Genomic DNA, 107,841 nt, shown 5'->3' on the forward strand with positions numbered 1-107,841 from the left:
TGAAGTCACAGGTAGACAACCCAGAGCGAATCTCCGTGCCTTCCCCACAGATCCTAAAGCAGGGACTGAGATGGGGAGAGAGGCTAGATGTACTTGAAACAAAATTCGCCTTGTATTTATTACTTGGGCGCTGGTGTTTTTTGAAAAAAACAAACAAGAAAACCATATTAGTCTGATGCTGAAACTACGCCCTGTCTGTAAGAATCCTTGGCCTGGGCGCGGTGGCTCACACCTGTAATCCCAACACTTTGGGAGGCCAAGGTGGGCAGATCACCTGAGGTCAGAAGTTCAAGACCAGCATGGCCAACATGGCGAAACCCCGTCTCTACTAAAAATACAAAAATTAGCTGGGTGTGGTGGTGTGCGCCTGTAATCCCAGCTACTCAGGAGGCTGAGGTACGAGAATCCCTTGAACCTAGGAGGCGGAGGTTGCAGTGAGCTGAGATGGTGCCTCTGCACAACAGCCTGGGCTACAGAGAGAGACTCCGTCTCAAAAGGAAAAAAAAAAAAGGTCTGGGCACAGTGGCTCATGCCTGTAATCCCAACACTTTGGGAGGCCAAGGCGGGTAGATCACTTGAGGTCAGGAATTCGAGACCAGCGTGGCCAACATAGTGAAAACCCGTCTCTACTAAAAATACAAAAATTAGCCGGGTGTGTGGCGCATGCCTGTAGTCCCAGCTACTCAGGAGGCTGAGGCAGGAGAATTGCTTGAACCCAGATGGTGGAGGTTGCAGTGTGCAGGGGCCTTTGAAAACAGTATGCTGAGAATAGATAGGGCTCAAGGACAGTATCTCCAATTGAACTTTTAATGAACTCCCGTAGGCGCCAAGAAGGCAGGCAGATAAGGAAGAGCATAGAAACAAGGAACTGAGTAGAAGGTTACATCTGGGAAAAGAAAGTTTGTTTTGTATTGCATTCTTTCTGCTGACGTGGGGTTTATGGGGTATAAATAAAGTGAGGCGGAGGCTCTGAGTGTGGCCGCCATGTTCTCTGTGTGTCTTTGTCTTGTGTGTGTTCTTTCATTCTCCACCACCCCCGGCACGGACCCCAACACAGTGAGCTGAGATCACGCCACTGCACTCCAGCCTGGGCAACAGAGCAATACTTGGTCTAAAAAAAAAAAAAAAAAGAAACGCAACATAGGTCTCTCCTGACATTAGCCCAAATCTTCAGCCATCTTCTACAGACTGTGAAACCAGGAGAGGAGTTGAGTCCGTCTTACCTTGACCTTCCAGGCAGGGAGCCAATCAGGTAATTTTTGGGTGACAATATAACTATTATGTTAATGCACCTTTTTCTTGAGAGAAATTCTAATGTGATTCGTTTTGGTTACAGCTTTCTGTAACAGAATATTTTATTCTTTCATCTTTAATGTTTTTCTAGTTTAGAGATCATTCAATTGTCTCATCTCAAACATTTCAATTTCCATGTGGTTCTTTCATACACATTTATCCACAGTGAGCCTGCCCAGCATGCTTTTGGTGGGGCCAACAGTTGCAGCCACCCTTAGGTCTGCGGGGGTTGCCATGTTGCCCCTGAATTGCAATAGCAGCATTTCTCTCTAGCCTGGCAGGGGAGTGCAATCGTGGACTTGCTCTTCCACCCACTGGGGTTGCATTTCATGGGTGCCGAGTGCCTGGGGAACCCAGGCCATTTTGAATGAGGGTTTTCAGCCCAGATGTTCCTCCTGCTCTAGGGGAACCCTTCACATCAGTCAGGTGACTTGCTGGACTGATAGAGCCTCTGCCATCAGCCTCTGATGCAAAACCTTTTCTCAGGTGTCTGTGCGGTCCACGGAGACCTGAGTTCCCAGGTTTGGGAGGGATGCCACTTTCCTTAGGAAGAACAGCAACGCAGGTCATCCTTCCCATCCGTGCAGATGGGACAGGGCTCTCAGGAAATTTGTAATTAGCATCACCCCAGAAGATGCACAGGCACAGGCAGCTGCTGGGCACAGGCGCTTGGAGAAGACAGAAGCCATGGCGCCACGCCCCCTGTTGGTATGTAAAGGAAGTGGCTCTTCTGGCTGCTTGGCACCATTCTTACTACCCTTCCGTTTTGTTTCTAGTCTCAGAAGGGGTGGAGAAAGTCATCCTTCCTAAATGGTGTTGACTCTCAGACATCTGACCGTGCCAGGAGAATGGCTGTGCACGGCGGCAGCCCAGGCCCAGGCAGGTGGCAGCCAGGGAGCTGGGACCACAGAGGGCATTAGCAAGAGCAGCAGCTACTCCAAGATGCTTTGGCACAATTCAGAATACATATTTTGGAGTTTTCTCTTGTCTTTTATTTTTTTGAGGTGGAGTCTCACTCTGTCACCCAGGCTGGAGTGCAGTGGTGCAATCTCAGCTCACTGCAACCTCCACCTCCCAGGTTCAAGCAATTATAGTGTCTCCGCCTCCAGAGTAGCTGGGATTACAGGCGCACTCCACCACATCCAGCTAATTTTTGTATTTTTGGTAGAGATGGGGTTTCACCGTGTTTGGTCTTGAACTCTTGGCCTCAGGTGATCTGCCCACCTTAGCCTCCCAGAGTGCTAGGATTACAGGCATGAGCCACCGTGCCTGGCCTCCCGACCTTTTCTCTTGTTTTATTTTGGTATTAGTTTAATACCTCTCCCCCATCGATGGTTGGAATTCCCAACCTCAATCATTTTGGGGGCTCTCTGCCTCCTTTGAATAGGACAGATCTCCAGGGGTTTACCCAGGCTCCGAAGAGCCACTCCAGGCAGCTGGCTGTTTGGGGAGGTGCACCCTGGTCTTCTAGGCTGTGGATTCCTTGCATTGGTCCCCTGGTACTGCTCTCAAGCTCAAGGGGCACCTCAGCCAGATGTGCCCTAGGCTGGCAGAGCCCTTCCCCTGAATGCAGCTGGGCAGGATGCTACCCTTTCCATAATAAGTTTGGTCCCAGGGATTCCCCCCAACACACACACACATATATTCTCTTTTACTCACATCCTCACACACACTCACACACCCCACCACACTCACACTTTCAAAACCCACCGACTCTCACACTCACACTCACCAGCCCTTCCCCTTGCTCCATCACCTCCCTCCAAGTCCTGGCCCCACGCAGCCTCCTGCAGTCCCAGCCCGCTTGGTGCCAGCCATCTCTGGTGCCAGCCATCTCCCCCAAATATCCACCCTTCTGGGTTCCTTTCTGCCCAGAGGGACCTGAAGTTTCCCTAGGAAGCACTTGCTAAAGGGCCCCAGCCCCCGACTCCTGGGGAAGAAGGCTCCAGGCCTCTGCCACACAAAGCCTTCACTGTTCTTTTGGGGCTGGCACCCCTTCTTGTGGCCCTGTGGCACCAAACAAATTGATTCGTCTAGCAAATATTTCTTTCTTTCTTTTTTTTTTTGAGATGGAGTCTCGCTTTGTCGCCCAGGCTGGAGTGCAGTGGCTGGATCTCAGTTCACTGCAAGCTCCGCCTCCTGGGTTTACGCCATTCTCCTGCCTCAGCCTCCCAAATAGCTGGGACTACAGGCGCCCACCACCGCGCCCGGCTAATTTTTTGTATTTTTTAGTAGAGACGGGGTTTCACTGTGTTAGCCAGGATGGTCTCGATCTCCTGACCTCGTGATCCGCCCATCTCGGCCTCCCAAAGTGCTGGGATTACAGGCTTGAGCCACCGCACCCGGCCGCAAATATTTCTTATTTACTCTGTTCCACATGGTGGTGAGTGAATCAGCCCTGGACTCTCCCCACAAAGGACTTACGAACACGCAGGTCATAAACAAATGAACACGTTTGCATATTATTATTACCAATGGGGTGACCAGGCCAAGAGCAGGATGAGGTGAGGGAGAATACCTTGGTCTGGGGCATTGGGGAAAACTCTTGCGAGGATGTGCTACCTCCGTTGAAAGTGGGAAGATGAGGAGAGGCCGGCTGTAAGAGGAGCAAGGGAAGGAGGTTCTGGAGTGAGAGAACAGTATGAACAAAGTGCCCGAGACAGGAGCAAGCTTGCCACCTTCGAGAAAATAAAGAGGAGAATCACTGAACCTGGGAGGTGGAGGTTGCAGTGAGCCGAGATTGTGCCACTGCACTCCAGCCTGTGAGACAGCGTGAGACTCCATCTCAAAATAAAAAGAAAAAAGAAAAGGAGGCCATTGGGCGGGCTGAGGCTGGAGGGGTGGACCGCATGCCCCACAGGCAAGAGGTCCCCACTATAGATGAAGCACTCAGGCTGCAGACAGGTGAGCAGTGCCTCGGGTGAGAGGCAAGTTTGTCTCCATAGGTCAACCTGCTACACGGAATTCTCCAGAGTCCCCTGCAAAGGTATAGATGGGCTGGGTGCAGGAGCTCACGCCTATAATCCTAGCACTTTGGGAGGTCGAGGCGGGCGGATCACCTTGAGGTCAGGAGTTCAAGACCAACCTGACCAACATGGTAAAACCCTGTCTCAACTAGAATACAAAAATTAGCCGGGCATGATGGCACTTACCCGTAATCCCATCTACTCGGAAGGCTGAGGCAGGAGAATTGCTTGAACCCAGGAGGCGGGGCTTGCAGTGAGCCGAGATTGCGCCACTGCACTCCAGCCTGGGTGACAGAGTGAAACTCCGTCTCAAAAAAGAAAAAATAAAAGGTGTAGATGGCTTACGCTTTGTGATTTTCAATGTGATTTTTTTTTCATTTAATTTTTTTTTTCCAAATCTATAGGTCTTTTATTGCATCATCTAAATATCACAGATAGGTCTGAGGAGTCATCCAACATCATGTTTCTGTAGCTGGACAACTCTTAGAACTTCCTCAGCAGCCTGCGGAACTGCTCCTTTGTAGGAGACGTAGACAGCACCCCAACATTTTCTGATCTCCTTGTTTTTAACTGTTGCTGCTTGCTGAATCAGAGCAGCTGAATTTGAACAAGCCTGAAACAAGCTCAGTGTCATTTCCTTCAAAGATTAATTCGACATTCTGGGCTTGAGATACTGAATAAACATCACCTGCCCTCATCCGAACCCTGCAGATGGATTTTCCACCCAAGATGTTTCGGATTTCAACAAGAGTCATGTTCTCCTGGATAACGACGTTGGTGGGGAAGTGAGCGCCCACAGAGCTCATCTTGTAATGAAACCCAGGGCAGCCCCCTTGACCATGCTCCCTACACGACCACGAACAGTCCCGGCGGCACCCGGCTCCCTTCTGTTTCCCCACCATTTGTTGACCCCGGAGCCTCTTTTCCTTTCCAAGGAGACTGAGTTCTACATCGACATGACTGAAGTCCCTCCTCAAGGCTGGGCATCGTGGCTCACACCTGTAATCCCAACACTTTGGAAGGCAGAGGCAGGCAGATCACTTGAGGCCAGGAGTTTGAGACCAGCCTGGCCAACATGGTGAAACCTTGTCTGTACTAAAAATACAAAAATTAGCCAGGCGTAGTGCCACGTTCCTGTGGTCTCAGCTAATAGGGAGGCTGAGGCAGGAAAATTGCTTGAACCTGGGAGGCGGAGGTTGCAGTGAGCCAAGATGGCGCCACTGCACTCCAGCCTGGGCAAGAGGGCGAGATCTGGTCTCAAAAAAATAAATAAAATAAATAAATATAGTCCTTCCTCAGGGTTGCTCTCAGGCACTTCCCAATAACTGTGTGTTCCTTTACAGTCATGTTGACCTTTTCTGGAATATCCACAGGTTGGTTGCTGGGAACGATCTTCATTCTCACAGTAGATGCGGCGAAGACAGCTGTTTCTTTCTTTCTTTTTTTTTTTTTTTTAAATATAACCTCCAGGCATCTTAACCTTGGCATTTTGAACATACTAAGAAGTATCTTTCCATGAATATTACAAATTGTCAGGCTGGTCTAACAAGGCGGTTTTGGAATTCCACTTTGGGAGGTGTAGGAAGAATAACTTTAGAGCGGACACCCTCAGACACCGCTGGTAGGTGTGTAAAACGGTGCAGCCACTGCAGAAAACAGGACGGTGCTTCCTCCAAAAGGGAAACATAGGACTACTACATATACCATCTACACACACTATATAAACTATATATACACTATGTATACAGTATATATAGATGTAGTATATATGTATATACTATGTATGTATAGATATTATCTGTATATACTATATATGTATAGATATTATGTATCTATATATACTATGCTCCCAGATTTAATTATTGCAATACGATTTTATTTATATAGTATTATGTATAATTATTATATTGCAATTTTTTTTATTTTTGAGACAGAGTCTTACTCTGTCATCCAGTCTGGAGTGCAGTGGCACCATCTCAGCTCACTATAACCTCTGTCTCCCGGGTTGAAGCGATTCTCCTGCCTCAGCCTCCCGAGTAGCTGAGATTACAGGCACGCACCACCAAGCGCGGCTGATTCTTTTTGTATTTTTAGTAGAGATGGGGTTTCACCAGGGGTTCGAGGCCAGGCTGGTCTCGAACCCCTGACGTCAGGTGATCCACCCGCCTTGGCTCCCCAAAGTGCTAGGATTACAGGCGTGAGCCACCATGCCTGGTCTGTATTGCAATAATTATACATAATACTATGTATATACACATATACATAATATTGTGTATATACCTATATACTGCGTATATAGATATATATAGTTTAGATATATATATGCTGAATCAGAGAAGCTGAATTTGAAACAAGCTTCATGTCATTTCCTTCAAAGATTGTTGAATTAATGTTGATGTATATATGGCTCTATATATCTATAGTAGCTATCTATATATATAGTGTATAGATATCTATATACATATACTAAGTGTGTGTGTATATATACCAATTAAAAGCAGGGACACAGATATTTGCACACCCATGTTCATAGCCACATTATTCACAATAGCCAAAAGGCAGAAGCAACCCCAGTGTCTACTGACAGATGAATGGATCAACAAAATGGAATAGATACACACAATGGAATATTAGCCATGAAAAAGAAGGAAGCATGGATCCATGCTATAATACCAATGGACCTTGAAGACATGTGCTAAGTGAGCCAGACATAACATAGGTGGAATCAGGCAGGACGATGGAATATTTAGAATAGGCAAATCCATAGAGACAAAGTAGATTAGAGGTTACCAGGGGCTAGGAGGAGGAGGACATGGGGGGTTATTGCGTAATGGTGACAGAGTTTCTGGGGTGTGGTGAAAAAGTTTTGGAAATAGTGGTGATGGCCATAAAAACATTGTAAGTGTAATTAACACCACTGAATTGTACACTTAAAAATGGTTAGAAGGCGGCCAGGTGAGGTGACTCACGCCTGTAATCCCAGCACTTTGGAGGCTGAGGGGGCAGATCACGAGGTCAAGAGATCGAGATCATCCTGGCCAACATGGTGAAACCCTGTCTACTAAAAATACAAAACTTAGCTGGGCGTGGTGGCGCGCCCGTAGCCCGAGCTACTCGGGAGGCTGAGGCATGAGAATTGCTTGAACCTAGGAGGTGAAGATTGCAGTAAGCCAAGATTGTGCCACTGCACTCCAGCCTGGGTGACAGAACGAGACTCTGTCTCAAAAAGAAAAAAAAAGAAAAAAAGAATCTATGGTCACAGCAAATTGCCTATAATAAAATTGATGCTAGTAAAATATTGTTATTCCACATTCCACTGTTTGGGTTTAATTATTTTTTAAAGTCAGATCAGGTAAAAGTATCCATTAAAAATTAGGAGGGAAAGATATGGCTACTATGTGTCGTATAACTAGGCTCAAATTCTTCCATCAGCTCCGAAGTACTTTATTTTTATTTATTTATGTTTTTGAGACTGAGTGTCGCTCTGCCGCCCAGGCTGGAATACAGAGGCTCCATCTTGGCTCATTGCAACCTCCACCTGTGGGGTTCAAGTGATTCTCCCAGCTCGGCCTCCCGAGTGGCTGAGATTACAGGCGTGAGTCACTGCACCTGGCCAGCTCCAAAGTTCTTTAACCTGTCCTGGTGGCTCCCCAGCTCCACCACCAGGCCCCACGTCCCTTCAGATTGGATCTTACAGGGTCTCTTGCTGCTTTTCCATGATGGGTGCACACATCTGTGTTGATGGGTTAAGGCTGGCCTCACCTGTCCCCATTCATTTTTCTTTCACAGGATAAACAAGACTGAGAGGAAATAATGGTGTCTGGTTGTGTCCCTAACAATGTCGTTACCCCATATGTGGGTCTACAAACTGATTTTTTTCTTTTTCGAGAGAGTCTTGCTCTGTTGCCCAGGCTGGAGTGCAGTGGTGCGATCTTGCTCACTGCAACCTCTGCCGCCTGGGTTCAAGTGATTCTCCTGCCTCGGCCTCCTGAGTAGCTGGGACTACAGGCATGCACCACCATGCCCAGCTAATTTTTTTGTTTTATTTGTGTGTTTTTTGAGATAGAGTCTTGCTCTGTCGCCCAAGCTGGAGTGCAATGGTGCAGTCTCGGCTCACTGCAACCTCCGCCTCCTGGGTTCAAGTGATTCTGCATCAGCCTCCCGAGTAACTGGGATTACAGGCACCCACCACTGCACCTGGCTAATTTTTGTATTTTTTTTTTTTTTTTTTTTGAGACGGAGTCTCTCTTTGTCGCCCAGGCTGGAGTGCAGTGGCCGGATCTCAGCTCACTGCAAGCTCCGCCTCCCGGGTTCACGCCATTCTCCTGCCTCAGCCTCCCAAGCAGCTGGGACTACAGGCGCCCGCCACCTCGTCCGGCTAGTTTTTTTGTATTTTTTATTAGAGACGGGGTTTCACCGTGTTAGCCAGGATGGTCTCGATCTCCTGACCTCGTGATCCGCCCGTCTCGGCCTCCCAAAGTGCTGGGATTACAGGCTTGAGCCACCGCGCCCGGCTAATTTTTGTATTTTTAGTAGACACGGGGTTTTGCCATGTTGGCCAGGCTGGTCTCCAACTCCTGACCTCAGGTGATCCTCACGCCTCACCCTCCCAAAGTGCTGGGATTACAAGTGTGAGCCATGGCGCCCGGCCTACAAACTGATTTTAAATTGTTTTCAAAGATCAGCAAAATGTGGATAATTGTTGAAAACGGATCATAGACACATGGACTTGGTCATACCATTCTCTGCATTTTTGTATATGTTTTAAAATTTCCATAATGAGTTTAAGTCAAGTTTGACCTAAATGCATAAATATATGAAAAGGGTATAAATCACCTGGCGTGCTGCTTACTAAAACTCCAAATGTAGGCTGCAAATGCCAAGTAAGTTCATTTGTATGAAATGGAAAGTTTTGATATTGTTGTTATAGTATACCGCTCAACCATTTTCCCTACATATTTGGACATACACAAGAAACAATCCAAATATTTCTGCAGTAGACATTAAGTGGATCACATTTAATGTGACATTGGGGCAAACTTCAAATGTCGGTAAGTTTGTTCTTGCTTTTTGGGCAGTAACTGCATCCAATAGGAAACACGATTCTTCTGGCTGCCCCTGGAATAATAGATTCTGCATAACAAACTGTGCACATGGGCCAGGGGGCAGCTAACTGTTCAAATACACCATTAAAGAATGTCCATGGCCGGGTGCCATGGCTCACGCCTGTAATCCCAGCAGTTTGGGAGGCCGAGACGGGCGGATCATGAGGTCAGGAGATTGAGACCATCCTGGCTAACACGGTGAAACTCCGTCTCTACTAAAAAAATACAAAAAACTAGCCGGGCGAGGTGGCGGGCGCCTGTAGTCCCAGCTACTCGGGAGGCTGAGGCAGGAGAATGGCGTAAACCCGGGAGGCGGAGCTTGCAGTGAGCTGAGATCCGGCCACTGCACTCCAGCCTGGGCGACAGAGGGAGACTCCATCTCAAAAAAAAAAAAAAAAAATTAGCCGGGCATAGTGGCGGGCGCCTGTAGTCCCAGCTATTCTGGAGGCTGAGGCAGGAGAATGGCGTGAACCTGGAGGCGGAGGTTGCAGTGAGCCGAGATTGCACCACTGCACTCCAGCCTGGGCGACAGGGCGAGACTCTGTCTCCAAAAAAAAAAAAAAAAAAGTCCTTATGGCAAAGCATTATGAGACTTTTGCTTGAAGCTTGAATTATGATGGGACCATCTTTCTGAGCACGAGGATAGAGCGGGAGCAGAGAGAAACAACCTGGAGAATAAGAGAGACCCGGGAGGCCAAGCACGGTGGCTTACGGGAGGCCGATGCGGGCAGATCGCTTGAGGCCAGGAGTTTGAGACCAGCCTCACCAACATGGTGAAACCCCCACTTCTACTAAAAATACAAGAATTTGCCGGGTGTCGTGATGCACGACACGTGTAATCTCAGCTACTCTCGAGGCAGAGGTTGCATTGAGCTGAGATCACACCGCTGCACTCCAGCCTGGGCAATGGTGCAAGACTGTCTCCAAAAAAAAAAGAAAAAAGAAAAAAAAAAAAGAAGGGGGAGCTTCAAACTCACTGTTCAAAGTGAACTTGGAGGAAAAAAAAAAGTTATTTAAAAGAGAGAGAGAGAGAGAGAGACCTAGGAGTCAGATCAACTGCAATGGATGGATCTTATTTGGGTCTTGATTCAAACCCATACACCACACAAAAGCATCTATGAGACAGAGATGTCAGAAACTGACTGGATATTTGATGACATTGATGAATTCTAAGTAAGTGTTTAACGTGTGGTAAAGGTATTTTGGATTTTTTGTTTTTGTTGTTTGAGACAGGCTCTCACTCTGTCACCCAGATTGGAGTGCAGTGGTGCGATCTCAGCTCACTGCAACCTCCACCTCCTGTGCTCAAGTGATCCACCTCAGCCTCCCGAGTAGCTGGGACTACAGGCATGCACCACCACGCCCAGCTAATCTTTGTATTTTTTGTAGAGTTGGGGTTTCTCCATGTTGTCCAGGCTGGTCTTGAACTCCTGGGCTCAAGCAATCCGCCCAGCTTGGCCTCCCAAAGTGCTGGGACTACAGGTGTGAGCCACTGTACCTGGCCTGAAAAAAGGTTTTAAAAGTAGTTTTTAATTTTTGGCCAGACGTGGTGGCTCACGCCTGTAATCCCAGCACTTTGGGAGGCCGAGGCGGGCGGATCATGAGGTCAGGAGTTCGTGACCAGCCTGACCAACATGGTGAAACCCTGTCTCTACTAAAAATACAAAAATTAGTTGGGTGTTGTGGCGGGTGCCTGTAATCCCAGCTACTCAGGAGGTTGAGGCAGGAAAATCACTTGAACCCAGGAGGTGGAGGTTGCAGTGAGCCAAGATCTTGCCATTGCACTCCAGCCTGGGTAACAGAGCAAGACTATCTCAAAAAAAAAAAAGTAGTTTTTATTTTTTAAACATGCGTACTGGAATATTGATAAATGAGACTGTTTGATGCCTGGAATTTTTTCTTCCAAATAATTTTGGGCAGGGTGGGTGAAGACTGAGGGTAGGTCTAAAGCTGGCCATGAAGCCCTCAGTGTTGAAGCTGTGAGACGGGTGCATGGCTCTGCATTTCTCTATAATAAAACGTGCTGAATGAAGGGGACCCTGTCCTACGCTTCTGCCTCTTCATCCACCTAAGAAAACCACATTTGTTTTTACCTGTCCCATCTCTGCCACCGCAGCTCAAGTGATCCTCCCATCACAGCCTTTTGAGTAGCTGGGACCACAGACACATGCCACCACACCTATTTTTTGTAGAGCCGGGGTTTTGCTAAGTTGGCCAGGCTAGTCTCGAACTCCTGGACACAAACGATCCACCCGCCTCAGTCTCCCAAAGTGCTGGGATGACAGGCGTGAGCCACTGCACCTAGTCTGCATCCCACATTTGACTCAGAGCTCACTGGCCTTGTTTCTCTGAAGGACACAGGGCGCCCCCTCCCGCTGGACAGGAAAGGCTCCTTGCAGGGGCTGATTCCCATTCTTGAGCTAGAAAGTGGCCGTTCTGAATGTAGGATACAGCCACACAGAGAGAGCCCACGTTCTCTTTGATAATACTGTTTATTGTCCACGGACCGAGCGATTGCTCAAGAATGATACAAAGCATCAGAGACATGCGCAGTCTGCTTGTCAACTTCCAACAACTCGTGTGTTCCCAGCACCGGAAGGTCTCAGACTTCATATTCCAGCATAAACACAGTGCTCCCCTCCCCCAAAACTCCAAACGAAAACAAAATCAACAGAGCTTTAAATTACGGCAGCAAGTCCAATATTTCTTAATACTTATCAAGCAAAGATTTGAAAATAACTACAATGTAAACTTTATTTTAAATATTTTGAGTTGCTTGCAGGATGAAAATAGGAGAAAAGAGCTATGCTTAGAACATAACATATAAATTAAACGATGCCAAATGCAGAGCCTTCTTAAACTATATATATATTGCCATTATTTACTGTGAAGGTATTTGAGCGGCTTCCTCTCTCAGCTGCCACCAGGCTCTTCTTAACCTGTTTTGTTTTCTACTCAGCATGGTTAAAAGACCAACGTGTGTGGATCGAATATAAAGGCCACACCTTTCAGACCGAACCTACTCAAAGATCCCTTACTTTGTAATAATTTGAACCGGAGAACCAAAGACGGGAGACGAATGAAAGCAAAGATGCTCAAAGAACCAAAGGAAAGACCTAAAGGAATCCACCTGCATAGGCCACGCGTTCCGCTCCAGGTCAAATGCTTCCACAATGCAGAAACCTCTTTTAAAAAAAGTGCAAGTCTAACACCTACCAAGGGTAATAAAAAACACAGCACAGGAATGATTACAGTTGATGTCAAAAACAAACCAAAACATTAAAAACACAATCAGCAGAAACAGGAGTAAATGTTACATATGATATCACCAGACAGGAAGCGAACGGGGGTGGGGTGTTACATGGGTTGGAGGGGTCTGGTGGAGTTGTATATACTGAAATCACATGGACTGGTCCATTATGACATCTTACCAACTTTAGATCACTATACAGCATGAAAACGCCCGTGGGGCAGGGGCCGATTCCTGGATACCCTCCCAGTCTGCCCTAGAAAGGGAAGTCATCAAGATCTGTGCTGACCAGGTCCCGACGGGCATGGGGCCTGCATGCCACTTGGGGGTCAGGAGTCTTAACAGGTGCTTTGGGGTTGCCACTGAATAGAACAGGCTAAAGTGGCTTTGGAAGCATTTTGCAGGACCACTCCCAGGCCGAAAAGCTTCAGTTTCATTGCGTGTGTATGTTTACATAATGTGCCTATATATCGTCAGTTTATCTTTACAACACAGGTGGGAGCAAAAGAGATTCTCCTTAGCATTACCGAGAAAGTTCTTCCTATTCTAATCCCCATATCACTGGCTTCAGGAAACCATGTTTAGGGAACACATAGGTTCCCTAGTTCCCTAAGAAGTTTCTTAGCTAGGTCATCTTTGTCATTTGAGAAATACAAGCAGAAGTTGGTATATCTGCAACTCAGGTTCACCTATCATCTGAGAATTCATCGTTAGAAAAAGGAGATGTCTCTTAAAACAGGCCCAAGTATCCTGGGGGCTCAGAAAGAAGTGAGAGTGTCACCAAAGCCACCTACCTCCAAAATCCTTCCCTTCCTAGGCTGGACTTCTTACTACACTTAGCTGGCGTCATGTGCAGAAAGCCCCGTGCAGAACGATGGCTGTCAGTCTTTGAGGGAGAGAACACTAAGCCCGGGAGGGCACAGCAAGACCCAGCTTTTTCTGTCCTCAGGATGTGCAGATGGGGAGCACAGCCAGGCCCTGCACACAAGCCCAGATAAAGCAAAGCCATGCCACTCAATCCAGGTGCCTGGTGCCAGAACGGACAAGAAGCAATGGCAACCACAGCAGCTCAGGAAGGGACCTTGAGGGCAGCCACCGGCCCCGGACAGCAGTCTCAGGACAGGACCCCACCGATTCCCCCTGCAGGCTGGGGAAGCATGTGGACGGGGGGTGCAGGAGACCAAAAAGACTCAGCTGAGGCTGGGGTTCCTCGCTCCCATTTCTACAAGGCTCAGAGGGAGGCTCCCACTGGAATTCTGAGGATTAATAGGATTGATGGGACTCCTTCAAGAATAAGCCGCTGGTTCCAGGCTGTCCCTGGGTGTGGGGGGAGCCACAGGTGCTGGGAGCTCATGGTGGGCACCAGGGTGATGGGGGCACTTGCCAGGGGCAGGGAGTGTTACACTAGGGCCAGAGGCGTGGAAGCTGCAGAAAACAAGGGCCATGCCCCTCTCAAGATGAAAGGGACCTGGTAGGCCTGCTACACAGTCTTGCAAGGACCCTCAAAAGTTTCTGCAAAATGCACATTTCCAGGCCCCGCCCTAACCCGGCTGGGAGATCCCTAAGTGCTGCCTGCTCGGCATCTGTGATGGTGCCAAGGCAGGGACTGGGAGGCAAGCTGCATGTCCCAGCCCTGCCTGCACCCAAGGATCGAAGCCCCAGACACACAGTGCCTGGCAGAGGGAGGATGGGATGAGGACCCTAGACCCATGTCTCCCTCCAGACCCACAACCTTGTCTAAAAGGAGAAGCGGGGAGCAGAACTGTACTAATTTGGACCCATGGGATGAGTGTTTTATTCATGCTGTTTCCAGGAAGGGATGTCAGAGCTGGACCAGTCGAAACCCTTGGAGGCTGTTTTTGCAGTTGGCCACAGGGGTGTTGTAGGCCTGCTTATGGGTCCTCGATGTCGAGAAACTCCTGCTTGGGGGGCGCCGCGCCGCGGTACCACGCACAGGAGCCGTCGCTTCTCTTGATGCAGGCGAAGAACTTGGCCTGGTGCCCGTTGATGTTCTTCTCTGTGACCCAGTCCATCCAGAGGCACTCGTCCGGGGTGGAGATGTAGCACGGGATCATGGGGCAGCGCGTGATCTGGGGAGGGGCACACAGAGGGGCACGGAGTCAGGGATCCGGGAAGGGGTGGGCAGAGGCTGCTCTGGGGGCATGTCTAGAACCCGGCAATGTGCCTACCTGCGGTGTGCAGGGATGGCAGCCTCTCCTGAGACCCACAGCTCCTGCAGGGGCAGGCGGTTGGCCTGCGAGGGGGTCTTGCCTGCAGGGAAGCTGTGCCCCACCCACCGCTGCCCCCCTCCTGCTGCAGGTGTGCTTCCCTTTGGGCCATCTTCTACCTTCCTGAGCATGAGAGAATGGCCTGGCTTGGCCCTGCCCTCTGGGGGACATAGCAACAATAAAAGGGCCTGGGTTTCCTGGAGACAGATTCCAGCCCAGTGAAAAGGCCGGGAATTGGGAACTGCTCACAAGGCCGAGCCCTGAGGTCATAGGCAACTAGCAATTTGGCAAAGGAACCCGAGGCTACAAGACGATGACCGCCTTCACCGCCCCATGGAAAGACAAAGGAAGAACTTGCTTTTGATTTCATGCTGGGCACAGAGGAGTTTTGCTTAACTTATGTGTGGCTGGAGACTATGAGTTCAGAATTCCTGTTTTGAACATGCTGAGAAGGGGCTGGTGGCCGTCAGGAGGGAGGGCAGCCCCAGGCAGCTCCCCAGGGAAGGCCAATCCCCACGGCCTCACCAGAGTCTACTGGTCCCAGACTCGCTGGGAGTGGCCCAGGGTGGCAGGTGCCCGGCACTGAGCAATGCTTCCAGCAGGAAGGGTGGGGATAGGGTGCTAGGAGCCCACAGGGTAGAAGCCAGCCCAGGAGCCCTGGAGGTGGTGATCTCGCCTTCCACAGCCACATCTAAGTGTTGGGCTGCTACGACTGTGCCTGGCACAACCTCCGGGCTCATTTTAAGAGGAGTAGGTGTTCAGGTGTTCTCAACACACAGACTCCACGTAGACACCGACCCAGGTGTGAAAATGTCGGGAATGTTGGAAAAAGCATGAGGCCTGCAGTGCCCTCTCACAAGGCACACAAGGGTTTGCACTTCCGCATTTATAGAAAATGATCCATGGGACCATATTCTTCCCATACAGCTCCTTTTTCTGGAAGGGGTAAGTAACAGAGCTGAATTCATGCCTTACTCTCAAATCTCCTAGCTTTCCAGACATCCCCCTCCATTTTTTTTTTTTTTTTTTGAGACAGAATCTTGCTCTGTCGTCCAGGCTGGAGTGCAGTGGCACGATCTCGGCTCACTGCAAGCTCCGCCCCCTGGGTTCACGCCATTCTCCTGCCTCAGCCTCCCGAGTAGCTGGGACTACAGGCGCCCGCCACCGCGCCCGGCTAATTTTTTGTATTTTTAGTAGAGACGGGGTTTCACCGTGGTCTCGATCTCCTGACCTTGTGATCCACCCGCCTCGGCCTCCCAAAGTGCTGGGATTACAGGTGTGAGCCACCGCGCCCGGCCTTTTTTTTTTTTTTTTGAGACAGAGTCTCACTCTGTCAACCCAGGCTGGGGTACAGTGGCGTGATCTCGGCTCACTGCAACCTCCACCTCCCATGTTCAAGCCATTCTTGAGCCTCAGCCTCCCAAGTTGCTGGGATCACAGGCGTGCACCACCGCACCCGGTAAATTTTTGTATTTTTGTAGAGACAGGTTTTTACCATGTTGGCCAGGCTGATCTCCAACTTCTGACCCCAAGTAACCCGCCCATCTCGGCCTCCCAAAATGCTGGGATTACAGGCATAAGCCATGGCGCCCAGCCTCCAGACATCCCTTGACAGAGCTGTGTCTCAGGGCTCTCCAGGGACCGGGGGCCAAAGGCTTTGTCCCCAGCCAGACAGCCTCACTCCTGGGATGACTCTGCCTTCCCAGAGCCTGGTCTTCAATCAGAACCCGGGGATTAAGAGGCTCTGGAAAGTCAGGGACCAAAACCCGCGCTGTCCATCTGGAGATAGTGGGAGGAGGCGACGCCTCAGCAGAGACGGGACCTGCTTACCTTACACTCGCAGCCCATCTGGTACCTGTGGTTCAGGCTCTTCTTCTGGGTGGTGCTCAGGGTGTCCCAGGGCACGATGAAGTCACAGAGGGTGATGTGCATCTTGCCGTCCCCCTCGGCCTTTCCTGCGGAGAGACGGGATCACCAAGCTCAGAGCGAGGGACAAGTCCTCCTGCCCAGCTCCTCCACCCGGCGCAGGGGTGCTGGGATTTTGCTGTAACGACACTGCACACTGTCTATTCTGAGTTCAAACATAATGGGTGGCCAGGTACGGTGGCTCACTCCTGTAATCCCAGCACTTTGGGAGGCTGAGGTGGGTGGATCCCTTGAGGTCAGGAGTTCAAGACCAGCCTGGCCAACATGATACTCCCTCTCTACTAAAATACAAAAAATTAGCCAGGTGTGGTGGCACACGCCTGTAATCACAGCTACTTGGGAGGCTGAGGCAGGAGAATCGCTCTTGAACCCCAGAGGCGGAAGTTGCAGTGAGCCAAGATCATGCCACTGAACTCCAGCCTGGGTGACTCCATCTCAAAAAAATAAAAAGTGGAAAAAAAAAAAAAAAAAGCCATAATGCATGTTCACTGACAGAAACTTAAACGTAGGAAACAATCAAGAAAAAATGTCCCCACTTTCATTACCCACAGCAAACATTTTGATGTATTTCCTTCCAGTATTCCAGTATTGATTTTGAGACAATCTTGCTCTGTTGCTCAGGCCAGAGTGCAATGGTATGATCATAGCTCACTGCCTTGACCTCCCAAGCTCAAGTGATCCTCCTGTCTCAGTCTCCCGAATAGCTAGGTGTGAACCACCACACACCCTGCTAATTTTTTCTATATGTTTTTTTGTAGAGACAGGGTCTTGCTATGTTACTCAGGCTGGTCTTAAACTTCCGGGCTCAAGTGACACCCTCACCTTGGCCTCCCAAAGTGTTAGGATTACAGGCATGAGCCACCATGCCTGGCCCCAATATTCTTTTAAATTAAATTTTATTTTTTAAAAAAGGATAGAGACGATGTTTCACTATGTTGCCCAGGCTGGTCTTGAACTCCAGAGCTCAAGTGATCCTCCCGCTTTGACTTCCCAAAGTGCTGGGATTACAGGTGTGAGCCACTGCGCCCGGCCAATATTCTCTTATATATGCATCTTCACACACAAAACATCATGCAGTATGTAGATCGCACTGTTTCCTGTTCTGTTTTTCACAAAATATTAATTCATAGGTGTTTCTCCCATTTGAGTTTAAACTTATAATTCTGCATTCTTCCATTATGAAGAGCCAAAGAATGGAATTTTTGAAAATTAGGAATCTGCTCTGAATTCCCTTCATCAGGCATGATGAGCTGTGGCTCCTTTCTGTACTTCGGGCTCCTGACTCAGCTGCCTCCTTCCTTTGCTGAAGACACTACATTGGCAATAGCCTTGGCATTTTCCAAGCAGGAGGAAAAGAACAAAGGAGTGTGTTCCAGTGGCGGACAGAACCTAATGACAGCTATGGAAATCATTAAAAAACTCATCCCTTAGGCCAGGTGTGGTGGCTCATGCCTGTAATCCCAGCACGTTGGGAGGCCAAGGCAGGCGGATCACTTGAGGTCAGGAGTTTGAGACTAGCCTGGCCAACGGGGTGAAACCCCGTCTCTACTAAAAATACAAAAACAACAACAACAACAACAACAACAAAACACAGCCAGGCATGGTGATGCATGCTTGTAGTCCCAGCTACTCAGGAGGCTGAGGCAGGAGGACTGCTTGAACCCCGGAGGTGGAGGCTGCAGTGAGCCGAGATTGCAACACTGCACTCTAGCCTGGGCGACAGAGTGAGACTCCATCTCAAAAAAGAAAATAAATAAAATAAAAACTCACCTTTCAGGCTGGGCACGGTGGCTCACGCCTGTAATCCCAGCACTTTGGGAGGCTGAGGTAGGGACATCACTCAAAGTCAGGAGTTTGAGACCAGCCTGGCCAACATGGTGAAACCCCATCTCTACTACACATACAAAAATTATCTGGGCATGGTGGTGGGTACCTGTAATCCCAGTTACTTGGGAGGCTGAGGCAGGAGAATCACCTGAACCCAGGGGACGGAGGTTACAGCAAGAAGAGGTCATGCCACTACATTCCAGCCTGGGTGACAAGAGCAAAACTCCATCTCAAATAAATACATAAAATTTAAAAAAAAATACAAAAAATTAGCTGGGTGTGGTGGTGGGTGCCTGTAGTCCCAACTACTTGGGAGGCTGAGGCAGGAGAATCACTTGAACCCAGGAGGCGGAGCTTGCGGTGAGCCGAGGTCACGCCACTGCACTCCAGCCTGGGTGACAGAGTAAGACTCTGTCTCAAAAAAAAAAAACAAACCAGAAAACAAAAAACATCTCATTCCTTCTGCTACAACAGCACCTTGTGAAGAGACACAGGTGTCACTGATGAGCACCTGCCCCTGGCAGAGACTGACGGGCAATTCCTTGAGAAGCAGAGCCTCAGGCTCTGCCCTAAGCACTTCTGTTTGACAACGTTTCAGCGCATCTGACTTAATGATCTCAGCACAGCAGCAGCCTCAGAGGATCCGCTAATAGAAACGCAGCCCAGCGAAGGACTAACGCAGCTTGCCGACTGCACGCCTATGCCATAGAAATGTGGATGGCTTGCCTGGGACTTCAAGCAGACACAAGTGGCCTCCACTGTCCTGGGCACAGTGCACTCATTGTGCCAGCTCCCTGGGTTTGAATTCTTACGCTCGCACTTCCTGTTCTAGCTGTTCCTTTACCTTCAGGTCCTTTTCTCCGTTTAGACTTATGTGACATTCCAGGTGTGGAACAGGATGAGAAAGCAGAATTACTCCTGTAACATTTATTCCAAATCCTATAACTTCACAAGGTAAATGTTTGGGTGGCCTTAAACAATTCAAAACTAGCTGGGCATGGTGGCTCACACCTGTAATCCCAGCACTTGGGAAGGCCAAGGTGGGCAAATCACTTGAGGTCAGGAGTTCGAGACCAGCCTGGCCAACACGGTGAAACCCCGTCTCTACTAAAAATATAAAAATTAGCTGGGGTTGGTGGTGCATGCCTGTCATCCCAGCTACTCAGGAGGCTGAGGCAGGAGAATCGCTTGAACTTAGGAGGTGGAGGTTGCAATGAGCCAAGATCATGCCATTGTACTCCAGTCTGGGCAACAGTGCGAGACTCCTGTCTCAAAAGAAAAATAAATAAATAAATAAAAACTAGACATATAACTTTCCCCACTAGACCTATAGCTATTCTCTGTGAGTTCAGAATAGATCAAGAAGGAACAAAATAGACAGATGGGAAGGAACCCATTCCTGTATCCTGCTTGATTCTGGAATTTGGTGCCTGTACAGGTATACTGCAGCCCCTTCCCCGTCCAGCCTGGACATCTACCACTACAGTCAGGCTGAAGCTCTATCCTGGCTTCCCAACTTCTGTGGTGATTTCCAGTGTATGTATCACTTGACCAGCATCAATTCCCACTTTATATTAGATTTGCCTTTCTTCTGCATCTCACTCCTTAATCAGAGAGTAAATATAGAGGGTAAGGGTTGTGTCTTAACCCTTTTGTATCCACAGTTCCCTGCACATAGTAATTGCTTAATAAGTTTACTCATGAGACACACCCGTGCTTGTTCTAATAATTTGCTTCACATTCTGCCTTTTCCTGCCATTTTCTCTTTTGGCCCTTTACCACCAATTCTGGCTTCCTCAAAAGATAAGCAATGGCAGGAAGAAGAGATGAAGTGAAAATTATATCTTTTCTTTTTTTTGGAGATGGAGTCTTGCTCTGTCACCCAGGCTGGAGTGCAGTAGTGCCATCTCAGCTCACTGGAACCTGCCTCCTAGGTTCAAGCAATTCTCCTGCCTTAGCCTCCCAAGTAATTGGGATTACAGGTGTGCGCCACCATGCGTGGCTAATCTTTGTATTTTTTAGTAGACGCAGGGTTTCACAATGTTGGCTGGGCTAGTCTTGAACTCCTGACTTCAAGTGATCCACCGTGTCCAGCCAAAAAATTGTCTTTTCAATGGTCCTAGTTATTGGGCTAACGTGAACATGGCTATCATGTATAAATGTTAAGAGAGGGCCGGGCACGGTGGCTCACACCTGTAATCCCAGCACTTTGGGAGGCCGAGACGGGCAGATCACGAGGTCAGGAGATCGAGACCATCCTGGCTAACATGGTGAAACCCTGTCTCTACTAAAAATACAAAAAATTAGCCAGGCGTGCTCGTGGGCACCTGTAGTCCCAGCTACTCGGGAGGCTGAGGCAGGAGAATGGCGTGAACCCGGGAGGCAGAGGTTGCAGTGAGCTGAGATCATGCCACTGCACTCCAGCCTGGGCGACAGAGCGAGACTCTATCTGAAAAAAAAACAACAACAACAACAACGTTAAGAGAGGCCCCCCTCTGGTCTGATTAAGACTTGGTTGGACGTACACATTATAAGCATCTGCCTGTTCTGCTTATGTCTGTCTTGGAGAAAAGCGAGGCATGAGTCTTGGTTACAGAAAACCAGGAATTAAAATTTGTAACGAAGGGTTGTATGTTTATTTTTTCTTTTGGAGAAGAGGAATGTAGAAGAAAATTACAGGGCCAATTCTGTATGAGTCTCCCGGTGCCCGACGCCACACGTGAGGCTGAGTCATCAGCCCAGGAGGAGGTGGCCGGCTCAGGCCCTGCGGGCACTCACCGGCCACAGTCAGCCCGAGCCGAGTGGTTCACTGTGCCCTGTGATTTCTGGTTAGCCCCTGGATCAAGGGCCTATCCTGACTCAAGGCAAACTGGATCTAGGTTCCTGCCTCAGGAAATAAATGCCAGATTCAGTGTGGAGTCATCTGACCAAGGCTGGGAAAGAAGTCAGATGAGAGAGGCTCCTCTCGCCACGAGGTGAGTCAGCCACCGTGGCCATTAACAGCCCCAGCCCTGCTCCCCCTCCCAGGGAGAGGAGGATGAAGTAATGCAGCCTCATTGGTGGAGAAGATACACAGCCAGCTGGCCACTGGGCAGGTCTCACAATCTTTAACTTTGACTTTTAGAAACAGGAAGTCCAAGTGCAGATTTGTTACACGGGTATAGTGTGTGTCCCTGAGGTTTGGAATACGAATGGATCCATCGCCCAGGTAGTGGGCATAGTACCCAATAGGTAGTATTTTTTCAGCCCTTACCCGGCTTCCTCCCTCCCACCTCCTTGTATTCCCAGTGTCTCTTGTTCCCATTTTTATGACCATGTGTACCCAATGTTTAGCTCCCACTTATAAGTGAGAACATGTATTTGGTTTTCTGTTTTCACATTAGTTCCCTTAGGATAATGGTTTCCAGCTGCACTCCTGTGGCCGCAAAGGACATGATTTCCTTCTTTTTCATGGCTGTGTAGTATTCCATGGTATATATGCACATTTTCTTTATCTAAGTCACCATTGATGGGCACTTGGGTTGATTCCATGTCTTTGCTATTGCAAATAATGTGGTAATGAGTATATGGGTGCAGTGTCATTAAATGATTTATTTTCCTTTGGGTATATACCCAGTAGTGGGATTGCTGGGTCAAATGCTGGCTGCATTCTCAGTTGAGAAATTGGCTCCAAAGCGTGCCCCACAGTAGGTGAACTCATTTACATTCCCACCAACAGCCTCTAAGCGCTCCCTTTACTCCACAGCCTTGCCAACGTTGTTTTTTTTATTTTTTATTTTTTGGGGGGGACAGAGTCTTGCTCTGTCACCTAGGCTGGAGTGCAGTGGCACAATCTCGGCTCACTGCAACCTCTGCCTCCTGGGTTCAAGCGATTCTTGTGCCTCAGCCTCCTGAGTAGCTGGGATGACAGGCACCCGCCACCACGCCTGGCTAATTTTTTGTATTTTTAGTAGAGACGGGGTTTCATTGTGTTAGCCAGAATGGTCTCAATCTCCTGACCTCGTGATCCACCCACCTAGGCCTCCCAAAGTGCTGGGATTACAGGCGTCAGCCACTGTGCTGGGCTGTTTTTAACTTTTTAACTAAAGCTCTTCAAAATCTTTCAATGTCAGCTTGCTACTGAGGATCCTGCCACAGATCCAGGGAGCAATGCCCTTTCAACAGAGCCTTCACGCTGATTCTGCTACAGGCTACCCTAGCTCTCCTTAGACCTTCAGCGTAATTCTGTATCGACTGACCAGCTTTTCATGCAGTCCTGTGCTACATGCATGGGTCACTGTCAACCCCAGTGTAGGAAATAAAATGATCAGTTACCCTTGAGTGAGGCCTGAACAAGACAACCAGCATCTCTGTGATCCTCACTTCTGGTCTCCCACTCCCACTTTCACCCTCTCAACAACCCCTTGTGGGGCAGATACTACTGTCGTCGTTCCCCACGTATGGATCGGCATGGGAGGCACAGACAGGTAAAGTCATTTGGCCAAGGACATTAACGAGTCAGGTGTCAGGGCACACATTCGAACTCGAGCAGGTGTGTTTTCAGAGCCTTCACTTGGGCATCTCATTGTATTTCCTCACAGCTTTTCATGACACTTAGTTGTTACCTTTTTCTCTTCTAAAATAGAGATAGGGTCCCGCCCTGCCACCCAGGCTAGAGTGCAGTGGTGCAGTCCTAGCTCACTGCAGCCTCAAATGCCTGAGCTCAAGGGATCTTCCTGCCTCAGCCTCCCGAGTAGCTAGCACTACAAGTGCACATGACCACACCCAGCTCATCCCTCCCTCCCTCCCTCCCTTCCTCCCTGCCTCCCTTCTTCCCTGCCTCCCTCCCCCTTCCTCCCTGCCTCCCTCCCTTTCTTCCTTCCTTCCTCCCTCCCTCCCTTCCTCCCTGCCTCCCTTCCTTTCTTCCTTCCTTCCTCCCTCCCTCCCTTCCTGTTTTGTAGAGATAGGGTCTTGCTATATCATCCAGGCTGATCTTGAACTCCTAACCTCAAGCCGTCCTCCTGCCTCGGCCTCCCAAAATGCTAGGATTACAGATGTGAGCCACTGTGGTTGGCCCATTTATTTATTTTCTTTATGCAAGAAACTGTTCTCACTTGGCACCTTTAGTTCTATGTCCTCATCACAACCTCGTGCCTCCTCCTTGAGATACTAAGTAGTGTCTGAGTTTTAAAGTTAATGGAAATGTTAACAATTTCAAAACATATATAGAATTCAACTGAGAAGAGTATTACATATTTTGGAAACTTTAAAATGTATGCACATAAAAAGAAATAAAATCTGCCGGCCGGGTGCAGTGGCTCACACCTGTAATCTCAGCACTTTGAGAGGCCGAGGTGGGCGGATCACCTGAGGTCAAGAGTTTGAGACCAGCCTGACCAACATGGCGAAACCCCATCTCTACTAAAAAAATACAAAAATTAGCTGGGCGTGGTGGTATGTGCCTGTAACCTCAGCTACTCGGGAGGCTGAGGCAGGAAAATCGCTTGAACCTGGGGGGCAGAAGTTGTAGTGAACCAAGATCACACCACTGCACTCCAGCCTGGGCTTTGTTGCCTCCGTCTCATAAATAAATAAATAGATACAATCTGATCCATGCTACAACATGGATGAACTTAAGGACATCATGCTAAGTGCAACGCTTCATCTATGGAAAGAGTATGACTCTACCTGTACGAAGTGCCTAGAATGGGCAAATTCATGGAGATGAAGTAGAAAGGTGGTTGTCAGGGGCTGGGCAAACGGAGGAATAGGGAATTATTGGTTAATGGGGACAGAGTTTCAGTTTGGGATGATGAAAAACTTCTAGAAATAGATAGTGATAGTCACACAACATTGTGAATATACTTAATGCCGCCCAGGTGTGGCGGCTCACACCTGTAATCCCAGCACTTTGGGAGGCTGAGGTGGGCAGATCACCCAAGGTCAGGAGTTCAAGACCAGCCTGGCTAATGTGGTGAAACCCCATCTCTACTAAAAATACTAAAAATTAGGCCAGGCACAGTGGCTCATGCCTGTAATCCCAGCACTTTGGGAGGCTAAGGCGGGCAGATCACCTGAGGTCAGGAGTTGGAGACCAGCCTGGCCAACATGGAGAAATCCCATCTCTACTAAAAATACAAAATTAGCCAGGCATGGTGGCGCATGCCTGTAATCCCAGCTACTCGGGAGGCTGAGGCAGAAGAATCGCTTGAACCCGGGAGGTGGAGGTTGTGGTGAGTCGAGACCGCACCATTGCACTCCAGCCTGGGCAACAAGAGCGAAACTCTGTCTAAAAAATAATAAATAAATAAATAAATAAATAAATTAGCTGGGTGTGGTGTTGGGCACCTGTAATCACAGCTACTTGAGAGGCTGAGGCAGGAGAATTGCTTGAACCCAGGAGGCAGAGGTTGCAGTGACCCGAGATTGTACCACTGCACTCCAGCCTGGGCGACAGAGAGAGACTCCATCTCAAACAAAAACAAAAACAAACAGAGAGCCTCAGCATGGGCGAGGATTCAGCTGGGTATGTTTGGAGACCAGTGCTGGCTCAGACCAAGGTCGCTTTTGTACCCAAGAGGCCATCTGTGCATGGGATCCCCACCCTTTCGTCCTTCCACAGCTCTGCAGTTTGGCTGGAAAGCCCCTAGAGGGCAGTGTGAGGAAACTGAGCTGGGACTGCTGGGACTTACTTTAAAGGCTGTTCCCCATGGATAGGAAGAAAAAGAGGATGCAGAAAACTGGAAGTAAGTTCCCTGCACCATGGGGAATTTTGTCTCCTTTCTTGTCTCTCTAGATTTTATTTTTCTTATGACAAAAGTAATAAATGCCATAATTTTAAAGGTTTAACAAATACAGGAAAGAACTGAAAAGGAGACAGCAGATGCTAACACGCTGGGAAATTTCCTCCCATGCTCTGTTCCGTGCACAGCTGCAGCAGCCCCCGAATGCCACACTGCAGACCATCCCTCTGCCACGCGCCACTCTGCGTGCTGTGCAGCCACCCCAGCTCTTCTCCCTCCTCTGTGTTTTTTTCTGAGGGCATTAGTTAGCTGGTAAGATCTTTGCACCACAGGTGATTTTTGTCCCCTTACCCTTCTCCATTTGATTTTATTTTTCTTATTGTAAAAATCATAGATAATACTGGGCATGTAAAATGGTGCAGCTGCTTTAGAAAACGGTCTGGCAGCTCCTCAAATGGTTAAACCTAAAGTCACCCAACCCCTCCCCACCCCCCGCCAATTCCACTGCCAGGGATACACCCAGGAAAAATGAGAACAGGTCCCTGCAAAATCTCACACACCAATGTTCATTGCAGCATTTTTCACAACTGCCAAACGGTGGCAGCAACCCAAATGCCCATCAAATGATGAGAGGATAAACACAATGTGGTCTATCCATACAATGGAATGCTCAGTCATAGAAAGGAATGAAATTCAGATACACAATGTAACATGGATGAGCCTTGGAAACACGAAAGAAGCCAGTTACACAGGGTCACACATATTATTCCGTTCCTAGGAAAGCCCAGCATAGACAAATCGATAGAGATGGGAAGTATACCAGTGGCTGCTTAGGGCTGGGGAAGGGGAAGTGGGGGTTAGGAGGGTAATAGCTCAAGAATACAGGATTTCTTTTTGACTGTAGTGATGGGTGCACAACTCTGTGAATATACTAAAACCACTGAATTGTAGGCCAGGTGCGGTGGCTCATGCCTGCACTCCCAGCACTTTGGAAGGCCAAGGCGGGCAGATCACCCGAAGTCAGAAGTTCAAGACCAGCCTGGCCAACATGGTGAAACCCCGTATCTACTAAAAATACAAAAATTAGCCAGGCGTGGGGGCACACACCTGTAATCCCAGCTACTTGGGAGGCTGAGGCATGAGAATTGCTTGAACCCGGGAGGCAGAGATTGCAGTGAGTCAAGATTGCGCCACCGCACTCCAGTCGGAGGGATAGAGTGAGACTCTCTCTCCAAAAAAAAAAAAAAAAAACCACTGAATTGTAGATTTTATTTTTTTTAAACAAGGTCTTGCTCTCACCTAGTCTGGAGCGCAGTGGTATGACACTGCAGCCTCAAACTCCCAGGCTTAAGCGATCCTCCCATCTCAGCCTCCTGAGAAGCTGGGACTACAGGCACATGCTACCACACCTGGCTAATTTTTTTTAGTTTTTGTAGAGATGGGGTCTCACTATGTTGCCCAGGCTGGTCTCAAACTCCTGACCTCAATCAGTTCTCCCACCTCGGCCTTTCAAAGTGCTGGGATTACAGGCATGGGCCACCATACCTGGCCCGAATTACACATTTTTAATGGATAAATTGAATAGAGTGTGCCTTATATCTCAATAAAGCTGTTAAAAAAAAAATAAGTGCTCATGGCTAAGCATGGTGGCTCGTGCCTGTAATCTCAGCACTTTGGGAGGCTGAAGCAAGTGCGTCATTTGAGGCCAGGAGTTTGAGACCAGCCTGGCCAACACGGTGAAACCCTGTCTCTACCAAAACCACAAAAATTAGCCAGGCATGGTAGCATACACCTGTAATCCCAGCTACTCAGGTGGCTGACGCATGAGAATCGCTCAGGAGGCAGAGGTTGCTGTGAGTCAAGATTGCACCACTGCATTCCAGCCTGGGCAACAGAGGGAGACTCTCTCAGAATAAGAATAAGAATAAGAAGTGCTCATAATTAAACATTTTAGGAAGTCCAGAAATGCATCTTAAAAGGGGGGAAAAGTCTCCTATTATCCCCAAGGAAAGGGACAGAAGTCCTGATGACCGAGATATCCAGCAAAGCAGGAGCTGCGAGCATGTTAAGGAAGGGAGGGAAGATCTTACCCAAGGGGAGATAACAGGAGTCCTCCCTGCCCAACTCACACCCCTGCATCTTCCTCCCTGCAATGACGTCCTCCCCATCCACAGGCAAGGACACCACCTTCTCCCAGCAGTAAGTCTGTCTAGACTCTTGGACCTGTGAGAGTCTCTTCCTTTTGCACCTTCCAAGCATTCACTCACTATTCACAATTCCCAATTCCCCATAAGCAAAATCTGTCTCTTTTCTCTGCTTTCTTTTCCAGGCTCCCCAGTCGAAACATCTGTGTACTCCACGATGACAGGAGCCAAAGATCTCACTGTGGGAATCTTCCATTGTCCCTAACACGGGGCTAAGCACATGTTGATTTTTAGAAGGGAAAGAAAGTACATGTCACCTAAACCAGAAGAAAATCCCCCAATCATGGATATTTGGATCCAGAGTGTATGTTTATGATGACAGTTGCCTTTTGGAACAAAATATAGTACCAGGCTAGGGCAGTTGTCTTGTCTCTTCTTTCTCCCCATTTTTTTTTTTTTTTTTTTAATTTTTTGTGAGACAGGGTCTTGCTCTGCCACCCAGGCTGGAGTACAGTGGTGTGATCTCAGCTTGCTGCAATCTCTGCCTCCCGGGTTCAAATGATTCTCATGCCTCAGCCTCCTGAGTAGCTGGGACTACAGGCACATGCCACCACGCCCAGCTAATTTTTATATTTTTAGTACAGACAGGGTTTTACCATGTTGGCAAGGCTGGTCTCGAACTCCTGACCTCAAGCAGTCTGCCCGCCTCAGCCTCTCAAAGTGCTGGGATTACAGGCGTGAGCCAGTGCACCAGGCCTTGTTTATTCTTTTTTTCTTAAGTTTGTGATCAGATTCCTACTTCCTCAGGGAGGAGGGGAATAATGTTCCTTAACTGGCTGAGTCAGTGCCGTGCTGGACTGCGGCTGCTGGCCACATGTGGCTGTTTACATTTAAACTAAAATTACTTGAAATGAAATACAATTTAAAATTCAGCTCCTCAGCTGCACGAGCCATATCTCAGGTGCTCACAAGCCACAGGGCTGGGGGCCGCTGGACTGGATGGTGCAGAGGCCGTTTCCATCACTGCAGGAAGCTCTTTGAGCCCCGTGGTTCTCAAGCAGGGGCAACCTACCCCACCTCCCCCACCTCCCCTGGGCACATGCAGCAATGTCCAGAGACCCCACAACTGGAGTGGGTGCTATGGCATGTAGAGGGTGGGGGCCAGGGATGCAGATGAATATCCTATAATGTACAAGGTAGAGGCCCCCGCAACAAAGAACAGTCCATCCCCAAATGTTCATAGTGCTGAGATTCAGAATCCTCTCCTGGCCTCCTGTGGTTCAGCCTCACTGGGCAAGCGGGGAGGTGGTAGAAGGAAGTAAGGGGAAATCATTTTATTTAGGAATAAAAATATAGGCTGGGCACAGTGGCTCACGCCTATAATCCCAGCACTTTAGGAGGCTGAGGCAGGAGCATTGCTTGAACCTCGGAGTTCAAGACCAGGCTGGGCAACACGGTGAGACTTATTCTTTACCAAAAAAATCAAAAAATTAGCTGGGTGTGGTGGCACACACCTGTAGTCAGTCCCAGCACTGTGGGAGGCTGAGGCGAAAGGATCACTTGACCCCAGGAGATTGAGGCTACAGTGAGTCCTGATCGCACTCCAGCCTGGGAAACAGAGCAAGACTTTCTCTCAAAAAAAAAAAAAAAAAAAAAAAAAGAAGTATACACAAAGAGATGCAACAATTAACAAAATGTGCTGCATTCATACAATGATTCATCCCTAAAAAGTAAGGAAATTTGGGGCCACGTGCAGTGGCTCATGCCTATAATCCCAGCACTTTGGGAAGCTGAGGTGGGCAGATCAACTGAGGTCAGGAGTTTGAGACCAGCCTGGCCAACATGGTGAAACCCCATCTCTACTTAAAAAAAAAATCAGCCAAGTGTGATGGCACGTGCCTATAATCCCAGTTACTCAGGAGGCTGAGGCAGGAGAATCAATTGAACCCAGGAGGCAGAGGTTGCAGTGAGTCTAGATCGCGCCACTGCACTCCAGTCTGGGCAATAGAGCAAGACTCTGTCTCAAAAAAAAAAAAAAAAAAAAGAGTAAGGAAATTCTGATATATGCTGTAATGTGAATGAACCTTGCAAACATGATGCTACTGAAATAAGCCAGACACAGAGGACAAACACTGCAGGGTTCCACCCACGTGAGGCCCCTGGAGCAGTCAAATCCACAGAGACAGAAAGTAAAATGGAGGTAAAGTAGATGGTGGTGATGGCTGCACAACAGTGAATATATCTAATGCCACTGAAGTGTACACTTGAAAATGGTTGGCCAGGCACAGTGGCTCACGCCTGTAATCCTACACTTTGGGAGGCTGAGGCGGGTGGATCACCTGAGGTCAGGAGTTTGAGACCAGCCTGGCCAACATAGTAAAACCCCGTCTCTACTAAAAATACAAAAATTAACTGGGCGTGGTGGCACGTGCCTATAATCCCATCTACTCGGGAGGCTGAGGCGGGAGAATCGCTTGAACCCGGGAGGTGGAGGTTGCAGTGAGCCGAGATTGCGCCACTGCACTCCAGCCTCGGCGACAGAGCGACACTCTGTCTCAAAAAGAAAAGTAAGAAAAGAAAGAAAGAAAGAAAAGAAAGAGGGAGGGAGGGAGGGAGGGAGGGAAGGAAGGAAGGAAGGAAGGAAGGAAGGAAGGTAGGAGGGAAGGAAAGAAAATGGTTAACATGGCTACATTTTGTTACGTATATTTTACCACAATAAAAACAGGAGACAGATGAATGAATAAGTCAAACAGGTCTCGTGCACAGTATCAACAGACGTCACGCAAGCTTTCCGCCCTCCCAACGGCAGAAAGGGTTTCTCTGCCTTGCACGTCTCCAGCATCCTGCACACACCTCCCTTTTAGGAGCAAAAGGCAAAAATGCTCACTTTTTTTGTCTACCAATCTCAGATTTCCTAGGAAATTGGCAGGTAGGTGAACATTCACTAGCATTCTCTGACAGGAAGTGGCCGAGAGGGCACCGTTCAGTGTCAGGGCTCCGTACCCTGCCTCACTGTTCCTTAGCTACTTCACCTCCCCGCTCCTTGAGCCTGGGAAACAAGCCCTGGAAGGCGTCTAGGAACAGCCCCACTTCGGTGTGAGCCTCCGGCTGATGGCCCCACTCATACACACCTGCAATGAGATATTCCTTCTTTCCTCCAACGTCCAGCGAGACCCCACACACTGCCGAGGAGGGGGCCGTGTAGATAAACTCTATATCCTTCTCAGGCCCTTTGAACATCTGGAAAGACAAGGAGGAGGACATGTAAGCAGAGGGAGGCTGCACAGTCGGGGAATTTCGTTCCCATCCAGAACACCGCGGGCGGCACAATCTGTATCCGGGGTGTAGCCAGCACCAAAGAGGACCAGGAAGTGCAAATTGCATGGATTAGAGAAGGACCGTTACAGCTGGGCTCAGGGCTCATGGCTGTAATCCTAGCACTTTGAGGGGCTGAGGTGGGTGGATTGCTTGAGGTCAGGAGTTTGAGACCAGCCTGGCCAACGTAGCAAAACCCCGTTTCTACTAAAAACACAAAAATTAGCTGAGCGTGGTGGCAAGTGCCTGTAATCCCAGCTACCTGGGAGGCTGAGGCAGGAGAATCCCTTGAACCCGCGAGGTGGAGGTTGCAGGGAGCTGAGATGGTGCCACTGCACTCCCACCTGGGTGACAGAGTGAGACTCCATCTCAAAAAAAAAAAAAAAAAGGAAGGCTGGGTGTGGTGGCTCAAGCCTGTAATCCCAGCACTTTGGGAGGCCGAGACGGGTGGATCACAAGGTCAGGAGATCGAGACCATCCTGGCTAACACAGTGAAACCCCGTCTCTACTAAAAATACAAAAAACTAGCTGGGCGAGGTGGCAGGCATCTGTAGTCCCAGCTACTCGGGAGGCTGAGGCAGGAGAATGGCGTAAACCCGGGAGGTGGAGCTTGCAGTGAGCTGAGATCCGGCCACTGCACTCCAGCCTGAGCGACAGAGCCAGACTCCGTCTCAAAAAAAAAAAAAAAGAAAAAAAGAAAAGAAAAAGACTTTTTATAGCGAAGTGATTCTTTGGAGTCACTCAACTTTTAGTGTGGCAGATCACAGCAGGTGGGCACAAGACTGTCATCTGGAGCGTGACATCCTCAGACAACACCTCTGTCCCCTCACCCCCCCCCCCCCGCCCCAATGAGGTCATTTCTGAATCTCTGGGGAGGGGCTTTTTTACCTCTGCATGACTCTGGACCACCATGAAGGACCATGACTTTTGCATATTTTTTTTGAGATAGGGTCTCACTCTGTTGCCCAGGCTGGGGCTACAACCTCAACTTCCCAGGCTCAAGTGATCCTCCCACCTCAGACTCCCGAGTAGCTGGGACTACAGGCGTGTGCCACCATGCTCGGCTTTTTTTTTTTTTTTTTTTTTTAAATTAGTAGAGACGAGGTCTTGCTCTATCACCCAGGCTGGTCTCAAACTCCTGAGCTCAAGCAATCCTCCTGCCTCGGCCTCCCAAAGTGCTGGGATTACAGGCATAAGCCACTGCGTCCTACCCATATTTCCAGGAATTTCGATCAAATATTGTCTACTTGATGGCAGTGAGAGCAGAGAGGCACCTCAGGAGTTAGGACATAACTCCATGGGCCAGAGGAGCTTGCATTCTCAACATCTGATTTACTCACAGCCTTTCAGGAACACACCTGCTGCCCCCAGGCGAAGAATGGCATTTTCCCAGCACCTGGGGAGGCTGCTTTTTTCCCCCCCGAAGAGTTTCAATAAGCAAACCCAAATGGAATGGGAGCATGCCTGATGTCGTGACAAATGGTTTTCTGAGAGTGACACTCCAACTTGTACCAAGAAAAGTTATGTTGATGCTTTCCTTGGCACTGACACTGGCCTTTTCACGACCCCTTTATGAGGTCGTAAGAGCAGATCCTCTTTCCTGCCTCATAAAGAAAGAGGCTCAGGCACTGACAGACTACGTCATCCCCTTAAACTGACATAGATGTGATGATAAAGCACTCCACTGACCTTCTGATAACACTGATTTTCAACTACTTTTTTTTGTTTTGTTTTGAAATGGAGTTTCGCTCTTATCGCCCAGGCTGGAGTGCAGTGGCATGATCTCAGCTAACTGCAACCTCCACCTCCTGGGTTCAAGTGATTCTCTTGCCTCAGCCTCCCAAGTAGCTGGGATCACAGGCGCTCACCACCATGCCCAGCTAATTTTTTTTTTTTTTTTTTTTTTTTGAGACGGAATCTTGCTCTGCCGCCCAGGCTGGAGTGCAGTGGCGCAATCTCGGCTCACTGCAAGCTCTGCCTCCCAGGTTCACGCCATTCTCCTGCCTCAGCCTCCTGAGTAGCTGGGACTACAGGTGCCCGCCACCATGCCCGGCTAATTTTTTTGTATTTTTAGTAGAGATGGGGTTTCACCATGTTAACCAGGATGGTCTCGATCTCCTGACCTGGTGATCCGCCCGTCTCAGACTCCCAAAGTGCTGGGATTACAGGCATGAGCCACCGTGCCCAGCCATGCCCAGCTAATTTTTGTATTTTTAGTAGAGATGGGGTTTCTCCATGTTGGTCAGGCTGGTCTTGAACTCCTGACTTCGGGGGATCCACCCGCCTCGGCCCCCAACGTGCTGGAAGTATAGGCGTGAGACACTGTGCCCGGCCTACTTTTTATTTTTAATAACAAAATTAAATACGGATGACTACAACTACTACCATATCACACGGCTGTCCCTCCACCTGCGACATGAATTTTCTTCTCTCTTACAGACCATGTTAGTTACTATCAATGACAACAGCATCACCTCTCCTGCCCCAGGTCAGGCCCTGCCCTCCCTGCCACATTTTTTTTTTTTTTTTAAATACAGGGTCTCACTCTGTCATCCAGGCTGGAATACAGTGGTGAGATGTCATCTCACTGCAGCCTCTGCCTCCTGGGCTCAAGCAATTCTCCCACCTCAGCTTCCTGAATAGTTGGAAACACAGGCGGGCGCTACTGTGCCTGGCTAGTTTTTTTGTAGAGATGGATTTTCACCATGTTGCCCAGGCTGGTCTTGAACTCCTGAGCTCAAGTGATCCGCCCACCTCGGCCTCCTGAAGAGCTGGGATTACAGGCGTGAGCCACGACGCCCAGGCAGGTTTCTGGAGGAATTGAACTTGTGGGGAACATGTCATCTCCACACAACTTTTCAGGCATTCAAGGATGAAGGGAAATCGGATCTATTTGCAGCTTGAGGACCTCATCCTCTGCTCTGTTCCACAGGTGGCCAGATCGTGTTCCAGGGACCCAGGCTCTCTGCCCACCCCAACACCCCCAGCTGTGCCCACAGTGCAGCCCGGGACGCCGGCGGCCACTAATACCTTTATCTGCTTGATCTCATACTGGATCCTCTTGATTGGGTTGCCGTAAATGTCGTTTCCAGAGTCCACCTCCTTCTCGCTGACCGCTTTGGCCCTGATCACTGCAAAACACAAGACACAGAGGTGAGGAGAGTTCCCGAAACATGCTCCTGGGGCTAAGGAGAGGGATAAGGTGTCCAGGCCTGTAGGAGGCGCTGGGGGGTTACGGACAGCAGCAAAGTGCGAGGCGGGCAAGGGGCATGGTGATCCCAGCCCCCAGCACGGTGTCCCCTCCTCCAAGCTGAGAGATGATGCCCAGCCTCCTCCTCCTTCCACAATTCTTCAACAAGAATCCCTTCTTTGTTGACAGGGCTCAAGCCAGAAGCCCAGAGTCCCTTGTGACCAGGGCGGTTTCTGTAACAGTGGGAGGCAGTCATTGATTTGACTGAAGCTCATCTGTTGATATCATGCTTGAGTGCTTTTGCCTTTTTTTTCCTTCTCTCCAGTGGGTACTCACTGGTGGCTGGGGCAAGCAGGTACACCACGGAACTGACCCGCAATCCCACACATTCTATGAAGAAGAGGGGTGGAATTCCAAGAAGAGGGGTGGACATTTCCCCACCCTCTAGCCACCGCCTATTGGAAACAAGCTTTTCTGGGCCGAGGGCAAAGTGAGAGTTACCCACCTTAAAGGGGCCTTAAAAGTACCCGGCATATTTACGTTTGGGGGTCTTACATCTGGAAAGGTCTGTCCAGCTGTTCTGACCTGGAAAATGTTCTATGAGTAATTTTTTTTTTTTTTTTTTTAGATGGAATCTCGCTCTGTTGCCCAGGCTGGAGTGCAGTGGCACAATTTTGGCTCACTGCAATCTCCACCTCCCAGGTTCAAGTGATTCTCCTGCCTCAGCCTCTCCAGTAGCTGGGATTACAGGTGCTTGTCACCACACCTGGTTTTTTTTTTTTCAGACGGAGTCTCACTCTGTCGCCCAGGCTAGAGTGCAGTGGCATGATCTCGACTCACAGCAACCTCTGCCTCCGGGGTTCAAGAGATTCTTCGCCTCAGCTTCCCAAGTAGCTCGGATTACAGGCAGCTGCCACCACACCCAGCTAATTTTTGTATTTTTAGTAGAGACAGGGTTTCGCCATGTTGACCAGGCTGGTCTTGAGCTCCTGACCTCAGGTGATCCACCTGCCTCGGCCTCCCAAAGTGCTGGGATTATAGGTGTGAGCCACAGTGCCCAACCTTAAGTTTTGTATTTTTAGTAGAGACAGGGTTTCATCACGTTGGCCAGGCTGTTCTCAAACTCCTGACTTCAAATGACCCACCTGCCTCGGCCTCCCAAAGTGCTGGGATTACAGGCGTGAGCCACTGTGCCTGGCCTGGGCGATTCTTTGCAGTAACACAGATTCTATCAGGGGCACAACAGGGGCAGGCTCAGAAAGTTTCACCCAAAGGAGACATCAGCAGGCACACTGGCAGACCCAAGGGACGGATGCTGAGGAAGGACAAACAGAAGGAAAGAGGAGCCCAGCTAAGCCACAGTCAAAGAGGAAGGAGATGGAGAAGAGGCAGGGCTGGGGCAATTCCAGAATATTCTGGAGCCTGAGGTTGCTGACAGGCCATGCAACGCAGGGCTTTCTCCTAGCAATTAAGCCAGGACTCTGTTCTGCTCCTGGCAACCTGAGGACAATCAGACAGGTAAGTCATGCGGTCACTCGGGCAGGGTTGGGTAGAACCCTCCCTTTTTTAATTTCAAGGCCATTAGTTGGTGACATGGTCTGTTTTAATGATTTTAAAAGCTTTGCCCTCCCAAACTCAGCTATTCAGGGTCACTCTGGGTAAGTGCTATGTTAGGGTGGATATGAGCAAAACAGAGAGGAAAGGAGCAGACCACGCCAGGCTCCAGGCAGCCTCCCAGCCCCAGCCCCAGCCCCAGCCCCAGCCCACGTGGTCAGCTCAAATCTCTTGGAACCCCTTAGGCAGGGCTGTCTCTTCCCACAGGGGCATGGAGGCCCACAGACTCCATCTGTGTCCATGGCCCCGGGCCCCAGCAATGCTCTCTGGATCCCAGGCTCGCATCAGAGTCCCACGCCATAGCCCCACTGCCCCACCTGGCCACAAACCCCATTCTTCTTTCGTCTTCTGTTGGAGCTGAGTCATGACTGGCCAAGGCCACAGGTTCCTGTTTCCCAGGCTAAGCCAGGCCTCATCCTGAAAAGCCACATCTAGGAAATGTCTCCCAGCAGGCCACACCAGAATGGAGGGCTTTGCCCTGACTGCCCCCTATTTCCAGTGCCCTCCCAACCATCCTCTCATCCACTGACACCGGCTGTCTTTTTGTATTCACGTTCCTTTCTGCTCAAACATCATCCTTGGCTGTTCCCTGCCACTTCCCCTAAAATATGAGAGCCTTTGCAACCTGAAGTTAGTCAGGCGACTCAGCTGCTGTGCCCAACACTCCCTACCCGTGCTCCTGCTATTCTACCAGTTCATAATACTCCCCTGCCCTGAACATGCCCAGGTGTATCCATACCTCTGAACAGGCAAGTTTCTTTCCTTTTTTTTTTTTTGAGACAGAGTCTTACTCTGTCACCCTTCAAGGCTGGAGTGCAGTGGTATGATCTCAGCGCACTGCAACCTCCGTCTCCCGGGTTCAAGTGACTCTCCTGCCTTAGCCTCCCAAGTAGCTGGGATTACAGGCATGCACCACCAAGCCTGGCTAATTATCATATATATTTTTTTGAGACGTAGTTTCATTCTTGTCGCCCAGGCTGGAGTGCAATGGCTCGATCTCGGCTCACTGCAACCTCCGCCTCCCAGGTTCAAGCAATTCTCCTGCCTCAGCCTCCTGAGTAGCTGGGATTACAGGTACCTGCCACCTTGCTAGGCAATTTTTTTTTTTTTTTTTTTTTTTTTGCATTTTTAGTAGAGACAGGGTTTGGCATGTTAGCCAGGCTGGTCTCGAACTCCTGACCTCAAGTGATCCACCCACCTTGGCCTCCCAAAGTGCTGGGATTACAGGTGTGAGCCACCGTGCCCAGCCTGAACAGGCAAGTTTCTTCTGCCCCAAATGCCACTCCCTCTCTCTGCCTGGAGAACTTCTCTTCATCCTTCAAGACCCAGCTAAAATAGCCCTTTTCTGTCTTCCTCTGGGAAATCCTGTCCTTCTGCAGCACTTGGTATATTCACCATCTCTTTGCCATCCTGCTGTCAATTCCTGCACACCTGTCTGCTCAGGGCCCTGGGAGGTCCTAACAGGTTGAGGCTAGATTCTGACTGCAGAACAGGTGGTGCTCACTGCTTGCCAGATGGAGCTGAGATGATGCTGACAACTTTGGGCTGGTGGCCCAGGTGTGGTTTGTCCTTGGCTCTCTTGCTCCCTGCCTAATCTATATACCTTATGACAATGCTGCACCAAAAAATGTTTATGCAACTCGGTCAATGCGCCAGATTAACTTGGTCAAAGTTTGCTTTCCATGTAGCAGAGTCACCAGTTCAAAAGCAAACCAGGGCTGGGCACGGCAGCTCACTCCTATAATCCCAGCACTTCAGGAGGCGATGGCGGGCAGATCACTTGAGGTCAGAAGTTGGAGACCAGCCTAGCCAACATGGTGAAACCCCATCTCTACTAAAAATACAAAAATCAGCCAGGTGTGGTGGCAGGTGCCTGTAATCCCAGCCACTTGGGAGGCTGAGGCAGGAGAATTGCTTGAACCCAGGAGGTGAAAGTTGCAGTGAGCTGAGATCATGCCACCGCACTCCAGCCTGGGCAACAGAGTGAGATGCTGTCTTTAAAAAAAAAAAAAAAAAAAAAGGCTGGGCGCAGTGGCTCACTCCTGTAATCCCAGCAGTTTGGGAGGCCAAGGCGGGCGGATCACGAGGTCAGGAGATGGAGACCATCCTGGCGAACACGGTGAAACCCCATCTCTACTAAAAATACAAAAAAATTAGCCGGGCGTGGTGGCGGGCGCCTGTAGTCCCAGCCACTCAGGAGGCTGAAGCAGAATGGTGTGAACCCGGGAGGCAGAGCTTGCAGTGAGCCGAGATGGCACCACTGCACTCCAGCCTGGGAGACAGATCTCAAAAAAAAAAAAAAAAAAAAGCAAACCAGCAGAATCCAAAGGAATCAACAGTTCCAGAAGGAGTAGCAAGCCGGCCTTTACTACAGTCTACTGAATTCTGTATGTTATTTTGGAAATTTCTGGAGCTGTTTTTCTTTTCTTTTTTCTTTTTTCTTTTTTTTTTTTTGAGATGGAGTCTTGCTCTGTCATCAGGCTGGAGTGCAGTGGTGCAATCTTGGCCCACTGCAAGCTCTGCCTCCCGGGTTCACACCATTCTGCTTCAGCCTTTTTTTTTTTTTTTTTTTTTTTTTGAGACGGAGTCTTGCTCTGCATCCCGGGCTGGACTGCAGTGGCCGGATCTCAGCTCACTGCAAGCTCCGCCTCCCGGGTTTACGCCATTCTCCTGCCTCAGCCTCCGGAGTAGCTGGGACTACAGGCGCCCGCCACCTCGCCCGGCTAGTTTTTTGTATTTTTAGTAGAGACGGGGTTTCACCGTGTTAGCCAGGATGGTCTCGATCTCCTGACCTCGTGATCCGCCCGTCTCGGCCTCCCAAAGTGCTGGGATTACAGGCTTGAGCCACCGCGCCCGGCCCCAGCCTTTTTTTTTTTTGAGATGGAGTCTTGCTCTGTCATCAGGCTGGAGTGCAGTGGTGCAATCTTGGCCCACTGCAACCTCCGCCTCCTGGGTTCAAGCAATTCTCCTGCCTCAGCCTCCCAAGTAGCTGGGATTACAGGCATGCACCACCATGCCTGGCTATCTTTTTGCATTTTTTTTTTTAGTAGAGACGGGGTTTCACCATGCTGGCCAGGCTGGTCTTAAACTCCTGGCCTTGTGATCCACCCACCTCCCAATGTGCTCGGATTACAGGCGTGAGCCACAGTGCCCAGCCTTGGAGCTGCCTTTCAGTGATCCACTATACTGCACAATGCTTAACGTACACTAGGCACTCAATAAGCATGTCACTGGAGTTTAGAAAATCAGCCAAGATTACTTAAAAACGGCCAAAATGTTGCCTCCTACCCTGGGCATTGAGGTTCACATGTTGTTCTCTTACAAAAATGCCTAAGGCTCCCAGGTGGCAGCTGGGCACTTGTTTGAAGGAGGCAGCAAGAGACAGATCTTGCATTCGCCCCTGGATGGCTGGGTGATCTTTGAGAAGTTCCTCACTGAGCCACAGTTGTTCACACCTAAGATGGAGACGATGACAACAGTTCTGACACTTGAGAGTTCATGGTGATGGCTACAGGGGCTGGTGTGGAGCCTGCGGTGCCTGGGAACTCATGTGCGTATGGTTCAGGACCATGAGCATCACAGAGATAAGCAAGGCGAATTCTCCCACTCCCGTGGGTGAGGCATTGGGACGGTGGCATCACGCCACTCAGGTACGGAGACCTCGTCCTGGTCAGCAGGTCACAGAGTCTCGATTTGATATAACCTCCCAACGTGCTAGCTTTGCCTAGGAGCTGCAGATTATACACTTCCCTCCTTTAAAGTGTCCGAAAAAAGGAGGCTGGTTGAATCAAGGGTCCAGGGTAGCCACGCAGGGTTAGGACTAGAAAGAGAACTGGCGAGGAGGCCGCCAGATGCCTGCAGGGAAGTGGGGGTGAGGGGCCTGGAGAAGCAGAGCCTGAGGGTATCCCCATCTCCACTGGGCTGCTTTAGTCTGCTCCTGGGGAACAGAATTCCGATTCTTCAGGGTCTCTTTAAATTGGGGGTGGGCACCTCCTCCCCCACTTTGCAAAATGAGAAATTACATGAAAGAAGGAAAATGGGAATCAAGAGAGGCAAAGAAGGACCAGTTCCACGGCAACCTTCCCCAAAGCACCAGCATGCCGCAGACATGACGGAGAGGAGCCGGTTGACAGCTTTGATCAGTGCACACCGGTCGGCATAGCGGGATCTGCACCGCTGACCTGCTCAGAGCGGCAGGTACCTGTTGGGGGTTGTTGCCCAGAGGCGACAGCAGGTGAAGAGAGGGTACAGGGTGGATCCTGCATGCAGAAAGCCTTGCCTGGGAGGAGCATCCAATCCAGGCAAGGCGACAGACGATGGACAGGAACGCAGAGAAGGAGAGTTTCCAACAGCCAGTGGTGGACAGAGAAGGAGGGAGAGAGAGCTCTCCAGAACACATTTCCATGCCAATAGCAATGGTCCGCACTCTGGGCTCCGAGATGGACCACCAGGACTGTAGGGGAAAGAAGGCCACTCCAAAGGAGGGAGGGCCTCTCTGAGTCCAGACCATGTGAAGAACAGGGCTGGGGAAATCGAAGAGACATAAGGAATCTGGGAAGAAATGAAAATCGTGGCACAGACACGTTTATTGAACACCTACTGGGTGCCGGGCCTGGTGTTAGGCACTGGGGCGGGGGGGTTGGCGTCAGCCCATCTCCTGTCCATGCCCCGAAGAGGGGACTGCTCTGCTCCTCTGCCCCTTCCCCAAGGAGCCAGAGGCAAGCTTCGAGAGGGGGGAGTCTTTATAAAGATTCTCGTTCTAACTGCCCTGAGCCCAAAAACCACGGCCGCTCCCTGAGCGTCTCGGATTTCGTTTTTCCTTCTTTCCCTTCTGCTGTGAACACAACATCTGGGTTTGAGATCAAGGGTGATACACTGGCTGATGAATTCACTGCCAGATGCCGGCTACTGGAATGCACAACCGTCGGCTGAATTCAAAGCACACACAACCACAGGGTCCCCACCCCCACCCCTCCGGCCCAGGACACCACATGATGTCACCTCCCCCCCTGCAAAAACAATCCCTAACGCACCCGCCAGAGTGGGGACGGAAAAGAACTGGGTGGGCGGAAAACCAAGGTCGCGGCAGACGATCCAAAGAGGACGGGCTACGGTCAGACTTCGAGAATCACAACGACCCCTGGAAAACCATGAGGCCACACTGGCTGCTACTCTCGGACGGCCGCAGACAGTGAAGGCGGCTTACTGGAGAACCTGGTGTCACCAGCATGTGCCAGGGCCAAAGGCTGGCCTGAGGGGCGGCACCCTCCAGACTCCAGCCACGCCAGCCCCAGGCAGAGACGCCAGGGCTTCTGTGGCACGGTCCTCTCTTGTTCTCTGTCCTCGGTGTCCTCTCTGCTGCCATCAACATGTGGGTCCTGCATCCTCATGTCCCCTTCACACACCCACCAACACCTTTCCAATCCTACTGTGTCCACAGAAGCACTACGGAAGTTCCTGCGGAAAATAAGAACAAGCTATGCCCACAACTGGGGGAGGGAGCCAGACCCCAAAAGGAAATTGCCTCAAAAGGCCGGGTGCAGTGGCTCACACTTGTAATCCCAGCACTTGGGAGGCCAAGGCGGGTGGGTTGCTTAAAGCTAGGAGTTCAAGACCAGCCTGAGTAACACAGCAATACCTCATCTGTTAAAAAACAAACAAACAAAACAAACAAAAAACCCCACAAAAATTAGCTGGGCGTGGCGGCACATGCCTATAGTCCCAGCTACTCAGGAGAATTGCATGAACCTAGACGTTCAAGGCTGCAGTGAGCTATGAACGCACCACTGCGCCTTGGTCCTGGGTGACAGAAGCAGACCCTGCCTTTGAAAGAAAAAGAAAATTGCCTCTAAGAAATGCATTTATTCTACACTCACTGAATTCTCTTTATTATCTTGCCAGGGCCCAACTGCTCGCTGGAGGGATCCCCACGTGCTATATGTATAAATATACCATATAGAACATTTCCACTTGAGCCACTCTGCCAGGCCCCCAGGCCCAGGTTTGGGACAGGCAAACCAGGGGACATCAACACCCAACCTCTAGACCGCTCACAGCCTCTTCCCAGGGCGCTCCACACCCTGTAACAGCACAGCGCCTGTCTTGGCTGAGGGACACGCTCAGGCAGCAGGAAAAGGTGGCCCACTGTCCCTCAAAGTCACCTGTCTGCCCAGACGAGGTGCGGGGATCCCTGGGACTCAGAAACACATTCGGCTGCTAAATACACAGTCAAAACCCGGCCTGATCATCTGCGCCTTGTGTACGCGCTGACTCGGACTGGGAGGGTTTGCTCCGTATCACCAGAGGGCACTGGCCCTCCCAGCCGTCCACCCTCTTCTGCAGGCTCCAGCTTCCACCTGGGGAGGGGCACCCACAGGACCCGCACTGCCAGGGAAAGCACCTCCCTCCCCTCTGTCCTGTTCTGCTCATGGCCCAGCGGAGAATGCCAAGGAGTCCCCATGCTCTGAACATCGGTCATTCCTGGGAGTCAGGTGGGGGCTTCAAACACGTGCCAAAGACCCTACTGGTCCAATCACCAGTGGGTGGGGGGCATTCTGATGCTGCAGCTGGGTCAGAGTCAGCCCAGAGCACCCACAGTGGCAATGAAGACCAGTGGCCACTGCATCCCAGGGGCCAGCCCTGGAGGACTCCGCACTGTGTAGATGCAAATACAGTCTGCAGGCCGGAGCTGCCGACGTCTTCTAGCGTCATTTGGTTCATTTGCCTCTGGGTGGAACTGCATGGCAATCATTTCAGAGGAATTATAAAAGAAACAACTCTCTCTCCCAGATGAAACCCAACCTCCACTTACTCCTGGGCAGGATCCAATGGCAGTTGCAGGTGGACTCAGCTCTGTTCATTTACTGGGGAAGGACTGCGACGTTCCATGCCTCCTGTCTAAACTCTCCAGAAAAGCGGGGTACCATGAGTGCCAACATCTGCACCCTCAAATCACACAGTTAGTAAAGACCTTGCTAATGTTTGTAACTATAGCTTGCGTTGCCATTCAGGGTGAGAGTCTCTTGTCCCTTTTGGGTGGATGTGACGACACCATATGGCGGGTCAATCTGGCTGGGGCTGCTTGACCATTGACTTTTTTTTTTTTTTTTTTTGAGATAGAGTTTCGCTCTTGTTGCCCAGGCTGGAGTGCAATGGCGTGACCTTGGCTCACTGCAACCTCCACCTCCTGGGTTCAAGCGATTCTCCTGCCTCAGCCTCTGGAGTAGCTGGGATTACAGGTGCCCACCACAATAACCAGCTAATTTTTTTTTTTTTTTGTATTTTTAGTAGAGACGGGGTTTCACCATGTTGGCCAGGCTGGTCTCGAACTCCTGACCTCACGTGATCCACCCGCCTTGGCCTCCCAGAGTGCTAGGATTATAGGTGTGAGCCATCTGGCCTGGCCTGACCATTTTGATTAATATGTCTAAAGCGCCAGTTGAACGTGTACCAGGGCCCCTGTGCCCCAGCCGCCCCCAAGATCAGAGTCTGAAAAGGGAGGTGAAGCCTCTTTTCCCCACTTCTGGTGTCTACACCCTCAGCTCGGGACAGATGTCCAGTAACACAGCTGTGGCCCTGCCCTGCGACTACTGTAATAAATGACTGTATTTCTCATAGTCCTGCTCTCAGATCACTGTGGGATCCCTAAATGTTTGTGTGTAACTAATCTGGGATCATAGTAAAGACCACTTAGAAACATGGAAGTTCTCCATTCAGGCAGCACCTCCTTCTTTCAGCAGGATGGGGCTGACCTCGCCAGCTGGAGTGGCAGAAGTGGCCACAGACGCTGCCAGGGATGGCAGACGGTGGTCCAGGAAGGGGCTGTGCTCACGAGGACCCCAAACTTGCTCTAGTCCTCTAGGTTTGGGGGCTACGCCTCTCCCTACGGAAATGCATGGGGCGCAGGCGCACAGGACAAGGCTGAGTAGCCTGGAAGTGTCACAAGGGTTGTGAGGTGACAGCGAGGGTTAGCTGGTCCAGCTCACCTTCGGCCTCTGCCCTCAAGTGACACAGCCGGGTGCCCTCGGTGGACAGTCCGAGGGTCTCCCCGGAGCACTGAGCTCTGCCCTTCCTCGGCCCCTTCATGCCGGCCCCTTCTGGCCAGCGGTGCGTCAGACCTCCTCCCAGTTCACTCCTTTTAGGGAAATGAGCAGAAAAGGGGGCTGTGACTTGGTAATTAAAAACAGCCCTTTGGTACTGGGCGGGACCCAGGCTCTTCCCGCCCTGCAGCTGCTGCAGAGGCCAGACCCACCCTCAGGTCCTCCAACCTCCTCGGTCCCCAGAAGCCAGCAATGGGGCCTTCTGGGGAGCAGGAAAGACCTCAGCAGAGGGGGCGGCATAGGAGCACACTGGGCATCTGTCCCCAGTTGAGGGTATAGACACCAGAAGTGAAGACGTGGGGCACCACCTCCCTTTCCAGACTCTGACCTTGAGAGTTTGTGGGTGGCTGGGACAGAGGAGCCCCAGGTCCACCCTCAGTGGTAACTTGCAGCTCTGGAGCAGGGCAGGACCGTGACATCCAGGGTGAGGACAGAGGACTTGGCCAGCATGACTCAGGCCAGGGTGAGAAATGCCTGGAATGACAACTACTCAGAAGAGATGTTTTGTTGTGGGGGGAGTAGGAGGGAGGGTTGGGCAGAGAAGATAACAGGGCACACAACAGAGATCAGGGGACAGAAGCACAGCCTCAGCCCTGGGCCACACCACCTACCAGCGGGCACCTGGGTGTTCCAGGCCTCGCCCCGCCAGGGAACGCTCCCTCCCCGGCTGCCCAAGGTTTTAGCGCACGTGAGCTCCTGGCCACTGAGTGCCCGTCTCCATGGAGACCAGCTCTCCCATCTCACTTCCTGCCCATTCGTTTTGGCTCCCCTTGGGGAACTCGAGTGAAACAGCATCTATCAGAGCACCTCAGCCACGCAGAGCTAAGCCGTACTCTCTGCCCAGCCTTCCTGCTGCCCTCCCCACCCCAGGGCCCTGTTCCCTCCCTCTGCGGCCCTGGGAGGACCTTCGGCCCATGTCCTGCTGCCCTCCCTTTCCCTCGTGGGCCAGCAGGTCTCATGCCAGAGCCTCCGGCTGGGCTCGGCCCTTCCCATTCACGTGCTGCTGAATCACTCGAAAAAAATGCACCGACCCTGGGAGGATTTGCTGAGAACAGGGCGGCTTTGTGGAGGGAAGTGCAGCTCTGCATTTTCTCCGCCAAGACCCACGGAAGAGCCAAGCTCAGCCCTGCAAACCCCCAGCCAGAGCCGAAGCAGGGACAGGAGCAGGACCGTGCAGGGCAGGAAGCACAGGGAGCTTGGAGAGGCACCGAGGGAACCCCCACCCGTCCCTGCAATCCGCCCCCCAACAACGGCTGAGCAGGGGGCCACGGTGACAGCTCCGTAGCCAGGGGCAGCAGCAGATTCTCTCCTCGTGCTGTTGCTGGGGGGCTGCAATTTGCTGCATTTCTCAGGAGACAGAAACAGGGACGTGAAGGCTGGAATCCCGGGGGCCACACACCCAGGAGAGAATGAAAGCGGGGGGCTGGTGTCCCCACTCCCCTTTCCCTTCCTCCTCAGCACAGCCTTGCAAACGAGCCCCACGCTGAGCGGCCCCCAGCCTCCCTGAGCTTGTCCTGGGGGGTGTGCGTCTGTGTAGCCCCGTCTCCAGCTGTAGGATTCGGCCTGGGCTGTCACGGCAGTTGCAAGCGCAGGCTGCACCCCAGCCCTCTGCCCCGTGTCTTCTTGGAGGTCTCGATATAAGCTCCTTGCCATTTGTACTCATTGGAAGAACGACCGCAGGTCAGGGAGGGTGCTCTGCCCACCCCTCCACTCTAAAAACCCTATATCCCTTTGTCTTATGTGTCTGAGATCCTGGTCACACAGGGCTTGGGGTGGAAGGGAGATTTGTGAGGAGAAAAGATGGATCCCCCAGGGCGGTTCCCAGTGTGGGGTCACATCCAAAACCCGACTAGCCAGCAGGTTGGGGGAGAGCAGGTCAGGAGGTGAACAAGTGGCACCTGCCAGACCCCGCCAGCCTCCCCCAGCCCATGGACAGCTGACCTCAGCAGCAAGCACAAGCAATGCTGCTGCTCCCCCTCCAAGCCTCATGGACAAACAGGGCAACTCACGCACCACTGCTCAGCCACGGGGCCTTCCTGGGTCCCTGTGGTTTCGGGAGAAGAACCCACAAGGCAGGGAGAAAAGAAGAGCCCAGAGGATGAAGGTTCCAGCAAAAGCAGAGTGAGGCAGGAACACGGAAGCTGTGCCCCGAGGGTGGGAGCAGAAGCACCAAACCAAAGCAGAGCTCTAGAAGGTGCGAAGTGTTCAGAGCAGGAGAACTGTGCGGGGTGCCTGAAAGTGCTTTAGGAGGATGAAGCTGAACACGGCCACCACATCCGGGGTCCTCACCACTGCTGGCACGGCAGTGCTCTCTGGGAACCTCAGGAGCCCCACACCCTTCCGGGTGGCTCCATCCCTTATTTTACAGTCAAATGGAGGCTGGGCAAGGGCTGGGGTGTGAGTCCAGGGGGCACCCCTGAGCCCACTAGCATAGCCTTATGAGGTGCCTGGCACTTCGGGGAGGATTTAGGCTCACAAGGCAGGGGGCGGACCCTGTGCACCTGTGTCTGGAACAGTGGTGGTGGGAAGAGAGATGCTGGAACCTGGGTGTGAGGGGCAGGAGGTGGAGGGCCAGGCCTTGGAGGAAGTGCAGAAACCTTAACACTCTGCCCAGGTCACCGAGCTATTGGCAAGTGGCAGAGCCAGGGCTCCAACCCCAGCAGTAGGGCTCTCACCGGCTCCTGGTGGAGGCATGGGACGGAGTGAGTCAGGGGAGGCTGGAGGCTGCCCCACGGGCCTTTCCACTATAGTCCAGCTGTGCCAAGGTGACCAAGAGGGGAGGGGAGCACAGGCGCTGCCAGGCCCTGGGATGGAAAGTCACCCATGACATTTCCGTAAGAATCACTGGAAGGTTTTGGGTGTGGGCGTCCTGGAGAGCTGTTTTAGTGCCCACGCCAATGCCCCAGTTAAAGAACCAGCCCGTCCCCTTAGCCTTCTGCAGGACAGGTGGGAAAGGGCCTGGTGTCTGGTCCTGCTGCCATGGGACAGTGTAGGTGTGACCGTCCAGGCAGAGATGAGTCACCCTCCACCCTGTCTCACTGCCTGTCTCCACACCTAGTTTTAGCTCAAGTGTGGCCAAGAAGGGGCGATTCCTAAGCTAGAACACACAGGTCACAAATACCACCTTTGAAAACAGAAACAAGAATAACCCACTCAAAGGCAGGCTGGTCCCCCGATCAGACTGTGGCTTCCAGGCTAAGGCATGAAGACCTTGGCTACTCAATGTTTGGGCCCCATTGTGGCCATGGCTTTTAACTCAGTCATCCCCTAACATCCTCTCTGCCCTCTCAGACAGAGGTGATGTTATAGTGACAGGCGGCTACGCTCCAGGTCTCCATATGCAAAAAATAGCCGGGCACAACGCAAGTGCAGGAACAGCAGGAGCACGGTGACACCCTGCCCCGAGAAATCCTTGTGGCTTTTGAGAAACAGCAGCCCTCCTGACCCGCAGCTTCCTTCTTAATCATGTTGAGCCTACAGCAAATTGTGGAGAGACTTTGCAACCCTAGCCCATGACATTCTGGAACCAGAGGATAGATACAAACCAGGCTAAGATCAAAATTTGCTTTTTTTTCCCCCCTAAGATAGGGTCTCTGTCACTCAGGCTGGAGTGCAGTGGCGCAATCACAGCTCACTGCAGCCTTGACCTCCCAGGCTTGAGGGATCCTCCCACCTCAGCCTCCCTAGTAGCTGGAACTATAGGTGCAGGCCAGTGTGCCTGGCTACTTTTTGTTTTTATAGAGACACAATCTCACTATGTTGCCCAGGCTAGTCTCAAACTCCCGGGCTCAAGTCATCCACCTGCCTCAACCTCCCAAAGTGCTGGGATTACAGGTGTGAACCACCATGCCCGGCCCCAAATTTTCTCTACTTGGCCTCAAGCAGAAAGCCATAGACAACAGAGACCTAAGCTACTCGTGATTAAAAAACCCAAAAGCAAAAACAAAAAGTCTTGTGGGTCGCTGCTCCCACCCCGTCCGAATGAGCGTAACGCTTGTTGGTTCCACGAGCTTCATGTTCTCCAGGGAAGCCCAGCTCGAGTTTCTCAGAGGCATGCACTTGGGGTCCCGCTGGGCACCTCACCCCACACAGCCACGGTTCCAGCTGTTACTCACTCATCACCTGCGTCCTCCACCAGAGCAGGAGTCCTGTGGTTCCATGTGCATGACTCACTGCTCATCTCTAGTGACTAAGACAATGTCTAGGACTCATATCTGTAAATTTATTTATTTTGAGATGGAGCCTCCCTCTGCCCCCAGGCTGGAGCGCAGTGGTGCAATCTCAGCTCACTGCAACCTCTGCCTCCTGGGTTCAAGCAATTTTCCTGCCTCAGTCTCACGAATAGCTGGGATTACAGGCGTGTGCCACCACGCCCGGCTAATTTTTGTATTTTTAATAGAGAAGGGGTTTCGTCACATGTTGGCCTGGCTGGTCTTGAACTCCTGACCTCAAGTGATCCACCCACCTCTGCCTTCCAAAGTGCTGGGATTACAGGTATGAGCCAACGTGCCTGGCCTCATATTTGCAAATTAAATATTTTATAAGAGCAGGTCAATCTTCTCTGGGGAAAAAGGGTAAAAATAGGAAAAAAAAAAAAAAAAGAGCAATAAATGGGATCTTTCCCACACCTACATCCCAGCTGTGCCAAAAGCACTTTTTGATACCCAGTCTTTTGATTCAAATGCATCAGAGATATAGTCCTCTTTTTGGAAACAAGCACGAAACAGAAGAAGCTATGATCATACACACGATGAGGATATGCCACAGTGAAAATGAGTAAGAGAGGCGTTTGTGTGATGTGGATGAATTCAGTAACCATGCTGAGGCCAAAAAGCCTAGCTTCCAAAAGACCCCACGTAATATCCTTTTTATAAAGTTCAAAACCAAGTAAAACTAAACACTATGTTTAGCATACATGTACGGATAAAGACAGGGAGGGCTAAGCCCCAACTTCAGCAGGTATACCTTTTGTTTCTTTTTTTTTTTTTCTTTTTTGAGATGGAGTCTCGCTCTGTCACCCAGGCTGGAGTGCAGTGGCGCAATCTCGGCTCACTGCAACCTCCACCTCCTGGGTTCAAGCAATTCTCCCGCCTCAGCCTCCTGAGTAGCTGGGATTACAGGTGCTGCCGCCACGCCCAGCTAATTTTTTGTATTTTTAGTACAGACAGGGTTTCACAATGTTGGCCAGGCTGTTCTCAAACTCCTGACCTCAAGCAATCCGCCCGCCTTGGTCTCCCAATGTGCTGGGGTTACAGGTGTGAGCCACCGCGCCCAGCATCTTTGTGTTGTTGAGACGGGGTCTCGCTCTGTCACCCAGGTTGGCAGTGGCGTGATCACAGCTCCCTGCAGCCTCAGCCTCTGGGGCTCGAGCGACCCTCTTGCCTCAGCCTCACAAGTAGCTGGGACTATAGGCACACGTCACCATGCTCAACTTTTTGTAGGATAGGGTCTCCCCATGTTGCCCAAGCTGGTCTCGAATTCCTGGGCTCAAGTGATCTTCCTACGCTGGCTTCCCAAAATGTTGGGATTATAGATGTAAGCCATCGGCAGATATACATCCAAGGAGGCAGCAGGGGGAGAGAAAAGGGAGGTAGCGCACAGGCAGTGAATATTCTGGGTCTTGGGTCTGGGTAGTGGGCTCACAGTGCTTCATTATATTATCTACAAAATATTCATAAGTAAGGCCATTCGGGGACCAATGATACCAACATGTCACAAACGAAGACTGGTTGATCTAAGTCAATGTATCTGAGGTTCTTGGAAGGGAGGGAGAGAGACAGACTCTGAAACCATCCTAGTCCAGGGATCAGCAAACTATGGCACAAGGAGCAGATGCCACCCACCACCTATTTTTGCAGAGTCTCATTGGAACCTGGCCACACCCTTTCATTTCTGCATCATCTGGGGCTGCTTCTAAGTAGCTGCAGTAGAGCCAGGTAATTGCCACAGGGGCTGCACTGCTGGCCAAGGCTAAGATACTTACTCTCTGGCTCCTTGCAGAAAAAGTATGTTGATCTCTGTCCCTGTCCCTAAGACTGCAACTGGCAGAAGAGAATCTACCCAGTGTGAGGTCTCCATGGCCGTGGTGGATGCCAGGTCGGTGGCAAAGCTAGCGGGGAGGAAACTGATCAAACGCCCAGGTGCCCACACCCTTGCCAGCCCCAGAGGGAGTCACCCAGTGGGGCGAGGGTTGCCCATCTTCTCTTTTCTCTTAAAGTTATAAGAATGTGTTACGTGATGTGCTATTTAAACAATGCTGGTTCAGTCACTTAGAAAGACTAAGAGGTTTTAGCTTTGGTTCAGTCTCTGTTAATGTCTCAGCCCGTGGCTAAGCACCAAGTGATCTGTCTCCTGAAATTGTGCCCGTCTGACCTTGGGTGCCCCTGAAAGGCCAGTGTTTATTTGGCTAAAACATCTGAAGGGCTTAAATGATCCGGAATCTCCATCTGTGCCTGTGGCCCCTGAAAACAGACTGTCCCCCAGGCCGGAGTGCAGTGGCATGATCAGCTCTGGGAGATGCATCCACAGTACACGGGCTAGACACACCCACTGAAACCCACACAGGTTCCTATTTTTGTATATAGGTGGTTTCCCAAATGGGACTTCGTTTTAAAGGCAAGACTAGGCCGGGTGCGGTGGCTCAGTCTGTAATCCCAGCGCTTTGGGAGGCCGAGGCAGGCGGATCACAAGATCAGGAGTTCAAGACCAGCCTAGCCAACGTGGTGAAACCCCATGTCCACTAAAAATACAAAAAATTAGCCAGGCGTGGTGGCAGGCACCTGTAATCCCAGCTACTCGGGAAGCTGAGGCAGGAGAATCGCTTGAGCCCAGAAGGCAGGGGTAGTGAGCCAAGACTGCACTACAGCATTCCAGCCTGGGCAACAGAGTGAGACTCCATCTCAATCAATCAATCAATAAAGGCAAGATTAGGGAAGGACTCCGTATGAGGGAATGTGCCCTGGAGGACGGGATGACAGATTGCCATTTTTTTTTTTTTTTTTTTTTGAGACGAGTCTCACTCTGTAACCCAGGCTGGAGTGCAGTGGTGCAATCTCGACTCACTGCAACCTCTGCCTCCTGAGTTCAAGTGATTCTCCTGCCTCAGCCTCCTGAGTACCTCAGATTATAGGCACATGCCACCATGCTCGGCTAATTTTTGTATTTTTAGTAGAGACGGGGTTTCGCCATGTGGGCCAGGCTGGTCTCGAACTCCTGACCTCAGGTGATCTGCCCACTTCAGCCTCCCAAACTGCTGGAATTACAGGCGTGAGCCACTGCACTGGCCCTAGATTGCCCATTTTAAAGAGGCCTAATAGTCTCTGAGGCAATGACGCAAACACAGATCTTAGAGACTCGGGTATCAGTTCTGGCATCACCATTATCAATGATGTATTTACCCTGGGTGGGCCTCTCGCGTTTAGCATATGTTCTGGAACTCTTGCAAGCGTTTCCTGGCTTCTTCAAGAAACTGCTTGTGCAACTTGTTTTGCTCTAAAATCTGCTGCTGCTGGTCTCGGATCATCTGACTGTGCCAGTCGTCGTCGGCGAGGCTGGTGCCCGATGGGGAAGTGGTGCTGAGCTCAGATCCTCTCTCCCTTTCCCGGGCTCTTGTGGAGGAAGACTTCAGATGCGCCAGTCGAGCCCTTCTTTGCTCCCTCCTCTCTTTTTCTAACTCAGCCTTGTAGTGGATTTCCAAGCTCATATCTGGGTGTTCCGTTCGTTCAAGCGATTCCAGTTGTTTTTGTCTTCTCTGCTCCATCTCTGCTTTCTGCCTTTGCCTGGATGCCGTTGCTCTGTCTGTCTGGTCTTGAAGGTGGAGCTGAAGGGAGCCCTCTGCCAGCGTGCCCAGTTTGGGGGTCTCTTGTCCAGATTCAGTGCTATATAATAATGAGTCCCCTTCACTGATAAATATACCTGCTTCAGGAGACAATGTTTGACTTCCATTTCTAAACGTGGGCTTGACCTTGCCCATTAACATTTTCAAGTTGGTCTTGGACGCTGCCTGCTGCTCCGCCTCCTCTGCTAGGCTCCTGGGTTCCCCGGCGGGCAGCATCTCTGCGTCTGCTGTTTTCTTCCCTCTTGGGGTCCCAGCGCCACATTCTTGCATCTCTGAGAAGGCATGCTCTTCCCCGGGGCTCTGGTCCATCCTGGGCTTCAGTGCCAGGTACAAGCGCAGGTGTTTTTTCAGCTTTCTGTTTATATTAAACAACTCTTCAAAGGCCAACTCCAGCTCTTCCTGCCACTTGTTCTCCCGGAGCGTGCACTGAGATGCTGGGGACAGAGCTTCCCTTCTGTGGCTGGAACCAGCTGGCCACAGCTGCCCGAGGTCTCTCAGCTTCCCCTCTGGACTCTGTCCTCGAGAGCGACTGGTCAGGGCTGGAACAAAGCAAACTGCCCCCTGTCCCAGTGGCCTCCTCCCCACCCGAGCTGTTCCTTTCTCTTTTCCCTCCACATGCCTGATTTCTCCCACAGCAGCCACGAGTGGGTCTGGCCTTTCTAGGTCCGCCCCTCTGCTCCTCCGAGGGTGGATGGCACCGCGGCCACCCCCGGACTTGGTCGAAGGTTCTCGCCTTCCCTTTCTCTTCTCAGGCAGGGCCAGGTGAGAATTCGTCTGACCCATGGCTTTTGTAGTCTGTGGTTTCTCTGGGCTCGCTGCTGTCTTCCGGGGCCTGGAGTGCCTGGGGTGCTGTTGGCCCAACTCTTCCCTGCAACTCCTCTCTTCACTAGGGGCCGCTCTGTGCTTCTCCTCGGCCCTTGGGGGCCTGGCTGATCTCCGCTGGACGGGCCCCTCTGAGGCGGGCTCATTTTCCCTGGCCCGTCCTTCTCCCCAGCCTAACAGACGCGCTGACTGCAGTAGGTCCAGGCCTCCGACGTGCAGGTGCCGCGCCTCCCGACACCCTCTCCCCAACTCCTCAGCCAAGCGCTGGAGCTGGTAGCTTTTCCACAGCTTGGCATCCGCTCTTCTCTGCAGAGCGAGGTCGCCTGTGCCCCGGGCTTGTAGCGATTTGTGCTTTTTCCTCCAAAGCGGGGCTTCGTTATCAGGACAGAGGCTCAGCCACGTGGCTCCGTCCATGTTTCTGTTCCTGTCTGCGAACCCAGCAGATGCAGCTTCCCAGGGAAGGTGCTTGGAGCAAGAGTGGAGGGTTCAAGGGGCGCCCCAGGGCCTGAGGAGCCACAGAAGCCACGACTATTGCACAGCAAACCTACGAGGAAGGGAGCACAAGTGCAGCTTTCCGGAGCTCCCAGGAGAGTGAGCAAAGCCCTGGAGACAAGCACACGGGATTCTCACTGTGGGGACAGGCTGCAAAATGTGCCCATCCGAGTTCTCCTGACCCGTGCCCGCCAGGGCCCACTCTCAGCCTCCCAATTTCTGTCCTGCACACTTTTGACAAGAGCCTGCAGGGCAGCTGTTTTGAACAGAGTATGGTTTTGTTTCCCAGGGGACATCGGCAATGTCTGGAGACATTTTCTATTGTCACGAATGCAGAGAGGAGGTGCTCCTGGCCTGCAGTTGAGTGGAGGCGAGGGAGGCTGCTAAATACCCCACACTACACAGGAGGGCTGCCCAAGACGGCGAATAACCCAGCCAGAGATGGCAGCAGTGCCAAGACTGAGAATCCCACCCTGAGGGGCAAGGGTTAGGATTCAGGTAGGGGTGAAGGGGTGCAAAGGGCAGCCCTTGGAAACAAATATTCAGAAGAGCAGGTGAATGTAAAAGAGGAAGTCTGGGCCTCTGGAGGGAGAACTGCTCGTAAAGGAAAGGAGGAAGAGACGGAGGAGGGAGGAGCCTGCCAAGCATGTGTGTGTGCGAGGCTGCGTGTGCATGTGTGTGCAGGAGTGTGTGTGCAGGGGTGTGTGTGCACGTGTGTGAATGCATGTGCAGGGGTATGTGCGGGTGTGTGTGCAGGGGTGTGTGTGCAGGGGTATGTGTTCAGGGATGTGCAGGGGTGTGTGTGCAAGGATGTGAGTGCATGGGTGTGTGTGTGGAAGTGTGTGTGTGCAGGGGTGTGGAGTGTATGTGTGGAGGAATGCACGTGCAGGAGTGTATGTTCAGGGGTGTGTGTGCAGGGGTGTGTGTGCAGCGGTGTGTGTGCAAGGATGTGTGTGCACATATGTACAGGGGTGTGTGTGTGCAGGGGTGTGTGTACATGCGCATGCATGTGTGTAGAAGTGTGTGCAGGGGTGCACAAGGATGTATGTACATGTGTGTGTAGGGGTGTGTGTAGGGGTGTGTGCAGGGGTGTGTGTGCAGGGATGTGTGTGTAGAGATGTGTGTGTGCAGGAGTGTGCAGGGATGTGTGTGCATGTGTATGCAGGGGTGTGTGTGCAGGGGTGTGTGCATATGCATATCTGTTTCTGTGATCATGTCTGCACAACTGTGTGTACAGCGGGGTGTGCAGGTATGTGTATATGTGCATGTCAGTGTGTGTGTGTCCGTGTGGGGCATACAGGTATGTGTGTGTGCATGCATGTCTGATACTTAAATCCAGTAGAAACCAAACAGAGAGGAGGAGAAGCTGGTGTTAGCTCTGTTTTCATGATTCCCAGCTCTTTCCTTTTATAATGATCAGAGAAGCACTCTTCCAGTTCTCTTTGGCATCAGGAAGCGACCCCATGCTTTGTCAGGCCTTCCTAAGAAAGGAGGGACATTTACATAAAGAGTATGGGATTTTGTCTGTTGCCACAGGCAGGTGATGCCAGAAACAGCCAGATCTGTGAGCTGCAGGAACGGATAAGGGACAGTCACAGTCAATATGGAGTCCCCCTCCACTGCCCCTTCCCTTCTTTCATCTTAGTCTATGTGGAACCAGGCTAAGCATTTGGAGTCAAACGTAGTTGCAGGAGTCAGAAAATACTGCATCTGTATTACAGCTAACATTAACCGTGCAGGCTCCCCTCTGAGCACTTGCCATGGATCTGTTCATCTTTTTTACAGTAATCCTTTGAGATACGAAGCTCCTACCCCCCTCCCCGGTTTACAGACAGGGAAACTGAGGCAGGCAGAGATGAAGATGCTTAACCCAGATCACACAGCTGGTAAGTGGCAGAAACAGGCCCTCTGCTGCTCGGACGAACCCCAGCACCTTTGACCAATCTCAGGTGGTCACACTGCAGCTGGCTTTGACTTAAGTCTTCTAGTGGGAGGTCCTTGCACCTCTTGGTAAATCAGATCACACATTTAGAATAGTGGTTAATATGATATTGAGCCAGTCTGCCAACCACCATGATGATCGAGAGAGAGAGGGAGAGAGAAAGCTGGGCCCTTCAATGCAATGATTGAGATTTTTGACACAGGTGCCATGGTAATTTAATGTGGTGAAAGAATGGGTTTTTGTTTTTCAACAAATGATGCTGGCACAGTTGGATATCCACAGGCAAAAAATGGGAATTCACAGCCTTATCTCACCCTAGATACAAAAAGTAACTCGCAATGGATTATAGCCTTCATGTAACATCTACAACTATAAATGCTTAGAAGAAAACGTAGATGTATATTCATGACCTTGAGTTAGGCAAAGATTTCTTAGATACAAGACCAAAAGCACAACCAATAAAAGAAGAAACTGATAAGCTGAACATCATCAAAATAAAAAATAAAAAAATAAAATCTTTGTGCTTCAAAAGATACCGAAAGTGGGCCGGGCGCGGTGGCTCAAGCCTGTAATCCCAGCACTTTGGGAGGCCGAGACGGGCGGATCACGAGGTCAGGAGATCGAGACCATCCTGGCTAACACGGTGAAACCCCGTCTCTACTAAAAATACAAAAAACTAGCCGGGCGAGGTGGCGGGCGCCTGTAGTCCCAGCTACTCGGGAGGCTGAGGCAGGAGAATGGCGGGAACCCGGGAGGCGGAGCTTGCAGTGAGCTGAGATCCGGCCACTGCACTCCAGCCCGGGCGACAGAGCCAGACTCCGTCTCAAAAAAAAAAAAAAAAAAAAGATACCGAAAGTGAAGTGAAAATACAAAGTACTGACTGGAAGGAAATATTTGCAAATCATATATCCAACAGAAGACTTGAATCCAGAACATAAAAACAACTCTTACTACCCAGTAAGATGGCAAATAATCCCATTTGAAAATCAGCAAAAGAAGGCCAGGTGTGTCAGCTCACACCTGTAATCCCAGCACACTGGGAGGCTGAGGTGGGCGGATCACTTGAGGTCAGGAGTTCGAAACCAGCCTAACCAACATGGTGAAACCCTGTCTCTACTAAAAATACAAAAATTAGCCGGGTGTGGTGGCATGCACCTATAATCCCAGCTACTCGGGAAGCTAAGGCAGGAGAATTGCTTGAATCCGGGAGGCAGAGGTTGCAATGAGCTGAGATCGCACCATTGCACTCCAGCCTGGACAACAGAGTGAGACTCTGTCTCAAAAATAAATAAAAATAAAAATCAGCAACAGATTTAAGTAGATATTTCACCAAAGAACACAGATGTATGGCTAATACAGCGCATAAAAGATGTTCAACGGCAGCGGTCTTTAGAGAAGCACACACTGAGCCTGCAGTGTCCTGCCACCTCACGTCCACTCCGACGGCGATCGTCAAAAAGACAGACAACAGCAACTGTGGGTGAGGAAGGAGGGGGAGGAACTGGAACCCTGTGCACACTGCTGGTGGGAATGGAAAATGGTGCAGCCACTTTGGAAAACAGTCTGGCCGTTTCTTAAAAAGGGAAACACAGACTTAGCCTATGACCCAGAGATTCCAGTCCTAGGTCTATAAGCAAGAGAAGGCCTGAGTCCACGAAAAGAAACTAAAGCTTGGAGAGGTTGAATAACTTTCCCAGCTCACATGGAGGAGCCGGCCTCAGACACCAAAGACCACCAGGAACGGCCATGGGGATGTCCAATTAGGTGGAGTGAGGTCAGGGCAGGTGAATGTCCCTCTGTGTGCCTCAGAAGGCGCCGGAAGGCCCCGAGCTTCACAGTCTATTTCTGTGCCAAGAGCCATTGGCTCACACCCCTTGTCAACCAACAACAATTAGTAAAACCTGGACAAGTCTCTCCTGCTCTGGAAGTGCCCCCAGCCCATTCAATGACCTCAGTGCACCCTGTGCCAGCCCCACTGGCACAGGCATCCCAATGAAGCAACGTCGGTTTTCCTGGAGACACGCAAACGGGTAAAAACTTAACACATCTGGGCAGAGATCTTTGGGATAAGTCCAGAAAATTGCAGCCAGCTCCATCATTCAGGAACTGATCCCCACTCTGACACCATCAGATGCAACCTCGTCCCTGCTGCCCCAGCTCTCCTTGCTCTCCCCTCCGAGACCCTCCCCACTCACTAACTTGAGGCAGAGGGCAGGGTCTCACGTGGACTCGTGCAGGCGCTGGCAGGGACGGTAACTGAGTGTTAGTTGAGCCCAAGATGACCAAGGAGAAACGGCTGTTCACCTGTTACACAGCCTGCTGGGACGCCTGCCTCTGCCTGTGATGCCCAGCCTGATCTCCAGGCAGCCCAGAGCCTCTCCAGCCCTGCCAGACAGGACGTCGGGTGCCCTTGGCAGGATACTTGCCAAGGAAGAGAGCCATGGTTCCAATCAGGGCCCTCGCTACAGCTCCCCTCCCAGAGGCACCTGCCCTCTCTGGTTGCTTAGAATATTCTGGAAGGGGCAGGGGTCCTGGTACGCCTCTGTCCTCCACATCCTCCAAGTGTTCTGAGCATCTTGGGCTGCTTTGGGGTTTTCTACTCCCCCACTGCCCTCATGTCCTGCCCCCCAGAGCTGACAAGCCTGCCTTCCGCTGGCTGCCTTCAACCACGCGGGGAAACCACAGCTCCCCGCTCCACAGAAGCCGCGCTCGGAGTAGCAGACAGGAAGGCGAGTGGACACCAGTCTGGCCTCCGGACGGCACCAGGGCCTCCCACAGAGCGGAGTGGACACTGGGCCCATTCTCCTCTCTTGCTCTCTGCAGGAGCCAGTCCATGGCAGCTCCACCCCAGACCGATCCGATCCCAGCGCCTGGGCCCAGGATGTGCTCAGCCACCAGATTCCCAGCGATTCTCACCAAAGTCAGGCAACCTCTGGCCTACAGCTTGAGAATGACGTCCGGGCCGGGCGCAGTGGCTCAAGCCTGTAATCCCAGCACTTTGGGAGGCCGAGACGGGCGGATCACGAGGTCAGGAGATCGAGACCATCCTGGCTAACACGGTGAAACCCCGTCTCTACTAAAAAATACAAAAAACTAGCCGGGCGTGGTGGCGGCGCCTGTAGTCCCAGCTACTCGGGAGGCTGAGGCAGGAGAATGGCGTAAACCCGGGAGGCGGAGCTTGCAGTGAGCTGAGATCCGGCCACTGCACTCCAGCCTGGGCGACAGAGCCAGACTCCGTCTCAAAAAAAAAAAAAAAAAAAAAAAAAGAGAATGACGTCCAAGCAGCTCACCTTTCCCTGGGCGGCCGCTCAGACAGCTTTTCAGCCCAGGCGGTCCTCACCCAGGGACCCTCCACCCAGGCAGCATGGAAGTGCCAGGGCGCACAGGCAGCACCCCCTGCCCCCCGCTGGCCTTCTCACCCCCCTCCAAAGGCGACTCCAGGCCTGCCGTGCACTCCGGTGGCATCAGGGCAGAGTGGGGGACGAGCATCACAGTCGTAGGGAGTATGAAGCCCCCAGAATGGGGGCTCCACGGTCAGACAGGCCTGCGTCCCAGCTGCAGGACAGCAGGTCCTGTGGTTCACTGTGAGACCTCCGCCTCTCTCGTCTGCCTCACGCTGCCCCCTCACACCCCCAAGGTGTGACGGTGTTTGAACAATGCACATGCCCATCTGGAGCCTTGGGGTGGGCCTGTGAGAGAGTGGCCTGCCCACTCCAGTCCCCGACAGGTGCGCAGTCCTGCGGCTAAGCAGGGGCAGTCATGGCAAAGGCTCAGGCCCTCCAACTACCAGGCTGTGTTGTGATGAGGCTGCTGGAGCCTCAGGCACCATGACGGGAATGGGTGAATCTGCCCATGGTGGGTGACTCTCAATGGGATACTAGCCTGGTACACTTGGACACCCCAAAATCAACGCAGGCATCACATCCCCAGGAGAAGGCGCCCCAACAGACATAGGGGACAACGGCAAGCCTGGCTGTCCCTGAGGACAATGGCAGGACTCAGAGTGCCTCTCTCCTCCTCAAGGCATGAACTGGCCCCTCCAGATGCAAGGACGACCTTTTCTTCCCACCTCGGCCTGTAACAGACACAACACAGGCCATACTCTTGGCTAGAGTCACCACAAAATGATCCGGGGCGTGAGTGTGAAAACAGGAGCCAATGGGGCTGCTCTGTCAGTTTTCCTGGAGACACGGAAATGGGTACAAACTTAAAACATCTGGGCAGAGATCTTTGGGATAAACTCCAGAAACTGACAGCCAGCTCCATCATTCAGGAAATGACTTCCCCCATGATACCATCGGATAAAACCTTGTCCCTGCCACCCCCCGCTCTCCTTGCTTTCCCCTCTGAGCCCACAAAAAGAAACAAAAGCTCAGAGTGGCTGAATAACTTTCCCAGCTTACACGGAGGAGCTGGGTTTGAATCCAGACATCACGCTGATCAACACACAGACCCACAGGGTTTCGTACTCTTCCAGCATTTCACACACATCTCTCGCCATCTCACCACCTCACCATAGGAGGTAAGGCCTGTTCCTATCCGCACAATTTGACAGGGAAATTGAGACTCAGAGAGGTTAAGTAACTTGCCTAAGGCCACATAGCTCATAATCGGGGCAACAGGGATTCCAGGCCGAGCAGGCAGGCCCCTGATCCAGTCTCCTAGCCTGCCGCCCAGGGAGGTCAGAGCTGGAAACCACTTCCACAGCACAAGGAGACTCTGCTCAGACTGTGCTTGGCCTCACACGACCTGTGACCTCCCTGGCCCTCCTGTGACTCTGGCAGGTGTACTGAGCTTCTGATGGGTGGGAAGGCCTGCAAGGGGCCTGCGTGCATTCTGTGTGCATTGACCCAGGACACTATGGTTGGTGCCTCTGAGTTCATCACGTTGACCATCCCCATCTTTCTGCTCAAGTAACTGATTCATCAACATGCACAGAAGGCTGAGACCCGGCCATGGTGCTGCTTGAATCTTGTTAAAAGTCAGGCTCTGATTCAATAGCCTGGGTGGGGCCCAAGACTCTGCATTTCTTCTTCTTCTTTTTTTTTTTTTTTTTGAGACGGAGTCTTGCTCTGTTGCCCAGGCTGGAGTGCAGTGGTGCAATCTCAGCTCACTGCAGCCTCCACCTCCTGGGTTCATGCAGTTCTCTTGTCTCAGCCTCCCGAGTAGCTGGGATTACAGGCACGCGCCACCACGCCTGGCTAATTTTTGTATTTTTAGTAGTGATGGGGTTTCACCATGCTGGCCAGGCTGGTCTCAAACTCCTGACCTCAAGTGATCCGCCCACTTGGCCTCCCAAAGTGCCGGGATTCCAGGCGTGAGCCTGCGCCCGCGAGACACTGCATCTCTAAAGTGCCGGGATTCCAGGCGTGAGCCTGCCCCCGCGAGACACTGCATCTCTAAAGTGCCAGGATTCCAGGCATGAGCCCCTGCGCCCCGCCAGACTCTGCATCTCTAAAGCGCTCCCAGGGATGTTGATGCTGCTGTCTGTGCTGTCTGGGGGACCACACTTGGAGTACTGTGGCCCCGGCAAACCATCTTTTCTAGGATGCTGCATCTTGCTCTGCCTTCCTCCCCTGCCAGCAGCTCAGCCCTGATCATCTCTCACCTGAGGCCCTTAAAAGCCTCCCCAGTCAGCCTCTCTGCCCCGACCCCCAGGCCTGTACCCCGTCCTCTCCTGCACTGCGGCCCGGCGCCATCTGAGCGGCCTGGTTACATTTCAGCAGCCCCGTGTGATTCCCTGCTGTCCACACCAGCAAGTCTGAGTGCAACCCGCAGCCACGTGCATCACAATCAGCTGAGCTACTAGTGAAGGGGTAGATTCCTGGGCCTCGCCCCTGACAGATCCTATCCCAGCCCCTGCGGGAGGGGCCCAGGAATGTGGCCAGTTCACCAGCTGCCCTGCCAAAGGCTGGCAATCTCTGGGCCTAGAGGCTTGAGAACGGTCAAGCAGCTCGCCCTGACTCCCCGGGACCCACCCCAGCCTGGAGCGCCGCACACCAGACAGGGCTGGCAGGGCTCCTGGCCATCCCCAAACGCCCCACACCCAGCAGCGCCTGGACCGTGCTCATGCGGGTTCCTCGTGACACGGACACACCCCCTTCCCCATCCTACCCACATGTCCCCAGCCCAGGCCTTGTTCCCACTCCCCCAGGACACCCCAACCCTCCAAGGGAACAAAGAGAATGCTCTTCCCTTTCTCCAGAAGCCCAGCACCCGGGACACACAGTTGAGCACTTTGTCTTTGAAACAAAAATAGCTATAGAAGGGCTCCCATTAGCTGGCATCGGCCAGAGAGAACATTTCCATATAATTAGAGCTTACCCTTTCATATGGAAAGTTAGACATTTCTCTGTCTACAGAGCCTACGTAGAATCTGTAATTTGACCTTCTTTGGGGGAAACTTTGGATTGCCTTTGGAATGATAACATAGGAAATCCCTCAAGGGCTTTTAAAATGTAGAGAACAGAGGTCCCATAAACTATGTGACCCTGGAACGCAATTTGGGTTTTTTAAGTCACCTTTTTAGAGCTTCCTGTGTCCTCCCCTCCCTGGTCATAACTGTGTGTCTAACAGCAGCCATACAAACAAGCCTATTAAAATTGTGTTTTTGTGGCCGGGTGTGGTGGCTCATGTCTGTAATCCCAGCACCTTGGGAGGCTGAGGTGGGCGGATCACCTGAGGACACGAGTTCAAGACCAGCCTGACCGACATGGTAAAACCTCGTCTCCACTAAATACAAAAAATTAGCCAGGCATGGTGGTATATGCCTGTAATTCCAGCTACTTGGGAGGCTGAGGCAGGAGAATCGCTTGAACCCAAGAGGCAGAGGTTGCAGTGAGCCAAGATTGTGCCACTGTACTCTAGCCTGGGCAACAGAGCAAGACGCAGTTTCAAAAAAAAAAAAAAAAAATGTGTTTTTTAATAAAGTAAGTAGAGTCCGAGGTGGTGGTGGGCTCTTCCACAGGACCACGGCCTGAGCTTGCACACCTGACCTTATCAATTCAACACCAGATACAGATGACCCATGGGGAAGGTAGAAAATTGTTGTTAGACTCTAGCCTAGGTTTTACCAGCTTGCACACCTGGCCGAATCTTACACAATAAAAGGGAATGGGAACACATCTAAAACTTATATGTAGGTCCCTAAATCCAACTATGCAGGTACAGAGGGGGTGTATGGAGCAGCACAGGGGACAAAAGACGCTGGGTCACCAGAAGGGCCAATGTGACTGTCCCCTGCGGGAACAGAAATACCTCTAACATGCAAACGAATGGTGCAGCCCAGCTGGCCAGACCTCACCTGGCCGTGCTAGAATGCAGTGGGAAAGCGGCACGCTGTGGTGCCCAGGATGCCGGCGGGCACCACGCCACGTCCACGGGCACTGCCTGTTCCCACCCTACAGGATGCCACAGCACCAGATGAGACGGCCCGTGTGAAGCACCGAGAACGGAGTCTGGCTCCCGGGAAGGCTCAGGAAATGCCCAGAGCTCAGCATAGATAGCCACGTGGTGCTGGATGACACGCGCAAGGAACCGACGGGCAGATGTGGAGCTAAATGACCGTAAACAGCTATGAAGTGCTGGTGCTCTAGAAACGGCCAATTTGATCATGTCATGAGATAAAGTTTCAAAATCAATAAAACCGTGATGAAATAATCAGGAATAAACCTATGAAGACATGTTCAAGGCCTAAAGGAGATGCACAGGTTGAAGAACAAGGAGCAAATCTGAATGAGGGAGAGGTGTGTCTTCCTGGACAGTTCTCGGGACAGGAGGAGGGCAGTAAGGACGGGGAGAAGAGGCCGCAGGCTTGGAGTTCAGGAGGAGAGTGAAGTAAACAGGTCCTAGGAAGAAAAACCAAAGGAGGTGATGTGGGGCAGGGGTGTTTGCAAAGGATAGAAAAAATGTAGAATGGCAGAGTATGGTGCTTAAGGGTACTAACTACGTGACCTAGGCCAAGCTGCTTCACTCTGGGTGCCTCAGTTTGCTCTTCAGGATGGGGATGATAACGACAGCAACACCCATCTAGAGATGCCAGCGCTTGTCACCACGAGAGGCACCTGAAATGCTTGGGGAAGAGGGGTGGTACTTACTGTGTATGTCTCCAGATGACTAAGCTAGACCACCCAAAACACATTACAGAGAAGCAGAAGCTGGCAGGGGGGCAGGAAGCACTGCCTCCAGGGTTGTCTTGAAATCATTGGGCTGACTTGGTAGGTAGTGAGACGCCCATCACTGGAGGCATCCAAGCCAAGCCCAGATAAAACAAACATGAGAAACATTTTTAACTCTGTTTCTCTGAGTTCTAGCCTCTAAAAATACCCTCCATGACACCCTGTGTGCTGCCAGAGCCTTGGTTTTCACCCTCTTCTCCCCAACTCTTAGCTAAGTTCCGGTGGCGGCGAGGGGACAGGGGTCCCAAGCCACTGTACTGGGTTTTGGTTTCGCTATGTTGCCCAGGCTGGAATGCGATCTCAGCTTACTGCAACCTCCACCTTCCGGGTTCAAGCAATTCTCCTGTCTCAGCCTTGCCGAGTAGCTGGAACTACACCCACATGCCACCACACCCAGCTAATTTTTGTATTTTTAGTAGAGACAGGGTTTCACCATATTGGTCAGGCTGGTTTCAAACTCCTGACCTCAGGTGATCCACCCGCCTCAATCTCCCAAAGTGCTGGGATTCCAGGCATGAGCCACCACGCCCGGCCTGCACTGGGTTTTGGACTGGCCGTGTTAGCATCACCTGGGGCGGGGGTGGGTCACGTTAGAATGAGTCCCGGCTAGGCCCACAGCAGGCTTTTTCACCTGAATACTGGGGCCGCAGCTCATGAATCTGTGTGTACCCGTCCCCTGGGCTGGGTCAGCTCTCCAGGGCAGAGACGGTTGGGCAGGCGGCCTCTGAGGACAAGCTCGGGCTCAGGCCTCCCCTCGACCAGCTTCACAGAGACAGACACTGAGGCAGACTGACCTCCAAACTTCCGGCTGAGACGCCAGCTCCCCACGTGGGGGGCTTACAGCTGATGCAATTGGTGGCTCATTAAACATACCTCGAAGCGTCAATTACCACTTCCCTGCAAACCTCAAGATCCCAAGCACCCAGCCTAGGTCAGGGGTCCCCAACTCCAGCAGCTGTTCCTGCTTCCTGAAGACCGCCCCCCACAACTCCGCCAATAACCGTATTCATCTCCAACCCAGTCCCACCAGCTTCCCTCACCGTCCTCCCAATCAAACTGCCTGTGGGGAGCCCTGCGGTGCGAGGACTTTGTCACAGGTCTTATGAGCACATGGCTTGGAGCCCCTCCTTGGCCCCCTCTCTGAGGCCCTCTTGGGAGCCTCACTGAACAGCTGGGCATGGAAAGAGCCCCACCCTCACCACAGACGGGAGCAGACACAGAGAGCCTTGACGCCCCCCACCGGTGGTCTCAAGGGCCCACTGACCAAAGGTGGCTGGAATCGCTTCCCCGCCTCCACCTGCAGCCTGGCCTCTGTCCTGGCTGGCTACCCATAGCAGGCTGTTGCCATGGGAACAGCAGAGCTGTTAAGCTGTGACATCATGGCAGGGGTGAGGTCAGGGACAGCTGCGAGCGAGCCAGAGGGCAAGCGTGTAGGTCAGGGGATCAATCACAAAGATTCGGCTCAAGCAGCCGGGAGCCATAGGGACATCTGAAGGTGCCTGTTTAAGGAGGTGTGGGTGAACAAGGACAGTGCAATGTACAAATGCTCGTGGCCACACCAGGCAGAGGACATCTTCCTGTCCCCAGCCAGCAGCATGGAGACCTCCCTGGGATGTCATTCTCTCTGAGCTGTCAGGCCATTAAGGAGGTACACTTCAAGGTCAGGCTCCTGACAACACTTGCCATCCCTTCTCCTGTAGGGACAGCATCTGTTCACGCTTCTGAACAGCCATCGTTAAGCTGAAACCCACTGGAGGCGGGGGAAGAAAGAATCCCATCAACCACCTGCCCACACAGGAGGAGAAGCCACACATACTGGGCCTCGCTTTTAGGGCTAGTTCCCCACAGACTGTGTGATCGGAAGGATGGGCGAGGAAGCTGGCAGGGCGAGGCTGGGGATGAACATGGGGCACTAGAGGAGTCTGGCCGGGGCAGGGGGTGGTCTCCAGGTTGGAGTGCAGTGGCACAATCTCGGCTCACTGCAACCTCTGCCTCCCGGGTTCAGATAATTCTAGTGCCTCAGCCTTCTGAGTAGCTGGGACTACAGGTGCGTGCCACCATGCCCAGCTAATTTATATATATATATATACACACACATATTTTTTATATATACACACACACACATAATATATATATACGCACACATATTTTATATATATATGCATATATATATATATATATATTTTTTTTTTTTAGCAGAGATGGGGTTTTACCATGTTGGCTAGGCTGGTCTTGAACACCTGACCTCAAGTGATTCCCCTGCCTCAACCTCCCAAAGTGCTAGGATTACAGGTGTGAGCCACTGCACCCAGCCCAAGATATGTTTTAGTAAGCCACCAGTTGGATCATCTGTAAGCAACTCACTAGAAGCTTCTAGCATCTTCCACAAATTCGACAGCTGAGAAATGTGGCTGGGGAATCATGATTTGGGTCCGAAGAAGTGAAAGCAACAATCCTCAGGGTGTTGTTTCTTGAGATAAGAAGGTAAACAGCAGGAATTTGGCTGAGGCGTCCAAATCTCGGGGGGGATGAGTTCTCAGGAGAGATGAACCTGAGACAAAGCCGTTTGTCCTGGGTTGGAAAGATCCTGGAAAGGTCATCTGGTCCCTGACTCAGGGAAGGGAAGCACTCTCCCCACAGGTATGTTCTCAACCACAGTCCACCGCCGCCCCCCTGCCCCCAACCGTTTTTGGAGTCCATCTTCTCAGCCCTTGAGGGTTAATCTTATGTCAGCTTGATGGGCTAAAGGACACTCAGATAGCTGGGAAAACATGATTTCTGGGTGGGTCTGGGAGGGTGTCCTGGGAAGAGACCAGCATCTGAACCGGGGGACTGAGTAAGAAGATCCCTCCTCGCCAGGCTGGGCACCACCATTCAATCTGTAGAAAGCCCCGACAGAACAAAAAGGCAGAGGCAGAGGCAGGCAAACCCTCTCTCCGCAAGAGCTGGGACATCCAGGTCGGGCACAGTGGCTCACGCCTGTAATCCCAGCCCTTTGGGAAGCTGAGATGGGCGGATCACCCGAGGTCAGGAGTTCGAGACCAGCCTGGCCAACATGGTGAAACCCCATCTCTACTAAAAATACAAAAATGACCCGGGCGTGGTGGCGCACACCTGTAGTCCCAGCTACTCAGGAGGTTAAGGCAGGAGAATCACTTGAACCAGCGAGGCAGAGGTTGCAGTGAGCTGAAATCATACCACTGAACTCTAGCCTGGGCAACAAAGTGAGACTCCATCTCAAAAAAAAAAAAAAGAGAGAGCTGGGACTTCCATCTTCTGCCTTGGACCTCAGAGATCCTGGGCCTCAGGCCTTTGGGCTCTAGGACTTACCCCAGTGGCTGCCCCGCTTCTCAGGCTTTTGCATTACAGCACCAGTGACCCTGCTGCTCCAGCTTGCAGACAACGGATTACAGGACCTCCCAGCCTTCATACATGCATGAGCCAATCCCCACATGAATCCCATCTAACACAGCTGGATGGAGCCTGTTGGTTCTGTTTCTCTGGGAAACCCTAATACGGCCCTATAGATACAAAATCTTCTATATGCTTCTTCTTTGGAGAAGATCCCTACATCTTTTATCCTCTCAGCATGGCCTTGACGCCCCCCTAAAGCAAGGGGAAAGGTTCTAGTGAGGAGGAAATAGCACGGGGCCCAACAGGATGGCACACTGGGTCTTCAATGGCCCTTGCGGAGTGTCCAGCACGACTCCCAAGTGCTCTTCAGGTCTTTTCTGGACTGAGGACATCTCTCTCAAGCCCGGGTTCTCCTGATGCTGCCTTGGCAAGCCCTAGAAGGCAGTCCGATCCTCTGGATTAATCCACGCTGCTAAATGGTCTCTCTGGCATGGCATTCACCATTGGCCTAAGGCCAACTCAGCCTTGCGAGTCTGGGTCCATACTATTGCTGACTGCAATTAGACCCACATTTTAGCAAACGCTCACTTTCAAAAATTACAGGTACAGGCAGACCTCAGATATATTGTGGGTTCAGTCCCTGCAGAATCACAATAAAGCGAATATTGCAATAAAGGGAGTCACATGACTCTTTTGGTTTCCCAGTGCATATGAACGTTATGTTTACATTGTACAGTAGCCCAGTAAGTGTGCAATAACATTATGTCTTATCAAACAACGCATACACCTTAATTTACGTTGGCCAGGGGCAGTGGCTCACGTCTGGCATCCCAGCACTTTAGGAAGCCAAGGCAGGTGGATGGCTTGACCCCAGGAGTTTGAGAACAGCCAGGCAACACAGTGAGATCCTACCTCTACAAAAACTAAAAATAGCCAGGCATAGTGGTGTGTACCTGCACTCCCAGCTACTCAGGAGGCTGAAGCAGGAGGATGGCTTAAGCCCAGAAGTTCGAGGCTGCAGTGAGCTAAGATCATGCAACTGCACTCCAGCTTGAGTGACAGAGCAAGGTCCTGTCTCAAAAAAAAAGAAAGAAAAACCTAACACTTGAAGAAATAAAAATAAAACTACTTTATTGCTTGAAAATGCTAACGATCATCTTGACCTCAGTGAGTCCTAATCTTTTTGCTGGTGGAGGTTCTTGCCTCCTGATGGCTGCTGACTGATCAGGGTGGTGGTTGCTGAAGAGTGGGGTTGGCTGCAGCAATTTCTTTTTTTCTTTTTTTTTGAGACGAGTCTCGCTCTGTTGCCCAGGCTGGAATGCAGTGGTGCGATCTCAGCTCACTGCAACCTCCATTTCCCGGGTTCAGGCAATTCTTGTGCTTCAGCCTCCCGAGTAGCTGGATTACAGGAATGCGCCACCATGCCTGGCTAATTTTTGTATTTTTAGCAGAGGTGGGGTTTCACCATGTTGGCCAGGCTGGTCTCTAACTCCTGACCTCAGGTGATCCTCCCGCCTCAGCCTCCCAAAGTGCTGGGATTATAGGCGTAAGACACTGCGTCTGGCTGGCTGTTCCACTTTCTTATTACTTGTGTGCACTGGGAGTAGCATTTTTAAATTTCCTTCACACTCACAACGTGGCTGTCTGGCACAACAGGCCTAGCTCTCAGCCCATCCTGGCTTTCAACCTTCCTCCCTAAGCTTAATCATTCCTAGCTTTTGATTTAAAGTGAGAGACATCTTGCTCTGTCTCTCAAGCTCGAATGCAATGGTGTGATCTTGGCTCACTGCAGCCTGGAACTCTCAGGCTCAAGTGATCCTCCCGCCTCAGCTTCCTGAGTAGCTAGGACTACAGGCATGTGCCACCACACCCAGCTAAGTTATTTAATTTTTTGAGGAGATGGGGTCTTGTCATGTTGCCCAGGCTGGTCTCGAACTCCTGGCCTCAAGGTGATCCTCCTGCCTCAGCCTCCCAAAGTGCTAGAATTACAGGCATGAGTCCCCATGCCCAGTCCCATTATGGGGTAATTAATTGGTCTAAGTCCAATATTGTTGTGTCTCGGGAAAGAGGGAGGCCTGAGCAGAGGGAGAGAGACCAGAAGGCGCCAGTCAGCCAGTTGGTGGAGTCATCTGAACACAGACAACACAGATCAATTAACTTTGCCATCTCATGTGGGCACAGTTCCTGGTGCCCCAGAACAATTACAACAGTAACATCAAAGACCACTGATCACAGATCACCATAACAGGTATAATAATAATGAAAAACCTTGAAATAGCGCAAGAGTTATTAAAATATGGCACAAACACACGAAGTGTGCTGTGGGAAGAAAATGGCACCGACGGACTTGCTCAACTCAGAGTTGAACTGGTCACGATGTTCAATTCATAAAACTGCAGGATCTGCAGAGCACAGTAGAGCGAAGCCCAGTAAAACAGGTGCACCCAGGGAATTCACATTCATTCTAGAGCAACTGGAAAATACATACTTGCCAAAGAAAGTCTACTGTCCCCTCTTGTGTCCAAACATCCTGGCCAGGTGTGGTGGCTCACATCTGTAGTCCGAGCACTTTGGGAGGCCAAGGTGGGAGGATTGCTTGAGCTCAGGAGTTTGAGACCAGCCTGAACAACATGGTGAAATCCCATCTCTACTAAAAATACAAACACTTAGCCGGGCAGTGTGTGTCTGTGGTCCCAGCTACTCAGGAGGCTGAGGTGGGAGGATTGCTTCAGCCCAGGGAGCAGAGGTTGCAGTGAGTGGAGATCGCACCACTGCACTCCAGCCTGGGTGACAAAGCGAAACACTGTCTCAAAAAAAAAAAAAAAAAAAAAAAAGAAAGAAAGAAAGAAAAGAAAAAGCTATTCTATACCATATGATGCCTGCAGAGCATCTGATGCTGTGATTTATTTAACCAAGCCCCTGCTACTGTATATATAGGTGTTTCTAACATTTCCCTAAGATAAGCAAGATGGAGATGAATATCCTCGCAGCTAAATACTTCCATGTGTCCTAAATTATTTCCCTCAGAAAAACTCCGAGATATAGGGCTGCCTGATCAAAGGGAAGACTTGAAGTCCTTGATCATTGCTGCCAAAATGCCCTTCCACGCCTCTAAACTACTCAAGTTAAGGCAAAATATACCTGTCACCAAGCCCTTCCAAGGACAGCACACCTCTTGGCCCAAAGGAGCAGAGCGACGTTAACTCCAAAGCTGTGAAATCTAATCCTCTTCCCAGAGACTCGAGCCAGGATCATTCCCCTTGGATTCCCGGCACTGCCACTCTGTAGGTGACCTTGGGCAAGTCATCGGCTGCTCCCCATCCCAACACCTGCTTCACCTCCCACGCAGAACCATTGTAAATAAGGAAGATGTGAAGTCCTTTGTGCTGAAAAGCCCTCAACAGTATCTTTATGCATTTGCCTGGGTGTTTTACTCCTGCTTTCCAGGACTAGGGCACAGAAGGGAAGACCACACAGACCGTTCCTTTATTCCCTGCCCTGGAGCCAACTGGGCCAAGTGGACAAGACCTCACAATGGAAAGTCAGGGGCCAGCAACGCTCATCCCAGCTCCACCCTGACCCCATTCCTCTTGGCATACTCAGTTTTTGCCTGGGCCAGGGCAGGCTGGTCCTTGGCTTCTGGGGACAGCCCAGGATTGAGGATGAAATGAGAGGAGCACCCCCAGAAGAGAAAGTGCTGAACCAGGAGCCCAGGAGAGTCATCTGTGTGCATGGCCATCTAAGCCTTTGCCCCAAAAGAGTAGGCAGGTCAGGCGCAGTGGCTCATGCCTGAAATCTTAGCACTTTGGGAGGCTGAGGCGGGAGGATCACTTGAACCCAGGAGTTCGAGACCAGACTGGGCAACATAGCAAGATCTGCTTTCTAAACACAAAAGTAATTTTACAAATTAGCCAAGTGTGGTAGCACACACCTGCAATCCCAGCTACTCGGGAGGCTGAAGTGGGAGGACTGCTTGAGCCCAGGAGGTTAAAGCTGCAGTGAGCTAGGATCACGCCACTGCACTCCAGCCTGGGTGACAGAGCAAGACCCTCGTTTCTTAAAAACAAAGCTAAATCAAGGAGCCCACGTGTCCCCAGAGCTCTCCTGTCACAGTGTCAGCACATGCCTTCTGAGCATAATAATCCCCCCCCAGACCTGAAGCCCATGAATGATCCCCCCACCCAGTCCTTTCTCCCTAATGTCACATAAGGTGATGTGTCACTGAAGCACCCTGTACCCCATCTGACATGGTACCAGAGGCCTGGCCATGGTGTAGCTGGATCCCCAGCTGTTGTGTGACTGTGGGCAAATGGATTATGTCACCTTCGTAGTGTTAGAGAGACCCAGTGGTGACGGATGTCCTCTGTACCTAGGGTCACTGTAAGGCTCAGGTCTCATGGGGTTTCTGTACACGCTCTAGACATGCAGCGTCATGCTACTGACACTCCAAGTACCCGGCCTTGCTGGTACTCCTGGCTTTCTCCCTTGTTCCCACCCCCACCCCCAACACCATGGGACCCAGGCCGGGCACTGTGACCCAGGCAGTGTGGACTCTCAATTAGCTGAAGCAGACAGGGCACTAGGGCACAGAAAAGGCAGCGTCACACACCCGGAGGTAGAGTGTCCGTCTAGTATGGGGACCCAGTGTGATGCTTTAAGGAACACACCTACCGGCCTTATGGGAGCCGGGCTGTGCCTTTCTTTTTAATGGACACATAATAATTGTAATATTTATGGTATATGTAGTGATGTTTAGATACAGACAATGTATAGTGATCAGATCAGGGTAATTAGCACAGCCATCATCTCGAGCATTTCTTTCTTTATGGTAGGAACATTCAATATCCTCCGAGCTATTTGAAACTATACAATATACTATTGTTAATTTCTTTTACTTCTTCTTCTTTTTTTTTTTTTTTTTTTTTTTTTTTTTGAGACACAGAGTCTCACTCTGTAGCCCAGGCTAGAGTATGGTGGCATGATCTCGGCTCACTGTAACCTCCACTTCCCGGGTTCAAGCAATTCTCCTGCCTCAGCCTCCCGAGTAGCTGGGATCACAGGTGCACACCATCATGCCTGGCTAATTTTTATATTTTTAGTAGGGATGGGGTTTCACCATTTTGGCCAGGCTGGTCTCGAACTCCTGGCCTCAGGTGATCTACCCACCTTGGCCTCCTAAAGTGTTGGGATTAAAGGTGTGAGCCACTGCCTGGCCTATTGTTAATTACATTAATCCAACAGTGACATGGAACACTGTAACTCATTCCTCCTATCTAGCTGTAATTTTGTATCCTTTAACAAATCTCTCCCTCTCTCCTCCCCCAACCCTTCCCAGACTCTAGTATTCTCTGTTCTACTTTTGACTTCGATGAGATCAACTTTTCTTTTTTTTAGCTTTTGCATATGAGTGAGAACATGCCATGTTTAACTTTCTGTTCCTGGCTTATTTCACTTAACGTCTTCCAGCTCCATTCATGTTGCTGCAAATGACAGGATTTCATTCTGTTTTATGGCTGAGTAGTATTTCATTGTGTAGATGTACCAACATCCACAATGAAATACTATTTCATTCTTTAGCCATTCATCTGCTGTTGGACACCGAGGTTGATTGCATATCTTGGCTATTGTGAACAGTGCTGCCAGGACCATGGGGTGCAGGTGTCTCTCTGATGCACTGATTCCCTTTCCTTTGGATAAATGCCCAGTCGTGGGACTGCTGGATCATATGGCGGTTCTATTTGCAGTTTTTTGAGGAACCTCCACCATAGTGACTGTACTACTTTACATTCCCACCCACAGCGTATACGAGTTCCCTTTTCTCCCCTTCCTTGCCTGAGCTGGGCCTTTCTGACCATCTGTCCCTGTCCCTTGAACTCTTGATCTGGATTGAGGGAAGAAGGGCGGCAGAGAAGAGCTGGGGAGCAGGGAGGAACCAGGCTGTCACAGGAGAAACAGAACCTCGAGAGCCAGCCGTGTGGAATGGAAAGGAGAAGCCCATCCTCCTGCTCTACACTCCTGCCTTTTTTCCTTAAGGACTCTTGGACAGAGACTGCAGGTTTCTCAGAAGCACTGTCCAGGATCTCAACATTCTACAAGGGGTTGGGACAAACTATCAAGCCCCTCCAGTGCTTTTGTGTTGTTGTTGTTGTTTGTTTGTTTGTTTGTTTTTGAGACAGAATCTCACTCTGTCGCCCAGGCTGGAGTGCAGGGGCGTGATCTCAGCTCACTGCAACCTCCACCTGGGTTCAGGTGATTCTCCTGCCTCAGCCTCCCGAGTAGCTGGGATTACAGGTGCCCGCCACCACACCCAGCTAATTTAAAAAATATTTTTAGTAGAGATGGGGTTTCGCCATGTTGGCCAGGCTTGTTTCAAACTCCTGACCTCAAGTGATCCGCCCACCATGGCCTCCAAAAGTGCTGAGATTACAGGTGTGAGCCACCATGCCCGGCCTCCACTTGACTCACTCATCGAAAATGTAATATTGGCTAGGCATGGTGGCTCACACCTATAATCCCAACACTTTGGGAGGCCGAGGCAGACAGATCATTTGAGGTCAGGAGTTCAAGACCAGCCAGGCCAACATGATGAAACTCTATCTCTACTAAAAATCCAAAAAAAAAAAAAAAATTTAGCTGGGCATGGTGGCACATGCCTGTAATCTCAGCGACTGGGGAGGCTGAGGCAGGAGAATTGCTTGAAGCCGGGAGACAGAGGATGCAGTGAGCCAAGACTGCGACACTGCACTCCAGCCTGGGCGACAGAGTGAGACTCTGTCTCAAAGAAAAAAAAATCTCCCGTGGCACCACACTGAAGGGTCTGATCCTGCTTTTACAGAAGAGGAAACCGAGGCTCAGAGAGGCACACCGTTGGGATTCAGAACCAGTCCCAGCTGACTCCAAAGTCCAGGCTCTTTTCTCCAATACTTTTCGTGTCGTCTCTTTTCTCTGAAATGTCCATTTCCTCATTCGGTCCTTGGTTAAGCGGCAGCTGTTGGCAGGTGCTCTGACCAGGGCCTCCGCTACCACGATGGGACTTGGCGAAGCCTGCCCCCCTGCCAGTCTGCTTTGCCACATCTGTGCCAGGAAAGCCCAACCAATCTCTCCTGATTACAGATCAGAAAGGGCCAAATAAAGTCTCAACCCAAGCCAGATTCTGTCCCCGAAGATACAGTGCGGGAGTCTCGGTACCCACAGAACAGCCCACCGCAGAAAGCCAAGCTTCAGCCTGAAAGTCCATCTTCCCCACTCTAGCCCACCCATGCGCTCAAGAGCACGGAAGAGGCAGGTGAAGTCATCGCATCTTCAGTGTCAGCTTGGAGAATGACACCCTGCAGGTTCCACTTCTTCCCAGGCCACCTGCTTGCTTCTGGAAAGCAGGGAACAGGCAATCGGGGGAGAGAGGAGCCAGCCACACATGGACTGGGAAGCCCGGACCTGCGCCATCAGCCCACGATGACTTAGGCTGGGGATCAGAAAAGGTTTCTATGAGCCAGCTGGTAAGTAATCTAGACTTTGAGGCCCATACAGTCCTTGATCACCGCCATTCAACTCTGCTGCTATAGCACAAAAGCCAAGTGGGTTTGGCCTTACCAGTGGGCATGGCTATGTTCCAATAAAACTTTATTTACAACAGGCCAGGCACCGTAGCACAAGCCTGTCATCCCAGTACTTTGGGAGTCCAGGGCAGGCAGATTACCTGAGGTCGGGAGTTCCAGACCAGCCAGGCCAACATAGTGAAACCCTGTCTCTACTAAAAATACAAAAATTAAATGGGTGTGGTGGCAAAAAGAAAAAAAAATATTTACAACAACAGGTCATCAGCCCAGCAGTGGGTCTACTTTGCCAATCCCTGGAAAAAGCCAGCAACATTTTGGGAGGCCAACTGCTGGCTACAGGACCTCGCCGTACCAACGAGGTCCCAGCTACTCAGGAGGCTGAGGCAGGAGAATTGCTTAAACCCAGGAGGTGGAGGTTGCAGTGAGCCAAGACTGCACCACTGCACTCCAGCCTGGGCGAAAGAGCGAAACTCTGTGTCTCTGTGTCGGAGCCCACGGGGGAGGGAGGGGGGGATTTCTAGGCAATGGATACAATCAGGGGCGATTTTTCTTTCTTTTTGCTTAAGTGTCTTTTCTATGATTAACATGTATAGTTGTGTAATTATTTTAAAGTTAGAAGGCATTTGGGACGTGAATGGAGAGACAGAGAAGTTTTCTTTAGGATGGAGAGAGGCGGAAGGGACGAATTCCTCTGAGAGGGTGCAAGGGCTGACCTGGGAGAGCGGGCAGCTGCTACTAGCCGTGGGGCCTGCCTGACTTCCCGTTGAGTCCTGAGAGGCACAGATTATACCCCAATGTTTTACTGCTTCTTGAGAAGATTATTGGCATTCATCTGCCTTCAAAACTTTGGCTATGCTGTGTTTTTTTGGTTTTTTTTTTTTGTTTTTTTTGAGAGGGAGTCTCGCTCTGTCTCTCAGGCTGGAGTACAGTGGCCCGATCTCGGCTCACTGCAACCTCCGCCTCCCAGGTTCAAGTGATTTTCTTGCCTCAGTCTCCTGAAGAGCTGGGATTACAGGCACCCACCACCACACCCAGCTAATTTTTGTATTTTTAGTAGAGATGGGGTTTCTTGATGTTGGCCAGGCTGGTCTCGAACTCCTGACCTCAGGTGATCCGCCCACCTCGGTCTCCCAAAGTGCTGGGATTACAGGGATGAGTTACCACATCCAGCCAAGCTGTTTTTTTTTTCATTATAGACAGAGTCTTGCTCTGTCCCCCAGGCTGGTACAATCATAGCTCACTGCAGCCTCAAACTCCTGGACTCAAGTGATCCTCTCACTTCAGCCTCCCAAGTAGCTAGGACTACAGGCACGTGCCACCACCCCCAGCTAATTTGTAAAATTTTAATTTATTTTATATAGAGATGAGGTCTTGCTACGTTGCCTAGGCTGATCTGGAACTCCTGGGCTCAAGTGATCCTCCCGCCTCAGCCTCCTAAAGTGCTGGGATTACAGGCGTGAACCACTGTACCTGACCAGTCTGGGCCTTTTTTTTTTTTTTTTTTGAGACGGAGTCTTGCTCTGTCACCCAGGCTGGAGTGCAGCGGCGTGATCTCAGCTCACTGCAACCTCCGCCTCCCAGGTTCAAGCGATTCTCCTGCCTCAGCCTCCTGAGTAGCTGGGATTACAGGTGTGTGCCACCACACCCAGCTAATTTTTGGATTTTTAATAGAGATGGGGTTTCACCATATTGGCCAGGCTAGTCTCAAACTCCTGACCTCATGATCCGCCCACCTCGGCCTCCCAAAGTGCTGGGATTACAGGCGTGAGCCACTGCGCCCAGCCCAGTCCGGGCTTTTGAAAGTACTACGCTCTGAACATTTTTCTAGGTAATAAACACAAATCTGTAATATCATGTGAAATGTCTGCTCACTCTGTCGAAGCAGGGAGAAAGCTTAATTGATTTAGCTTATCTCCAGCAGACAGGCAACCCTCATGAACAAGGCCAGCCTCAGGAGCTTCTCTCCCTCCTCAGTGGCTCCATCCATCACCCATAGAGCTCCAGCCCAGCTCCACAGCCTAGACCATCCTTCCCTAAGCCAACGTCAGTCTGAATCAGCACCATTCTGTTGATGCACCTCCTTTTAAAAGCCGTCTCTCTTTTTTTTTTTTTTTTTTTTTGAGACAGAGTCTCACTCTGTCACTCAGGCAGGAGTGCAGTGGTGTGATGTCAGCTCACTGCAACCTCTGCTTCCCAGGTTCAAGCGATTCTTATGCCTCAGCCTCCTGAGTAGCTGGGATTACAGGCAGGCACCACCATGCCCAGCTATTTTTTTTATTTTTAGTAGAGATGGAGTTTCACCATGTTGGAAAGGCTGGTCTTGAACTCCCGACCTCAGGCGATCCACACGCCTCAGCCTCCCCAAGTGCTGGGATTCCAGGCGTAATTCCACCATGCCTGGCCTAAAAGCCATCTCTTCTTTTACTCTATTTCCTAGCCAGCTGACCCTGAGCAGGTTCCTCAGTGGGCCTGTGCCTCAGTTGGATCGTCTGTACAATGGGGATGAGGATAGGGAAGGAAATGGGCTAACACTAGTGAAGAGCAAGAACATACCTCCAAGCCCTCGGCACCTCTGCCAGCTGTTATTGTTGCCACAGGCACCTCTGCCAGCTGTTATTGCTGCCACAGTCATTATCACCGTGTCATGATTCACCTCCCTGGCTGCTCCCAGGCCTCCCTCAGGGCCGGGTGGGGAGGAACAAGGACACAAAGACAGGGAGAGCCAGGGTTTGATGCAGAAAGAGCTGGTGTCCCCCACTAGCTCCAAGAGCTTCCTGGGAGGCAGGCAATTCGCCTCTCCTTTTTGGCGGTGTGGAAGCAGAGGCAGAGAGAGGCCACCTGTCCCAGATCGCTCTGCTGGACTCAGTCTGGGGCCAGTGTTTGACCCCTGCTCACCCTGTTTGCTATGAATGTCAGTTCCCGTCGCTACTGCTGGCTCCCTTCCCCCAGTGCTCCGTTTCCTGTTCCCTCCAAGGCCCCGTTACACAATTTCTACTGTCTGCTGAAGTTCTAGCTCAATTCCCTCTCGCTTGGACTTTCTGGTCACCAGATTCCAGCAGAACTCAACAGAGACCTGCACTCGCCTGAGCTCCCGACCAGGTTAGAGGGCAGCTGGCTCCCGGGCACTGGGTCAAGTACCAGAGGCATCTCCCTCTGTGTCCACCCGCGACCCATGGCCCTGCTCAGGGTCTGCCTTCCATCTCTTGGGTCTTACCAGTGCAGGTGCGAACTCTGCTCCCCTGGTGACTGTGAGCCTCTCAACACCACCTTCCTCCTCGGTGTCATCCCCCTCCTGTCCACCCCTCTCCCCCAGCACAGGGGCCATAAAGCCTTCCCCAGGGTCCCACTCCTGGGTCCCACTGCCCGGCCTCCAGGATTTGCTGCTCCGCCTGGGCTCAAGCCCGGCCACACTTTGTTCTAATTACTCTTTCCCTCTGTGGTACACTCTCTACTATAGCCACCCCGGGCTCCCCCCTGCCCACCCCAGGACCTTTCCTTAGCTCTGATAAGATCCACCCCTCAGGGCCCACAATCTCACCACTGTCTTCACCAGGATAAGAGTCTCTAGCACGAGGTGCAGCCTGCAGGATGATCTTCGCATTCCTGCGCTCACTTCCCTAAAGACAGGCACCATGGCTTTGCTGTTCCAGACCAGCCTGGCCAACAGGGTGAAACCCCATCTCTACTAAAAATACAAAAATTAGCCAGGCATGGCGTGGCGGTGCGCACCTGTAATCCCAGCTACTGGGGAGGCTGAGGCAGAAGAACTGCTTGAACCCAGGAGGCAGAGGTTGCAGTGAGCCAAGATCATACCACTGCACTCCAGCCTGGGTGACAGAGCAACACCCCATCTCAAAAAAACTAAATTCCTTGAAACACTTGCCATAGTATTTTTGTGTGTGGTGGGCACCCAAATTCTACTGTAAAACAAAATATAAAAACCCTTAAGCGAATAAATTCCATAAGAAGCAGATATTTAAGACACAGACACCAGGTCCTTCCTAACTGTTGAGGTCTGGAGTTCCTTCAGGCCATGTGTGGTCCAGCTCTGATCAGAGTTTCAGACGAAAAAGCAGCTGCCGTCTACCAAGGATGCCTTCCCCATGGAAGACAACCACAGAACCTCCCAGGTCTTTGGAGCCATCCCTGAGACCAGCTAGGAGGCCAAAGGACACTGTTGGCATCCTTTCCCCAGAGCTGGTTACAGATCTGCCTCAGATCTACCCCCCCCACCATGGTGGTAATGTCCGAGCGGACCCTGGCTACCCAGGGCGGCCAAGTGCAGAATGAGGGTGCGAGAGCAGAGAAAGGCAAGATCGTTACCATTGCTCAGCTCTGAGACCAGGCAGATACTCATAGCAAACAGAAGACTTGAAACCTATAAGAAGACCCTTTTAAATGGCAGTGACTTAACCTTTGGAGGGCCACATGCCCCTTTGAGAAGTTGGCGGCTGCCACCGTCCACAAAAAAACATGTACGTGTGCGCGCTCACACACACACACACAACTTCACTTACAGTTTCCGGGCTTGTGACCACCCCCAAGCCCACCAGGCCTATCTCCGGCTGGGTGTTCATACACTCTGGGTTAAGACCCCTCTTTTATAAAGACTGTTCCTCAACTTGCTTCTTAGAGCAAACACACTCTCAACCTGACTTGTGGGGGCTCCAGAAGCTTTCCCTGGGCTCCAGTGTGACCTGGCTGACGGGGGAGTAGCTCAGCCCTCAGTCGTAAGGTGGGAGTCATCGGGGCTGGGTCTCTGTGCCCTTCCCTCTGCTTCTGGACAGCCACGCCCCAACAAATGCACAAGGGCACCAGGGTGTCAGGGCACAGGCACTGGGGACTCCAGCCCACTCAGGTTGCAGGGGTCCAGGCAGGTGGGCCCTGGGAGGTCCTGAGGACACCAGCTTCATCCTGCCTGCCACTCTGAGACATCCATGCTCCTGACCATCTCCCCATTGGGAAGTCTGGGTCTGCCCCCCTTCCCTCCTCCCAGCAATCTCAGGGCAGCTCATCTGCCTGCTTACCCCGTCCCCCGACACTGAGGTGGTCAGAGTCTCCACACTTTCTGTTCAGACACATGGGCAACAAAAACAAAACCTTGGCCAAGCACTCACAATATCAGATATTCATTAAAAAATTATACACAGGCCGGGCACGGTGGCTCACACCTGTAATCCCAGCACTTTGGGAGGCCAAAGTGGGCAGATCACTTGAGCTCAGGAGTTTGAGACCAGCCTGGGCAACATAGCAAAACCCCATCTCTACAAAAAATTCAAAAAATTAGCTGGGCGTGGTGGCTGCTTGAGAGACTGAGGTGGCAGGATCGCTTGGGCCCAGGAAGTTGAGGCTGCAGTGATCTGTGATTGTACCACTGGACTCTGGCCTGGGTGACAGAGCCAGACTCCGTCTCAAGAAAAAGTAAAAGACCACCCTAGCCATGCAATCACTTGCCCTCAGTCCCTGGTTTGGGAGCCTGGGCATGCACCAGGGGATAGAGGGAGCGTCCAGGGCACGCTCCCCTCCTGCCCCAGCCACTGCCACGTCTGCCTGTCTTGGCTTCCTTCTTATCTCCTCCTCCCTACTGTTGCATCCGTCCTCGCAGCTGCCTGAGAAGCCTTAGGAAGACCTCTTGGTTGTTTCCGAACACACGAGATTCAACCGTACATGCGACCCCCACTTCATCGAGTCAGTGGTTCTGTGTCAGCACCGAGGCGGCTGCCTGCGCCTCTCGGTCTCCCAGGAGTCATCTATGCCCTGTTCTCCACGTGCTCAGATGTCACCACAGGGTCTGAACCTTTCAGCCCACACCAGTGGCATCTACCTAGCAACCTGGCTGGGACAGCAGGGAGGCGGGAGGCAGGTACCCAAGCCCACCTGGAGCTCACAAACCACAGGCTGGGACTGCGGAAGTGGCTCCGCACCACCAGAAGGCTGCAAATGGCGGAGGCCCGAGACACTCCCAGGCTGGCTGTGCGCGGCCTGGAGGCATGGCAGGGGCTCGAAGGAGCTCTCCCAACAACACACATTTCTCCCTATATGGGATCTGAGGACACTGCCAGCCTGGGAGAAATGTGTGTTGTTGGGAGAGCTCCTTCGAGCCCCTGCCATACCTCCAGGCCGCGCACAGCTCTCCTTGCTCTTCCGGTCTCCCTGCCTTGGGAGCTGCCAGCAAATTCAGGGGCCAGTGACTCCCCTGGCAGATCCTGTCCCTCCAAGGACACTGTTCAAAACCAAGCCAAAGAGCCCCAGTTCTCCCCGCAACTCCCTCCTCAACCTACCATGGGGCCTTCTATCCTCACCTCTTGCAAATGCATTTCACATTGTTATATGATTACGTCTGAATTTTGGTTATTTCGAAAGTTTATCTGTTGTTAATTATTTACCCAAACCACATTGAGTGGACTGACTTTATACCACAGCCTGGCAGTTGAGGAGGGGAGGCCTGCTCACCACACCCTGCAGCGGGAACCCCTTCCACACTGCCTGGTGCCGAGATGTACAGTTCCACCCCCTGCCTCCCCCACGGCAGGGATAATGTCTTGCTTCTCCCTTACATCCCCTGGGGCAGAGGCAGCCACTCCATAATTGCTTGTTGAAACACAGACAAGCCTGATACGAAAATCAAGATGAACAAAACTAACAATACAGATCAATCACATACTTTGCACAACAAGTCACCAACAGTTTCTTTAAAAAGCGCCACCCCTGCCCCCTTACATGGAAGGCCTGACCCAGCTCACGCCACCCCTGCCCCCTTACATGGAAGGCCTGACCCAGCTCACGCCACCCCTGCCCCCTCACATGGAAGGCCTGACCCAGCTCACGTGAATCTGATGCTGTGTTGCTTTTCCTGAGCACGTGTCCTGAAGACAGAGCCATTTTTGACTGCGTGCTGTGTGTTTTCTGGGGTGGCCCCTACTCTCTGGTCCCTGTCTCTGGGTCCCACAGGAACCATGTCTCCATTGGCCGTTCACCCCAGGAAACAGCAGGTGTTCCCCTCTTGGCTGTGGACCCCTCTTCTAGCTGGAGCTGGAGCTCTTGGGGGGGTTTGCAGAGGGCAGTTTCTGGAGATGGGAACATGTGGGGCAGATGTCATCACAGAGGTCTTCTAGGATAATGTGGCTTTAGGTACCGCCATCCAAGCCAGAGAAGAGGTTTCATTCTCTGCATCCAGAGAGCTCCTGGCTTTACCCTTGAGGCCAGAAACCGGCCCAAGCAGCCTGAGTCTGCCAAGTAGCTCAGCTAGCTAAGTGGCTCCAGGCATGGTACTGCCTGAATGGTGAGCCCAAAGCCAATTTCCAGCCAGATCCCTGTAGCTGTGCAGGCTGGCAGTAGATGTGAAGGATTTCACTGGGTGAGAGGGAGCCGGGCCAGCAGCGCGTTTGAAGAGTGCTGTAACTGAGACACAAAATGCTTCCCATTTGTGCTGGTCTTGCTGGAAAGGACGAGGACCTGGGGCCTTCCAGGAAGAAACCAGGTCATCTCTTACCATCCCTTACCCTAAACATCACCATCTCATAATGAATTATCTTTGCCAACCACAGTTCCAGTCCTACCAGCTGCAAGAGCTGCTCGGGAGATAACCTCCCAGAAATCCTTAGCCGGGCAGACAGAAATCTGACTGTTTCTTAAGCCAGTTGCCTCTTGTAGACACCAAGCCATTTAACAAGCCTGCATGTAGCCAAGAGTAAAAGGAGCCAGCTCGCCCCACAACAAGCCTGCCTTTATTAACCCCCACTGTACCCCCCTTCTGAGACCCCTGAGTCACAGCCCTGGTTAAATCACCTGTGGGCCTTTTAAACTGCAAAAGCCGAAGTCTGAGCCAGATGCTCTGTATCTGCAAAGGGATCCAGACCTGAGTAATCTTTAAGAATCTTCCAGGCAATTCTGCTCCAAGCCAGAATGGGGAACCATCGCTGAGAAAGCCACAAACCTGCATCGCTTCAAGGAGAATCGAACACTGGAGAATAGACAGACCACTGTCATCCCTGTGGGATTTGTTCCAGGGCCCTACCCTGGGATGTCCTGGGTTGTTTATCCCAAGTTGGTTGAGCACGGAAAGGGTGACTGGGAATAAGAGACGGCAGCCCGGATGTACTGGGTCGAATTGTGTCCCCCTCAAATGCACATCTACTCAGATCCTATGAATATGACCTTATTTGGAAATAGGGTATTTGTTGATATATCAAGATGAAGTCATACTGGATTAGGGTGGGCCCTAAATCCAATGGCTACTGTCCTTATAAGAAGAGGGAAATTTGACCGGGCGCAGCAGCTCACGCCTGTAATCCCAGCACTTTGGGAGGCTGAGGCAGGTGGATCACTGCCTCAGTGAGCCAGGAGTTCGAGACCAGCCTGGCCAACATGGCGAATCCCTGTCTCTACTAAAAATACAAAAAATTAGCCGGGTGTGGTGGCAGATGCCTGTAATCCCAGCTACTCGGGAGGCTGAGGCAGGAGAATTGCCTGAACCCAGGAGGCGGAGGCTGCCATGAGCTGAGATCTTGCTACTTCACTCCAGCCTGGCTGTCTCAAAAAAAAAAAAAAAAGAAAGAAAGAAAGAAAGAAAAAAGGAACAGGGAAATTTGGACACAGAGACACCCAAGATAGAAGCCCATGTGAAGACAGAGGCCAAAATGGAAGTGATGTGTCTACAAACCAAGGAACATCAAGGAGAGAGGCCTGAAAGACATTCTCCCTCTCAGCCTCGGAAGGAACCAGCTCTGCGGATGCCTTTTCGGACTTCTGGCCCCCTGAGCTACAGAGATTCCATTCCTGTTCTTTTAAGACTCCCGGTTTGTGGTCGTCTGTCAGAGCGGCCACAGGAAGCGAATGCCCTGAGCTCTGCAGTGCACCTCTGGCATCTGACTGGGCCTCTGAGCTGGGATGGGGTGAAAAGTTTTAGCTAAAGGATGATGTTGATGCAAAGATTTAGACACAAATGCCAGGCAACCCAGGAAAAGGAGAGTGCCGTGCCAAGCATGACAGAGGCAGGAGGCACGAACTGCAGCCCTCCGCCCTCTGCCATCCTGGATCCACACCCCACGCAGAAACAGCTCCCAGCTTAGTGGCCGCCTTAACTTATGCCAGGCAAGGACAGAGCGGCTGCCTGGACATTCTCCCACACAGCTGAGCAGTGTGTGTGTGTGGGGGGGGGGGGGGGCAGGGGGAGCGGGGAGGAGGGTCCCAAGGCCCAACTCCTACAAATCCACCTCCCAGGTCCTTCTTGCCACAGCCTCCTTCTGGGCCTTGGCTACATCCCGCCCCACCACCTGCTGCTCAGCCAAGGAGCCTGGACAGGCCTGCACTCCCCATGGACCCCCAGAGAAAGGCCCATTATGGCTCCCTCATCAAAGGAGCCTCTCCTTCACCCCCAAATCTTGCTGAGCACCAAGGCTAAACTGGAGAAAAGACCTCATTTCCCCCAAACTGGGTTTTGTGGAAACTGTGACAGGCACACGCCACGCCTTCCACCCGTGTGGCCGGAGCCACCTGAGACCCGCGATCCCAATAGATTGGCGCAACTGAAAACTTCCCCAGCTGGGGCAGGCAGCTCCCAGGGCTAACTGGGGTGGGGCAAGAAGCCGTGGGTGGGTATGGGAAGGGCGTGGCCGACAGCAGGAGAAACAGAAACTCCCGCCTCCAGTCTGGGCAGGTGAAGGGGCCCCCGTCTTGCTCCATCTGCCCTGGACAGGCCACTCGACTGAGACTCAGACATAAGGAGGAAGGAGGGCAGGGGGCTCTGAGACCACTTGCTGTGTAGCCAGACTTGCCCCAGGAAAACCATGCTGACCAGCACCAGTGCTGCAGAGGCTTGAGGTGTAGGACCAGGGTGGAAACTTTGGGCCAGCGGGTTCCTCCCATTTCTGCTGGTCGTCCATGGATCAGAACAAATAACTGGGCCCCTCCTCCCTCCCTCCATGGCGCCTGTCTTTTGGGGGCTAGGAGTCCTGAGGTCATGGGTATTTGCTGGGGAATCTCAGCCACACAGTCCCACGTGCCAGGTCCAGTCACCAAAGTCTCCAGCTGTTGTGGACGTCCCGAAAAAGCGGAACATTCGGGGGTCCCGGTCCCTCCTGGGAGGGCACGAAAAAGGAGCCAGGCCAGGGGACACCACTGGCTTTTCTCACCTGTCCCTCTGGGCCTGTGGAACCTGCCTCGGGTAGGGCGGGCTTCCATCTCATCCTGGCTTAATCGGGGAGCCCCCAAATGGGGCTGGTGGGAGAAGCCCCGGCAGAGAAGCCCTTCCCCACCCAGCCCCAAGCCCAAAGAAGCCCAAGTCCCACCTTATCTGCGAAAGTTTCTTCCTGGGGTCCCCAGTCCTCCAGCCCCCCGCCCCCACGCCGTGTCCCCCACGCTCCCTGCCCCCAGCGCTGGCATCCCAGGGTGCGCCGCCTGCCAAAAGCCAAACTGGCTCCCTTTCCTGGGGCTGGAGCTGCGGCGGAATTTCGGTGGAATTTTGAGGTTGAGATGCATCTCGGCAAAGAGAGGGAAAGAAAGGGAGAGGAGGGAGGGGTGAAAGAAAGTCGGCTCTGGGCGTCCACTTGCAAGATTCGAGAAGACGCCGAGGGACCAGGAGGCGGGCGCTGTGGTCCCTCGGCCAGCGGCGGGCGGGCGGGGCGTCCGCGAACCCACGGGGGTCGTGGGGGAGGTGGGGCCCCGCGCGGGGGCGGGGGTCGCCGCTCCTTACCTACATCTGCATTGCAAAACGCCTGTTGCGGGTGCACCGGGGAGCAGCTGCAGGCGTCGGCCGGGCGAAGCAGCGTCGCCAGCAGCAGGAGGCCGAGCGCCAGCCGCAGGGTGCGGGCCGCGGCGCCCATGGCGGGCCGGGGGGCTGGGCGGGCGGGGGCCGCCGCCGGGGGTCCGGGCGCTGCTCGCGGCGGCGGGCTGGGGGCGCGGGCGGGGGCTGAGCCGGGGCCGAGGCGGGCCCCTCCCGCGCGGCTCACCCTCCTCACCTGCCCCTCTCGGCCGCGCAAACTTTCTCTCCTCTTTGTCTCGGGGGCGCGAGGGGAGGGGCGCGGGGCGCAGTTCGCCGGGCGGGGCGGCGGGGTGGGGGGCGGCGGGCGAGCGGCGCTGCGGCTCCCGGCGGCCGCGCTGCCTTCTACGGATGTGTTTGCTGCGGGCTCGGGCCGTGCCGCCGTTTTATTGCGCTCGGAGGATTTTCTGCTCCTCCTCCCGGTGGCTGGCGGCCAATGCAGGCTCCGGGCGCTCCCAGCAGCCCCCTCCTCCCCCTCCGCCCGCGCCTCCCCCCAGCCCGCGCTTTTGTTGTGCCCGGCCTGGCACGTCGGGGGCTTCCCGCACCACCTGGCGCCCGCGGCCCACACCCGTGCGGGGGTCCCCGGACGCCCCCAGCCCCCCGACCCCTGTCCCCGCTGGGTGGCCTTCTGCGCCCGGGGGCCCTGACTCAGCGCGTGGGACTCGCGCCCCGTCCCTCCAGGGCACCGGGCCACCCACCCGCCACCCTTTCCCCTCCAGCTCGACTCTGGAGTGCTACGCTGCTCCGTCCCCCGCCACCCCGGGGTCCCTTCGAGCTCAGCCTCGAGGCGAGCCAAGGGGTGTCCTTTGGAGCAGGGGCCGTTCCCTGTCGCCGCCTCCCCGTTCCTGTGGGCGGGTGGCCAATTGAGAAACAGACAGGATCCCTTTTTCAGATGGAGGCCTTAGAATTTCAAGTGCGCCTGGCCAGTTTAGTTGGGGGGTGGGGGTGTGGTTACTGTGAACAAAACAGGATTTTATATAAACTGGCCATATTTTTGACCAGCCAACAAGAGACGGGGGTGGGCCCAGGCGCCCAGGAGCCAGTAGGATCGCAGCAGAGGCATTGGCTGGGCTCCGCTCACAGTTTCCTCTCTTAGCCCACAAATGTGGGAGCCGAAGGACTTTTCCCAAAACAGTTTTGTGTTCCAGGAAAGACCCAGGCATATGAAGGGATGAACATGTGTAGGGTGGTGAGGCTGGCCTCCTGGCTGTGAACCTGCCTGCGCCCGGCTGCGGGCACCCACCCTGCACATCCGGTGTGTGCCCCGAGGGGCTCCGTGGACACTGCTGCACTGAGATCAGCATTCCAGGGTGTTTACAGTCCAGCTAGGGAGATGGAAGCCTAGGAAAATGACACAAGAAGAATCAGGGCGGGCACGGTGGCTTGCGCCTGTAATCCCAGCACTTTGGGAGGCCCAGACGGGAGGATCACTTGAGGCCAGGAGTTTGAGACCAGCCTGGCCAACATTTAGTAGAGACAGGGAAACCCCGTCTCTACTAAAAATACAAAAATTAGCCTGGTGTGGTGGTGCACGCCTGTAGTCCCAGCTACTCAGGAGGTTGAGGCAGCAGAATTGCTTGAACCCAAGAGGCGGAGGTTGCAGTGAGCGGAGATGGCGCTACTGCACTCCAGCCTGGGTGACAGAGCAAGACTCCGTTTAAAAAAAAAAAGAAGAAGAATTGTCCACTAAACTGTGCAGTGCTGACTTGAGGTATGAAACTTTGGAAAATAGTGAAAGAATGGAAAAACAGCTTCTTTCTGTTTGTGTATGCTTTGTAGCAGCTCTGAGAAAAGTTAAATAAGCAGAGCCGTTATTTTTAGCACCCTGACAAATCCAAAGTCACTTTTTCAGTTTTTGTTAGCGTGAAATAGAGTTGTGTCGTTCACAAAATGATGTTTGAAGCTAACGTTTAAAAGTACAGTTAATGGCCGGGCGCGGTGGCTCAAGCCTGTAATCCCAGCACTTAGGGAGGCCGAGACGGGCGGATCACGAGGTCAGGAGATCGAGACCATCCTGGCTAACACGGTGAAACCCCGTCTCTACTAAAAATACAAAAAAAAAAAACTAGCCGGGCGAGGTGGCGGGCGCCTGTAGTCCCAGCTACTCCGGAGGCTGAGGCAGGAGAATGGCGTGAACCCGGGAGGCGGAGCTTGCAGTGAGCTGAGATCCGGCCACTGCACTCCAGCCTGGGCTACAGAGCAAGACTCCGTCTCAAAAAAAAAAAAAACAAAAAAAAAAACAAACAAACAAAAAAAAAAAGTACAGTTAATTCAGAAAATTGTTACGTGCTGGCTGCCTGCAACCATCTCATTGTTTTCTTTTCTTCTTTTTGGTTACAAGGAGAACAAAATGTGGTTGAGCTTGTGTTTCAATTTGTCAGTTCATGATAGAAATAGGTAGCTTAGGGGCTCTCGGTCTTTTAGACAAGCTCTACACATAAATGATCAGGTACATGTTAGGGTGATAAATACTTAGAGCAGCCGTGGTGCTGACAGCCAAGGGGGCGGGGCCAATATGGATGTACCTGGGAGGAAAGGCGGGCCTGGGCTCCAGGGTCAGGGGGCATGAGACTGGAACTTCCAACCCAAGGCCTCGCACCTGCGTCCTGGATCGCCCTCCCCGAAGACATCCACACCAGCACACAAACAGGCTGGAATTGCTCCCAGGAAAAGTTAAGCAGAAATCTTGCCAGGTGCAGTGGCTCACGCCTGTAATCCCAACACTTTGGGAAACTAAGGTGGGAGGATCGCTTGAGGCCAGGAATTTGAGACCAGCCTGAGGAATATAGTGAGATCCTTCTCTACAAAAAAAAAAAAAATTAGCTGGGCGTGATGGCGCACACTTGTAGTCCCAGCTACAGGGAAGCTGCGGTGGGAGGATCGCTTGAGCCTAGGGAAGTCAAGTCTGCAGTGAGCAGAGATCGCACCACTGCACTCCAGCCTTGGTGACAGAGTGAGACCCTGTCTGAAAACAAAACAAAAATCTTCTCTCCCCCTCAATTCCCCTACCAGAGAGTACCCTACTTTTCTGCTCCCTCTACCATTATCTCTTCCCAACAGGTCTCTAAACCAGAAGTTTCCAGCTTTCTTTTCCTCCCTTTTCTCTTGGTTCTCTCTCTCTCCCTCCTTCCTCCGTCCATCAACAAATATTCATTTGAGCATCTGCTGTAGCCTGGACACCGTCCTAAGAGTGAGATTCAGTGTCTAGAGAACAGAGGAACATCCCTGGAACAGCAGGTGGAAGCACGGAAGGCTCCAAGGTTGGAAGGTGCTGGACCTGGTGGAGCCCGTGGTGTGGCAGAGGAGTGAGAGGAAGGAGGGTTGAGGCAGGAGGCCAGCAGCAGGGGCTGGGAGGGGACACGGCGGAAGGCAGCCATGTTACCGGGAGGATGTGCATTTTGTTCTGAGTGAGGTGGGATCCTTTGGAGGGTTCTGAGCAGAGGGGCAGGATCGGACGCATCCTCTGGAAGGATGGGACTCTGGTGAGTGGCCCGGTTGGGAGCAGGGAGCCCAGTGAAAGGGCAGGTGCTGCAGATGCAGAGACTCCAGAGCCACAAAATGGTGAGCACAGAACCCCTTTCTGGTGCAGTGCCGTGCATGGCTGACCTGCAGCTGTAGAGTCAGATGCAGAGGGGACTGAGGTCTGAGGGGCCAGATGACTCTCCCAAGGGCACAGCAGGGAAGTGAGAGGGCAGTCCCAGAAGCCAGGCCTCCCTCACAGCCCACAACTCCCAGCTTGCTGACCCAGCCATCTCCCTGCCGCTTGGGGCCCTCAGGGTCTTGGCTCCTGAGCCAGCTTGTGTTCCACTGACCACCCTCCACCTTCTCTTCCAGTTAGGGTCCTCCAAGGAAACTGAGGCCTCACACCAGGAACCTAATGAAGATAGGGAGTAGACTGGAATCTGGCTCATGGCAGCACAAACCCACTTTTTCTTTCTTTTTTCTTTTTTCTTTTTTTTTTTTTTTTGAGAGACAGGGTCTTGCTCTGTCACCCAACCTGGAGTTCAGTGGCTCGATCTCAGCTCACTGCAACCTCTGCCTCCTGGGCTCAAGTGATCCTCCCACCTCAGCCTCCTTCGTAGGTGGGACCACAGGTATGCCCCACCACACCTGGCAATTTTTTTTTTTTTTTTGAGACAGAGTCTCGCTCTGTCGCCCAGGCTGGAGTGCAGTGGCACGATCTCGGCTCACTGCAAGCTCCGCCTCCCGGGTTTACACCATTCTCCTGCCTCAGCCTCCCGAGTAGCTGGGACTACAGGCGCCTGCCACCACACCCGGCTATTTTTTTTATTATTATTTTTTTTTTTAGTAGAGACAGGGTTTCACCGTGTTAGCCAGGATGGTCTCGATCTCCTGACCTCGTGATCCGCCCGTCTCGGCCTCCCAAAGGGCTGGGATTACAGGCGTGAGCCACGGCACCCGGCCACACCTGGCTATTTTTTGAATTTTTTGTAGAGATGCAGCTTCTGCAAACGGCTCCTTCTCCTTGTCCTTCTCTGTGCTCTGTGGCCAGGAGGGCTCAACCTTGCAAGACAAACTTGAACACGGGGAAGGGCCACCACCCACAGGGGAAGGGACATATGCCCCACGCCCAGGGCAAGAGAGGAAGGAGCAAAGCCGACCCCGGGTTGGGAGCTCCCTCCACTGTTTCACTGCCTTTTTTTTTTTTTTTTTTTAAGACAGATTTTTACTCTGTCTCCCACTGGAGTGCAGTGGCGCCATCTCGGCTCACTGCAACCTCTGCCTCCCAAGCTCAAGCAATTCTCGTGCCTCAGCCTCCCGAGCAGCGGGAATTACAGACGCCCACCATCACACCCGGCTAATTTTTGTATTTTAAATAGAGAGAGGGTTTCACCATGTTGCCCAGGCTGGTCTGGAACTCCTGCGCTCAGGTGATCTGCCTGCCTCGGCCTCCCACAGTGCTGGGATTACAGGCGTGAGCCACCACGCCCAGCCCATTGCTTCACTCCTAACCAGCCCCCTTCACTTCTCATCTTGATATTGGTGGGTGGACTACCGGGGGACCATAAAGGACACCCAGCCCAGCCACAGCCTGGGGGACCCTGGCTTGCACCAGTTTAAGAGCAGAGGCTCTCAGCCTCTCAGGACAGACAGGAGCATGAGGGAGCCCTGTGAAGTGTGGGGGTGATTTCAGGGCCCTCAGACCACACTCCAGGGGCCACCGCTTCCCACGAGGAACATCACCTTACTCCCCTACCCCCTTAAAGAGAGACCTTCCCGGCAGAGAGCACAGCAGAGCTGTCAGGCGTGTGTGCACCCGTGCCCAAACACACCCGGCAAACACGTCCCAGGCTGGACATGGTGAACGCTGTCTGGGGCCGGAGGAAGTGCCAAGGCCTCCTCCCTGTTGCTCCCGTCTCAGGCCCTCCCTGCGGTACCAGGCTGGCAGGAGGACGCTGCTCTTCTCGGCGGCCTCGCCCTCCCAGGCTGGATGAGAGCCATCTTCCCCTGAGCAGGTCACGTTCTCTCTCTGGAGACAGCTTGAGTGGACCCGAAGCCCCCCCACTCTTTCTGGGAGGTTCCCAGAGAGCCAGATGTTCTCATCCAGAGACAGCATGGACTTTGGCCCCACACAGCTGGGAAACTGACCCCCTGCTGACAGCTGAAACTCTGCCCCCAGGGAAGTGTCCCGGGCAGTCTCAGGGCCAGGGAGCTGGCAGCTGTGGGGAAAGATGGGGACCATGTCTGAGTCTGGCTGTCTGGGAGGTGACACATCAGTCAGGTGACACATAGCTCTCAGAGAGGAGCAGGCAGCTCATCTGTGCCTCCCCATCCAGCCGGGCCTCAGACTCTTGGTCACAATGGGCACCCAGCCCAGGTTTCCGTCCCCAACGTCCACTGGTGGGGCTGTTCGCCACAGGACATCCTGAAGATGACAAGAAGGTGAGACAAGAGTGATGGCTGGGCATGGTGGCTCACGCTTGTAATCCTAACACTTTGGGAGGCCGAGGTGGGCAGATCACTTGAGGTCAGGAGTTTGAGACCAGGCTGGCCAACATGGTGACACTCCATCTTTACTAAAAATACAAAAATTAGCCGGAATTCACTTGAACCAGGGAGGCAGAGGTTGCAGTGAGCCAAGATCATGCCACTGCACCCCAGCCTCGGCAACAGAGCAAGACTCCATCTCAAAAAAATAATAATAATAATAATAGAGTGACTGGGACCCACCGTGCTTGAGAAAAGATCCACAGGCAGCATGAGCTGCTCATCTGTTCTGTGGCGAACGGGCTGAAGGGCATCTCGACACGGATTTCATTCGTATTATTCTTCATTAGGGGCCGGGTTTCTCAGCCTTGGCACAGTTGACATTTGGGCCAGATCCCTCTTTGTGGGGGGCTGTCCTGGGCACTGTAGGGTGTTCAGCACCATCCCTGGCCTAGACCCACTAGATGCCAGCACCTCTCCAATTGTGACCATCAAAAATGACTCAAGATATTGCAAAATGGCCCTGGTTGGAAGCCACTAACAGATAAAAGTCTTCGGTCCTGAGCAAAGCAAGGTGCAGAGACACAGGAACAAAAAGGTTCTATTTCATAGAGAACAAGAATGCAGGCCGGGCGCGGTGGCTCAAGCCTGTAATCCCAGCACTTTGGGAGGCCGAGACGGGCGGATCACGAGGTCAGGAGATCAAGACCATCCTGGCTAACCCGGTGAAACCCCGTCTCTACTAAAAAATACAAAAAACTAGCCAGGCGAGGTGGCGGGCATCTGTAGTCCCAGCTACTCGGGAGGCTGAGGCAGGAGAATGGCGTGAACCCGGGAGGCGGAACTTGCAGTGAGCCGAGATCCGGCCACTGCACTCCAGCCTGGGCGACAGAGCGAGATTCCATCTCAACAAAAAAAAAAAAAAAAAAAAAAAAAAAAAAAAAAAAGAGAGAACAAGAATGCAGATAGGAGAGTGAAGGTCCCCACAGCCTGGAGACCAAGGCACGCACCACGCTGCTGACACCGATTGTCAGGGGAGTGAGGCCAGGCACAGAATTGATTTTTTTTTCTTTTTTGAGACGGAGTCTCGTTCTGTCACCCATGCTGGAGTACAGTGTCACGATCTCAGCTCACTGCAACCTTTACCTCGCGGGTTCAAGCGATTCTCCTGCCTCACCTTCCAAGTAGCTGGGATTAGAGGCACCTGTCACCACGCCCGGCTAATTTTTGTGGTTTTAGTGGAGACAGAGTTTTACTATGCTGGTTGGGCTGGTCTCGAACTCCTACCTCAAGTGATCTGCCCACCTCAGCCTCCCTAAGTGCTGGGATTACAGGCATGAGCCACTGTACCCAGCCGAAAAAGATTTCTTTTAAGTGTCCATGGTATGGACAAAGTGTCTGGTGCCTGTAATCTCAGAACTTTGGGAGGCTGAGGCAGGAGGATCACCTGATGCCAGGAGTTTGAGACCAGCCTGGGAAACACAGTGAGACCCATCTTGACAAAGAATTAAAGAAATTAGGTGGCCAAGACCAGGCGCAGTGGCTCATGCCTGTAATCTCAGCACTTTGGGAAGCCAAGGCAGGTGAATCACTTGAGGCCAGGAGTTCCAGAGCAGCCTGGCCAACATGGCAAAACCCTGTCTCTACTAAAAATACAAAAAGTTAGCTGGGCGTGGTGGCATGCCTGTAGTGCCAGCTACCCGAGAGGCTGAGGCGCGAGAATCACTTTCACCCAGGAGGCAGAGTTTGCAGTGAGCCAAGATCGTGCCTCTGCACTCCAGCCTGGGTGATAGAGCGAGACTCTGCCAAAAAAGAAAAAGAAAAGAAAAAAAAGAGAAAGAGAAGGAAGGAAGGAAAGAGAGAGAGAGAAAGAAAAAAAGAAAGAAAGAAAAAGAAAGAAGGAAAGAAAGAAGGAAGGAAAAAAAGAAAGAAAGAAAAAAAGAAGGAGAAAGAAGAAAGAAAGAAGAAAGAGAGTGAGAGAAAGAAAGAGAAAGGAAGGAAGGAAGGAAAAGAAAGAAAGAAGCTGGGCATGGGGGCACGTGCCGGTAGTCTCAGCTTTTCGGGAGGCTGAGGTAGGAGATCACTTGAACTCAGGAGGCAGAGTTTGCAGTGAGCTGAGATCGTGCCTCTGCACTCCAGCCTGGGTGATAGAGCGAGACTCTGCCAAAAAAGAAAAGGAAAAGAAAAAAGACAAAGAAAGAAAGAAGGAAGGAAAGAGAGAGAGAAAGAAAGAAAAAAGAAAGAAGAAGAAAGAAAAAAGGAAGGAAGGAGGGAGGGAAGGAAGGAAGGAAGGAAGGAAGGAAGGAAGGAAGGAAGGAAGGAAGGAAGGAATGAATTAGCTGGGCATGGGGGCCCATGCCTGCAGTCTCAGCTTTTCGGGAGGCTGAGGTAGGAGGATCACTTGAACCCAGGAGTTCAAGGCTTTAGTGAGCTCTGATTGAACCACTGCACTCCAGCCTGGGCAACAGAGCAAAAGACTGACTCTGAAAAAAGAAAAAAAAGTTTCCGTAATAAAACAGCGTATATAATATTTCATTTATGTGAAGTCAAATATGTGAGTGGATCTAGAAAGAAGTATACAGGCCAGGCATGGTGGTTCACACCTGTAATCCTAGCACTTTTGGAGGCCATGGCAGGAGGATCGCTTGAGCCCAGGAGTTTGAGACCAGCCAGGACAACATGGCGAAACCGCATTTCTACAAAAAATACAAAAATTAACTGGGCATGGTGGCACACGCCTGCAGTTCCAGCTGCTTGGGAAGCTGAGGCAGGAGGATCACTTGAACCCGGGAGGTGGAGGTTGCAGTGAGCTGAGATAGCGCCAGTGCACTCTAGCCTGGGTGATAGAGAGACCTGGTCTCAAAAAAATAAAACATAAAAAAAAAAGCAGCATACAAAGGTGTTCACGGAAAGGTTAGTGGGTGCGCCTGGGCGATGGGAACTCAGGTAGGTGGGTATCTTCTGTCCTGCTCTGTGTGGAGCAGGTAGTGTAATGTTTCAATGAGTGTCCGGCCCTGAAATGGGCAGCCCTGGGGGTGGGAGTGCAAATGTTCCCCACCCTTTCTGTATAACACGGTTAAAGCCTTCTTGGGCGCAGCCATCAGGGTTCACTTTTTAAAGATCCTGCTCCACCTTCCAGCCACTCTTGGTTCGTGCCTCCCTTTGGTTTTTGTTTGTTTGTTTTGTTTTTTGTTTTGTTTTGAGACAGAGTCTCGCTCTGTTGCCCAGGCTGGAGTGTAGTGTCACAATCTCGGCTCACTGCAACCTCTGCCTCCCAAGTTCAGGCAATTCTCCTGCCTCAGCCTCCCGAGTAGCTGGGACTACAAGCACACACCAGCACACCTGGCTAATTTTTTGTATTTTCAGTAGAGACGGGGTTTCGCCATGTTGGCCAGGCTGGTCTTGAACTCCTTACCTCAAGTGATCCGCCCACCTTGGTCTCCCAAAGTGCTGGGATTACAGGTGTGAGCCACTATGCCTGGCCTTCCCTTTGGGTTTTGTTTTGCAAAGTCTATTGATCTATTTTATGCCATCCTACAGGCCATCTTTGAGAAGGTGGGACTTTGGCCTCTCTTCATCACTTCTATCTACTGTCACCCCACCCTGCTGCCCCTCCACAGACAGGCACCCCTCAGGGCAAAAGCAGCCATGAGCCAGGGCACCTCCCTTTAGCAAACCTGCTTGGATTCCAGCCTTCACAGCCCCAGGCTGCAGCCCCAAAGCCAGCCCTGTTGCCCTGGTCAAGTCTCCAGTGACTCCAGAAAGCGAGGAGAGGCAGAGAGGTTGTCCTGGTGGTGAGCAAGAAGCCCACGACATCACTGGCTCCACAGACTGCCACAGGTAAACAGCTTGAACCAGATGACTCAGGCTGAAAGCACATGAACCCTTCCTGCAGGGAGGTCGCCTGGATGCAGCAGTGGTTCCACCCCTGAACCAGGCAGCCTTTGCAGACCTTGCTTCATGTGGGCTGAAACGGCAGTGCCTCTCCTCTTTGTGGCCGGGTTTTGCCTCCTCTTTGACTCGGAAGCGTCTCCTATCCTGCAAGGACAGTTTGAGCAGAGCCCCTGGGCCCTCCTTCCAAGAGGCTCTTGCAGCTGTGGACCCCCAAGAGTTTATGCTGCTGAACTCTGCTGCCTCTCCCCACCTGTCTGCCCCCACACCTGTGACGCTGGCTCTCCTGGATCCTCCTGTAGACTGGCTCCTATAAGCACAAAGAGGAACATGCGAGATGCTGGGATTGGATGCTCGGGGCCTGGGGCTGGTGTTTCCTCATGCCCGGGCTATTTCTTTTTGGCCCTGGGCATGCCGTCATGTGCTTCCTTTCATGGGCGGGTTGGGGACCAGGGCCAGCGAGCAGAGACGGTCCCCAGGGCTTCTCCATCACTGACTCTTCCCAGGAAGCAGCCTCAGCTGGCGTTCTGGGGACCAGAGCTGGCCATGAGGGAGGGGTAGACGGGGAAGGAACCGGCTGCCCAGCTCAGCAGGGATTTGTGGAGGCTGACTTGCATGGTTTCGGGTTTGCCTTGCCTGGAAGCCTGGCCAGGGGAGGCTCAAGTTTCCCGCCAGCTGGCCTTCCTCCTCCTCCTCCGTGTGAGTGACGACCCATGGCCATGATGTCATCACCTCGTACAAACAGAAGGGAGACTGGCTTGGTGGAGCTGGCGGCTGTCCCATGCTGAGTGCAGCAGTAAATTTCATTTCAAGGCTATGATTAGGTCTGTGCCCAAGAATGTCCCCTCTCTCCTCCCCTCTCCCCGGGCCTGTTTGTCTCCCTCTGTTCCTGTCCCGCCTGTTTTCCTCTTTGTCCTCCCCTCTGGTCCTTTCTCTCTTCTCTGGGGATGCTTCAGTTTCTCTGTGATATGGACCCTGTGGCCAGCAGCAGCATCAGGCCCGAGCCAGACTCTCGTTACCTCCAGTTTCAAACTCAGCCTCGTGTCTTCTGGAGCCAGCTTCAGGAAGCGTGGGGCAGGTCTGAGTCCCTGGACTTCCTCCTGGGAGGATGGGTTGGGGTGAGGGGCAGAGTTCCTGAAGGCCCTCATTCAGCCTTGAGCTGGAGAGCCAGACAGCAGGAAGAGCAGGCTTGGGGTGGCTGTGGTCACTACCACCGAGATCAGAGGCAGCGAGGCAGGAGAAAGGTGAGGAGAAACCAAGCTTTTTGGAAAGCGAGTCAGATCCTTCTTGCCATTCCCAGCTGGTTTCTGGAGGTTTGGGTCTGAGTCATTAACTCATTTTTTGGCATGGCCACCCTTCCTCTCAGCCTCGAGAGGGCCCTTGGGCTCTGTGGACACCTGTGACAGTCCTGCCGCCCATCACACTCAGCCTTGCCTCCAGCATGACCCGGCCACCCTGGTTCTGTCCTGGTGCTCTCCGGCCCAGGAATGAGGCCGACGGCTCGTCACCCCTCAGTGTCACCTGCGTTCACCGGCCCCTGCTTGCCTCCCCTCGAAGGTGCCACCCGGCCACAGAACCGTGTTGCCGTGGATGCCCGTGAGGAAGGCTCCGAGGTCTGGACAAGTGGTGTCCCACTGCACCTGCACTGGGCTGGGCTGCCTGTGGGGGTAGAGGGTGCTCTGGGTCTTTGTCGGTGCTCCCTGTCCTGTGGGACTGTGGTTCTGACCCCTTGGAGGAGGTAGCAGAACACCCTGGATGTGGCCTCGTCAATGAGAGAGCCCACAGTCACTCCCAGCCCCATCAGACCCTGCCTGCCCCACATTCAGCCATCCTTCCTCATTAAGACCATCCTTCCTCATTAAGACACTGCCTGCCCCACATTCAGCCATCCTTCCTCATTAAACCTGTGCTCACCAGGCAACAGCCAGTTGAGAATGAGGCGATGAGCTGCAGCCCCGGGGAGGGGCCCAGCTGGGGCGGGGTGGAGGTGCAGTCGTCCTAGCAACCGGCAGAGGTGGACACCGCATTTCTGTGGCTCATCACCCTGACTTCATCTGGACTCCCTGTACTTTCTCTCGTAGATTTCTCATTCTCACGTCTGTCTCCCCCACTGACTGTAACCTCTTAAGGCTATAGTTCATTTATTCATTCAACAGGTATTTACTGGGCACCAGCCATGGGACTGTGCAGATGCCAGGGAAATGGATGGGGAGTGGCCCCTCCTTCCTGCAGTGCAAACCATCCTTTAATATTACCTTCTCTTTTTCTGGATAGAGAAGCATGTCAACTTTATTCTGCAATGGCTTATCTTAGCATAAGACATTTCTCTTAAGGGCAAAATCAGCTTCCCAGCATCCTTGCCTTGGAATCCTCACCCTCTGCAAAAACACTCAACTTTAATATGAAAGAGACAGAGACCATTGTAAAGAGTGTGCTGGGTGCGGTGACTGTGGTGCAACCCAGGGCAATGGACGGGTGCCAGCAGGGTTGGGGTGGTCTGGGGGGGCTGTATGGGATGTCTCAAGTGGGACCTGGAGGTTGAGTCGGGGTAATCCAGCTGGAGGAGGCAGGTGCTGCTTCAGACCAGGGAGCTAGCGGTGCTGGGAGGCCCATAGGCCGGAGGACACCCAGGACTCCTGGGGGTCAGGCTGGCTGAGCCAGAGCTGGGTGGGGGCAGAGCCTGGGCTGTCGGCACAGGGGGCTGAAGGTGAGTGCAGGGAGACGGAGACAGCAGCAGCTGTTGGTGGTGACTCACTGCTGCTCTGATGATTGGAAACACATGTTCCCACCGGTGCTTATTACTTACAGCCGAGGGTTCTTGGACGGCATGGACGTCAACAGGGAGAGGGGTGGGGAGGGAGAGTGGTTGGCGGTGGGGTTGTGGGGAGGGGCTCCAGGGTCCCTTACTTATCACTGCTCACTGACTCTGCCACTTAGAGTCTGCGGCAGGACGCTCTGGCCATATTCCTACTTGCTACCTAAAAAAAAAGAAAGAAAGAAAGAAAGAAACTTATGGCCAGGCATCATGGCTTATGCCTGTAATCCCAGCACTTTGGGAGGCTGAGGTGGGCAGATCGCCCGAGGCCAAGAGTTCGAGACCAGCCTGACCAACATGGTGAAACCCCATCTCTACTAAAAATACAAAAAATTAGCCGGGCATGGTGGTGGATACCTGTAATCCCAGCTACTTGGGAGGCTGAGGCAGGAGAATCACTTGAACCCGGGAGGCAGAGGTTGCAGTGAGCTGAGATCACGCCACTGCACTTCAGCCTGAGCGACAGGGCAAGACTCTGTCCCCCCGACTAAAAAAAAAAAAAAAAAAAAAAAAACCAAGAAAAAAAAACTCCTATTATGAAAAATTTCAGAATTGCAAGGAGAGAGGCCAGTACCAGGCCGACCCATGGACGGATACCCATGCTGGGAAATGATTGACTCATCCAGGTTTGTTTCATCAGCATCCACCCAAGTGGGTTATTTTGAAGCAAATCCCAGACGTTGTAGTTCACAGGCAAATATTGGAAGAACTTTTTTTGTTGTTTTTACAATTTTATTTCTTATTTCTTTTTAAATGAAGGATTACCTTATCTTTTTCTGGATAGAGAAGCATGTCAACTTTATTCTGCAATGACTTATCTTAGCACAAGACATTTCTCTTAAGGGCAAAACCAGCTTCCCAGCATCCTTGCCTCAGAATCCTCACCCTCTGCGAAAACACACAACTTCTCACCCATCCTTGCAAACATGCCCTGGGGATGCCTTCAGGCCTGAACATTTTAATTTGGCAGGTGGCCAAGCAATATGCTGTATTTCTCCTTCCTAATTCTTGAGGATTCTGAGTGGCTCTGCCTGAGGCATCTGCTATAGGTAAAGACTTGTGATTTTTTTTTGAGACGGAGTTCTGCTCTTGTTGCCCAGGCTGGAGTGCAATGGCACGACCTCGGCTCACTGCAATCTCTGCCTCCCAGGTTCAATCAGTTCTCTGGCTTCAGTCTCCCGAGTAGCTGGGATTACAGGCACGTGCTACCACGCCCGGCTAATTTTTGTATTTTTAGTAGAGATGGGGGTTTCACCATGTTGGCCAGGCTGGTCTCGAACTCCTCACCTCAGGTGATCCACCCGCCTTGGCCTTCCAAAGTGCTGGGATTGTAGACATTGAGCCACAATGCCAGGCCAAGGCTTGTGATTTCTCAGGAGCCTGGAGGTTTCTGGGTGGGTGAAGGGACATTTGAAATATGATTATTACTTATCATGTTGGAATGCCTACGACATGCCACTTCCCAGCCATGGTCTGGTCTGATTCTCGTCCCACCGGGCGGAAGGACAGTTTAATGCAGCAGCTCACTTGGGCTTGAGAATCAGATAAGCCGGAGTTCACCTCCTGCCGCCAGCTGTGTGACCTGAGCGTGCGTGCTTCATCGCCCCCACCTCTCCTTCCTTATTTGGAAAATGGGATCCTGCTAGCACCTGTCCGAAGGACAGTACCCCTACAAAAAGACTGGGGCAGGTACAGCTGGGCTCTTGACTGCCCTCCTGTGAGAGCCTTCTATCCTCAGAACCCTTCAGCAACAGAAGGCAGTCGGGGCTGGGCCTCTGGAGGGTCTGCCACGCCGCTTGCTGTGACGGCCAGGTGCCCATCAGCTTGGGAGAGGTTGTGTTGGCCAGAAGGCTCCTGTGGGGCCCCATCCCTCAGGCAGTGATCTCTCTGGCCTCGATGGGGGAGGGGAAGAACCCTATTTAAGGCAGATGAGTTCAGAACACTGGCCTTGTCCACTGTGTCTCCTGGGCAGCTGTGGAGGGCAGCAGCCACTCCAGGCTTGGCCATCGCCCAGGAGAGATGTCTGGGGCTGCCACCCTCATATTGGCTGCCAAAGAAAATATTTTTTTGCAGGTTTCCTGTGAGCTGAGAATGAAACTCAACACCCAGCAAGATGAGTTGTACAGGGTGGGGAGGGAGGCTTGGTTCAGGGTGCTCCAGCCACACCGGGGCCTGAAGGTCTTGGCGGCTGAGAGGGGGCTGGGTGAGCAGAGCAGCCGAGAGTGGGGCTGGCCTGGGACCCCAGCAGACATGGGGTTGTTGAGGCCAGGCATGGTGGCTCATGCCTGTAATTTTGGGAGGCTGAGGCAGTCAGATCACCTGAGGTCAGGGGTTTGAGACCAGCCTGGCCAACAAGGTGAAACCCTGTCTCTAAGAAAAATACAAAAATTAGCCGGGTGTGGTGGCATGTGCCTGTAGTCCCAGCTACTTGGGAGGCTGAGGCAGGAGAATTACTTGAACCCGGGAGGTGGAGGTTTCAGTGTGCTGAGATTACACCACTGCACTCCAGCCTGGGTGACAGGGCAAGACTCTGTCTAAAAAATAATAAGAAGAAGAAATAAGAAAAAAAAAATGGGGTTGTTGGGAAAGTGCATGCACTAAAAAGGCAAAGGAGGTGACAGGCTGAGCCTAAACACTCATCAAGAGGCATGTGCTAGAAATGACTTCTCAATGGGGATTGCAGAAGCTCCAACTAAACATAAACAGGATAATAACAAACACTTCTGAAAAATACAGAATGCATAGTGAGTTTAGGAAGTTCAGATAAACCAGATAAACCAAAAGAAAAAATACAACTGATACTCATACAGAGAGCATTCCTCTTAGTATTCTGGCCCATATTATCCATTCTTTTTCTTTGCATGTGATTCTATATATTTTTTCATATAGATGAACACATATATAGCTAGTGAGATCGCATGTGCTGATTTGTAGCTTCTTTTTTTTAACCCAGGAAGTTATCATGGACATCTTCCCACGTCATTAGGCGTTTTCGTGCAGTGCCACTTGGAATGTCTGCACAGCATTCCGATGTAGCTCTCTCCCTCCCCAGGAGGCAGAATGCGGTTGGCAATGGCAGCTCCAGGCTTGGTGGCCCTTATAGCTCCCAGCCCCAAAGAGTAAGCAGGTGTCCTCAGCCGTTGCCATGGAAAATACCTGAGGATGGCTCTGATTGGCCAGGCTTGGATCCTGCACTCATCCTTGAGCCAATCGCTGTGGCCAGCAAGATTGAGGACTTTGGCCAGGCCTGAGCCATGTGCCCACCCTGTAGCCAGGAGGAGGCAGGTGGAAGGGATGCTGAGGTGACAACAAGCAGAGATACCCCAGGCTGCAAGCCGACAGGAACTCCATAAATATGAGTAGGAAAATACCCCATGGTGTCTTGGGCCTAAGGCTAAAGATCCAGCCCCTTCTCCTGAAGCTTGTAATTTTGGGGAGACCCCAAAATATGGAAAACTCAGTTTAAAAAGGGTTCAATGTCAAACATGAGATCAGGGCTACAGGAGGACTTTGCTGCAGGACAGACTTGGGTTTAAGTCCCATTTCCACCATGACCTTGGCCAGTCTCTTTCCTTTTCTGGAGCCGAGCTTCCTTCTGCGTAAAGTGGGAATAATAACACCTGCCACACTCACCAGTGGTTGACAATTTGATCTGCTGCCATGAGCAATTTGGAACCTGGCACGTAGCAGGTGTTTAATAGGTAGTAATTAGTAATAGTAGGCCGGGCATGGAGATGGCTCACACCTGCAATCCCAGCAATTTGGGAGGCCAAGGTGGGCGGATCACTTGAGGTCAGGAGTTCCAGACCAGCCTGGCCAACGTGGTAAAACCCCGTCTCTACTAAAAATACAAAAATTAGCTGGGCGTGGTGGTGGGCACCTGTAATCCCAGCTACTCGGGAGGCTGAGACAGGAGAATTGCTTGAACCTGGAAGGTGGAGTTTGCAGTGAACTGAGATCAAGCCACTGCACTCCAGCCTGGGTGACAGAGTGAGACACCATCTCAAAAAACAAACAAACAAACAAACAAAAAAAACAATTGAGTAGTAGTAGTAGTGTTCAGGGAAGGGAGAGAGCGTGATGCACAGACCCAGTACTTGGAAAAGGCTGGAAAGTGAATGGTGGACTCATCACAGCCGTAAGGCGGAAATAACCCAAGTGTCCATCAACTAAGAAATAAACACAAGGTGGCCCATCCATGCAATGGATTATGATTTGGCCATGAGAAGGAACAGAGTGCTGACCCACATGCTACCACATGGCTGAACCTAGGAAACATTACGCTAAGTAAAAGTAGCCAGACATAAAACACCACATATTGTGCGATTCCATTTATATGAAAGTCATAGAGACAGAAAGTAGACTAGTGTTGACTTTGAGCTGGGGCAGTGGTGCAGGTGGGGATGGGGAAATAGGGGCTTGATACTTGCAGTGTCCAGGGTTTCTCTTTGAATTGATGAAAATGTTCTGAAATTGACTGTGCTGATGGATCCACATCTCTGAAGATAGTAAAATCCACAGGCCAGTTGCAGTGTCTCATGCCTGTAATCTTAGCACTTTGGGAGGCTGAGGTGGGTGGATCACCTGAGGTCAGGAGTTCGAGACCAGCCTGGTCAACATGGTGAAACCCCATCTCTACTAAAAATACAAAAATTAGCCAGGTGTGGTGACGTGTGCCTGTAATCCCAGCTACTCGGGAGACTGAGGCAGGAGAGTCACTTGAAACTTAGCAGAGGTTGCAGTGAGTCGAGATTGGGCTACTGTACTCCAGCCTGGTGACAGAGTAAGACTCTGTCTCAAAAAAAAAAAAAAAAAAAAAAAAAAAAAAAACCACAGAACTGTCTAAGTGGGTGAATGATACAGTAAGTAAATTCTATCTTCATATAATAATTTTTTTTTTTGAGATGGAGTTTTGCTCTTGTTGCCCAAGCTTGGGTGCAATGGTGCCATCTCAGCTCACTGCAATGTCCGCCTCCTGGGTTCAAGTGATTCTCCTGCCTCAGCCTCCCGAGTAGCTGGGATTACAGGTGCGCACCACCACACCCGACTAATTTTTTATATTTTTAGTAGAGACGGGGTTTCATCATATTAGCTAGGCCGGTCTTGAACTCCTGACCTCAGGTGATCCACCCGCCTTGGCCTCCCAAAGTGCTGGGATTACAGGCGTGAGCCACCATGCCCGGCATAACTATGTTTTTAAAGGAAGGATAAAAGAAATGTGAATCTGAGACTCGAAAGCTGGGTTGAGTTTAAAAAGTCAAAGAAAAGAAACCTTCCAGGTGGCAGGGAGGGCTTGCCTGAGGCCGAGGGGAGCCAAGCGTGGTTCGTGGGCATGACCCTGGCAAGAAGAGGCTGATGGTGCAGGGCATGTGCTGGAAAGTGCCCGGGGAGGGTAAGGCAGGCACAGAGGACACCAGAGCCCCTCGGAAGAGGAGCCGGGGGGCTAGGCCTCGTGCTTCTATCTCTGTCCAGCTCAGAGTGCGAGGACAGACAGGGACCGCTCCATGGCCTTGTCAGGATGCTGTGAACAGGAGAAACTGCGAAAAGGCTCAGCCCACTAGCTCCCAGGAAAATGAACTCTAGAGGACCCGTGCCTGTGGAGGATGACAGCTGCAGGAGGATCACGCCACCTGCTCACAGGCCACTCTCTGCAGCCAGCCTCTCCTTTCCTTGAGAGCCCTGCACGCTTTCTGCCAACGATCTCTTACTCACCTGCTCTCTGAGCCAGGACCCACACGAACCACGCACATCCGCTGTGATCTAGCCAGTAAGAAACAAGGCAGAACAGAGCAGTGGCAACGGCGGCACCACCAGCTCCCCCATCGCCATCCTCTCCTCTTGGACAGGCATCCCCCAGCATGGGGGTATTTTCTGCCATTTGGCGCCCACCCCAGCCCTCAGAGCTGTGAGGTCTGCTGCTCTGGTGCTGGGAGTCTGAGTGGGAGTTGAGGGTGAGGGAGGGACCAGAGGAGGTGAGAAGAGGTTCTGACACATGGGCTGGAGAAGGCAGAGCTTTGCTGGCAAAAGAGCAAACAAAATTAAACGAAGCCACCTGAAGACCAGAGGGCAGGGAGAAATGACAGGAGTCAAACACGTTAGTTGGGATAGGGTGATGTTTCGGGGATACTGACAGCAGGAGTGGGGGGACAGCTGCTATGGGCTTGATGCAAGGAAAATCCGGGAAGGAGGAAACAGAGGCATTTTGCTGATATTTTGAAAACAATGCCTTCATTAAAAGCCTTCATTAAATGCCCGTGCCAATCCTACCACTTTGGGAGGCTGAGGTTTGGGAGACTGAGGGAGGATTGCTTCAGCCCAGGAGTTCGAGACCAGCCTGGGCAACATATCAAGACCTCTATCCCTACAATCACTTTAAAAAATTAGCTGGGTGTGGTGCTCACCTGTATTCCCAGCTACTTGGGAGGCTGAGGTGGGAGGTGGAGGCTGCAGTGAGCTGAGATCGTGCCACTGCACTCCAGCCTGGGCAACAGAGCCAGACCCTGTTGCAAAAAAAAAAAAAAAAAGCAGGCGGCCCGGAAGACATGAAGCCAGGTCTGTGTTGTCCTCTCAATGCTGCTGAAATCTGACATTTCCTGGAGACCTGGTTCTGCTTCGGAGAAACAGCCAGGCTGGGAGCTGCTGAGGGCTGCCCCCCATAGCAAGGGCTGGGGCCGGCTGGTTCGCAAGCCCCATGGCCCAGGTCTCCCTCAGCTTCTCCATCCTCACGGACATCATGAGATACCGTGATCGCTTTGCTCTCTGTGATCGTGGAGTGTTTGATGGGGAGGCATGGGGCATGAGGACGGGGCAGTTCTGACATCTTGGGGGACTCTGCTGCATTAAGGCGCCCACTGAAGGTTGGCATGATGGTGGCAAGTCCCACGCAAGGTGCAACAACCTCTAAAAGGCAGGTGAACTTCAGGGACCATTCCAGGGCCAGCCCAAGTCCCAGAAGAGGGCAAACAGCAAAGCCATTCTCATCTGTGTGGGCAGACACTCGGCCTCCCAGCGCTGCTCTGGAGGGCCGCCCACCAGGCTGGGCACCCCATGCCCCTTGCCTTCCTGTGTGTGGAACTTCATGAGAGACAAACCGCTCACCCTCAAATCAGAGTGGTGGCCTTGTGACTTTGGAGCTCAGACCTAAACCCTCTGCTGATTGCCTTTTGCCGGGGCATCTTGACAGGTGTGATAATTTTGTGGCCCCCTCCCTCTCGACAGGTGGCTCCACAGGCTTTGCGTCCATCCTTGTCCTGGCTTCAGCTGCTTGAGGGAAGACTGACAATCTCTGATCACCTTGGGGTGAGCATTAGGCAACCCCCGGCCTCCATAGATATCCAGAGCCATGTTTTTCTTCAAGTGCACAAATGTTGAGGGTAGAGCTTGGTGCATCTCTGCACCGTGGTCATGGCCTGGTGACGACCGTGCCGAACGAGAGATGGAACGTCACCGGCCCCACCAACACCACCTCCCTCGAGTCCCTCCCAGTCACCACCCCTGCTTTAAGGCAACTGCTTTCCTGACTTCGCGCACTGGGATTCACTCTGCCAGCCTTCTGCCTTAGGTCAGATCACCCCAAACACATTCCCAATTTGCCAAAACCCCGTCTGGTCATTTTTTTTTTTTTTTGCAAAACAATTCAATTTATTTAGAAAACGTAGTCGCTGCTTAGTTTGGTTAAACTTTTTTTTTTTTTTTTGAGACAGAGTCTCACTCTGTCACCCAGGCTAGAGTGCAGCGGTGTGACCTTGGCTCACTGCAACCTCTACCTCGCAGGTTCAAGCGATTCTTGTGCCTCAGCCTCCCAAGTAGCTGGAATTATAGGCATGTGCCACCATGCCGGGCTTATTTTGTATTTATTTATTTATTTTTGAGATGGAGTTTTGCTCCTATTGGCCAGGCTCTGGAGTGCAATAGCATGATCTCAGCTCACCGCAACCTCTGCCTCCTGGGTTCAAGCGATTCGCCTGCCTCCGGCTCCGAAGTAGCTAGGATTACACGCATGTGCCACCACGCCCGACTTATTTATTTATTTATTTATAGTAGAGACAGGGTTTCTTGATGTTTGTCAGGCTGGTCTTGAACTCCCGACCTCAGGTGATCCACCTGCCTCGGCCTCCCAATAGTGCTGAGATTACAGGCGTGAGCCACTATGCCCAGCCAATTTTTTGTATTTTTAGTAGATATGGAGTTTCACCATGTTGGCCAGGCTGGTCTCAAACTCCTGACCTCAAGAAATTCATCTGCCTCAGCCTCCCAAGGTGCTGGGATTACAGGCATGAACCACCCTGTCTGGCCAAACTTAATTTCTTGCCAACAGTTTGTCTGTATTTATCTATATCAGGGTGACTGTCTTAGGGAAAGTTACTAGGTGTCTAAGTCATCAACATCTTGAGCAATTTCTAGTTTGATCCAACAATCTCATTCCTATCCTAAAGAACCAACCCCAAATATAACTAAAGGACAGACAAGATGGGAAGGTTTTCCCTGCAGCTGTAGTTGAGATAACAGGCAGATGTCTGACCACGTGGATTCTAGCAGCAAGCAGCGGGCAAGGGAATGGCAGTCATCTCTCCAACGGCCGTGCTGCCACACCGAGTCTCAGAAGAACACACTTAACTCTGGGATCCCTGTTGGGTGAGATTTTAAAAACATCTGTCTCGGCCGGGCACAGTGACTCACATCTGTAATCCCAGCACTTTGGGAAGCCTAGGCGGGCGGGTCACCTGAGCTCAGGAGTTCCAGACCAGACTGGCCAACATGGTGAAACCCGTCTCTACTAAAGTACAAAATATTAGCTGGGCGTGGTGGTGCGTGCCCGTAATCTCAGCTACTCAGGACGCTGAGCATGACAATTGCTTGAACCCGGGAGGCAGAAGTTTTAGTGAAGCCAAGATTGCAACATTGCACTCCAGCCTGGCAGCCTGGGCGACAGAGTGAGACTCTGGCTCAAACACAAAAACAAAAACAGAGGAGTGAAGCCGTGGGGGAAGCTCGTAGCCCGAGGCCTGCCTTCCTCCTTCCTCTCCTGCCCTGGGTGTGCGGCGTGCGGACCCTGTCCCCTCCCCTATGGGTGGCAGTCCTTCCTTGTTTTCAAGCTCATCTTGCATGGTTGAACCCTCCTGGCCACAGAGCACAGAGAAGAAGGAAGAAGGAGCAGCTTGCAGCCTGGGCAACACGGCAAAACCCCACCTCTACTAAGAATACAAAAATTAGCCGGGCGTGGTGGCAGGCGCCTGTAATCCCAGCTTCTCGGGAGGCCGAGGCAGGAGAATTGCTTGAACCTGGGAGGCAGAGGTTCCAGTGAGCTGAAATTGTGCCACTGCACTCCAGCCTGGGTGACAGAGCAAGACTCCATCTCAAAAAAAACAAAAACAAAAACAAAAACAAAAAAACTGTCTTATTTAAGTCTGTTGTTTTATTTGCAAACCAGACAGACAGACAGACATAGTGTCAGATCACGAGGCATTTCCACCCGCTGAAGAAATTTTGTTTTCTGAAAAAAAGCTGTGACGACCTTTTCCTTAGTTTGCCCATTTCTTGTGAACAGGTAAAGATGGCCTGCTGCCCTTCTGGGACCGGCTTTGGACTCGGCTCCAGCCAGCGGGTTCCAAAGGAAGTGCTCAGCGGACAGGCCCTGAGCACGCACACACTGAGGAGGGTGGAGCCTGGGGTCTGTCGAGGGCCGAGTGGGGAGGAGGGGAGGCAGGAGGCTGGGCTGCTGGGCACACCTTTCCCAGAGATGACACCTTTCCCACAGATGCTCTCAGGACACTGTTATTCTTGCAGGCTTTCTCGACCATGCTCAGCAAAGCTTTATGTGCCAACGCTGCGGGATGGGGCTGGGTGCGTAGGAGGAAATCGGCCTTGTAAAAGTTAACCTTGAGCAAAGAAAACAAGAACGGCTGTGTCTTGGGCTGCAGGCTTTTACAGTAACAAGGCTGAGTTCATGGCCATGAAATGTGCTGATAACATAAAAGCACTGAGGCGCCCCTCCTTCCTGCCCTGCCCCCACATCCCACACAGGTCCTACAGAGCCTTTCTATTGCCCATTTCTGCCAATGGCCCGGGAAAGCAGTGGCTGCCTGGTGCCAAGCAAAGTGCCTCCTCTGGGCTGTGGGAAGCCTGAAGAGGCGCTAAGCACCAGGCTCAGAGGGCAGGGTGGTCCTGGCCTTTCTTCCCACCTTTCACCAAAGCCACATCTTACAGGACTCAGCCACAACATGGGGGTGGCGTTTGGGTTTTGAAAACAAGTGACTGGGCATAGCGGCTCACGCCTGTAATCCCAACACTTTGGGAGGCTGAGGCGGGCAGATCACCTGAGGCTAGGATTTCAAGACCAGCCTGGGAAACATAATGAAAGCCTATCTCTACAGAAAATACAAACATTATCTGGATGTGGCGGTATGCACCTGTAGTCACAGCTACTCAGGAGGCCGAGGTGGGAGGATCACCTGAGCCTGGGAAGTTGAGGCTGCAGTGAGCTGTGATTATGCCTCCACACTCCAGCCTGGGTGACAGAGTAAAGGCTCTATCTCAAAAAAAAAAAAAAGAGAGAGACAGAAAAGAAA

General features: G+C 52.0%; 2 protein-coding genes across 2 annotated transcripts; both read right to left on the bottom strand.

Moving 5' to 3' along the window:
* Positions 1-11,837: 11,837 nt before the first annotated feature.
* TIMP2 (TIMP metallopeptidase inhibitor 2) lies at positions 11,838-84,981 on the bottom strand. The gene is made up of 5 exons (XM_037993032.2): positions 84,553-84,981; positions 33,807-33,907; positions 30,593-30,701; positions 16,673-16,797; positions 11,838-14,704 (listed from the first exon to the last, which is right to left on the bottom strand). The coding sequence occupies exons 1-5, from the start codon at positions 84,680-84,682 to the stop codon at positions 14,507-14,509; spliced, it is 663 nt and encodes a 220-aa protein (XP_037848960.2). The 5' UTR covers positions 84,683-84,981; the 3' UTR covers positions 11,838-14,506.
* On the bottom strand, positions 42,539-55,621 carry CEP295NL (CEP295 N-terminal like). Its single transcript, XM_073005443.1, has one exon. It carries the CDS (start codon positions 52,750-52,752, stop codon positions 51,097-51,099), a length of 1,656 nt encoding a protein of 551 aa, XP_072861544.1. The 5' UTR covers positions 52,753-55,621; the 3' UTR covers positions 42,539-51,096.
* Positions 84,982-107,841: the final 22,860 nt, after the last annotated feature.

This window comes from Chlorocebus sabaeus, chromosome 16, assembly GCF_047675955.1.
Source record: "Chlorocebus sabaeus isolate Y175 chromosome 16, mChlSab1.0.hap1, whole genome shotgun sequence".
Taxonomy (NCBI): domain Eukaryota; kingdom Metazoa; phylum Chordata; class Mammalia; order Primates; family Cercopithecidae; genus Chlorocebus; species Chlorocebus sabaeus.

What these genes read in the sequence shown, in the direction of transcription:
- TIMP2 (XM_037993032.2), bottom strand. Translation starts at nt 84,682, where the DNA reads ATGGGCGCCGCGGCCCGCACCCTGCGGCTGGCGCTCGGCCTCCTGCTG. An exon ending in GTTTTGCAATGCAGATGTAG is followed by an intron (nt 33,908 to 84,552) that starts GTAAGGAGCGGC and finishes TGTGTTTTGCAG; the next exon opens with TGATCAGGGCCAAAGCGGTC. An exon ending in ATGAGATCAAGCAGATAAAG is followed by an intron (nt 30,702 to 33,806) that starts GTATTAGTGGCC and finishes TTGTCTTTCCAG; the next exon opens with ATGTTCAAAGGGCCTGAGAA.
- CEP295NL (XM_073005443.1), bottom strand. Translation starts at nt 52,752, where the DNA reads ATGGACGGAGCCACGTGGCTGAGCCTCTGTCCTGATAACGAAGCCCCG.